Raw genomic sequence first — 144,179 nt, 5'->3', positions numbered from 1 at the left:
AGCTTTGACCTGGTTGGTGGACATGGAGAGTCCACCCAGGCAAGTTGGGAAACCCTGATTCCATATGGGCTCCAGTATCCTGACGGAACAAATGGCGTACGAACCAATCGTTGGTCACCGGCTACCATGAGACTGCATCTCACGATGTTCCACTGCCTTGTGGGTCAGACCTTTAGGTCAAAGGCTCCCTAGGAAAACCACCTGCTTCGGTCTGGGCACCAGTGCAGTATCACGGCCCGCACACAAAAAAATGATGATATTAACTTAAAATTCTATTCACGCTTCGATTAACAGTCAAACAATTCACATTATTATTATTTACTACGTCATTCATTCACTCTCTTTTATTCCCACTTTATGTATCCTTATTTTTCAACTTATACAGTAGCTGTTGAAGAGAAAGTTATTGCAATAATACACAACTGGTTCTGAGAATTCCTTATTGTAACAAAATTTATAGTAATGAATAAAGTCATTATTATAACTCGATGGCTTTTAGTGGACTTTGACTTCGGATGTGTGCTTTGAGAGATTCATGTCATTGGGCAGGAGCAGGGACAAAGTGTTCATCGCTAACTTCGGGTTATTCGAGGTGAATAGAAGGATGTCATCAGTTTGTAAATGTTGATTTCAATGTCCCCAATATTATCCAAAAATGGTATGATAGAGTATTTGGATAAATCCATCGAATGTTTTGGTGTTCTTGAAACTTCTCTTGACAAATTGTAAACCGGGATTTCAGAGAGTAATAAAATTGGGTGTAGTTATATGTTTGGCCTGCGTATTCTAAGCATACAGTACAACTATATGAAAACTGCTTCAGTGTGTTCATTGGTTTTATTTAGATATTCGTCCTGCCTTGAATGAACCTGTTTAAAGGTTCAGAGATCTATTCAGACTTTTGATTTCTGTCCATTGGTTTGTGAACATTTTTATCTCTAAGTAGCTCCACAGCATTCCCGATACATTAATCTTTATCTACAATTAATGTAAATCGTTGTTTGCAAACTGGGATTACGACAATATATTTCGTGCTTCTGACTTTTATCAGAGTGATTTATTCCTGTATGGTTATTTAGGTGTATTCTTCCTTTTGTCGAGTAAGAAGCACTTTTATTTGGGTTATCTCCTGTTGAATATCATTAATTCCGAATGAATTGAGGAATGACAGCAAAGAATTTTGCATTGCAGTTTAATCCTTTTAGGTGTTCTCCTGCGTTCGTCAGAGGTTATTTTGTCGTGTTTTCTTCTGTTGGTGATTTTGCAATCTCCACAAATTTTACCTTGGGCATATCTGTTCTTTGCTCTCTTTATTGGCTCCTTGATATCTCGTTCACCGATGTCAAGATTTTTAAGTGTCCTAATGATATATATATATAATCTCCGTAACTTTAGTTTTTCAGTCATCAATGTTTATTATGCTATTTTTCAACAAGAATGCGCTTCAAAGCAACTGGTAAAAAAAACCACGATATGAAAATGAATTTATATTATTCTGCCCTGATTTTATAACCACGCTTTACTCAAATTCATAAACAGGGCTCATATGACACTATATGTTGGGAGATCTTACTTGACTATTATGAGCGTTCATATGTTGATTTTCGGTGCAAAGATGTTATGTTTAACCGGTAGAACTGACTTCACCTTTTGCAAAGAATTCCATAGTATCATAAAGTGACTCGAGATTTCAAATATCAAAAGGCTGTGTAATGATCAAGACTCATATATCTATCAAACAACTATAAAAATGTATAGTTAAGTAAACGATTTTATGGAGAACATTGTCCTGTATTTTCATCCTCCTATTCTTCGCTAACTACTTGATTATTGCGCAACTTCCTTTTGATATTTGAAATCTTAGATCATTCTATGGTACAATTACGCAGTAGTTTACATTTAAAATTGTCTTGTTTATTCACTTATCTCATACAAAAAATGTCAACTTCAAAGAAAAAATATACTCAAAATATCAGTTGAATACCAACTTGTGAAGGTTGTAGTTTTTTGACAAATGCTTCAATGTCACTAGCCTGAAATAGTTTGTCAACACATCCTATCGGAGTTTTACACACTTGTCGCTTTATAAATTCAATAAAAATAGTTAACGCTTACTTACAGTAGTAAAACGAAAATTGAATAACATAAATAACATGTACACATTTAAAAAAATAAGCAAAGAGAAAGGCTTTCAAAAATACTAATGCCTAATATATATATATTATATTTCGGAGAATCAAAGGGAATTATCAATCAGATGATAGACAATGAAGAGCATAATATTGACATTCACAATTGGAACAGAGTTATGTTGTTACCGAGGTGAAATCCAACTGTTATTACCACTTTAAAAAAATAACCATATATATATATGAAATATGTGTGATTACCTTATTCTTTTATATACATAAACATATTAAATGGTGATATACATACATAACAATACATGTCCATATCCATCAAACATACACTAATGTGTTATAACACAAATAAACATGATACCAAAAATAATTTAAGTTATATAAAAGCGTTAGGAAACCTAAATAATAATGGTTGTAATAAATGTATGAAGACATGTTTAAAATGAATACGACGAAGAATTCAGGTGAACTGGAAAACTAACCTAGCCAACCATATATATTTATAATACCTGTTTGTTAGCGTTAGCGAATCCTCTTTCAGGGACATTTCATTAAGAGAACGTAAATTGAATTACATAATTGACCGTCAATGTTGTTTAAAAACTATACATATAAATATATATATCGTTATTTTTACAGTCTGACTGAACAGCTTTTTAAGTCTTCGAGAGATTATCTCTTTTTATACACATTACACAATTAAAATGGAAAAAAAACAATTGTCCTTCTGAGGCCCAATAAAAAGAAAATAGGAGTTAGAAAATTTACTGATAAGAACTTTGTAGTAATTTTGATCATGTGCTTGTTTATGTGTCTGTAATGTCTGAATGGAAAAGTGAAATATATTAGAAAAAAAATGACTGGAGATTTCTTTTAATTGACATTTATGTGATATCAGGCAGGATTTTATTGGACAAAATAGACAAAAGGGAAGAAAACGAAATGCGTAAATTTGCATGCACACACACACAAACACAAAGGAAATACATGTTTTTTCCCGGATAGTAATAAGCCAATCTAGATAAACAGCATCGAAATCCAATCTGCTCAGGAAGGAAGCAACTGTACAGTATAAGAATAAACCTAGTTAACAACAACAGTAGCAGAAGCATGGAAATCTAAATTGGAAGAGATATGAAGGCTTCAAGTGATATATATTTATACTGTATAACAATTAGTCAATCGGATCTCCAATCCCTATTGTTTTGATTGGCTGTGGGGTTGATTGAGGTCGAATAGTACGACGAGCTGAAGTACGACGTGGCAGAGTCATAGTCGTTTCCTGAAGAGGGAAAAAAAAATTTTAAGAAACAATTGGATTATCGAAAGACAAGTTTAAATACGCAAATGTTAACCGTATTATCCTCACCGTTGTTTTGCAAAAACATGCGTAAGCAATGTAATAACAGCGCTTAATTTCATAGATAATTGACCTGTAGTTATAACAAAAAAATAGATAAGCAGAATAAAAGGGATCTGACAAACATTCACATCATAAAAGTCAGTATAATACACTTAACATGGGGAAAGTATCCGATAGCAGCCACCAACTTACAAACCATGATACAAAAACTAAAATTTAACAGAAGATTGGATCTCTTCTATGAAGACTGATAATAAAAAACTGGGTTAATAACTGTACAGCAACAATGGCTTCTTCATCAACCTAGTATGAAAGACACCTAGGACTGAGGCAACTACTTTAGCACATACAAACTATCTCAGGGTTCAAATGTGAACGGGATTAGATTTAGCCAACATGGTAGAATTTCTATACACATCAGCATTAATTTAGTAAGTTCTCATCAACTACAAATTTAACACAAATAAAATGCATAAAGGTAAATGGGATAATCTATCAAAATAATATATAATATATACAAGTGAAGTTAATATGTTCTAAGTACTTGTGGGATTACAAGCTAACTGAAAATAAAACCTTAGCTATACAAATATATCATATGAATGTTAATTTCAGGTACTTGTTATTGTATTTATTACTTGAACACATAGATACTGGTACAAGGAGGCACTAAATACATATGCGCCACACAAATCTCATTTGATTTCTGTGAGAACTGTGATACTGCACGGGTGCCCAAACCGAAGCAGGTGGTTTCCTTAGAGAACCACACCCGGAGCCTTCGACATGAAGGTCTGATCCACAGGGCAATGGAGCATCGTAAGGAGGTGTAGTCTCATGGTAGCCGGTGAACAACGATTGGTTCATACGCCATTTGTTCCGTCAGGATACAGGAGCCCATGTACACCATTGGTTTGGGATCCGGTTGAAGCGCCGGACATTCGCTTTCGTCCTCTCATTTTCGTACACAACAGTAATGCCACGAGAAGGCAGTGAGTAGGACTTCCCTAGCAGAGGCTATATAAGTATGGCCATGTGAGAGCATTTCTAGAGGGTGAGCGGATTCTCCCTACCCTCGGCCGTACCAGGGCATCTGGTGCAATTTCAGGTACTACATATATGTAAATAGTATCGTGTAATAAAAACAACACAAAAAGTAGATACCTACAAAGAAAACAATTCCTCAGAAATATTTATCGATTTATTATAAAGTCAAACTATTACAACATACTACCAATCGATCGATAAGAACAAGAAATTTTTGAAGTGAACGCACACAGGCTTGTGCACACATAGAAAAAGAAAAGAAAACCTCAAATAAAAGTACAACAGTTCAATTAGCTATATATTCTTAGTTGAAATTAAATGTTAATGAGTAAAAGCTATCTAACCAATTCATCGTCATCAGCATATATATATATACATGATGTCGCCTGAATTAAATTGGGAATACTCATGAAGAATTTTAATGGCGATTCATGCACTGATTCAAGGCACCAGTCCGTATAAATAGTGTTAAGGTACAGTTTAACGTTAGAAACACTTGCCTTTCGACCCTAAGTTAGTAGTTTTAAAATATTATGACTTAACTATTTCAGTAAAGGCTTCCCGAAAACAACATTATTCTTTCACATAATCAAGACCGAGTTACGCTAACTAAAAGGAATCTGATGTGTTTGTTTTGACAAGGCTATTCGAAATTCAACCTCAATAAGTAACGGACAATTGATAAACTCATAAATAGTATACCGAATAACTCAGTCCCAATCTTTGTGTAAGTAAAGTTAGAATATTCTCATTAATGTAAATATTTGAATAGGCTCATATTAAGTGAAACTGGAATAATTTTACGGCTAATATCCCCAGAGAAGAGACGATTGTTTATTAGATAAAACGTCGATAGGTTGACAGTCCAAACACCACTGCAATTAATTTGGTTTAAGCAGACGATTCGTATCACTAGGTCTTGTATTGTGGATCAAAAGAGAGTACATGGAGCTAGACTTGATAAATAGGTTACATTACTATCACCTACTTGAACAAAAATGGACAGAATTCATTATGAACTCAATTCATTATGGAGTTTTTGAACCTATTGCATGATGATAAGGATTAGTTTAATGATAATGTACAACACTTTAGAATCGATCAGCTGAAGTTTTTCATAGATTAGCTGATCAAGAAAAGAAACCAGCTACTTTGAGTTGCTAAAAGTCAGTTATTAAGAACAAAAAGTATACAAAACACAATCGAAAATTAATCACTGAATAGTAGTAAAAAAGGGTCAGATCAGTGAAGAGGTTCCCGAAAATAATAAACATTTGTAACCTAACAAATATTGAGTACAAACTTCACGATTACAATAAAAGCAAAACAGTTATGCGATATCAGTGGCGGTGGCTTACTAGTTAAATTGCTCGTTTATCAATCTACAGGTTACAGATCCGAACATCGCTATGCCAACTTCAGTCTCGACAGGCCGGTAGTATTAACAACCCTCACTAAAAGTACAGCTCAGACTCAAGTAGACATATGTGCAATCGATAAATAATTTGCATCACCATGCATACATATGCAGTATATTCAATTCAAATACATAATTCATTTGTTTTAACAAGAAATTAGAATTTTCATATCACATCATGCATTGGGATTTGAAAACTCGAACCTCATTCACACTAATTTTGTGGTAAAATCATGCAGTCATTCATAGATCGTATAAGATGACAGATCATACCTACATCTGTGGGCAGAGTTATTTCCTAGGTGGCTTTGGTGGAAGAGATACTTCTGTAACAGGTGTATTCGGGCACGATCCGATACGAGCACGAGATATAATGGGGGAGTTGAACGCCGAATTTGATATAAACAGAGATGCATGGCGATCTGATTGATTTCGACCAATTAATTTTATATAGTTCTATTTTCCAAAACAAGGATTTCAGAATATTTATTGAACTAATTAAAATTCATATACTCTAGATAGTGAACAACAATAATAACAAATTGCTTTAACTGTCCAATAAAATGAAAGGATTACCTTACTAGCTCAGTGGAAATTAAGGCACAATATAGTTATTTTGTAGAAACCATGCAAATGAAATAGGGATTTTTGTTTACAGCTCGTAAACTGAGTGGTTTAAACATGTGGTACATGAAATTATCTAGTCAATCGCTGGTTGACTTTATCCTTAAGTCAGAATGAAAGATATCTACAAAAGGTCAATTACAAACGTGACCCCTTCACCTTACGATTGGATACATGAAAATGTTAGAAGAATAGGAGTAACCATATCGGTATCAACTGTGAAGATTATAGAATAATTAAAAAATAAAGTTAATGCTTCAAACTTTAACATCTTTCCGTTGAAAATATTATTTGTGTATTCATGTAGGGTGGAATGGACCAAGTGCAAATGTATCAATGATAACAAACTACTGAGTATGAGGAAAAATAAAATAAACAAAGCAGTACACTCACTTATCCATCTGTTTAGTATAAATTATTGTTTTTAAAAGAAAAAAGGTGAATAAACACATAAAGCATATACATATCACAAATAACACTAGAAATAAGGAATCAAGTTATGCAAATATACATTCTAACTATGCAACCAACAAATTAGAGTGAGGACACTGTTTTGTTATGCTTATGGCTATTTCATTTTGGGCAATCGAGTCGTAGAATTATTAGCCCATACAATTAAATTCTGGCTCGAAGCCAATTACACTAACATGTACCTGGTAAATGAGTTAATTATATAAGTTCTGACGTTTTACTTATTAATTTATTGTGATTGTTTTTACTTTGCTTAATACAAAACCACATTTCATAGCTATCTAAATGATTTTTAAAAAAGTCGAATTTCGACGTTGTATGGGATTATTAGAAACAACAAGTCGTTAAGCTCACATATATGTTTAAAATTGAAACAGGTGGAAGTATCTATTTCTATACAACGACTGGTTCAAATATTATTATCAAACAGAAAGTCGGCATAAGAGTAAACATTAGATTTCAGTTAACAACAAGTAAAGAAAAATTTTAAAAATAGTGCAGATATACTGATTACAAGTACACTAAATATCTAAACCTTCGAGACGAATATAGATATTTGACCTGTTGTATATGAATGTGTGTTATCGATGTAGTAAATAAGCAGAGTATATATTTAAAAAAATAGGATCTTTAAAAAAATGACCATATCGAATGATGCAGAAGACAATGAGAAAACGAACGATTATTCCTTTGAATTAGAACACAAAAATGATTTTTCACATAAAGTCGACCCTAGTTAATGAGAAGAAAACTGTGTCGCATATTATGACATCTCCGTTAAAGGATAAGGGTTGTATGGCATGAGTCAACCTAGTTATATCTGACAATTGTACATAATCGCCCCCAAATTCCCTGGTACGGCCGAGAGTGGGGAAAGTCCGCTCTCCCTCTCGAAATGCTCTCACATGGCCATACTTATATAGCCTCTGCTAGGGAAGTCCTACTCACTGCCTTCTCGTGGCATTACTGTTGTTTACGAAAATGAGAGGACGAAAAGCGAATGTCCGGCGCTTTAGCCGGATCCCAAACCAATGGTGTACATGGGCTCCAGTATCCTGCGGGAACAAATGGCGTATGAACCAATCGTTGTTCACCGGCTACCATGAGACTACACCTCCTTACGATGCTCCACTGCTTTGTGGATCAAACCTTCAGGTCGAAGGCTTGGGGTGTGGCCCCCGAAGAAAACCACCTGCTTCGGTTTGGGCACCCGGGCAGTATCCCAGCCCTCACACAAATGGAATGATTTATGTGGCGCATATCTATTTGATGCCTCATTGTACCAATGTTATTGTGTTTAAATAAATGAATAAATAAATAAATAAAAATTGTACATAATCATAATCGATGCAAAGATTCTAAGGAATTCCTAAAATACGTGTTTTTATCAGAATGCAACATGACTATGCAGATGTTTGATAAAAGAAAGGAGAATATTTCCTAATGTAAACTGGTAGCTATAACTCAATGATGGATTATATGCTTCATTAAATTCCCATTGACTAACATTAACATAACTTTTCCATTTAGAAACCATACACAAATACAACTTAATATATGTGCGAGGGAAACTATGGGAAAGCACAGACTTTTTTGACACCTGAATATAAACAGCTCTCTAAGAGATCTGAAAATCCAAGTATGAACCTAAGTGGAGTATTAAAGTGGATTAGCTGAACCACTGCTACAGCTCAACGGTGTTGTTGATTGTCATGCTCAATTAACTAAGATAAAATGATAAGCTCTTAGAAAAAATAGCTAAGCAATTAAGTAGTGTAATTTGACTGTTTAACTAGTCTCAAACAATCCTTGACTTTTAATATACGTTTAACTACAACCATTATGAAGAAATGGACCTGTCTTCACAGTCATGATGGACACAAAAAGATGTGCTAAAATTTAACAACTACAACATAAAACACTAGTTAAGATGGTATATAATGAAATACAAATTCAGAATAATGTAACGTTTTATACTTAACTTCAAGACACATTTTATATTCCAGTTAAAGGTACCAATCCAAAACTGAAATCAATGTAGCAAAATTCAAATTTGCACATTAATGTACTAACCACCAATAAACCATTATTGGCGTTAGATGTTGAAAGCATATTTTAGTGGTAAATTCGTAAGAAATAATAATATTCCGCTGAATTCCCACGTGTTCTTAAGAAGTATAATATATAAAAAATTGATTTCCTTACAATAGATAGTAAAATAATAGAAAGTAACAATTTCAAATGCTAAGTGACATACTACTGAAAATCTACTAAAAGCGAATATATAAGTAGTTAATTAATTTCTTGAAAAGCTTCAATATTATGTTATTTCAATACTAACAAACTATATTTTCTTTAGTTTCTCTTTCATATTTTATTTAAACAGTATAATTATCATTTCTATCCGGTATATTATTTTTATAATCCATCTTTTTCAAGTATGATATGACTAAATGAAAATTTTGAATTAGTGTGTCATTCATATGGTATTTAAAACAAAATAGATGTCAATATCAATGAAATCTTATTAGTAAATGAATATAGTTAACGAAATTTTTTTATTATAAATTTAGACCCATACAAGATTAGTATGAAAAAAAAAAACACATTGTGAAATAAGTGATGAGATTTATGATATATACAACAAAAACATATTGAATAATAATAATAATAATAATAATAATAATAATAATAATAATAATATGAGAATAATTACCAACATTATTCGATAATAAGAAATGCTATAGCAAACAACAAAATGATAATGAGTAGATTAATGATAACTATCAATTAATAGTTACTTGAGTACATGAATTATAAAATGTTAATGAAGAGAGTTTAAAAAGTAAATACTGTTATCACAAAGATATGATATGATTTAAAGAATCACTATTCAAGAATGTTTGTATCCATCATACAGAACAAAAATCGACTGAAAAAGATAGGTAGGTATTATATGAACAAGGTTAGACGTCAACATGTATGCATCAACAATGTATGTAATCACGTAATATTAGAAATCCTGAAAAAGACTATTTGACTTAAAGCTGAGTACATGGATCTTCAGTTGGTTGGTGTGTTACATTGAGCTACAGACTTTTAGACTCAGTTAGTCAAAGTAACATAGAACTTGTGCATCAATTTACGTTACCACACCACATCAACACAGAGAAGTAAAATTATAAAGACTAATTTATTTCACTCTACATAATATTATACTCAGATGAAATTTTTTTATTATGAACATATTATCGACTTCATATCAATAGTGTTTAACTAGATTTGGCATCAATATAAACAGCCACTTATGCTTATTCTAGTGATTAGGAGATTGTTATCAATAGAAGTTAAGTGGACGAAATCTTTGATTGTTATAAAAGAGGAAAAATTATTGATAGACAGATGATAAACAATATGAAATATGTCTGAGTGATGACTATTATCATATGACAGAATTATTGACGTCAATCCCCGAATTTAAGTCAGTCAATCGCAACATAGGATCAATGGGAAATTTAAAAACAGCTAGGTATTAATTATGATTGTTTTACTTTGTATTTGCATATAACCTCATGAAAAGATAACTATTTTTGCAAGCAAACTTTCTATAGAGTAATTCTTTTTTAGTGATCCAAGCATAAATGTTTGTTGGTCAAAGGTATCACAATTCACATCAATAAAGAGGAAATCGACAGGAGTGTAATACTATCAACTATAGGGTTAAAGTAACAGGAGAGCTATGGATCACACAGAACAAACGTACTGTAAGCAAACATTAAGCATACTCGTGAACAGTTTAAATATCTCTTCAGCAACAATGACATATAACTGTGATGAGTCAAAATAAATTATAAACTCTTTTGTGAACTATATATTTACAAACGCTTAAACACTAAGTAATAATTTGTCTACAATCTGAAATTGGCATTAATGATTTCATCTCCGTTCGTCATTTGTATTATAATAGAAAGGATAATTTGAGATTGACACTGTGCTTAGGTTCAGATATATGCTGCGAAATCGGTTTAACTGTAAGCACCATATACTGGTAATTACTAACACATGATTATGAATGTTCTTGACAGCCACATAATTATGTTATCTAGATGAAAATTTCGACATGTGTACTTATGAGTATTCAAAATAGCGGGCGTTTGTGGTTAAACTATTGGGTGTGAAATATCCGAACGAGTTTCTGGTGATAGTTTTGGTAACCAAAGCAGATACATATTTGAACCAAATCTTATGTTTTTTATTACTGACTGAATGATATCTTCAAAAGTATCACATTCAACCTATGACAGGGTGAAGTAGACAGTGTTTCAACATGTCAGTCAACTACAACATAGGACCAGGCACACATATGCTTTCGGGCACTAGAATCGTTGGCCATGGTGACACTTGAGGAGGAAGTCAAAAGAGGAAGTTTAGAGTTGAAAGTGGAGGTAGGAGAAATAATAGCAATTGAAGAGGGAGATTGATTATGAATACAGTGATCCTGAGTGCTGCTAGAGGTATGAGGGCGGTTATCAACATGTATAGTAACATCGGACAAAAGCCATACGTAAACCATACCTCCAAGTAGTTCAAAAATCCTTCAAGTGAACATATTCATATGGTTACTTGTCCCGATGGATTATTACTAGATTAGTAGTGAACAGTAATCGATTAAAATACAAAAGATTATTGACGTCTTTGTTGCCACGATGTAAAGCGATCTACTTGTTTAATACCATGATTCACCCGCAGGCACGCAACCAAACTCTTTTGAGCTACAAATCGGATGTTCGACTAAAAAGTGCCACAAAGTCTTACTTTTATTTCAAAGAAAAGGAAATAATCAGCTGTTACTAAGAAAACAGACTTTAATTGTGTACCGGCATTCAGCCAATTTAGGGTATATGAAATCTAGAGTGTTAAATGTATACCAGAAAACTGTTGGACAAATCCAACAATGGAATTATAAATACATGATTAAGGGTAAAACAAGTTAGTCACCAAAGGAATAAATTACTCAACTAAATACACGGTTCAAGATAACAAAACATGAAAAAAGATTGACTAAAATACATTGGATAATTTCACCACGTTTCAAATACTTAGAATATCCGGAAATGAAATGTAATGGTTAGGTGTTCTACTGATATATCGTGTGCCAAAATGACAAAACTCATAAAATTATTAGACAGCAACATTCACAGTATATGAATAAAACAAAAAAATTGCACAGCACACCTTTAGAACCTGGTCTCCAATGTCGCCCTAGTGACCCTGTTGATCCCATTTGAAGCCAGTTAAGTGCAAATGGATCATCCTCTTGAGTTGTTCTTTCTAAAAATTTAGACCATGTGATTAAAACATGAAAGTTAGATTAAACAAACTACTACAAAGAAAAAAAGTTAGTAATGTTATGTTGACCCAAAAAGATAATTGGATTAAGTGATGACTGATACCAAGATTATAAGCAGGATATAAAAAGATTGATAAAACACCCATGTTCGTGTGTAACTAAAATATATGTCGAAACGAGAAATCAGATATAGGAGTAGAAAAAGTCAATACCAACCTCGTAAATGACTAACGAAGTCGGGATCATCATAATCGAATACCTCAGTGGTCCTCAGCTTCTGCCGTCTCACTATAGGTCCACGATTAAGTTCAAACATGCTTGAGCTTCGTTTACCAAGACGATCAGCTAGAAAATCTTGTCCCTAGAGAAAAGGAGTGATATAAAAATAATGTTCCACATAAAACATGTGAATTTCGAAATGTCCATAAAAAATAACAGTAACAATAATATTTATACTTTAAATCTATAACAGGACAGCATATGACGTATTCGAAAATGTGGGTAGAGTTATAATCAACATAGCACTAGTTATAGTAAAATAAAACTTACGGACTTAATTTTATCAAAAAACAATCATCATAGAAACCTGAGTACTGTCGTGCCTCATTATTTAAACCTTCAATTCATGCACAGAAATTAACTTCCAGTGTAACAGTTTCATTTCGAATTTCTACAATCTTAACGGTCAGCAATGCACTTAGTGCTTGAAAGAATACATGTGGTATAATAAACAAAACTTAGTTTTCAAAATGAGACATAAAACATTAATTCGTATGTTTCTGAAAATGTAGGTTTGCATCCTTAGAAGTTTTGACATTCTGTATGTCTTTAGTGCCAACACTCATCTAAGTAATGGCTAATGAAAGTAGAATAATGTTCCACGTGGCCTAAATTCATTCACATATACTGATTTATCCCTCTTACTGCGAACCATACAATCAATCCTTTTAGTAGTTGCCGGAGAAGCAAATGTCAGTCTCGTGTGCTGTTACGGGTATGAGGGCTGGTGTCACTTCTTGGCTGCCCACACCGTGGAAGGGTATTTCTTGAGGAACCTGAAAAGGAAATTGGATTAATAACGGCCTGGAAGCGTGACCGCAGAGCCCAGGGGACAACTGGTTGAGGCCGGTCGCGCACGACTTTTTTGTGGGAGGTTTTTAATGTGTTAGCTCCGTTCTTCGAAGGGCCTTACCACCGGAGACGGAAATCCGTGAGGTAAGGTGAGGTATGACGTTTTTAGGGTCGAGCTTTTCTAACCCCTTCCTTCCTTGTGAGAAGACAGCATTGCTGTAGATGCTGTTTGTCCGAGGGAGACACCTTACTGCTGCCACACCCCTCTACAGTCAGCAGTACGACTTCACCCTCAAACCTTGAGTTGCTGCTTTTAATCTTACCGTTCTCCAATCGACCTGCTTGGCATGGTAGTACCTACATGAACATATGTTCCAGCCAATATAGCTCGGTTGGGTCATCACGATAGGTAAGCCCGACCACCGCGTCAAGGTAGCAGCTACGGTCGAGTAGGATTGATTTTACTTATTTTCATAACCACACTGCAAATAGGAAACATTTATATATCGCAACATTCAATTCTATTGAATATTCATTGATTTGTTTTCTTCATAACTATCTCGCACGAGTACAACATAAGCTGTACTATTTACTTATTCATTCAAACACAGAGGTGTCAGTAATTAGTGTAAATAAATTTTTGACGAAGACTCATCTTTGATTGAAATCTGATAATTCGTTTGTAAATGTCAAAGGTTCAAAAATATCTAAAATATGAGTCCGTTTGATTGACAATTGTCATCTCTTTTGTTAAACGTTTTCTAGATTTTTATATCATTCTATTAGCCATATATTTTTTTAGAAATTCACTTGGTAATGTACTTGGTATCGACAATAAAATGTTTTAAATATCAACATTGTTTGAGACTGTATTTCAGAATACAAGTCATCTTACAATATTCAAACCAGAAAAAAAATTTTATGTCTAGAACTAGTACTGAGATATCAAAGCATAAATACGCATACGACTAAGATTTAATACACTGACTTCATCTAAATGTAAGTTGTAAAATGAGTCCTGCCGTAGGAGTAGAGTAATTTGGTTTAAGAAAGAAATATGTACACATATCCATAGATAAATGTAATAAATAAGCTGATTAGGATACGAACCTTTGTCAGTCAACGTAGTTGATAAACAAGTTTTGAATATTTGACCATCAACTACAACAACGTACTCTATACTAGCAAAGTAGTGGGACAGAAAAACTGAAATGAACAAATTAAGACGAGGGCTTGTACCAGGTCAGTTAGTTAGTCATGCGCAACGTAGAACCTGATACATATATACATCGGTCCAGGTTGCAGCATCACATTAGCACAGAGATAAGATTATTGAAACAAGTCTGTGCAGCAGCAACAACATTAGTAGTAGCAGCACTAGTAGAGATTATTTACACAAAGAAGAAAAAAGGTGTAAAAAGATTTCGGGACTCAGGTTTTAGAGGAAAATAAAGTGAATGCACCGCCACCATTGTAAAAGATTTTAAGCCGTGTCATTCAGAACCTCTAGCCATTGGTTACCATAAACGCCCGGACATCAATTAGGTAATCTACACCTATCAGCATGGCTCAGTCCAATACCAAACATCACCTGTCGTGGTACGCGGTAGGTTATATGAAACACATGTCAGCCACAGCTGGTAAAATTTCAGTACCCCAACAAATTATTCCCCATATTTACTTAGTACTGTGTCAAACAACAACACTTCTTACTCGATGGTTCCGAAATAAAAGAACGAAGCTCCGAATATACCAATGATGAATTACTAGTAACCTACAAATATGCTCTATTCTAAATGGTCATGTTTCATGGGACGGAGCGAACTGCTGCGCAGTAAACTCGTCCTCTGGCTGGCAGACAGATATATCGCCTGTCACAAGTGATGCAAGTTAATAAAAGACAATCGAGGCTTCTAAATCAGTTCAGAGATTCCATCCGACATCAGTCTATCGGAACTGACTAAACTCCGAAGATAAGTAGGGCGGTTACCCGTGGAGTCACTGACTACTGATTTTAGTTATTTAGTGGCTCATACTACTAGATCGATATGTATGAGATAATTTATTTAGTGGTTGTAGACTTTGTGTGACATGCCCTATATACATTTCAGCTACACATGCGCACTTTGAGCAAACGACTTATATAGCAATATTGTCATGTTTTACTCCCTCCTTCTACATTACATTATTGTCACATAATCACTCCTTTATTCGTAAACTCATGTCCGGTGTGCTGATATAAGCTATGAAAGCTCAGGGCTATACAAATATAAGTATAAACTGCACTACTCTTAGAACCACAATATACAAACTTTGTCGGTGAGACTATGATTTATGGAGTACCTTTAAGTGGCGCTAATATGAACTTTAAAAAATTTAACTCCTTAATAAAATCGAAAAGCGTCAAAAATTAGTGTGAGGAATCAGAATCCGAATTTACAGTTAGAAGTTCAGATTAGAAATTAGAGCAAGGGTTTTCATCGCCAAATAATATCAACTAGATTGCTAAAATGCTGCTTAGCCATATGGATGGACCAATTTCCAGCAAAATCCAAGACACCATAATAGATGTTATTGGTTTGTCCATAAATTATAGTGTCGTCACTTGGTCAGTTTACTTGATGGTAATAAGCGAGATTCAGACCAGTATGACTAAAGTCCATCAAGATGGCCTATTTCACTTACTAAGAGACAAATATGACTAATTTGTCGGGCGATTTGTATTGACGGTTTCGTTACATTAGATTACAATAGGAGTTTGACAGTATAAATTCGCAGTGGTCTCGCAGACAAACTTGTCATTACCGCTGAACATATATGATTGCCAGCATATAAACTAACACCTAAAACGACCAAAGTATTTTGCACTAAAAATAATATAAATTCAAATACACTATACGATGCTCGGTACATGAAAATCTACAATCCAATTAGGAGTAAAAAATTATGAGAATATATATAAAACAGCCCAGGAACAAACCAACAGTGCACCGGAAAGAACAGCCTTCGCAGCATAATTTAGTCCTTTGGCACCAAACTCCACGACTTTCGAATATCCTTTTTCTTTTGCTCTGTTTATGGCCTCGTCAATTTCCTGAAAAAGTGAGTACATTTTGAAGAACATACGGTTTCTCTCTTCGTAAGCTCTGGGTGGATCACTTTTCGGTATATAAAACTATACCCAGAAGTGGCTGGTGTGACAAGCCATATGACGAATAGAGTCTTCGCTTCGTAATAAAAAGGCAGCCTAGAAATAACCAATACTTAGGAAAAATATACCACTGGAGTAAAATATCCGTCACTAGCTCCAAAGTTATATACATGCTGAACACTACCCAGTACATGCCAAGTGTCACCTATAAAGTTCATAAAAGTTTGGAAAGAAATACGACTTTCATACCACTTCCTGATAATCTTTCCTTTTAATCGCTTTATAAGTTCTATAAGAGGGGTGCATAACTCCGAAAACAGTTCTATATATGAGGGAGTGACATGGAGAGCTTACATAATGAGCCTGGCGACAAACGCTGGCAACATCAGTTAATTCTCTTGAACATAAATTTCAGGGCGATCCGTCTCTTACCCTAAACTAGACGACCTTACGTGTGGCGTAAAAGTCGTTTGTCGCGGCGTAACATAGAGATTTGAATCACGAGTTCAAAGTTTAAACAACGTTCAAATAAATAAGGATGGATAATAAAGTCCCCCGCCTAAACGATATTCAAAAACAATGACGCACGAGTAACGTTATACCGAGTCGAGATACATGCTTAATTGAGAGGAAAGTATAGTCTCTGAACACAGTTTTTTCGTTCTGTATATTGACCCTAGCGAACAGAGTAGTATAAAGAGCATTCAATGTTCCTCTTGATAGTGTGCACTTTAACGGATACCACTATCTCTTCGTGTGAGGTCATGTACTCAACGGAACGCATTTTAGATTCTGTTCTCTTTAGGTCTTCTGTTCTCAATACACAATTCTGAGCCTAGTATAAATATGTCTGTATTGAACATAATATATACTCAGAAAATGATTTTCCAGAACATCTCAAACTGTTCCTCTTTTTGGCATATTGAATGACATTACAGATCGGTAACGTAGATCATCTATCTGGAATAATTAGGTGCCTACTCGAGAACATAAGTGTGGTGCGCTGAAACAGAAACTCTGAATTCACACCTCGCGATCAGCACCTAACGCGGATTAACCATTCTTTGTGTCAAGACCCTAGGGCTACTTTGGAGGACGTTATTACAGAAATAATTTGGTAAAAGTAGCTACAATGAAGAGAGTGCGACCACCACCAGAATGATGTCGACGACTTTTTAAAAAGTCCTCTAAGTTTGGAAACAGATCAGAATAAACAGTTGTAATTTCATTAAGCTTACGAAATATCATAACCAAAATGGGTGACATTGGATGCACTATTACTGGAATCATTTTCGTAAAGATCAAACAGATTCATTACACCTCATTATAACTGAAAATAAATCTTTCTTTGTAAAAATTTGACTTAAAATTCAAATGAAAAGATACCTGCAAGCTCATCAACAAAGATTATTCATCAAACGCCAAAAACATAGTTTGGTTAGCTATGTCAAGGGCTTTGCTTTAGTCCATGTAGACTATATCGTTTATGAGCAACTATAATACACATTCAACCGTCTCTAAAGCCTCACAATCTACTTTACCTCAGGCTCTGGTTTTCGAAGAAGGCCATAAGGTTGTGCGTCATGATTCCCTATGGTGTTCATTACTACTCTCGTCAAGCTAGTCATTCTGTGCCGTGAAGATTAACGTCTACGTCCTACTTTGTAGTTTTTAATGACCATGGAAGCCATGCGCATTGTAAATCGTGTCACTGAACAAAGTGCACTACATGTGATCCCGTTGATATCTTGATTTATACAAAGCTCCTTTTCTGAAAAAAGTAAGACTATAAATTATTCTGCGGCATTACTTCCAATATTTTCTCTTTTTGTTAATAAGAGAATCGTAGATGGAGATACAACCGCCTTAAATATTGCCAACTGTCATTTCGTCCTAGACGTCTTAAATCAAATGAGATACGTTAGTCTAACTAATTTAACTGACAGTATTATATAATTACGTTGTTAGTGATAGTCGTTCCAAAGAACTTTTCACCAATACACAGTATGTAATTTTACTACGGGCTTTTAATCACCATCAAATGAATGCACATTAACATTAGCCTCTATAAAAACATTGTCACAGTTAGTTGTAAGATTTTCAATCTACCACGGAAGATGAGGCATAGCATTGTCATAAATGGTTTCTACTTAAAAACTCATATTTAAAGCCCCTGTATATAATGCTTACATGTAGTAATATTTCAGTGCTTCTTAAGATGTTGAAGATGCCACAGGTATTTGGACTTTGACAACGCTTTAACCAGCAACACTTAATATGAATCGTATCCACTAAGTGAAATCAAAAGACAGAAACGAGGAGGTTCGAAGATATATTTGATAGGCTATCAATACATCGAGGATCATCTGACTAGCGATTGCAGGGAATGTTGAGCACGGCGTTCCTACTCCTGATCTGGTGAGGATGCATGACCGAGCGCCTTCAGCTAAGTGAATCCATTAGAATTAGTATGGTCAGCATCCGATATCGAAGACTTACAGAGCTATTTGTTTTTGGGATTTACCACTGCAATGTGCTTGGCCTGCTTGATACGTAATATAAATTTACGAAATTCCCTATTACATTAGTTTAAGTCCACTAATTATTCACCTAAAATAAACTTTTTAAAAGTTGATTCATACTTCCCTCATACACTTTTCGAGTAGGCACAAAACCCAAGACCAATAGTTTATCAAAATAAGAAAGGCCAAGTAAGTAAATATATGCTTCTTAGGCGAAAGAATCAGAAGAATATGAAAATATACATTATGTTTCATGGGATATATTCGAAAACTTTTGGTGACTTGCGCTGTTTCCGTTATTTTTCTTGTCATAAACAAATTGATGTTATAAAATATAGAATTTAAGTTAAATTACACTACTACAACTAATATTCTATCATGGTTGTACTGCATTGTACCATCACCTTAAATGTTTTGGGGACCTCAAGCTGGATGTTGTTATCAATGATCTTTGCCTCTCAAGTCGAAGTGAAGTCTTAGAAGTTTCCAAATATCTAAATATGAGACACTAATCCGTTTGTGAGTGGTTAACAACACTATTCCTCGGCTGTTTCACCGATTATCTCTCCTAAAATAATGGATATCAACAAGTTTGATCAACGCAGCTCTTTAACACATAGCATCAGTGATCCTAACAATTTGGTGTAAATAATTAAAATAAAAGAATTAATGTCGAAAATTCACCTATGTCAATGTTGAATAAATTATCCTAATACAGTGTCTAAATTATGTATCCAGAAAGTAACGTCAGAGCACTTCCTTTTTCATACTTCTGATAAAAAATCTTTCTACAATAAAGGCTGTTATAGCAACTGCCTGAAAACCGGTCACAAGAAACAGTGAAAAAAATGAAACAGCTTTTCTGTTTTATAAATTTAATGAAACGTGAAGCATATACTGTAAGATCCAAACTAAGGTTTCGATTGATGAACAGCTTATTAGGTGCGATAGATACGCGCCCTTGCCCGTTTGAAAACAAAACAAAGTAATTGGGTAAAAAGACCGTTCTATATTTCATCATAAATTTAAATGGACATTATTACGTTGTAGTGACTCACATTTATCACGAGAACACGACTGGTTTAATAAAAACAATTATTATTATAACCAACTGTACCAGTGTTTGTTTTAATGTGCTTTTGTTTGACTGTGCTAATGACAGCTATTTTGTGCTTCCATTCTTATACTGACACTTCGATTGTAACTTCGCGCGAATTCGGTTACCTTCTGTAACCAAGGTTGTATCCTGGCACGATCTCGGTATCCTTTCGATGCCACGAGATCGCCAGCAAATATAACTCGACTTGGTCCATTAATTGCCTTCTGATAATTGACTTCTCGTAAATTTTATGGTTTTCTTTGGTTACGTTCAACCCTCGCCTTCTGATTTATTTGGCACGTGTTTCTTGGTAGCGGTGTTCATAGTTAATCCCAACTCGACGCCACGCTACAATTGGTGACCCGTATTTTGAAACACGCCTCTGCTTCTGGTCAAATCTTTCAAAGAAGCCAATTCGGTGAGTCTATGATTTATCTATCCACGTCTGTCGTATATTTTCATATTTAATATATAATATACTCGACATGACGGATAACGATAAGAATAGTATTAATATAATAGACTCACATGTATGTGTACCGAATCCTTGTTACTTTTTTATTCACGTGACGATGAATTCCACGCTTTATTCGAGAAATTTTCCCCTATTATTTATTCTCCTCGCTGACCCGGCTGCTTGGTACGGAATGCATACGCATACGCATTAACGTCTACCTCCCAGTATCAAATGGTTAAGTTGAACGGTTTCATTGCCAACTTAAAAGTGCTCTACGAGCACACGAGAACGACGACTGGTACGAAACCTTATCGCTCGTCCTCTTAGGTATTCGAACGAGCTTGAAGGCAGATATACAATGTTCCTCCGCTGAAATGGTATACGGCACGATATTGCGTCTGCCCGGAGAATTCTTCACATCACGGAGCAGACCTAATTTCGCTAAATCAGACTACGTCCATCGACTGTCTGCATTTATGCGAACGCTGCCTCCGGTGTCAACTCGAATACAACATCGACAGGTCGCTCTCCCTCGAGAGTTATCCACCTGTTCACATGTTTTCATACGAGTAGATTCGGTACGCAAACCTTTGCAACAACCTTACGAAGGCCCTTTTCGCGTGATCGCTCGTCACGAAAAGACCTTCAAGGTTGATCGACACGGCCGCGTCGAGATCGTCAGCATTGATCGTCTCAAACCAGCACACGTCGATGACAGTGCCCTATCTGATAACCTGAGATTCAATGCTAGACCAAGCAAACCTACTAGCGGGATCCTCAAACCATCTTCAGGTCCCACGCTAGATACACCTGAGACCTCACTGTCACGTCCCAGTCAACAGCACGCGTCATCTGCACCGTCTACGGACGAGACGACAGTCTCACGTCCAGATCAGCAGACCACGCCGCCCTTGACTTCGGATGAGATTGCAGGCTCACGCGATGCGAACGAGACTGCCGTCTCACGTTCCGGTCGCCGAGTACGTTTACCCGTACGCTTCCTCGACTAGTCGCACAGTCGACAACCGATACGGTGTAGGAATATTCCTATGCTACTTGCATGCTACACTCTTCTCTTTTTTTGATTTTCTTTTTGTTTCCTGAGCCCACGCCCTCGACCATCTCCGTTTGGTTCCGTCGACTTCAGTCAACTTTGGCGAAAGCTGGATTGGCCACCCACGCTCTTGTCAACGCACTCAGTCGATATATTGGTTTCGAATGCTTGGCATACGCTTGGTCTCGAACTCGGTCGTTATGGTCGCTTCTGGTTCATCGGCTCAACGTGGTTTCGTCCTACGTCTGCAGCGTTTCTGGTGCGCACTCCTACGAACGCCCTCTTCAGATTCTGGATACAAACCACTCTGGTGTAGCATGCCAACTCAAGCAATAAATACAACACATCGCTCCTGGTACCGTTCTCCGAAAACGACCTTCGTTGGCAACTCGACGACCAACGATCGCTTTCCTGTTCGCCAATTCTTCCGTCCTACAATCGCTCGTAAGCCGATCAGTCCCACGATTCAAACCGCTATTTATCGAAAGTGTAAACCCTTTCTAGCGGGGGCTCCTGTAGTGACTCACATTTATCACGAGAACACGACTGGTTTAATAAAAACAATTATTATTATAACCAACTGTACCAGTGTTTGTTTTAATGTGCTTTTGTTTGACTGTGCTAATGACAGCTATTTTGTGCTTCCATTCTTATACTGACACTTCGATTGTAACTTCGCGCGAATTCGGTTACCTTCTGTAACCAAGGTTGTATCCTGGCACGATCTCGGTATCCTTTCGATGCCACGAGATCGCCAGCAAATATAACTCGACTTGGTCCATTAATTGCCTTCTGATAATTGACTTCTCGTAAATTTTATGGTTTTCTTTGGTTACGTTCAACCCTCGCCTTCTGATTTATTTGGCACGTGTTTCTTGGTAGCGGTGTTCATAGTTAATCCCAACTCGACGCCACGCTACAATTGGTGACCCGTATTTTGGAACACGCCTCTGCTTCTGGTCAAATCTTCCAAAGAAGCCAATTCGGTGAGTCTATGATTTATCTATCCACGTCTGTCGTATATTTTCATATTTAATATATAATATACTCGACATGACGGATAACGATAAGAATAGTATTAATATAATAGACTCACATGTATGTGTACCGAATCCTTGTTACTTTTTTATTCGCGTGACGATGAATTCCACGCTTTATTCGAGAAATTTTCCCCTATTATTTATTCTCCTCGCTGACCCGGCTGCTTGGTACGGAATGCATACGCATACGCATTAACGTCTACCTCCCAGTATCAAATGGTTAAGTTGAACGGTTTCATTGCCAACTTAAAAGTGCTCTACGAGCACACGAGAACGACGACTGGTACGAAACCTTATCGCTCGTCCTCTTAGGTATTCGAACGAGCTTGAAGGCAGATATACAATGTTCCTCCGCTGAAATGGTATACGGCACGATATTGCGTCTGCCCGGAGAATTCTTCACATCACGGAGCAGACCTAATTTCGCTAAATCAGACTACGTCCATCGACTGTCTGCATTTATGCGAACGCTGCCTCCGGTGTCAACTCGAATACAACATCGACAGGTCGCTCTCCCTCGAGAGTTATCCACCTGTTCACATGTTTTCATACGAGTAGATTCGGTACGCAAACCTTTGCAACAACCTTACGAAGGCCCTTTTCGCGTGATCGCTCGTCACGAAAAGACCTTCAAGGTTGATCGACACGGCCGCGTCGAGATCGTCAGCATTGATCGTCTCAAACCAGCACACGTCGATGACAGTGCCCTATCTGATAACCTGAGATTCAATGCTAGACCAAGCAAACCTACTAGCGGGATCCTCAAACCATCTTCAGGTCCCACGCTAGATACACCTGAGACCTCACTGTCACGTCCCAGTCAACAGCACGCGTCATCTGCACCGTCTACGGACGAGACGACAGTCTCACGTCCAGATCAGCAGACCACGCCGCCCTTGACTTCGGATGAGATTGCAGGCTCACGCGATGCGAACGAGACTGCCGTCTCACGTTCCGGTCGCCGAGTACGTTTACCCGTACGCTTCCTCGACTAGTCGCACAGTCGACAACCGATACGGTGTAGGAATATTCCTATGCTACTTGCATGCTACACTTCTCTTTTTTTGATTTTCTTTTTGTTTCCTGAGCCCACGCCCTCGACCATCTCCGTTTGGTTCCGTCGACTTCAGTCAACTTTGGCGAAAGCTGGATTGGCCACCCACGCTCTTGTCAACGCACTCAGTCGATATATTGGTTTCGAATGCTTGGCATACGCTTGGTCTCGAACTCGGTCGTTATGGTCGCTTCTGGTTCATCGGCTCAACGTGGTTTCGTCCTACGTCTGCAGCGTTTCTGGTGCGCACTCCTACGAACGCCCTCTTCAGATTCTGGATACAAACCACTCTGGTGTAGCATGCCAACTCAAGCAATAAATACAACACATCGCTCCTGGTACCGTTCTCCGAAAACGACCTTCGTTGGCAACTCGACGATCAACGATCGCTTTCCTGTTCGCCAATTCTTCCGTCCTACAATCGCTCGTAAGCCGATCAGTCCCACGATTCAAACCGCTATTTATCGAAAGTGTAAACCCTTTCTAGCGGGGGCTCCTGTAGTGACTCACATTTATCACGAGAACACGACTGGTTTAATAAAAACAATTATTATTATAACCAACTGTACCAGTGTTTGTTTTAATGTGCTTTTGTTTGACTGTGCTAATGACAGCTATTTTGTGCTTCCATTCTTATACTGACACTTCGATTGTAACTTCGCGCGAATTCGGTTACCTTCTGTAACCAAGGTTGTATCCTGGCACGATCTCGGTATCCTTTCGATGCCACGAGATCGCCAGCAAATATAACTCGACTTGGTCCATTAATTGCCTTCTGATAATTGACTTCTCGTAAATTTTATGGTTTTCTTTGGTTACGTTCAACCCTCGCCTTCTGATTTATTTGGCACGTGTTTCTTGGTAGCGGTGTTCATAGTTAATCCCAACTCGACGCCACGCTACAATTGGTGACCCGTATTTTGGAACACGCCTCTGCTTCTGGTCAAATCTTCCAAAGAAGCCAATTCGGTGAGTCTATGATTTATCTATCCACGTCTGTCGTATATTTTCATATTTAATATATAATATACTCGACATGACGGATAACGATAAGAATAGTATTAATATAATAGACTCACATGTATGTGTACCGAATCCTTGTTACTTTTTATTCGCGTGACGATGAATTCCACGCTTTATTCGAGAAATTTTCCCCTATTATTTATTCTCCTCGCTGACCCGGCTGCTTGGTACGGAATGCATACGCATACGCATTAACGTCTACCTCCCAGTATCAAATGGTTAAGTTGAACGGTTTCATTGCCAACTTAAAAGTGCTCTACGAGCACACGAGAACGACGACTGGTACGAAACCTTATCGCTCGTCCTCTTAGGTATTCGAACGAGCTTGAAGGCAGATATACAATGTTCCTCCGCTGAAATAGTATACGGCACGATATTGCGTCTGCCCGGAGAATTCTTCACATCACGGAGCAGACCTAATTTCGCTAAATCAGACTACGTCCATCGACTGTCTGCATTTATGCGAACGCTGCCTCCGGTGTCAACTCGAATACAACATCGACAGGTCGCTCTCCCTCGAGAGTTATCCACCTGTTCACATGTTTTCATACGAGTAGATTCGGTACGCAAACCTTTGCAACAACCTTACGAAGGCCCTTTTCGCGTGATCGCTCGTCACGAAAAGACCTTCAAGGTTGATCGACACGGCCGCGTCGAGATCGTCAGCATTGATCGTCTCAAACCAGCACACGTCGATGACAGTGCCCTATCTGATAACCTGAGATTCAATGCTAGACCAAGCAAACCTACTAGCGGGATCCTCAAACCATCTTCAGGTCCCACGCTAGATACACCTGAGACCTCACTCTCACGTCCCAGTCAACAGCACGCGTCATCTGCACCGTCTACGGACGAGACGACAGTCTCACGTCCAGATCAGCAGACCACGCCGCCCTTGACTTCGGATGAGATTGCAGGCTCACGCGATGCGAACGAGACTGCCGTCTCACGTTCCGGTCGCCGAGTACGTTTACCCGTACGCTTCCTCGACTAGTCGCACAGTCGACAACCGATACGGTGTAGGAATATTCCTATGCTACTTGCATGCTACACTCTTCTCTTTTTTGATTTTCTTTTTGTTTCCTGAGCCCACGCCTCGACCATCTCCGTTTGGTTCCGTCGACTTCAGTCAACTTTGGCGAAAGCTGGATTGGCCACCCACGCTCTTGTCAACGCACTCAGTCGATATATTGGTTTCGAATGCTTGGCATACGCTTGGTCTCGAACTCGGTCGTTATGGTCGCTTCTGGTTCATCGGCTCAACGTGGTTTCGTCCTACGTCTGCAGCGTTTCTGGTGCGCACTCCTACGAACGCCCTCTTCAGATTCTGGATACAAACCACTCTGGTGTAGCATGCCAACTCAAGCAATAAATACAACACATCGCTCCTGGTACCGTTCTCCGAAAACGACCTTCGTTGGCAACTCGACGATCAACGATCGCTTTCCTGTTCGCCAATTCTTCCGTCCTACAATCGCTCGTAAGCCGATCAGTCCCACGATTCAAACCGCTATTTATCGAAAGTGTAAACCCTTTCTAGCGGGGGCTCCTGTAGTGACTCACATTTATCACGAGAACACGACTGGTTTAATAAAAACAATTATTATTATAACCAACTGTACCAGTGTTTGTTTTAATGTGCTTTTGTTTGACTGTGCTAATGACAGCTATTTTGTGCTTCCATTCTTATACTGACACTTCGATTGTAACTTCGCGCGAATTCGGTTACCTTCTGTAACCAAGGTTGTATCCTGGCACGATCTCGGTATCCTTTCGATGCCACGAGATCGCCAGCAAATATAACTCGACTTGGTCCATTAATTGCCTTCTGATAATTGACTTCTCGTAAATTTTATGGTTTTCTTTGGTTACGTTCAACCCTCGCCTTCTGATTTATTTGGCACGTGTTTCTTGGTAGCGGTGTTCATAGTTAATCCCAACTCGACGCCACGCTACAATTGGTGACCCGTATTTTGAAACACGCCTCTGCTTCTGGTCAAATCTTCCAAAGAAGCCAATTCGGTGAGTCTATGATTTATCTATCCACGTCTGTCGTATATTTTCATATTTAATATATAATATACTCGACATGACGGATAACGATAAGAATAGTATTAATATAATAGACTCACATGTATGTGTACCGAATCCTTGTTACTTTTTATTCGCGTGACGATGAATTCCACGCTTTATTCGAGAAATTTTCCCCTATTATTTATTCTCCTCGCTGACCCGGCTGCTTGGTACGGAATGCATACGCATACGCATTAACGTCTACCTCCCAGTATCAAATGGTTAAGTTGAACGGTTTCATTGCCAACTTAAAAGTGCTCTACGAGCACACGAGAACGACGACTGGTACGAAACCTTATCGCTCGTCCTCTTAGGTATTCGAACGAGCTTGAAGGCAGATATACAATGTTCCTCCGCTGAAATAGTATACGGCACGATATTGCGTCTGCCCGGAGAATTCTTCACATCACGGAGCAGACCTAATTTCGCTAAATCAGACTACGTCCATCGACTGTCTGCATTTATGCGAACGCTGCCTCCGGTGTCAACTCGAATACAACATCGACAGGTCGCTCTCCCTCGAGAGTTATCCACCTGTTCACATGTTTTCATACGAGTAGATTCGGTACGCAAACCTTTGCAACAACCTTACGAAGGCCCTTTTCGCGTGATCGCTCGTCACGAAAAGACCTTCAAGGTTGATCGACACGGCCGCGTCGAGATCGTCAGCATTGATCGTCTCAAACCAGCACACGTCGATGACAGTGCCCTATCTGATAACCTGAGATTCAATGCTAGACCAAGCAAACCTACTAGCGGGATCCTCAAACCATCTTCAGGTCCCACGCTAGATACACCTGAGACCTCACTCTCACGTCCCAGTCAACAGCACGCGTCATCTGCACCGTCTACGGACGAGACGACAGTCTCACGTCCAGATCAGCAGACCACGCCGCCCTTGACTTCGGATGAGATTGCAGGCTCACGCGATGCGAACGAGACTGCCGTCTCACGTTCCGGTCGCCGAGTACGTTTACCCGTACGCTTCCTCGACTAGTCGCACAGTCGACAACCGATACGGTGTAGGAATATTCCTATGCTACTTGCATGCTACACTCTTCTCTTTTTTTGATTTTCTTTTTGTTTCCTGAGCCCACGCCCTCGACCATCTCCGTTTGGTTCCGTCGACTTCAGTCAACTTTGGCGAAAGCTGGATTGGCCACCCACGCTCTTGTCAACGCACTCAGTCGATATATTGGTTTCGAATGCTTGGCATACGCTTGGTCTCGAACTCGGTCGTTATGGTCGCTTCTGGTTCATCGGCTCAACGTGGTTTCGTCCTACGTCTGCAGCGTTTCTGGTGCGCACTCCTACGAACGCCCTCTTCAGATTCTGGATACAAACCACTCTGGTGTAGCATGCCAACTCAAGCAATAAATACAACACATCGCTCCTGGTACCGTTCTCCGAAAACGACCTTCGTTGGCAACTCGACGATCAACGATCGCTTTCCTGTTCGCCAATTCTTCCGTCCTACAATCGCTCGTAAGCCGATCAGTCCCACGATTCAAACCGCTATTTATCGAAAGTGTAAACCCTTTCTAGCGGGGGCTCCTGTAGTGACTCACATTTATCACGAGAACACGACTGGTTTAATAAAAACAATTATTATTATAACCAACTGTACCAGTGTTTGTTTTAATGTGCTTTTGTTTGACTGTGCTAATGACAGCTATTTTGTGCTTCCATTCTTATACTGACACTTCGATTGTAACTTCGCGCGAATTCGGTTACCTTCTGTAACCAAGGTTGTATCCTGGCACGATCTCGGTATCCTTTCGATGCCACGAGATCGCCAGCAAATATAACTCGACTTGGTCCATTAATTGCCTTCTGATAATTGACTTCTCGTAAATTTTATGGTTTTCTTTGGTTACGTTCAACCCTCGCCTTCTGATTTATTTGGCACGTGTTTCTTGGTAGCGGTGTTCATAGTTAATCCCAACTCGACGCCACGCTACAATTGGTGACCCGTATTTTGAAACACGCCTCTGCTTCTGGTCAAATCTTCCAAAGAAGCCAATTCGGTGAGTCTATGATTTATCTATCCACGTCTGTCGTATATTTTCATATTTAATATATAATATACTCGACATGACGGATAACGATAAGAATAGTATTAATATAATAGACTCACATGTATGTGTACCGAATCCTTGTTACTTTTTATTCGCGTGACGATGAATTCCACGCTTTATTCGAGAAATTTTCCCCTATTATTTATTCTCCTCGCTGACCCGGCTGCTTGGTACGGAATGCATACGCATACGCATTAACGTCTACCTCCCAGTATCAAATGGTTAAGTTGAACGGTTTCATTGCCAACTTAAAAGTGCTCTACGAGCACACGAGAACGACGACTGGTACGAAACCTTATCGCTCGTCCTCTTAGGTATTCGAACGAGCTTGAAGGCAGATATACAATGTTCCTCCGCTGAAATGGTATACGGCACGATATTGCGTCTGCCCGGAGAATTCTTCACATCACGGAGCAGACCTAATTTCGCTAAATCAGACTACGTCCATCGACTGTCTGCATTTATGCGAACGCTGCCTCCGGTGTCAACTCGAATACAACATCGACAGGTCGCTCTCCCTCGAGAGTTATCCACCTGTTCACATGTTTTCATACGAGTAGATTCGGTACGCAAACCTTTGCAACAACCTTACGAAGGCCCTTTTCGCGTGATCGCTCGTCACGAAAAGACCTTCAAGGTTGATCGACACGGCCGCGTCGAGATCGTCAGCATTGATCGTCTCAAACCAGCACACGTCGATGACAGTGCCCTATCTGATAACCTGAGATTCAATGCTAGACCAAGCAAACCTACTAGCGGGATCCTCAAACCATCTTCAGGTCCCACGCTAGATACACCTGAGACCTCACTCTCACGTCCCAGTCAACAGCACGCGTCATCTGCACCGTCTACGGACGAGACGACAGTCTCACGTCCAGATCAGCAGACCACGCCGCCCTTGACTTCGGATGAGATTGCAGGCTCACGCGATGCGAACGAGACTGCCGTCTCACGTTCCGGTCGCCGAGTACGTTTACCCGTACGCTTCCTCGACTAGTCGCACAGTCGACAACCGATACGGTGTAGGAATATTCCTATGCTACTTGCATGCTACACTCTTCTCTTTTTTGATTTTCTTTTTGTTTCCTGAGCCCACGCCCTCGACCATCTCCGTTTGGTTCCGTCGACTTCAGTCAACTTTGGCGAAAGCTGGATTGGCCACCCACGCTCTTGTCAACGCACTCAGTCGATATATTGGTTTCGAATGCTTGGCATACGCTTGGTCTCGAACTCGGTCGTTATGGTCGCTTCTGGTTCATCGGCTCAACGTGGTTTCGTCCTACGTCTGCAGCGTTTCTGGTGCGCACTCCTACGAACGCCCTCTTCAGATACTGGATACAAACCACTCTGGTGTAGCATGCCAACTCAAGCAATAAATACAACACATCGCTCCTGGTACCGTTCTCCGAAAACGACCTTCGTTGGCAACTCGACGATCAACGATCGCTTTCCTGTTCGCCAATTCTTCCGTCCTACAATCGCTCGTAAGCCGATCAGTCCCACGATTCAAACCTCTATTTATCGAAAGTGTAAACCCTTTCTAGCGGGGGCTCCTGTAGTGACTCACATTTATCACGAGAACACGACTGGTTTAATAAAAACAATTATTATTATAACCAACTGTACCAGTGTTTGTTTTAATGTGCTTTTGTTTGACTGTGCTAATGACAGCTATTTTGTGCTTCCATTCTTATACTGACACTTCGATTGTAACTTCGCGCGAATTCGGTTACCTTCTGTAACCAAGGTTGTATCCTGGCACGATCTCGGTATCCTTTCGATGCCACGAGATCGCCAGCAAATATAACTCGACTTGGTCCATTAATTGCCTTCTGATAATTGACTTCTCGTAAATTTTATGGTTTTCTTTGGTTACGTTCAACCCTCGCCTTCTGATTTATTTGGCACGTGTTTCTTGGTAGCGGTGTTCATAGTTAATCCCAACTCGACGCCACGCTACAATTGGTGACCCGTATTTTGAAACACGCCTCTGCTTCTGGTCAAATCTTCCAAAGAAGCCAATTCGGTGAGTCTATGATTTATCTATCCACGTCTGTCGTATATTTTCATATTTAATATATAATATACTCGACATGACGGATAACGATAAGAATAGTATTAATATAATAGACTCACATGTATGTGTACCGAATCCTTGTTACTTTTTATTCGCGTGACGATGAATTCCACGCTTTATTCGAGAAATTTTCCCCTATTATTTATTCTCCTCGCTGACCCGGCTGCTTGGTACGGAATGCATACGCATACGCATTAACGTCTACCTCCCAGTATCAAATGGTTAAGTTGAACGGTTTCATTGCCAACTTAAAAGTGCTCTACGAGCACACGAGAACGACGACTGGTACGAAACCTTATCGCTCGTCCTCTTAGGTATTCGAACGAGCTTGAAGGCAGATATACAATGTTCCTCCGCTGAAATGGTATACGGCACGATATTGCGTCTGCCCGGAGAATTCTTCACATCACGGAGCAGACCTAATTTCGCTAAATCAGACTACGTCCATCGACTGTCTGCATTTATGCGAACGCTGCCTCCGGTGTCAACTCGAATACAACATCGACAGGTCGCTCTCCCTCGAGAGTTATCCACCTGTTCACATGTTTTCATACGAGTAGATTCGGTACGCAAACCTTTGCAACAACCTTACGAAGGCCCTTTTCGCGTGATCGCTCGTCACGAAAAGACCTTCAAGGTTGATCGACACGGCCGCGTCGAGATCGTCAGCATTGATCGTCTCAAACCAGCACACGTCGATGACAGTGCCCTATCTGATAACCTGAGATTCAATGCTAGACCAAGCAAACCTACTAGCGGGATCCTCAAACCATCTTCAGGTCCCACGCTAGATACACCTGAGACCTCACTCTCACGTCCCAGTCAACAGCACGCGTCATCTGCACCGTCTACGGACGAGACGACAGTCTCACGTCCAGATCAGCAGACCACGCCGCCCTTGACTTCGGATGAGATTGCAGGCTCACGCGATGCGAACGAGACTGCCGTCTCACGTTCCGGTCGCCGAGTACGTTTACCCGTACGCTTCCTCGACTAGTCGCACAGTCGACAACCGATACGGTGTAGGAATATTCCTATGCTACTTGCATGCTACACTCTTCTCTTTTTTGATTTTCTTTTTGTTTCCTGAGCCCACGCCCTCGACCATCTCCGTTTGGTTCCGTCGACTTCAGTCAACTTTGGCGAAAGCTGGATTGGCCACCCACGCTCTTGTCAACGCACTCAGTCGATATATTGGTTTCGAATGCTTGGCATACGCTTGGTCTCGAACTCGGTCGTTATGGTCGCTTCTGGTTCATCGGCTCAACGTGGTTTCGTCCTACGTCTGCAGCGTTTCTGGTGCGCACTCCTACGAACGCCCTCTTCAGATTCTGGATACAAACCACTCTGGTGTAGCATGCCAACTCAAGCAATAAATACAACACATCGCTCCTGGTACCGTTCTCCGAAAACGACCTTCGTTGGCAACTCGACGATCAACGATCGCTTTCCTGTTCGCCAATTCTTCCGTCCTACAATCGCTCGTAAGCCGATCAGTCCCACGATTCAAACCGCTATTTATCGAAAGTGTAAACCCTTTCTAGCGGGGGCTCCTGTAGTGACTCACATTTATCACGAGAACACGACTGGTTTAATAAAAACAATTATTATTATAACCAACTGTACCAGTGTTTGTTTTAATGTGCTTTTGTTTGACTGTGCTAATGACAGCTATTTTGTGCTTCCATTCTTATACTGACACTTCGATTGTAACTTCGCGCGAATTCGGTTACCTTCTGTAACCAAGGTTGTATCCTGGCACGATCTCGGTATCCTTTCGATGCCACGAGATCGCCAGCAAATATAACTCGACTTGGTCCATTAATTGCCTTCTGATAATTGACTTCTCGTAAATTTTATGGTTTTCTTTGGTTACGTTCAACCCTCGCCTTCTGATTTATTTGGCACGTGTTTCTTGGTAGCGGTGTTCATAGTTAATCCCAACTCGACGCCACGCTACAATTGGTGACCCGTATTTTGAAACACGCCTCTGCTTCTGGTCAAATCTTCCAAAGAAGCCAATTCGGTGAGTCTATGATTTATCTATCCACGTCTGTCGTATATTTTCATATTTAATATATAATATACTCGACATGACGGATAACGATAAGAATAGTATTAATATAATAGACTCACATGTATGTGTACCGAATCCTTGTTACTTTTTATTCGCGTGACGATGAATTCCACGCTTTATTCGAGAAATTTTCCCCTATTATTTATTCTCCTCGCTGACCCGGCTGCTTGGTACGGAATGCATACGCATACGCATTAACGTCTACCTCCCAGTATCAAATGGTTAAGTTGAACGGTTTCATTGCCAACTTAAAAGTGCTCTACGAGCACACGAGAACGACGACTGGTACGAAACCTTATCGCTCGTCCTCTTAGGTATTCGAACGAGCTTGAAGGCAGATATACAATGTTCCTCCGCTGAAATGGTATACGGCACGATATTGCGTCTGCCCGGAGAATTCTTCACATCACGGAGCAGACCTAATTTCGCTAAATCAGACTACGTCCATCGACTGTCTGCATTTATGCGAACGCTGCCTCCGGTGTCAACTCGAATACAACATCGACAGGTCGCTCTCCCTCGAGAGTTATCCACCTGTTCACATGTTTTCATACGAGTAGATTCGGTACGCAAACCTTTGCAACAACCTTACGAAGGCCCTTTTCGCGTGATCGCTCGTCACGAAAAGACCTTCAAGGTTGATCGACACGGCCGCGTCGAGATCGTCAGCATTGATCGTCTCAAACCAGCACACGTCGATGACAGTGCCCTATCTGATAACCTGAGATTCAATGCTAGACCAAGCAAATCTACTAGCGGGATCCTCAAACCATCTTCAGGTCCCACGCTAGATACACCTGAGACCTCACTCTCACGTCCCAGTCAACAGCACGCGTCATCTGCACCGTCTACGGACGAGACGACAGTCTCACGTCCAGATCAGCAGACCACGCCGCCCTTGACTTCGGATGAGATTGCAGGCTCACGCGATGCGAACGAGACTGCCGTCTCACGTTCCGGTCGCCGAGTACGTTTACCCGTACGCTTCCTCGACTAGTCGCACAGTCGACAACCGATACGGTGTAGGAATATTCCTATGCTACTTGCATGCTACACTCTTCTCTTTTTTGATTTTCTTTTTGTTTCCTGAGCCCACGCCCTCGACCATCTCCGTTTGGTTCCGTCGACTTCAGTCAACTTTGGCGAAAGCTGGATTGGCCACCCACGCTCTTGTCAACGCACTCAGTCGATATATTGGTTTCGAATGCTTGGCATACGCTTGGTCTCGAACTCGGTCGTTATGGTCGCTTCTGGTTCATCGGCTCAACGTGGTTTCGTCCTACGTCTGCAGCGTTTCTGGTGCGCACTCCTACGAACGCCCTCTTCAGATTCTGGATACAAACCACTCTGGTGTAGCATGCCAACTCAAGCAATAAATACAACACATCGCTCCTGGTACCGTTCTCCGAAAACGACCTTCGTTGGCAACTCGACGATCAACGATCGCTTTCCTGTTCGCCAATTCTTCCGTCCTACAATCGCTCGTAAGCCGATCAGTCCCACGATTCAAACCGCTATTTATCGAAAGTGTAAACCCTTTCTAGCGGGGGCTCCTGTAGTGACTCACATTTATCACGAGAACACGACTGGTTTAATAAAAACAATTATTATTATAACCAACTGTACCAGTGTTTGTTTTAATGTGCTTTTGTTTGACTGTGCTAATGACAGCTATTTTGTGCTTCCATTCTTATACTGACACTTCGATTGTAACTTCGCGCGAATTCGGTTACCTTCTGTAACCAAGGTTGTATCCTGGCACGATCTCGGTATCCTTTCGATGCCACGAGATCGCCAGCAAATATAACTCGACTTGGTCCATTAATTGCCTTCTGATAATTGACTTCTCGTAAATTTTATGGTTTTCTTTGGTTACGTTCAACCCTCGCCTTCTGATTTATTTGGCACGTGTTTCTTGGTAGCGGTGTTCATAGTTAATCCCAACTCGACGCCACGCTACAATTGGTGACCCGTATTTTGAAACACGCCTCTGCTTCTGGTCAAATCTTCCAAAGAAGCCAATTCGGTGAGTCTATGATTTATCTATCCACGTCTGTCGTATATTTTCATATTTAATATATAATATACTCGACATGACGGATAACGATAAGAATAGTATTAATATAATAGACTCACATGTATGTGTACCGAATCCTTGTTACTTTTTTATTCGCGTGACGATGAATTCCACGCTTTATTCGAGAAATTTTCCCCTATTATTTATTCTCCTCGCTGACCCGGCTGCTTGGTACGGAATGCATACGCATACGCATTAACGTCTACCTCCCAGTATCAAATGGTTAAGTTGAACGGTTTCATTGCCAACTTAAAAGTGCTCTACGAGCACACGAGAACGACGACTGGTACGAAACCTTATCGCTCGTCCTCTTAGGTATTCGAACGAGCTTGAAGGCAGATATACAATGTTCCTCCGCTGAAATGGTATACGGCACGATATTGCGTCTGCCCGGAGAATTCTTCACATCACGGAGCAGACCTAATTTCGCTAAATCAGACTACGTCCATCGACTGTCTGCATTTATGCGAACGCTGCCTCCGGTGTCAACTCGAATACAACATCGACAGGTCGCTCTCCCTCGAGAGTTATCCACCTGTTCACATGTTTTCATACGAGTAGATTCGGTACGCAAACCTTGCAACAACCTTACGAAGGCCCTTTTCGCGTGATCGCTCGTCACGAAAAGACCTTCAAGGTTGATCGACACGGCCGCGTCGAGATCGTCAGCATTGATCGTCTCAAACCAGCACACGTCGATGACAGTGCCCTATCTGATAACCTGAGATTCAATGCTAGACCAAGCAAACCTACTAGCGGGATCCTCAAACCATCTTCAGGTCCCACGCTAGATACACCTGAGACCTCACTCTCACGTCCCAGTCAACAGCACGCGTCATCTGCACCGTCTACGGACGAGACGACAGTCTCACGTCCAGATCAGCAGACCACGCCGCCCTTGACTTCGGATGAGATTGCAGGCTCACGCGATGCGAACGAGACTGCCGTCTCACGTTCCGGTCGCCGAGTACGTTTACCCGTACGCTTCCTCGACTAGTCGCACAGTCGACAACCGATACGGTGTAGGAATATTCCTATGCTACTTGCATGCTACACTCTTCTCTTTTTTTGATTTTCTTTTTGTTTCCTGAGCCCACGCCCTCGACCATCTCCGTTTGGTTCCGTCGACTTCAGTCAACTTTGGCGAAAGCTGGATTGGCCACCCACGCTCTTGTCAACGCACTCAGTCGATATATTGGTTTCGAATGCTTGGCATACGCTTGGTCTCGAACTCGGTCGTTATGGTCGCTTCTGGTTCATCGGCTCAACGTGGTTTCGTCCTACGTCTGCAGCGTTTCTGGTGCGCACTCCTACGAACGCCCTCTTCAGATTCTGGATACAAACCACTCTGGTGTAGCATGCCAACTCAAGCAATAAATACAACACATCGCTCCTGGTACCGTTCTCCGAAAACGACCTTCGTTGGCAACTCGACGATCAACGATCGCTTTCCTGTTCGCCAATTCTTCCGTCCTACAATCGCTCGTAAGCCGATCAGTCCCACGATTCAAACCGCTATTTATCGAAAGTGTAAACCCTTTCTAGCGGGGGCTCCTGTAGTGACTCACATTTATCACGAGAACACGACTGGTTTAATAAAAACAATTATTATTATAACCAACTGTACCAGTGTTTGTTTTAATGTGCTTTTGTTTGACTGTGCTAATGACAGCTATTTTGTGCTTCCATTCTTATACTGACACTTCGATTGTAACTTCGCGCGAATTCGGTTACCTTCTGTAACCAAGGTTGTATCCTGGCACGATCTCGGTATCCTTTCGATGCCACGAGATCGCCAGCAAATATAACTCGACTTGGTCCATTAATTGCCTTCTGATAATTGACTTCTCGTAAATTTTATGGTTTTCTTTGGTTACGTTCAACCCTCGCCTTCTGATTTATTTGGCACGTGTTTCTTGGTAGCGGTGTTCATAGTTAATCCCAACTCGACGCCACGCTACAATTGGTGACCCGTATTTTGAAACACGCCTCTGCTTCTGGTCAAATCTTCCAAAGAAGCCAATTCGGTGAGTCTATGATTTATCTATCCACGTCTGTCGTATATTTTCATATTTAATATATAATATACTCGACATGACGGATAACGATAAGAATAGTATTAATATAATAGACTCACATGTATGTGTACCGAATCCTTGTTACTTTTTTATTCGCGTGACGATGAATTCCACGCTTTATTCGAGAAATTTTCCCTATTATTTATTCTCCTCGCTGACCCGGCTGCTTGGTACGGAATGCATACGCATACGCATTAACGTCTACCTCCCAGTATCAAATGGTTAAGTTGAACGGTTTCATTGCCAACTTAAAAGTGCTCTACGAGCACACGAGAACGACGACTGGTACGAAACCTTATCGCTCGTCCTCTTAGGTATTCGAACGAGCTTGAAGGCAGATATACAATGTTCCTCCGCTGAAATGGTATACGGCACGATATTGCGTCTGCCCGGAGAATTCTTCACATCACGGAGCAGACCTAATTTCGCTAAATCAGACTACGTCCATCGACTGTCTGCATTTATGCGAACGCTGCCTCCGGTGTCAACTCGAATACAACATCGACAGGTCGCTCTCCCTCGAGAGTTATCCACCTGTTCACATGTTTTCATACGAGTAGATTCGGTACGCAAACCTTTGCAACAACCTTACGAAGGCCCTTTTCGCGTGATCGCTCGTCACGAAAAGACCTTCAAGGTTGATCGACACGGCCGCGTCGAGATCGTCAGCATTGATCGTCTCAAACCAGCACACGTCGATGACAGTGCCCTATCTGATAACCTGAGATTCAATGCTAGACCAAGCAAACCTACTAGCGGGATCCTCAAACCATCTTCAGGTCCCACGCTAGATACACCTGAGACCTCACTCTCACGTCCCAGTCAACAGCACGCGTCATCTGCACCGTCTACGGACGAGACGACAGTCTCACGTCCAGATCAGCAGACCACGCCGCCCTTGACTTCGGATGAGATTGCAGGCTCACGCGATGCGAACGAGACTGCCGTCTCACGTTCCGGTCGCCGAGTACGTTTACCCGTACGCTTCCTCGACTAGTCGCACAGTCGACAACCGATACGGTGTAGGAATATTCCTATGCTACTTGCATGCTACACTCTTCTCTTTTTTGATTTTCTTTTTGTTTCCTGAGCCCACGCCCTCGACCATCTCCGTTTGGTTCCGTCGACTTCAGTCAACTTTGGCGAAAGCTGGATTGGCCACCCACGCTCTTGTCAACGCACTCAGTCGATATATTGGTTTCGAATGCTTGGCATACGCTTGGTCTCGAACTCGGTCGTTATGGTCGCTTCTGGTTCATCGGCTCAACGTGGTTTCGTCCTACGTCTGCAGCGTTTCTGGTGCGCACTCCTACGAACGCCCTCTTCAGATTCTGGATACAAACCACTCTGGTGTAGCATGCCAACTCAAGCAATAAATACAACACATCGCTCCTGGTACCGTTCTCCGAAAACGACCTTCGTTGGCAACTCGACGATCAACGATCGCTTTCCTGTTCGCCAATTCTTCCGTCCTACAATCGCTCGTAAGCCGATCAGTCCCACGATTCAAACCGCTATTTATCGAAAGTGTAAACCCTTTCTAGCGGGGGCTCCTGTAGTGACTCACATTTATCACGAGAACACGACTGGTTTAATAAAAACAATTATTATTATAACCAACTGTACCAGTGTTTGTTTTAATGTGCTTTTGTTTGACTGTGCTAATGACAGCTATTTTGTGCTTCCATTCTTATACTGACACTTCGATTGTAACTTCGCGCGAATTCGGTTACCTTCTGTAACCAAGGTTGTATCCTGGCACGATCTCGGTATCCTTTCGATGCCACGAGATCGCCAGCAAATATAACTCGACTTGGTCCATTAATTGCCTTCTGATAATTGACTTCTCGTAAATTTTATGGTTTTCTTTGGTTACGTTCAACCCTCGCCTTCTGATTTATTTGGCACGTGTTTCTTGGTAGCGGTGTTCATAGTTAATCCCAACTCGACGCCACGCTACAATTGGTGACCCGTATTTTGAAACACGCCTCTGCTTCTGGTCAAATCTTCCAAAGAAGCCAATTCGGTGAGTCTATGATTTATCTATCCACGTCTGTCGTATATTTTCATATTTAATATATAATATACTCGACATGACGGATAACGATAAGAATAGTATTAATATAATAGACTCACATGTATGTGTACCGAATCCTTGTTACTTTTTTATTCGCGTGACGATGAATTCCACGCTTTATTCGAGAAATTTTCCCCTATTATTTATTCTCCTCGCTGACCCGGCTGCTTGGTACGGAATGCATACGCATACGCATTAACGTCTACCTCCCAGTATCAAATGGTTAAGTTGAACGGTTTCATTGCCAACTTAAAAGTGCTCTACGAGCACACGAGAACGACGACTGGTACGAAACCTTATCGCTCGTCCTCTTAGGTATTCGAACGAGCTTGAAGGCAGATATACAATGTTCCTCCGCTGAAATGGTATACGGCACGATATTGCGTCTGCCCGGAGAATTCTTCACATCACGGAGCAGACCTAATTTCGCTAAATCAGACTACGTCCATCGACTGTCTGCATTTATGCGAACGCTGCCTCCGGTGTCAACTCGAATACAACATCGACAGGTCGCTCTCCTCGAGAGTTATCCACCTGTTCACATGTTTTCATACGAGTAGATTCGGTACGCAAACCTTTGCAACAACCTTACGAAGGCCCTTTTCGCGTGATCGCTCGTCACGAAAAGACCTTCAAGGTTGATCGACACGGCCGCGTCGAGATCGTCAGCATTGATCGTCTCAAACCAGCACACGTCGATGACAGTGCCCTATCTGATAACCTGAGATTCAATGCTAGACCAAGCAAACCTACTAGCGGGATCCTCAAACCATCTTCAGGTCCCACGCTAGATACACCTGAGACCTCACTCTCACGTCCCAGTCAACAGCACGCGTCATCTGCACCGTCTACGGACGAGACGACAGTCTCACGTCCAGATCAGCAGACCACGCCGCCCTTGACTTCGGATGAGATTGCAGGCTCACGCGATGCGAACGAGACTGCCGTCTCACGTTCCGGTCGCCGAGTACGTTTACCCGTACGCTTCCTCGACTAGTCGCACAGTCGACAACCGATACGGTGTAGGAATATTCCTATGCTACTTGCATGCTACACTCTTCTCTTTTTTGATTTTCTTTTTGTTTCCTGAGCCCACGCCCTCGACCATCTCCGTTTGGTTCCGTCGACTTCAGTCAACTTTGGCGAAAGCTGGATTGGCCACCCACGCTCTTGTCAACGCACTCAGTCGATATATTGGTTTCGAATGCTTGGCATACGCTTGGTCTCGAACTCGGTCGTTATGGTCGCTTCTGGTTCATCGGCTCAACGTGGTTTCGTCCTACGTCTGCAGCGTTTCTGGTGCGCACTCCTACGAACGCCCTCTTCAGATTCTGGATACAAACCACTCTGGTGTAGCATGCCAACTCAAGCAATAAATACAACACATCGCTCCTGGTACCGTTCTCCGAAAACGACCTTCGTTGGCAACTCGACGATCAACGATCGCTTTCCTGTTCGCCAATTCTTCCGTCCTACAATCGCTCGTAAGCCGATCAGTCCCACGATTCAAACCGCTATTTATCGAAAGTGTAAACCCTTTCTAGCGGGGGCTCCTGTAGTGACTCACATTTATCACGAGAACACGACTGGTTTAATAAAAACAATTATTATTATAACCAACTGTACCAGTGTTTGTTTTAATGTGCTTTTGTTTGACTGTGCTAATGACAGCTATTTTGTGCTTCCATTCTTATACTGACACTTCGATTGTAACTTCGCGCGAATTCGGTTACCTTCTGTAACCAAGGTTGTATCCTGGCACGATCTCGGTATCCTTTCGATGCCACGAGATCGCCAGCAAATATAACTCGACTTGGTCCATTAATTGCCTTCTGATAATTGACTTCTCGTAAATTTTATGGTTTTCTTTGGTTACGTTCAACCCTCGCCTTCTGATTTATTTGGCACGTGTTTCTTGGTAGCGGTGTTCATAGTTAATCCCAACTCGACGCCACGCTACAATTGGTGACCCGTATTTTGAAACACGCCTCTGCTTCTGGTCAAATCTTCCAAAGAAGCCAATTCGGTGAGTCTATGATTTATCTATCCACGTCTGTCGTATATTTTCATATTTAATATATAATATACTCGACATGACGGATAACGATAAGAATAGTATTAATATAATAGACTCACATGTATGTGTACCGAATCCTTGTTACTTTTTTATTCGCGTGACGATGAATTCCACGCTTTATTCGAGAAATTTTCCCCTATTATTTATTCTCCTCGCTGACCCGGCTGCTTGGTACGGAATGCATACGCATACGCATTAACGTCTACCTCCCAGTATCAAATGGTTAAGTTGAACGGTTTCATTGCCAACTTAAAAGTGCTCTACGAGCACACGAGAACGACGACTGGTACGAAACCTTATCGCTCGTCCTCTTAGGTATTCGAACGAGCTTGAAGGCAGATATACAATGTTCCTCCGCTGAAATGGTATACGGCACGATATTGCGTCTGCCCGGAGAATTCTTCACATCACGGAGCAGACCTAATTTCGCTAAATCAGACTACGTCCATCGACTGTCTGCATTTATGCGAACGCTGCCTCCGGTGTCAACTCGAATACAACATCGACAGGTCGCTCTCCCTCGAGAGTTATCCACCTGTTCACATGTTTTCATACGAGTAGATTCGGTACGCAAACCTTTGCAACAACCTTACGAAGGCCCTTTTCGCGTGATCGCTCGTCACGAAAAGACCTTCAAGGTTGATCGACACGGCCGCGTCGAGATCGTCAGCATTGATCGTCTCAAACCAGCACACGTCGATGACAGTGCCCTATCTGATAACCTGAGATTCAATGCTAGACCAAGCAAACCTACTAGCGGGATCCTCAAACCATCTTCAGGTCCCACGCTAGATACACCTGAGACCTCACTCTCACGTCCCAGTCAACAGCACGCGTCATCTGCACCGTCTACGGACGAGACGACAGTCTCACGTCCAGATCAGCAGACCACGCCGCCCTTGACTTCGGATGAGATTGCAGGCTCACGCGATGCGAACGAGACTGCCGTCTCACGTTCCGGTCGCCGAGTACGTTTACCCGTACGCTTCCTCGACTAGTCGCACAGTCGACAACCGATACGGTGTAGGAATATTCCTATGCTACTTGCATGCTACACTCTTCTCTTTTTTTGATTTTCTTTTTGTTTCCTGAGCCCACGCCCTCGACCATCTCCGTTTGGTTCCGTCGACTTCAGTCAACTTTGGCGAAAGCTGGATTGGCCACCCACGCTCTTGTCAACGCACTCAGTCGATATATTGGTTTCGAATGCTTGGCATACGCTTGGTCTCGAACTCGGTCGTTATGGTCGCTTCTGGTTCATCGGCTCAACGTGGTTTCGTCCTACGTCTGCAGCGTTTCTGGTGCGCACTCCTACGAACGCCCTCTTCAGATTCTGGATACAAACCACTCTGGTGTAGCATGCCAACTCAAGCAATAAATACAACACATCGCTCCTGGTACCGTTCTCCGAAAACGACCTTCGTTGGCAACTCGACGATCAACGATCGCTTTCCTGTTCGCCAATTCTTCCGTCCTACAATCGCTCGTAAGCCGATCAGTCCCACGATTCAAACCGCTATTTATCGAAAGTGTAAACCCTTTCTAGCGGGGGCTCCTGTAGTGACTCACATTTATCACGAGAACACGACTGGTTTAATAAAAACAATTATTATTATAACCAACTGTACCAGTGTTTGTTTTAATGTGCTTTTGTTTGACTGTGCTAATGACAGCTATTTTGTGCTTCCATTCTTATACTGACACTTCGATTGTAACTTCGCGCGAATTCGGTTACCTTCTGTAACCAAGGTTGTATCCTGGCACGATCTCGGTATCCTTTCGATGCCACGAGATCGCCAGCAAATATAACTCGACTTGGTCCATTAATTGCCTTCTGATAATTGACTTCTCGTAAATTTTATGGTTTTCTTTGGTTACGTTCAACCCTCGCCTTCTGATTTATTTGGCACGTGTTTCTTGGTAGCGGTGTTCATAGTTAATCCCAACTCGACGCCACGCTACAATTGGTGACCCGTATTTTGAAACACGCCTCTGCTTCTGGTCAAATCTTCCAAAGAAGCCAATTCGGTGAGTCTATGATTTATCTATCCACGTCTGTCGTATATTTTCATATTTAATATATAATATACTCGACATGACGGATAACGATAAGAATAGTATTAATATAATAGACTCACATGTATGTGTACCGAATCCTTGTTACTTTTTTATTCGCGTGACGATGAATTCCACGCTTTATTCGAGAAATTTTCCCCTATTATTTATTCTCCTCGCTGACCCGGCTGCTTGGTACGGAATGCATACGCATACGCATTAACGTCTACCTCCCAGTATCAAATGGTTAAGTTGAACGGTTTCATTGCCAACTTAAAAGTGCTCTACGAGCACACGAGAACGACGACTGGTACGAAACCTTATCGCTCGTCCTCTTAGGTATTCGAACGAGCTTGAAGGCAGATATACAATGTTCCTCCGCTGAAATGGTATACGGCACGATATTGCGTCTGCCCGGAGAATTCTTCACATCACGGAGCAGACCTAATTTCGCTAAATCAGACTACGTCCATCGACTGTCTGCATTTATGCGAACGCTGCCTCCGGTGTCAACTCGAATACAACATCGACAGGTCGCTCTCCCTCGAGAGTTATCCACCTGTTCACATGTTTTCATACGAGTAGATTCGGTACGCAAACCTTTGCAACAACCTTACGAAGGCCCTTTTCGCGTGATCGCTCGTCACGAAAAGACCTTCAAGGTTGATCGACACGGCCGCGTCGAGATCGTCAGCATTGATCGTCTCAAACCAGCACACGTCGATGACAGTGCCCTATCTGATAACCTGAGATTCAATGCTAGACCAAGCAAACCTACTAGCGGGATCCTCAAACCATCTTCAGGTCCCACGCTAGATACACCTGAGACCTCACTCTCACGTCCCAGTCAACAGCACGCGTCATCTGCACCGTCTACGGACGAGACGACAGTCTCACGTCCAGATCAGCAGACCACGCCGCCCTTGACTTCGGATGAGATTGCAGGCTCACGCGATGCGAACGAGACTGCCGTCTCACGTTCCGGTCGCCGAGTACGTTTACCCGTACGCTTCCTCGACTAGTCGCACAGTCGACAACCGATACGGTGTAGGAATATTCCTATGCTACTTGCATGCTACACTCTTCTCTTTTTTGATTTTCTTTTTGTTTCCTGAGCCCACGCCCTCGACCATCTCCGTTTGGTTCCGTCGACTTCAGTCAACTTTGGCGAAAGCTGGATTGGCCACCCACGCTCTTGTCAACGCACTCAGTCGATATATTGGTTTCGAATGCTTGGCATACGCTTGGTCTCGAACTCGGTCGTTATGGTCGCTTCTGGTTCATCGGCTCAACGTGGTTTCGTCCTACGTCTGCAGCGTTTCTGGTGCGCACTCCTACGAACGCCCTCTTCAGATTCTGGATACAAACCACTCTGGTGTAGCATGCCAACTCAAGCAATAAATACAACACATCGCTCCTGGTACCGTTCTCCGAAAACGACCTTCGTTGGCAACTCGACGATCAACGATCGCTTTCCTGTTCGCCAATTCTTCCGTCCTACAATCGCTCGTAAGCCGATCAGTCCCACGATTCAAACCGCTATTTATCGAAAGTGTAAACCCTTTCTAGCGGGGGCTCCTGTAGTGACTCACATTTATCACGAGAACACGACTGGTTTAATAAAAACAATTATTATTATAACCAACTGTACCAGTGTTTGTTTTAATGTGCTTTTGTTTGACTGTGCTAATGACAGCTATTTTGTGCTTCCATTCTTATACTGACACTTCGATTGTAACTTCGCGCGAATTCGGTTACCTTCTGTAACCAAGGTTGTATCCTGGCACGATCTCGGTATCCTTTCGATGCCACGAGATCGCCAGCAAATATAACTCGACTTGGTCCATTAATTGCCTTCTGATAATTGACTTCTCGTAAATTTTATGGTTTTCTTTGGTTACGTTCAACCCTCGCCTTCTGATTTATTTGGCACGTGTTTCTTGGTAGCGGTGTTCATAGTTAATCCCAACTCGACGCCACGCTACAATTGGTGACCCGTATTTTGAAACACGCCTCTGCTTCTGGTCAAATCTTCCAAAGAAGCCAATTCGGTGAGTCTATGATTTATCTATCCACGTCTGTCGTATATTTTCATATTTAATATATAATATACTCGACATGACGGATAACGATAAGAATAGTATTAATATAATAGACTCACATGTATGTGTACCGAATCCTTGTTACTTTTTTATTCGCGTGACGATGAATTCCACGCTTTATTCGAGAAATTTTCCCCTATTATTTATTCTCCTCGCTGACCCGGCTGCTTGGTACGGAATGCATACGCATACGCATTAACGTCTACCTCCCAGTATCAAATGGTTAAGTTGAACGGTTTCATTGCCAACTTAAAAGTGCTCTACGAGCACACGAGAACGACGACTGGTACGAAACCTTATCGCTCGTCCTCTTAGGTATTCGAACGAGCTTGAAGGCAGATATACAATGTTCCTCCGCTGAAATGGTATACGGCACGATATTGCGTCTGCCCGGAGAATTCTTCACATCACGGAGCAGACCTAATTTCGCTAAATCAGACTACGTCCATCGACTGTCTGCATTTATGCGAACGCTGCCTCCGGTGTCAACTCGAATACAACATCGACAGGTCGCTCTCCCTCGAGAGTTATCCACCTGTTCACATGTTTTCATACGAGTAGATTCGGTACGCAAACCTTTGCAACAACCTTACGAAGGCCCTTTTCGCGTGATCGCTCGTCACGAAAAGACCTTCAAGGTTGATCGACACGGCCGCGTCGAGATCGTCAGCATTGATCGTCTCAAACCAGCACACGTCGATGACAGTGCCCTATCTGATAACCTGAGATTCAATGCTAGACCAAGCAAACCTACTAGCGGGATCCTCAAACCATCTTCAGGTCCCACGCTAGATACACCTGAGACCTCACTCTCACGTCCCAGTCAACAGCACGCGTCATCTGCACCGTCTACGGACGAGACGACAGTCTCACGTCCAGATCAGCAGACCACGCCGCCCTTGACTTCGGATGAGATTGCAGGCTCACGCGATGCGAACGAGACTGCCGTCTCACGTTCCGGTCGCCGAGTACGTTTACCCGTACGCTTCCTCGACTAGTCGCACAGTCGACAACCGATACGGTGTAGGAATATTCCTATGCTACTTGCATGCTACACTCTTCTCTTTTTTGATTTTCTTTTTGTTTCCTGAGCCCACGCCCTCGACCATCTCCGTTTGGTTCCGTCGACTTCAGTCAACTTTGGCGAAAGCTGGATTGGCCACCCACGCTCTTGTCAACGCACTCAGTCGATATATTGGTTTCGAATGCTTGGCATACGCTTGGTCTCGAACTCGGTCGTTATGGTCGCTTCTGGTTCATCGGCTCAACGTGGTTTCGTCCTACGTCTGCAGCGTTTCTGGTGCGCACTCCTACGAACGCCCTCTTCAGATTCTGGATACAAACCACTCTGGTGTAGCATGCCAACTCAAGCAATAAATACAACACATCGCTCCTGGTACCGTTCTCCGAAAACGACCTTCGTTGGCAACTCGACGATCAACGATCGCTTTCCTGTTCGCCAATTCTTCCGTCCTACAATCGCTCGTAAGCCGATCAGTCCCACGATTCAAACCGCTATTTATCGAAAGTGTAAACCCTTTCTAGCGGGGGCTCCTGTAGTGACTCACATTTATCACGAGAACACGACTGGTTTAATAAAAACAATTATTATTATAACCAACTGTACCAGTGTTTGTTTTAATGTGCTTTTGTTTGACTGTGCTAATGACAGCTATTTTGTGCTTCCATTCTTATACTGACACTTCGATTGTAACTTCGCGCGAATTCGGTTACCTTCTGTAACCAAGGTTGTATCCTGGCACGATCTCGGTATCCTTTCGATGCCACGAGATCGCCAGCAAATATAACTCGACTTGGTCCATTAATTGCCTTCTGATAATTGACTTCTCGTAAATTTTATGGTTTTCTTTGGTTACGTTCAACCCTCGCCTTCTGATTTATTTGGCACGTGTTTCTTGGTAGCGGTGTTCATAGTTAATCCCAACTCGACGCCACGCTACAATTGGTGACCCGTATTTTGAAACACGCCTCTGCTTCTGGTCAAATCTTCCAAAGAAGCCAATTCGGTGAGTCTATGATTTATCTATCCACGTCTGTCGTATATTTTCATATTTAATATATAATATACTCGACATGACGGATAACGATAAGAATAGTATTAATATAATAGACTCACATGTATGTGTACCGAATCCTTGTTACTTTTTTATTCGCGTGACGATGAATTCCACGCTTTATTCGAGAAATTTTCCCCTATTATTTATTCTCCTCGCTGACCCGGCTGCTTGGTACGGAATGCATACGCATACGCATTAACGTCTACCTCCCAGTATCAAATGGTTAAGTTGAACGGTTTCATTGCCAACTTAAAAGTGCTCTACGAGCACACGAGAACGACGACTGGTACGAAACCTTATCGCTCGTCCTCTTAGGTATTCGAACGAGCTTGAAGGCAGATATACAATGTTCCTCCGCTGAAATGGTATACGGCACGATATTGCGTCTGCCCGGAGAATTCTTCACATCACGGAGCAGACCTAATTTCGCTAAATCAGACTACGTCCATCGACTGTCTGCATTTATGCGAACGCTGCCTCCGGTGTCAACTCGAATACAACATCGACAGGTCGCTCTCCCTCGAGAGTTATCCACCTGTTCACATGTTTTCATACGAGTAGATTCGGTACGCAAACCTTTGCAACAACCTTACGAAGGCCCTTTTCGCGTGATCGCTCGTCACGAAAAGACCTTCAAGGTTGATCGACACGGCCGCGTCGAGATCGTCAGCATTGATCGTCTCAAACCAGCACACGTCGATGACAGTGCCCTATCTGATAACCTGAGATTCAATGCTAGACCAAGCAAACCTACTAGCGGGATCCTCAAACCATCTTCAGGTCCCACGCTAGATACACCTGAGACCTCACTCTCACGTCCCAGTCAACAGCACGCGTCATCTGCACCGTCTACGGACGAGACGACAGTCTCACGTCCAGATCAGCAGACCACGCCGCCCTTGACTTCGGATGAGATTGCAGGCTCACGCGATGCGAACGAGACTGCCGTCTCACGTTCCGGTCGCCGAGTACGTTTACCCGTACGCTTCCTCGACTAGTCGCACAGTCGACAACCGATACGGTGTAGGAATATTCCTATGCTACTTGCATGCTACACTCTTCTCTTTTTTGATTTTCTTTTTGTTTCCTGAGCCCACGCCCTCGACCATCTCCGTTTGGTTCCGTCGACTTCAGTCAACTTTGGCGAAAGCTGGATTGGCCACCCACGCTCTTGTCAACGCACTCAGTCGATATATTGGTTTCGAATGCTTGGCATACGCTTGGTCTCGAACTCGGTCGTTATGGTCGCTTCTGGTTCATCGGCTCAACGTGGTTTCGTCCTACGTCTGCAGCGTTTCTGGTGCGCACTCCTACGAACGCCCTCTTCAGATTCTGGATACAAACCACTCTGGTGTAGCATGCCAACTCAAGCAATAAATACAACACATCGCTCCTGGTACCGTTCTCCGAAAACGACCTTCGTTGGCAACTCGACGATCAACGATCGCTTTCCTGTTCGCCAATTCTTCCGTCCTACAATCGCTCGTAAGCCGATCAGTCCCACGATTCAAACCGCTATTTATCGAAAGTGTAAACCCTTTCTAGCGGGGGCTCCTGTAGTGACTCACATTTATCACGAGAACACGACTGGTTTAATAAAAACAATTATTATTATAACCAACTGTACCAGTGTTTGTTTTAATGTGCTTTTGTTTGACTGTGCTAATGACAGCTATTTTGTGCTTCCATTCTTATACTGACACTTCGATTGTAACTTCGCGCGAATTCGGTTACCTTCTGTAACCAAGGTTGTATCCTGGCACGATCTCGGTATCCTTTCGATGCCACGAGATCGCCAGCAAATATAACTCGACTTGGTCCATTAATTGCCTTCTGATAATTGACTTCTCGTAAATTTTATGGTTTTCTTTGGTTACGTTCAACCCTCGCCTTCTGATTTATTTGGCACGTGTTTCTTGGTAGCGGTGTTCATAGTTAATCCCAACTCGACGCCACGCTACAATTGGTGACCCGTATTTTGAAACACGCCTCTGCTTCTGGTCAAATCTTCCAAAGAAGCCAATTCGGTGAGTCTATGATTTATCTATCCACGTCTGTCGTATATTTTCATATTTAATATATAATATACTCGACATGACGGATAACGATAAGAATAGTATTAATATAATAGACTCACATGTATGTGTACCGAATCCTTGTTACTTTTTTATTCGCGTGACGATGAATTCCACGCTTTATTCGAGAAATTTTCCCCTATTATTTATTCTCCTCGCTGACCCGGCTGCTTGGTACGGAATGCATACGCATACGCATTAACGTCTACCTCCCAGTATCAAATGGTTAAGTTGAACGGTTTCATTGCCAACTTAAAAGTGCTCTACGAGCACACGAGAACGACGACTGGTACGAAACCTTATCGCTCGTCCTCTTAGGTATTCGAACGAGCTTGAAGGCAGATATACAATGTTCCTCCGCTGAAATGGTATACGGCACGATATTGCGTCTGCCCGGAGAATTCTTCACATCACGGAGCAGACCTAATTTCGCTAAATCAGACTACGTCCATCGACTGTCTGCATTTATGCGAACGCTGCCTCCGGTGTCAACTCGAATACAACATCGACAGGTCGCTCTCCCTCGAGAGTTATCCACCTGTTCACATGTTTTCATACGAGTAGATTCGGTACGCAAACCTTTGCAACAACCTTACGAAGGCCCTTTTCGCGTGATCGCTCGTCACGAAAAGACCTTCAAGGTTGATCGACACGGCCGCGTCGAGATCGTCAGCATTGATCGTCTCAAACCAGCACACGTCGATGACAGTGCCCTATCTGATAACCTGAGATTCAATGCTAGACCAAGCAAACCTACTAGCGGGATCCTCAAACCATCTTCAGGTCCCACGCTAGATACACCTGAGACCTCACTCTCACGTCCCAGTCAACAGCACGCGTCATCTGCACCGTCTACGGACGAGACGACAGTCTCACGTCCAGATCAGCAGACCACGCCGCCCTTGACTTCGGATGAGATTGCAGGCTCACGCGATGCGAACGAGACTGCCGTCTCACGTTCCGGTCGCCGAGTACGTTTACCCGTACGCTTCCTCGACTAGTCGCACAGTCGACAACCGATACGGTGTAGGAATATTCCTATGCTACTTGCATGCTACACTCTTCTCTTTTTTGATTTTCTTTTTGTTTCCTGAGCCCACGCCCTCGACCATCTCCGTTTGGTTCCGTCGACTTCAGTCAACTTTGGCGAAAGCTGGATTGGCCACCCACGCTCTTGTCAACGCACTCAGTCGATATATTGGTTTCGAATGCTTGGCATACGCTTGGTCTCGAACTCGGTCGTTATGGTCGCTTCTGGTTCATCGGCTCAACGTGGTTTCGTCCTACGTCTGCAGCGTTTCTGGTGCGCACTCCTACGAACGCCCTCTTCAGATTCTGGATACAAACCACTCTGGTGTAGCATGCCAACTCAAGCAATAAATACAACACATCGCTCCTGGTACCGTTCTCCGAAAACGACCTTCGTTGGCAACTCGACGATCAACGATCGCTTTCCTGTTCGCCAATTCTTCCGTCCTACAATCGCTCGTAAGCCGATCAGTCCCACGATTCAAACCGCTATTTATCGAAAGTGTAAACCCTTTCTAGCGGGGGCTCCTGTAGTGACTCACATTTATCACGAGAACACGACTGGTTTAATAAAAACAATTATTATTATAACCAACTGTACCAGTGTTTGTTTTAATGTGCTTTTGTTTGACTGTGCTAATGACAGCTATTTTGTGCTTCCATTCTTATACTGACACTTCGATTGTAACTTCGCGCGAATTCGGTTACCTTCTGTAACCAAGGTTGTATCCTGGCACGATCTCGGTATCCTTTCGATGCCACGAGATCGCCAGCAAATATAACTCGACTTGGTCCATTAATTGCCTTCTGATAATTGACTTCTCGTAAATTTTATGGTTTTCTTTGGTTACGTTCAACCCTCGCCTTCTGATTTATTTGGCACGTGTTTCTTGGTAGCGGTGTTCATAGTTAATCCCAACTCGACGCCACGCTACAATTGGTGACCCGTATTTTGAAACACGCCTCTGCTTCTGGTCAAATCTTCCAAAGAAGCCAATTCGGTGAGTCTATGATTTATCTATCCACGTCTGTCGTATATTTTCATATTTAATATATAATATACTCGACATGACGGATAACGATAAGAATAGTATTAATATAATAGACTCACATGTATGTGTACCGAATCCTTGTTACTTTTTATTCGCGTGACGATGAATTCCACGCTTTATTCGAGAAATTTTCCCTATTATTTATTCTCCTCGCTGACCCGGCTGCTTGGTACGGAATGCATACGCATACGCATTAACGTCTACCTCCCAGTATCAAATGGTTAAGTTGAACGGTTTCATTGCCAACTTAAAAGTGCTCTACGAGCACACGAGAACGACGACTGGTACGAAACCTTATCGCTCGTCCTCTTAGGTATTCGAACGAGCTTGAAGGCAGATATACAATGTTCCTCCGCTGAAATGGTATACGGCACGATATTGCGTCTGCCCGGAGAATTCTTCACATCACGGAGCAGACCTAATTTCGCTAAATCAGACTACGTCCATCGACTGTCTGCATTTATGCGAACGCTGCCTCCGGTGTCAACTCGAATACAACATCGACAGGTCGCTCTCCCTCGAGAGTTATCCACCTGTTCACATGTTTTCATACGAGTAGATTCGGTACGCAAACCTTTGCAACAACCTTACGAAGGCCCTTTTCGCGTGATCGCTCGTCACGAAAAGACCTTCAAGGTTGATCGACACGGCCGCGTCGAGATCGTCAGCATTGATCGTCTCAAACCAGCACACGTCGATGACAGTGCCCTATCTGATAACCTGAGATTCAATGCTAGACCAAGCAAACCTACTAGCGGGATCCTCAAACCATCTTCAGGTCCCACGCTAGATACACCTGAGACCTCACTCTCACGTCCCAGTCAACAGCACGCGTCATCTGCACCGTCTACGGACGAGACGACAGTCTCACGTCCAGATCAGCAGACCACGCCGCCCTTGACTTCGGATGAGATTGCAGGCTCACGCGATGCGAACGAGACTGCCGTCTCACGTTCCGGTCGCCGAGTACGTTTACCCGTACGCTTCCTCGACTAGTCGCACAGTCGACAACCGATACGGTGTAGGAATATTCCTATGCTACTTGCATGCTACACTCTTCTCTTTTTTTGATTTTCTTTTTGTTTCCTGAGCCCACGCCCTCGACCATCTCCGTTTGGTTCCGTCGACTTCAGTCAACTTTGGCGAAAGCTGGATTGGCCACCCACGCTCTTGTCAACGCACTCAGTCGATATATTGGTTTCGAATGCTTGGCATACGCTTGGTCTCGAACTCGGTCGTTATGGTCGCTTCTGGTTCATCGGCTCAACGTGGTTTCGTCCTACGTCTGCAGCGTTTCTGGTGCGCACTCCTACGAACGCCCTCTTCAGATTCTGGATACAAACCACTCTGGTGTAGCATGCCAACTCAAGCAATAAATACAACACATCGCTCCTGGTACCGTTCTCCGAAAACGACCTTCGTTGGCAACTCGACGATCAACGATCGCTTTCCTGTTCGCCAATTCTTCCGTCCTACAATCGCTCGTAAGCCGATCAGTCCCACGATTCAAACCGCTATTTATCGAAAGTGTAAACCCTTTCTAGCGGGGGCTCCTGTAGTGACTCACATTTATCACGAGAACACGACTGGTTTAATAAAAACAATTATTATTATAACCAACTGTACCAGTGTTTGTTTTAATGTGCTTTTGTTTGACTGTGCTAATGACAGCTATTTTGTGCTTCCATTCTTATACTGACACTTCGATTGTAACTTCGCGCGAATTCGGTTACCTTCTGTAACCAAGGTTGTATCCTGGCACGATCTCGGTATCCTTTCGATGCCACGAGATCGCCAGCAAATATAACTCGACTTGGTCCATTAATTGCCTTCTGATAATTGACTTCTCGTAAATTTTATGGTTTTCTTTGGTTACGTTCAACCCTCGCCTTCTGATTTATTTGGCACGTGTTTCTTGGTAGCGGTGTTCATAGTTAATCCCAACTCGACGCCACGCTACAATTGGTGACCCGTATTTTGAAACACGCCTCTGCTTCTGGTCAAATCTTCCAAAGAAGCCAATTCGGTGAGTCTATGATTTATCTATCCACGTCTGTCGTATATTTTCATATTTAATATATAATATACTCGACATGACGGATAACGATAAGAATAGTATTAATATAATAGACTCACATGTATGTGTACCGAATCCTTGTTACTTTTTTATTCGCGTGACGATGAATTCCACGCTTTATTCGAGAAATTTTCCCCTATTATTTATTCTCCTCGCTGACCCGGCTGCTTGGTACGGAATGCATACGCATACGCATTAACGTCTACCTCCCAGTATCAAATGGTTAAGTTGAACGGTTTCATTGCCAACTTAAAAGTGCTCTACGAGCACACGAGAACGACGACTGGTACGAAACCTTATCGCTCGTCCTCTTAGGTATTCGAACGAGCTTGAAGGCAGATATACAATGTTCCTCCGCTGAAATGGTATACGGCACGATATTGCGTCTGCCCGGAGAATTCTTCACATCACGGAGCAGACCTAATTTCGCTAAATCAGACTACGTCCATCGACTGTCTGCATTTATGCGAACGCTGCCTCCGGTGTCAACTCGAATACAACATCGACAGGTCGCTCTCCCTCGAGAGTTATCCACCTGTTCACATGTTTTCATACGAGTAGATTCGGTACGCAAACCTTTGCAACAACCTTACGAAGGCCCTTTTCGCGTGATCGCTCGTCACGAAAAGACCTTCAAGGTTGATCGACACGGCCGCGTCGAGATCGTCAGCATTGATCGTCTCAAACCAGCACACGTCGATGACAGTGCCCTATCTGATAACCTGAGATTCAATGCTAGACCAAGCAAACCTACTAGCGGGATCCTCAAACCATCTTCAGGTCCCACGCTAGATACACCTGAGACCTCACTCTCACGTCCCAGTCAACAGCACGCGTCATCTGCACCGTCTACGGACGAGACGACAGTCTCACGTCCAGATCAGCAGACCACGCCGCCCTTGACTTCGGATGAGATTGCAGGCTCACGCGATGCGAACGAGACTGCCGTCTCACGTTCCGGTCGCCGAGTACGTTTACCCGTACGCTTCCTCGACTAGTCGCACAGTCGACAACCGATACGGTGTAGGAATATTCCTATGCTACTTGCATGCTACACTCTTCTCTTTTTTGATTTTCTTTTTGTTTCCTGAGCCCACGCCCTCGACCATCTCCGTTTGGTTCCGTCGACTTCAGTCAACTTTGGCGAAAGCTGGATTGGCCACCCACGCTCTTGTCAACGCACTCAGTCGATATATTGGTTTCGAATGCTTGGCATACGCTTGGTCTCGAACTCGGTCGTTATGGTCGCTTCTGGTTCATCGGCTCAACGTGGTTTCGTCCTACGTCTGCAGCGTTTCTGGTGCGCACTCCTACGAACGCCCTCTTCAGATTCTGGATACAAACCACTCTGGTGTAGCATGCCAACTCAAGCAATAAATACAACACATCGCTCCTGGTACCGTTCTCCGAAAACGACCTTCGTTGGCAACTCGACGATCAACGATCGCTTTCCTGTTCGCCAATTCTTCCGTCCTACAATCGCTCGTAAGCCGATCAGTCCCACGATTCAAACCGCTATTTATCGAAAGTGTAAACCCTTTCTAGCGGGGGCTCCTGTAGTGACTCACATTTATCACGAGAACACGACTGGTTTAATAAAAACAATTATTATTATAACCAACTGTACCAGTGTTTGTTTTAATGTGCTTTTGTTTGACTGTGCTAATGACAGCTATTTTGTGCTTCCATTCTTATACTGACACTTCGATTGTAACTTCGCGCGAATTCGGTTACCTTCTGTAACCAAGGTTGTATCCTGGCACGATCTCGGTATCCTTTCGATGCCACGAGATCGCCAGCAAATATAACTCGACTTGGTCCATTAATTGCCTTCTGATAATTGACTTCTCGTAAATTTTATGGTTTTCTTTGGTTACGTTCAACCCTCGCCTTCTGATTTATTTGGCACGTGTTTCTTGGTAGCGGTGTTCATAGTTAATCCCAACTCGACGCCACGCTACAATTGGTGACCCGTATTTTGAAACACGCCTCTGCTTCTGGTCAAATCTTCCAAAGAAGCCAATTCGGTGAGTCTATGATTTATCTATCCACGTCTGTCGTATATTTTCATATTTAATATATAATATACTCGACATGACGGATAACGATAAGAATAGTATTAATATAATAGACTCACATGTATGTGTACCGAATCCTTGTTACTTTTTTATTCGCGTGACGATGAATTCCACGCTTTATTCGAGAAATTTTCCCCTATTATTTATTCTCCTCGCTGACCCGGCTGCTTGGTACGGAATGCATACGCATACGCATTAACGTCTACCTCCCAGTATCAAATGGTTAAGTTGAACGGTTTCATTGCCAACTTAAAAGTGCTCTACGAGCACACGAGAACGACGACTGGTACGAAACCTTATCGCTCGTCCTCTTAGGTATTCGAACGAGCTTGAAGGCAGATATACAATGTTCCTCCGCTGAAATGGTATACGGCACGATATTGCGTCTGCCCGGAGAATTCTTCACATCACGGAGCAGACCTAATTTCGCTAAATCAGACTACGTCCATCGACTGTCTGCATTTATGCGAACGCTGCCTCCGGTGTCAACTCGAATACAACATCGACAGGTCGCTCTCCCTCGAGAGTTATCCACCTGTTCACATGTTTTCATACGAGTAGATTCGGTACGCAAACCTTTGCAACAACCTTACGAAGGCCCTTTTCGCGTGATCGCTCGTCACGAAAAGACCTTCAAGGTTGATCGACACGGCCGCGTCGAGATCGTCAGCATTGATCGTCTCAAACCAGCACACGTCGATGACAGTGCCCTATCTGATAACCTGAGATTCAATGCTAGACCAAGCAAACCTACTAGCGGGATCCTCAAACCATCTTCAGGTCCCACGCTAGATACACCTGAGACCTCACTCTCACGTCCCAGTCAACAGCACGCGTCATCTGCACCGTCTACGGACGAGACGACAGTCTCACGTCCAGATCAGCAGACCACGCCGCCCTTGACTTCGGATGAGATTGCAGGCTCACGCGATGCGAACGAGACTGCCGTCTCACGTTCCGGTCGCCGAGTACGTTTACCCGTACGCTTCCTCGACTAGTCGCACAGTCGACAACCGATACGGTGTAGGAATATTCCTATGCTACTTGCATGCTACACTCTTCTCTTTTTTTTGATTTTCTTTTTGTTTCCTGAGCCCACGCCCTCGACCATCTCCGTTTGGTTCCGTCGACTTCAGTCAACTTTGGCGAAAGCTGGATTGGCCACCCACGCTCTTGTCAACGCACTCAGTCGATATATTGGTTTCGAATGCTTGGCATACGCTTGGTCTCGAACTCGGTCGTTATGGTCGCTTCTGGTTCATCGGCTCAACGTGGTTTCGTCCTACGTCTGCAGCGTTTCTGGTGCGCACTCCTACGAACGCCCTCTTCAGATTCTGGATACAAACCACTCTGGTGTAGCATGCCAACTCAAGCAATAAATACAACACATCGCTCCTGGTACCGTTCTCCGAAAACGACCTTCGTTGGCAACTCGACGATCAACGATCGCTTTCCTGTTCGCCAATTCTTCCGTCCTACAATCGCTCGTAAGCCGATCAGTCCCACGATTCAAACCGCTATTTATCGAAAGTGTAAACCCTTTCTAGCGGGGGCTCCTGTAGTGACTCACATTTATCACGAGAACACGACTGGCTTAATAAAAACAATTATTATTATAACCAACTGTACCAGTGTTTGTTTTAATGTGCTTTTGTTTGACTGTGCTAATGACAGCTATTTTGTGCTTCCATTCTTATACTGACACTTCGATTGTAACTTCGCGCGAATTCGGTTACCTTCTGTAACCAAGGTTGTATCCTGGCACGATCTCGGTATCCTTTCGATGCCACGAGATCGCCAGCAAATATAACTCGACTTGGTCCATTAATTGCCTTCTGATAATTGACTTCTCGTAAATTTTATGGTTTTCTTTGGTTACGTTCAACCCTCGCCTTCTGATTTATTTGGCACGTGTTTCTTGGTAGCGGTGTTCATAGTTAATCCCAACTCGACGGCACGCTACAACCTAAACAAATATGACCATTTAGCTTTCCAACTATTAATTGTTCAATTGATGAAATCTAAATTACAATAAAGAAGGAAGTTGACAAATGATGCAAGAAAATTACCAATCACATCAAATAAATGTAAGTCTATCCTGTCTGGATAGACCGCGCACAGATTCGTTCAAAAGATAATATTTGGTCGATTTATAACACAGATTGTTTCCAATTGTGGAAGAGTGCCTCAATTCACAACCATAAATGCACAATTCCAGTCAACACAGGTCAAGCAATCAAAAGTAGGAACAAACCAATATAGCTGCCAACAAGACTAAGTATAAAGTAAAACAACATAAGTGCAGTTGGGGAAGAAACATGGAGACTTAGTGAACGCGTAATAAAAATAAAAACTATAATAAAATACAAATATTAACAATTCAAATGTAATCAAAAAGTTAACAATGAACAACTAAGGGGATAAGTAGGGACAAAGTGCAAGTATATACATGGAGGGATTTTCAAACACACATAAAACATTCAAAACGGATCTTACATATACTGCTATCAGCTCATCAGTGTAAGGCAGCATCCATATGAAGTGCCATCTTTTATAATAAACAGTTCTGTTACAATTCAACAATCGTTTATTTGTGCACCAACATTTTATTATCCTGCTTCTGACCGGTGTCGTTATATCACTCAGAAGAAGATGATTAAACTAGTTTAACGTAATAAATAGCACAACATTCCTGAAAATTTTATCTTACATGTTCGTTGGCATGGCTCATGTGATTTATGGCTGTTAAGAATAAATTAGCTTAGTGTTGTTATACCACTTTTAGACGTTTATGAATCCTTCAAAAGGTATTCGAATCTATCCTAGAAACTGTCTATCCGAGTAGCACAAATAACGTAGTTTAACACACAGAAGCAATCACTAAGATCTGTAAAAGGCCAAACCTAAGAGATCAAGAGCATTTATGTTTATAGCGACGAATAATTATGAAAGAGGTTACGCGAAATGATATATTCAATCCCGCCATATCATGAAAGCACTTAAGGAATATTGCAATTATAACTTCAAACATCAATAATATCACATCAAATCAAATTCTGTTATATGGACAGTTACCATTATTCTTTGGTGAAACAACATCATATTAAGTGACAGAAAGAGTTGCAGATATGATGTCAAATAAATTTCGACCACAACTTATCAACTTTAAACAGCAGTATTACATCGGCGTTGGAAACTATTCCCAGTCGGTACTATATGTTTCACAAGATTATGATATTGTATATTATAGTTGTTTTGATTAATCAATTTGTTACATCCACGACTGATACTTTTCGTGTACCAATTAATCAGTTTAGAGGCCAGTAAATATCCTGACTTACAGTATATTTGACCTGAAAGCAACAATCGCCTACCTCATATAAAAAATATGGTCTTTATGAACTAGTAAAGAAAGATGATTTGGGCTTCATAGTTTGTCGATAGGATCTATAGTCATACTGGAAGAGAGTTTCAGTTGTTGACAGATCGATAGGTGGTCCTAGACTGTGGAATATTAAGTATACCCACATCATGAGTGTTCGTTTCGAGAGCTAAGAAGTTAAGGTATTTAATGTATGTTGACCCAAGTTATTTGATGTTACATTATAAAGACTTAGAAATGCCAGGATCCCTAATTGTTGAACCAAACTGTATATTCAGATCAACAGTAATAAACATGTTTACGACGATCCGTAGAGATAAATTAAATGCTAAACAACCAGACATTGATGCATGATTATTTACTACGATGATTGTCAAATGACGGTTGTAAACGACTGGACCGTTTATTGTCAGATTGTTTATTCAATCTTGTGGACATAAAAAACAAAATTAATCCATTTGAAGTACAAAATATTTGTCCAAGAATTGTTGGCATATATGAAAACTTCTTGTTTACAGTTTGTCTCAACCAATATAATTCTTCGCAACTTCAAAAAATTTATATAATTACATTGATAAGGATATCGTGATTACTAATGTGAGCAAGCGGAGGAACTTCTCGATTTAAACTGCTTACCGTTGAGAAGACTGCAGTTTCCTGCAATAGCAATAACTTTCACAATAAACATTGTGGCATCAATAATAAATACTTTCCGCTCTAATTTTCACAGTGCTCGACATGAAACGCATTCGTGGCATAGTTTGGTAATTATTGCTTTGTTGTTCTGTGCTCTCGGTTTTCATTTTACTTTCTCTAGTTGTAGATAATTATCATTAATTCGTTCTGGCACACGAAATGACCTTAATTGCTCCGTTCATAAAACAGGCTGTCCACTTAAAAAAAATTAAAAGTCCCCGGCTGATGCATTAGACTGCTGTAATACATGTCATAAATGTACTACCTAAACAATTACTGAGCTAGTATACTTAAAACTATCTTCTATCACGTGTTTGTCCTGTACCTCTAATGTTATTATTTATATCAAATTGATCATGCCTGTAAACTGGCGTGAATTCTGTAATTATTATTTTTAGAATATATTATTATACATGAGTGTTTAGTATTCTGTTGATATGAGTAAGAATGGCTTCAATTAATCATTTGCCTACATTCCATATGCTTAGTGATTATAACTATTATGAAAAAAACATATAAGCAATCAGAAATTCATGAATGAATCGTATAAGTTTATTATCGGTTGAAACAAATGCGCAGGAAATATACTTTTTAGATCCACAGAAAATTAGAATCTGTAGGAGAATTTTACAACCAAAACATATTTAACATCATATAACTTTGAAACCAATTCAACACAACTTTGACAACATTGAAAAATATATTATAAAACAGAAACTGAGTCAATTTTATAAGTGAACAAATTAACCATCAATTATAAATTGTACAGAATGTAGGAATAATTAGTCAATAACATAAAAAAGTGTAATTTGTAGTTGATAAAAAACCAAATCACAGTTTACTAATTGGAAAGTATGTTTATTCATTTCAATGGGACAACAGAAAGATTATATTCGCTTAATAAAGTGGTAAGCATGGATACACTATCGTATATCAATAAAAATTTGGATAGGAGCAACATAGTTGTGTAATATATTTGCACTTAATTAATAATACAAGATGACGATGAGAAATGATCACGATCTTTGAGTAATTTATAATCTGAGTTAATGACGAGTGTGTAAGCTACTTGTAAAACCGAGCGATTAAATACAATGTATGAAACATCGAAAAAACGAGGATTTACAAGATAAAGTTTTAGAATTAATGCTTTTTAGTGACAAGCAAATGGGAAACCTTTGCCAGTTATTAAACTAAAAGGTTTTTTCAACAATAAAATTGAAAATGATATAGTACGGATGAAAATAGGGGGAAAACCAGTTGATCAATATACAAACACAAATAATTTAACCCTCAAAAATAGTTTGAAATTTCATCTTTTTATAACATTGAAGCTTACATGGATGAATCACTTGAATAAAATAATAAGTGATAAGTATTAGGAATATTACAATGTATTTTGTTCTATTTCATCATTAAATAATAATCGTTGGCTTAATTGAGGTGAAAATTTGAGAGAATTGTTTCGAAGCAAATTAGACTCCATTAATAACGGTGACGAAGGATAAACTGACGGTAAATCAAAAGGACAACAACGCACTGCTATACTCATTGATCCGACAGCAGGTCGAGATAAGGTATGACCATTGATTAACGAAGATAAGTGCGACGAGTATCCTTGTAATAATGGCTTAAATAATAGAGAAAAAACATACACATGTGGTACAATAAATCAGACAATTTTTATGACATCAAAAGACATTGAGTTCAGTTGTTATACCCCAATACACGTAAACTGAGATATTGAAATTGTTAGTTGTGAACATTACTAAACTTATAGAAATTTTTTTGAACGATCAGGACTAATGATGAAGTTAACAAACTAAATAGTTTTTGACTGAGATCATGAACCGATTGATGTTAGACCATCACTGAAAATCTGGAAGCACTGAATGGTCGTTTCTTCCTATTGTGGGACTCCTCAGCAGTGCGCATCCACGACCCCACTCGCAGGATTCAAACCCAGGGCCTTGAGTCTCGTGTGCGAACGCTTAACCTACCGTTATAAATAAAAATATTGTTCCGTTGTACTATTTAAACTTGGATTAATTTTAATTTGGTTATTTATTCTCTGAGGAAGTGACTTACACTAAGTCACGAAACGTCAGAAAATCCAATTTTTACTCATTGGGATATTACAAATATATTATTTTTATTTATAACAATCAACCCAATGCTCAATTTATTCGAAATTATCAAATCAAACCTTGGTAATGACACCTGCTTAACCTACCGGACCACTGAGCCGGCATCCAATAGTGTTAATGTCTAACCTCAACCGATCCACGAAATTGCGCGACCATCTTCCATTGTGATGAGGTAGATACCTATCTCTACCCGACATGGATCGTGGATGCGCACTACTGAGAAGTCCCACACTAGGAAGAAACGGCCATCCAGTGCTTCCAGATTTTCAGTGATGGTCTAACATCAATCGGTTCATGATCTCAATCAAAAAATTAATAATCTCCACAACCCCTATACTGATAAACTGAATAGTATAAATACCTTTAGACGATTCGTTTAATTGTAAATTCCCCTAAGATTTTAAGAAGTCATAGAGTAAAGGAAATTGCATCCAAATTTTATCACTTCAACCAAAACTTTATATTGTCTATGGAAACAGGAATCTACCACGGACATATAAAAAATGCCATTTCAAAACTGAAGATAAGAACATCATGCAAAATTATGAGCCTATATATATCACTTTAGTTATCTCCAAACCATGTAATGAAATTCCCAAATATTAATCCGCTGTAAAACTTACTACCAGTCTATAAGGTAGATACCTTAAGATTAAATCTTGGATGAGTTCGGACTTTGACTTTTTATTCTAGTATTTACTGAAAGTAATTTTGATCACCTGTGTGTTGACTTACCTAAACACTTCAATAGGATTACCACAGGCTTCTTAAGGGTAAATCCAAACCTTTTGTGTACAAAGACCCCTTGTTTGCATAGCTGAGCTTTACTTATTCACTGATTTCAAACATTTACAACAAATCTCTCTATATCGAAAATTCGTCAAGTTACACTTGGTGTAATCGAAGGTAATATTTAAAGTTCTTGGCTTTTAAGCCAATATAAGTGAATCCTGTAATTGATTCAGCATGCAAAAACCTTTTGCAAGCTGAAGGTCTCAATATAGTGCATTGATCACAGTTGCTGATGAGCTTACCTACATAGAAAACTGTACCACGATGAGGTACCTCATTATAAACGACAGGGAGATATCCATTACTTTTAAGGTATATATGTTTATCCTCGAATCTTAAGGAAGCAAATAAAATAGTTAGTTGGTTCAAAAGAAATTATATACACTATTATGTTAAAAAGCAATCGAGTGTACACAAGACGAGTGACCCATCCATCTCCACAACCCCTATACTGATAATTACGAATAAATTGAACAGTTAACAAAAATGTAAGAAACAAATAAAATGACATGAAACAAACAAATTATAAATTAAATTACAGTTCCATTTGATGCTTGTGATCGAGAGACTTTACCAACTAGAAAGATGTTTTGAGTTGATAAACCAAGAGAACGATATAAATTGATATCTTTACCTGATCCATAACCACAATGAACTCGCAAATTGGCCTAACATTTAAATTATGAAAAGAAAAATGGTTAATTAGTAAAAAATGATCATAAATGATAATTAACTTGTATTACATTGACAGTTAACTTTAAATGAAAAATATTCTCTACAAGAAAGAAAATGAAGAATAAATCGGTAATTAGTACTTAACTAAAATTTAATGTGATTTTTTACAAGACTGTGCTACTTTAAAGTAAAAAGCTATAGAGAAAGCTTCTAATGTGAACTAGCATCTGTTGGTTAAGGAACGAAATGTGAGTATTAAGCGGAATAACACAGTTTCATGATCTGCCTTGTTTTAAGTGCTAAATACACTCGGCCAATAGACAAGGTCTGGGCCAAGTATATATGCACTGTTAACCTAACGACAGATGCAAAACGTAACGTGTGTTTGAATATGCTAAGAGACAAAACCTATCAGTCGATCACAACACAAAAGATTCAAACTAAAAACTGATGAAAATATGATTTCAAATCATAAGTAACTAATTACTGGAGAACGTAAAGATAGGTGGAATGCAGCTGCTTCTTTTTTCACTTAAGGATGTGACTGCATTTTAAAAAAATACTGTAATATTTGAAGAGGTAGACCAGACAACAAGTTAGTCGGAAGGTTGTTTTTTGTCACATTGAAGATAAAATACCAACATATCTATTGTCTTAGTAATTTGCAAAACTCCATATACAACTGAGTATCTACTTTTGATCATCTGAAGTATAACTATAGGGCTCAGATGAATTCACAGAAATTACATTGAATTTGAACAATCGAAGACGGTAACTATTAAGCAAACACGCAAACAAAATTCTTCTTACCGTTCACCAGTCGACAGGAGTAATAATCCATAATCAATCTTATAATGGGGTGACATAATCTGATTAATGTTCATTTTATGTCCCAAACTTTATTATTATTATTATTATTATTATTACTGTTATTATTATTATTATTACTGTTATTGTCTTTACACTTGATAACCCCTTTTGAGGAATTTATTCAATATCCACCCCTAAATCTACTATATTTAATCTAATTATTTTACATATTACGCAATTTCCGATTTTTAATCACAATATTCTCTTTCTCTCTTACCCCATATTGACCATATTTATTCTGATCATTTATCGTACAATTTCATTTCGCTTATAAACTGATTCAAGTTAACACTTTATATTAAACAACACCAACATTAACGATCTGAATTGATTTTATATAACAAACAACAATTCTCAATTCATATATTACAATTTCCAAATGATGTACTCTCCTTTAAACCTGGTCAATTTTATGGATTATTAATTTGGATTTATAATTGTAGAATCTGATGAGAAATTATTGACAAGAATATTCTTCGTTCATACAATTGTGTTTTAATATAATGGGAATATTTCAGCGATTAAAAACAGAATCTTCAATTGTCGTTTTAAACTTAAAAGATGCACTACTATTGGCTATCGTACAAATCATATAACATAAGGCAATAAGTAACGAAACTAAAACAAATACATATAAAGAGCAAATTTCCGTAAGAATGATAAAGTCTATTTCTAAATGAGTTACGAAAGTGATGATTTCTATGAGAGAGTGAGACAAAGAACTAATACAATCTTTACGTAATGTATGAAAAAATACAAACAACAAAATGAAACAGAATGACAGAATGCATACGTTTTCAACAACTGTTTTTAACATTTGAGCCTTCTGTTTCAGTGGATCTGAATATAATCCATTTAGGAAGAAAGTCATCCCAAAGGGAAAATTATGATTTGCCATCCAATTTGTAACCCGACGTCTTTGCATATCTGGTCGTGCAGACAAATAGATTAATAAATATCCTAATCCCTGCCAGTGACGAGCAACATCTACAGCACCAGGATGAACTTTCGGATCCTATAAAAAAATAAATATGAATAGGATAAGAAAAAAAACTATATGCGGATCAATCAAATATAAGTTTAATGGTTAGAATTACCAAACAAAAGTTGCACACAGACATTTATGAGCAGCTTAATTTGATAATGATCTTCCGATGACATTTGCACGGTATTGTTATCGGCTGAATTAAATTTTTTATTTCATGTGGCAAAAATGTAAACAAGTTGATAGGAATTTACAGTGAAGTTACCTATTTTTATGCTTCGTACAATACTGTAAGTGTGGACGCGATTTATGAGATCGGGTAATAATTCTCTGAGAATAATCACGACGATAATGGACTATAAAAGAAATAGGGACAAATAAAATTGAAATCCATAGTGGATGCATACGGAACGAATAATTGAGGTAGAACATTACTGATTGGAATGATGTATTCTACAATAAGACTTAACGGCGACTGTACGATTCTTGGATAAGTAGCTACACACAATGACAATAGAACGTCAAAAGAACTACCACGTAATCATTGCTTTTTGCACATAATATGTAGCCTTGGTTCTAAGATTTGGAGTCACCGAAAAACCAAAACCAAATTCAGACCTCTAAGGTGGCTGGAATATATAAAAGTCAGGATATGTTTCATGATATTTGCCACTCGTCAGCAAAATGTATCCGTAATCTTGAAGGAACTGGTGATCCCTATTGGATTCGATACTGTCACTCGGATTCACGGCCAGAGACGTTCCCATTGAGCCAGTTGGGCACCGCTGACCTGCTGTAGAACTGGGATACATTTACAACTGACCGATCACAGATTAATGACTAATATCACGTTTTTGTAGTCACTTTTGCTGACAGAATATTATTACTATTAATGGCTTTATTCAATATTATATTCTGGTACAGTGTAAAACTCTCAGCGCGAGATATTTCAACAAGTCTCTTTACAAAAAGAAAAGAAAAAGGTAGGGAAAAAATCTGAATCTGTACAACTTTTCGATTACAAATATGTTTAAGAATACAGGTTATTGACTCGGTCAACTCTAACAACCTATTTTACCGATTAACCTGTAACCGGCCAATAGTCTATGTGACTAGATAAGAGTTGAATAGCACGAAACATGTTCAGAGTGTCCAGTCGACTTCCTATAACTAATTAACATCACAGCACAACGAATGAGATGTTTGGTCACTTAGACGAATGGCCGCGTTCTCACTTGATCAATAGAATTTGAGCGGCACTAAATACTAGACCAGCACGACATAATTCACTATTCAGTGACCAGTCAACTGCCTTAACATAACGGCATGATTTACACACAATAGAAAATATAGATTCGTGTCATGAAAGTTATACTCAAAATAGGTCTTCTTTAATGGGTCAAGTATATAAAGCAATAATTACGATTTTTAGTTAGTCAACTTCGTTTAACCATACTTCAGAAGCCTTTTCTGAAATCTTTGCACTGAAAGTAGTAGGTAATTTTACCTCCAAAAATGTTAAAGCTTTGGATTGACATAGATATCCTCAAATTACAGAGTGATTTTCATGATTGTCATATTTAAGTAGGCTGTAGTGAGTATCGTATAGAACGTCAAAGAATGGGTCGATAGTTATCAGTACGTACACCAAGAATGAGAACAACAGTAAAGATGAAATGAAAAATAGTGGTGTTCTATGTTTTGGTATCCGATGAGGCGGCCAGTTCAAGTGTTTGGTCCGCCTACTTTCCAACTGTGAAAATGTTGCAATTAAACTAAATGTTTTAGAATTCATTGAAGTGAGCAATTAGAAATCCTGATCGTACGTGCTCACGCCCTATTATAAAAGGGTTATAAATTATCGGGATCTAAAATACTGGAAAACGTTAATCGAAACGCTACAGTTCTTGGCATATTTGGCATAATAACTATCTCTTGGAAAAGCGAGAGACAAATATTTTGGAAATCAAGCATCTTATAGATGATGAATGGAAAAATGGTTGTAGAAGTTGAACTTGTTAAAAACTTTAGCGATTTACGACTGCCGGGAAATACTGACTGTTAAAAGCCATTTTTGAAGTATGTTTTCAATAATTACTATTTGAATTCATGCCAGAGATATTTGTTGTAGTATTGCACAACTAGAAATCGAAATTCTCAACTGTAACAAAAGTTATGGCATTGAATAGCTATTAGTATTAGTATCAAGATACCTCGAGTAAATTGCAATGAAAGGCTAATCAACCTTGTGTCATGCCCTACGCTATATATTAGAAGAGACAGCTCCGACTGCAATAAGTTATATTGGTATGACCATCGTGTGTAACTTGATGGGGAAGAGTGTAGTAACAGAGATATGTTATCGGACTATTGAAAAAAGAATGACAATTCACAAAGAACATCAGGAAATATACATGAGCAGTGAAAAGTAATCATACACTTATCGGCGACACTACACTTAACTATGCCATTTTTCCATAAAAAACTTACTTTTCCCATCAGGGACAGACTTGCTGCAAAACTTCCATCTACACTGAATACCACTACCTCAGTTTGAGGAGGTACTATAGCTAATGTAATAATTACTGGGTGATCAGGATCAGATTCAGCGGTCATTTTAATAGGATATAGTCCATCCGGGAGATGAATTTGTTCTGGCAAAGAGAATCGGATTCGTCCAGAAGAATCAGTCACTTCTGTGCATACATATGACCACGACCCACTAATAGATTGGATTTCAACTCGGATCTGCAAATAATTTATAAAAGTATGTAAGTAGAGGATAGAAGTGTAAATAAACTCGTGAAAATGAATCATCCCTACTTAAAAGTTTTATTTCATATTAACTGATTATTCAGTTATTGGCTATGAGATAACTTACAGTTTTGTAATTGAATACCAAAAATTTAGACTTAGTAAATCGGCAAATTAAAATGGAATAATATTTAAAATTAACTAGGACTGCATTCAGTGTAATTTCAACAACAATACTTTTTGTAATAAAAATCAAAAAGGAGACTTTAAAAACCAACCGAAAATGTATCCAGTAAAAATGTATTAAAATTCCGCTAAGAATCTTGTGATCACAACTTAAGAATGATCTCGATTTTTAAAACACTGAAATAAACTGGGATAAGTTGTATATTTGACAAGATTAACTAGATATCCGTAAGAATTAAAATTATGATTACTGAACAAAATTAGTTAATACCACCTTAATAACGAGTGCCAATGTCAACTGATTCATGGGGATTGAGAGCTCTAAAATTGAAGGAATCATGATTTGTTACATTCAGTCGACCTTTATATAATTACAAAAAGTGTGTTTGGTATAGAAGTGAATATTAAAAATTTACCAGTAGTTTTTCTAACAAGTTAGAAGCGATAAAATCTACCCGCCTATAAGGAAGGGTTGAAATGATACATTGAGATTGATTGATGACTCTACTAACGCTTGTATTGGTAAAACATACTGGATAATAATAGTAAGTTTAAATGGTAGATAAGGATATATATATATATATATATATATATATGCATTTGTTATAATTACTTTTTCAGAAGAAAAACTCATCAAATCCAATCCACCAAAAGCAAATCGACCTGTGATAAGTGGTGTAGATCCAGTTGTAGTAATCACATCATTTGCTCGATGATTTGCTTTAAAGTTCTAAGTGAAAAACAGAAATAAAAAATAACAATTTGGAGAAGAGTCGCGTTTAACGATAGCGCTTATAATAAATAGGTAAATAATTAGGACGGTGAGTTTAGGAAATAAGTAGAGTGCGAGGATTGTGAGCATAAATTATTGGTTCATACACGAATGAACAACAAACAAGATGATATGATGATACAGTATTGGTTTAAAAGGAATCAAATATATAAACCATGGGCTATTTTATATATAGGAAAGAAAACTACACAGGAAAAATATCAACATGTATCATCAGCGACAACACCATGTACAGTAAAATCACTGATACATACACCAAGATTAATAAATAACTTGAAAAAGCAATTTGCAGAAAACATTAGAGATAAGGCAGTAAGAGACTAAAATTACACGCTTCTTCATAATCAATCTAAAAATAAGTGTACATACGACCGAAAATACAATTAGAATTAATCTAATATTAAAACCAAGGATATTCCTAACAGTTGGATTGTATGAGTGGATTTCGACTGTCTCTCACAGAACTTAGTAATTGATGCAAAACGATAGTAATACAAACTATTCAGTTCTTGCTAATGGTCTTGTTTATTTTCGTAGTATTAAAGTGAATCAGTAGTATAACACTAGGACGAATGTTAATTCATTTAAAAACCGGAATACAATCATCGTATGAACGAGCTCAGTAGTGAAGTCTCTCATTACAGGGAAAAGAACGAGAAAAATATTAAATAATCCCGAAAACGAATAACAAGAATAATATGTATTTCCTACAAGTCAACAAACTAAAATCATCCAAAATTAAATGCACAAAACTCTCTCAATTTAGTTCGAACTTTAAAAGATATAAAAAGACCAATATATAATACTTGGTTAACAGTCGATATTGTATTCTGAAAAGAGGATAAATATGAATAAGTCACACGTCTCTATCAAGTAGATGGCTAAATTGAAAAAAGGCGTTTTTTTTATGATTATCTATATTAACGCCTTAGAGGAATTAGGATTAAAGATGTTGCAAGCTTTTTTCTTCTTCGGAAGAAAAGTTCTACTAACATGACAATTCGGAACGACAGATTTAGAGAAAGGTCAATAATTCAGTCAGCTTAAATTACCCAGTGATAGTATTAAAGTCATGTTTACCATGGCTGAAGACAATTTTTTAAGTTTTATATTGTATTACTTAAACACAAAAAATTATGTAATGATAATTACAATGTACTTTTTACATGTAATGGAAGATTTGACAAGATCTTAATGACAGCTATCGTCAAAATGCAATTAATTCATTGCTTTAATATAAACTGTTTTCAATGTTACAGAAGTGTCCGGATGAATTCATTTCACAGATTTTTAGGAATATCCCATGGTTTTAACAATTTTGTGCATAGCAGAAAACAAGATCATATAATCAGTAGACAAGATAAGCAGTGGTATAATCTAATATTCATTTGTACAATAAAGTAATCACCAGTAGACTTCCCTCAATGTCTTACATCTCAATTCAACACGACAAAAGAAAATATGCAAGTGATACAGAATTAAAATAGAAATGACTTAAGTTGTTCTGGTTAAAGTAGAAAGCTCAGGTAAAAATTAATCACGATAATTGCATAAAAACTGTATATTCCCAAAGACACAGTTCAATAATATAAGTAGTGATTACTTTTATTGAATGTAGTAAGATATACGGCGAATAGAATGGTAATGGCACGGAAAGTTGGACTATATTCACTTTAATTCTTGTACATCGTATCAGCCTTATGTTTAGTATCAATCAGATGAGCTAGTATTTAGCTCTTAGTTACCAGCGATTAACAGTTATCCAACCACGATCCATAATGTCCACAAATTAAGCAATAGATTTAGCTAGCTGAAAAGAAATCTTTTTAGCTTAGTTGATTCTGTATTAAATGTTTAAATTGGCAAGTTTACTTTATTGAAAGGCTATATATATATAATATAAACAGTAATTAAAAACTAAGGATCATAAAGAGATCAAATTGATCCAGAAGAGAAGGATTTGGACTAATATACGAGCAGTAGAGTACTTTTAATAAGCCATTTTCCAAATATTTAACTGAAGAGATGATGAAGCATAAACTTGATTGATAGTATAAACCGACTAACATTTAAATTGTTAAATGAATATCTGATTAGATAATTCGTTAATAACATTTCGAAATGAGACAAACTTTTGACAGTATGTGGAATATGAAGATAGCAGATAAAAGATAATCTTTTTCAGCTTGATATTTAAAAAAGTTAAACAAATTATTCTGTAGGTTTTGATAAAATTTCTTTTTAGTTTTTTTACAAACGGTTTTAATTATTCTTGAAGTTGATTCAATTATTTTCATCTCTTCATGTTATAAGCAAACTTTATTTAAGAAGTTACAATAAAATTATGAAGATGAAAAGATAAACTTCACATTTCTTCCACTGAACATTATATCGGAACTCGATATTTAGGAATACCAAAGAGGTGTCTCTGAAAGTTCTATCATAATTAGCTAACATAACACAAGACAGTAAGCACAAATTAAAATAACACAAATTAGCAAAGGTTATCGAATTTTAAGGACTGAATTTTCATTTTAATCTTGATAGTAAAATAGTGTTCGATCTTCAACCTTATTGATGGTTGTTCTTAACTTCTTTTGTCATTTTATTTCCTTATCTCCAAACTAGATAAGCTATGGTCAAGTAGTCAATAAGTTCAAGTTTGGTTCACTTTCTTTGTTTTACTAATCATGATGTTTATTTTTCGAATCAACAATAAATGATACAAGAATTATGAGTTAAGTTGTACAAGGAAATTCATATCCGAAATTTTAAATGCAGTTAATTGAGTTTACACTTTACAACAATTACATTACATGGTAAAAGATGAATTATCCATCATTTTCAGCATAGGATGACATGCGAACAGTAAGTTATATTTATTTCAAGATTATCCTTTAAAAAATCATCGATAAGTTGTGTCGAAGACAAGAAAAGCAAATGATAAATATATGTATAAAACCTATTTAATTGTAGCAACTGAAGACACTATAAATTAAGCAATTTCAAAATATCGAGATTCACTCAGCAGATCATACCAAATGCATGCAAGTTATAAAAATTTTTAAAAATATTTAACTGTCTAGATTTCAGTACGTAAAACAAAATCTTTGCTAACATAATTCATCAATGAATGCATTTTATAAGGGAATCACTACTTATTGGAATTAAAGTCAAACATGTACACTAGTGGATACAAGCCCAATGGTTTAGAGGTTAAACATTTGGACACGAGATCGAACGTCAGGAGTGTGATCGCCCGGTTGGATTGTGGATCCTCACTGTCAATAAGTGCTAAACTACGCATATCTAACCTATGTCGTTTTAAAAATAAATAATATTCAGCAATCTCAACAAACCCCTTGTGCCGAAAATTAAGATAAAATTTGATAATTCAGAATGTAAGTCTAAAGCAAAGATAAAAAATAAATAGTCAAAGTAATCACCTAAATTTTCATTAATTACCCTAGGAATTTATTAATATTCAACTTTATAATTTGTTAGTTTAACTGACACGCAATGACAACAAACGAAACAAAATATCCTTAGATAAAAAGCAAATGATATTGTGCAATATATACATTTGACGAAACTTAAACGACAATAAATAACTGAAACCAACTATTATAACAATGGTGAAATGTGTACAACAGTAATTTTTAATAACATGGCAAAAGATAGAATGGGAACATAGAGAAAGTTAAGTAATAACACACTTCAACGACAGAACTTCCACGTCACCCTCCCCATAAAACTATATGAACCGCTTACCACATGATATGGAATACAAGCAGACTAAGATCAACATAGACAAAAAAGAACAATTGGTGATTAAAATGAAATAAGAAACGATTCTCATGAAAATAATATTATGTAGTTATTAAGTAAAATGAGAGAGCAATTAATTTTAAAAACTCGATTAGATGTAGCTCCTTTGCACATACAAGTTGGTTTATTCAGCTTTGAATCACACTTTAAGTATAAGGGATAGTAATACAACCCGCATTCCCAAACCAAAATAAGTAGAGTAGAACTCGAGTCAATGGAAAAAGGAGATACTTATCATTAGAGTGTGAATGGAGAAAAAGTCTGGTAGTTATGTTTTGTATGGATAGAGATTTTTTCAAAACATAAAAAGCAGAAATATTGAACAAACAGAAATAATAAATAATAATAATCAGTTATAAGTTCATTTGTACTCAGAGAATCAGTTGTGACTACAACTTATGTTATCACTGAAAGTTTTGTCACTATTTTCAGCTTGAAGTACATTTCCATTAGAAAAAATACAATATTCTGAATATTACATATCCATGTATTGTAGGTTAACAAAAAATAGAATGATTTCGCAAATAATTAGTTAAGCAAAACGTAACTAATGATGGATAACTTGCCATACATGAACCAAAGCCCGAAATTGAAATGATATGATGTAGTAATGTGCGCTTAGAAAAATAAAACGTTACTGCTAATAGTCATCTGATAAAACAAAACTACAGGATATTTGATAATAAAAACAATATGAAGTGTAGTAAGTAAAAATGTGAAATTCACGTGTTCTTCCTCTGAAAAGGAAATTATTTCTGAATTATTCATCTTAATACTAAACTTCTACTTGTAAAATACATTCAGACGACTTTTTTTTATTTTAAAGTGTGAAGTAAAGTAGTTAAATATATTGGCTTATTTTATCTGAAATTAGCAAGCGAAAGTTTAAGTCAGTCTGGACTGGAAATACAAAGATTCAGTTGAAATTTAAGGTGAAACGACTTAGTTTATCGAATAGACCGACTATAACAGTCAGTTTTAAAAAAATCCACTGAATACCAAAACTGAAAACTTTTGTTATTATTTTACCTTTAATCGTTCAGACGATGTTCGTTTCAAGAAATTACGAGGTCCAAATGACAAAGTATGACTGAGGTTGGAGAATCTCGATTGACTACTACTACTTTTTTCTGATTGCTGTGAAATTTGTATACTGGAATCATCCATAACCTCATAGGTTTGTGATTTTATCTGATTTGGATTCAATGATAATTTGGCCAGTTCCGTAACAGCTATTTCATCAGACAAATCTGCCGAGTATGATGTTTCTAGAACACTTAGTCCCAGTGTATCTAGGATCTGGAAATACATACACACAACAAATATTAGAAAAGAAATTTTAACTGATAAGATTATTTATCGGAAAATCATAGATAAATTTCAGAGAATAGTCGTATAACCGATCTCGTAATGTAATGTAATAATAAAATGAGTTCATTTACAAGGTAGTTAAACATGAGCTACGGATACAACCCGGCTGAACGAAATGAAGTAGCTGGTTTGGGCTTCGGACCTGGGATTTAGCTCCAGAGAACATAATGGATTTATCACTAAGAAAAATGACCCACATCTTCAAATTATATTCTAGAAATAGCTACAAAATTGATGTCAATTTAAAGGCATGGTGAGGTTGATACAAAAAACAACATGTAAAGCATAGATATTTAAGGATAAAACGTTTTATAATATGTTGTTCATAGGTTATTTTGAGAGAATACTTATCACAAGGATTAGAGTCATGTGAGGCAGAAGTAGGCTGAGTAGGATAACTGGGATATCCTAATGAAGTATGCATACTATATGGAGAAGTGATTCAACTACCCTTAAAGAGTAATTCTAATTATCCACAACTAGAGAAGAAACAACAAAAACAGAGACGTCGGAACAGCAACATTATAATTAACCAATGATAGTCTAAGTGTATAATACCTGTAAGAAGGAATCGAAATTTAATAAGTAAGCTCAGTAATGACAGTGCTGAAAATGAAAATAATTTTTTTAAATGTCTAAATGACATCTAAACAACAAAACATACAAGCACAAAACATAGTAATATTAGGATAGTATTATTAAATTTTTCATTGGTGAGATGAAAGTTCGAAACAAAAATGTAAAAAAAAGAATATTGATAACCAAATGCATCGTCGAGTGACTAAACAACTCACTTCTATGTGAAGTAAGTGTGAATGTTGTTGTCCAGATCAATAATGAAACTTGAAATTAAATTGCCTAGTTCAGAGGACATAACACAACCACAAAACGGTAGTATAATGATCGATCTTAAAATATTTAGCTATTTCGCGTGCTTCAAACATGTGGGTAATCTTATCTAAATTGTACTGTAGTTTAATATTGAAGAATGATAAATACGGATTAAACGTAAATTCAATTCAATTTAACAATCCACTGTTTGACATCAATTGATGTACAAAAAGGTTATCGTTTGAGATCATACTTTAAGTTCTAAGTATCAATTGAACACACTAACCTGTCGTATAATAAAAGATGCTACATCTTTTGATTCCCAGTAGCTTGCATGCAAAATTGAAGGACGTGCACGAGCTAAAATATTTTGCATTGCTTCTGGACAATGAACATTGTAATCAACTCTTTTGGGTCCCCACCATGACTGTTGAACTAGAAAAAAAGAAAGCAAGTGCTTAAAAAGTAGTTACGGGTAAAAGAAAGATACTTGTTTAAGACGAATAAGTAGTAAACTAAGACATTTTAACTCCGCTTACTTCAGCATTGTGTAATTTAATTTTACAAATGAGTGAAAGCATTATCATCATGTTACTAATCTGTCTCATACAAAGTTTCGTTTCATATTGCAGTACAAAGAGCGATACTCATAACTGAAACCCTAAACAAAAGCGATTTCGATAGGCATGGGGCGATAAACTAATGAGCGAATCATATGCCAAACTAATGTGGAAACCAGATATATAGAGGTATTTTAAGTGTAGATAATGAAAAAGCCTATAACTAACAACTTAAACGAGTAATTTAATTGTAGCCCAGTTTGATAATATACAAAGTAAAAATTCTATTTTTAATGTAAAGGCACTAGGAGACAAATCAATGAAAAAACACTGTTTCTGAAATGCTTTTTAGATAGCGGAGATGTGTTTAGCAAAATCTTTGCCGAAATACAAGTCATCATTATGAAATTACTTTGTGTATGATTAATCTATATTAGTCAACTCGAATTTATTGTTTACACTTGAAAAAGTATTGCATGAGTACTTAACAGATGACCCTTCTCTTTCACATCCGATACGTTGCATAAGTATCATACAAGGTCCATTTATGTCTCATTTTGATAGCATTTAGCCTATAGCGATCAAAAACCGTACAAAATTAGAAAATTTAGCATCACTGATTGTATGTTACTGACGTTTTAAAATGAAATTTGAACTCATCAAACTCACAGGAATTTGAACTAGTAACCATAACGTTTTTATTTTCTTTAAAAAAACATTGCAACAATCATGTATTACCCTTAGGCAAGGAAAGAACAATGAATGGTTTTAACCTGAATAAATTTCAACAATCATTAGTTCATCATACAGCTTTTTTTAATTATAAAATGGTAATTAATTATTGATTATTTTATCCTTCAGTAATACATATGTTTTTGGTTATTTTATCAAACACTGACCTACTTTAAATGTTAGAACAATTATTAACTGTACACTAAAAATAGGCATTATTATTGAATGTCATTAACTGTATCTATCTGACTTTACCATCTCAAATTTGATCCTAGTTTTTTTACTACGTCATATTAACAATCTGATTTTTCGTCTTGCTGATGTAATGGTTTCAAATATGGTATCTTAGACCATCGAACATTAATACCATGCTTAATGTTATTTATTAGTGACTAACAGTTTGCAAAATTCGAAATAGAAAGGTAGTCGAATATTTATTTGAAATTCATAAATAATTAGGAAGATTGATCTTTATAATGATAATTTAAGATTAAAACTGATGATGTAAAATACTTACAAATTTATCGAAAACTAATTATACACTTTCTGAACATCTGATTACAATATACATCGATCTAACTTAACAGATTACAATGAGTAAACTAGTTGTCCTGTTTGATTTGAATACATATTCAAGAGCAATGATGATAAGCTCTGGTTCAACGATCACCTAATATAGCATACACCTGTCTAATCGCCGAATGTTTGCTTTACGACTGTGACTATGGGATATTGCATCCTATCAACATCCTGATCTCCATATTCAAAAGATTTAAAATACTCAGATCATACACACTTGTTTTGTCCATTTCATATTCGGTTCACTTTGTTCCCAATTCCCTAACCTATTACTAGATGTCTTACTATGGAGAGCTGGACTATCATGACCTACTGTATGCTGAACTACTTCAGAAAATCTATTTGTCGACTAGTTGAAATTATCTAACACAAAGTTTTAGAAAACTATAGTGCATTTGGTAGTAATTTATTTCGTGTTATGACTGCACATAAGATAAAGGAATTCATGTCAGTATTATGAATAACTAGTGCAGCTATCAACCAATGCTTCACACCATTTGAACAATCGTCTACAACTAAGAATGGACAATTTTTATGCTTTCCTAGGTATGCAAATGAACATCTATAAATTAATCTACTCATATATAGCATTATCAAGGCTTCATTAGCAAAATGTCATTAACCCTCTTGCGAATTGACATAAAGATCAAGGTAGTGTATCAATTGTCAAAGAATTCAGAGCTCATAACTGTGATTTGCCAGTTGCCATAGCTGTGGCTTTAAAAGTGTATATTCTCCTGAAATCAACCGTAAATCCGAGGATATTAAAAATGATTTTTATGGCATTATTTGTGTTAATCATGATCATCAAGAAGACATAGCCAGAATACCCAAACATACGGTAAGATTTCTACAGTACTACCCATAATCAAGATGCAAACTGTCTTATACAACATTACACGTGCTAATGTATTGAGAAAGATCTTGGTAGCTCATTTTGTTGAAGAATGTTATGTCATTTGGCACCGTTGAAATAATGTTGGTTGGGCAGCAAATTTTTGATGATTGATCAAGATTATCGTGCTGCGAGGTGGCGAGTAATACAAAAAGTACTATGAATCTTCATTAGTAAACTAGTGATTGCATATTTTAACATTTTGTGTTGCATCAAGTTGGATTTTGGTATTTTGGACAATAACATTATCACTGTTACAGTGTTTTTTTGATTACGTTCAGTATTGTGACGTCTAGATAGTTATAGCGCTCTCAGCTTCAAAATATCCAGTTTAACTACAGCAAGTAAGAAAGCAAGTTACTAATCTTGCAAAAAAACCCAATGAGATATTTTATCCAAAAAAATAATTTTGCAACAATATTAGTACTACTACAAAGTATATTCAGTACGTTACATATATGAACAAAAAATTTCAGATGTTTTACGTGAGAAAACAAACCTTTTTTCAATGCTTCAAGTGCAACAATAGACTTTTTTTCCCAATTTAACTGTTGATTTGTTAATTGTCGTTTTACATTTACAGTACTATCATTATTTTCATTAATCGTAGAATTATCACTATCGGATAAATTGTATGATTTTTCTGAAACATTTGCAGAAAATAATTCAGCCTGCTGTATAAGAGTTTCAATTAGATTTGTTGACTGTCCATCTCCAAGTGGATAACGAACATATTGGGGAATGAATATTGGGGATATACAGCTGAAACGATTATCCAACAATGGTTCAATGCGAAAACCACATGGATCAGTTAAATGAAAAAGATTATAAGCTTGACCTACGGACAACTTAATTTCTATCCAATGATTGTGAAAAAGAAAATAAGAAAGACATAATTAGCTTTATCATATAGTCATCGTCGAGAAGTGTATTGTTGCAAATACGAATTGATTATTAATTTCAACTGCAAAATTTATTAGCTACGTTTGTTCTATGTATAGTGCATTGCATAGAAAATCGTTTGGTGTTATAACTCCATGCAAAAATAATGGACTTAGTGTTTGGTCTTGCTACTGTGCAATGGCTCACATGATTCAAATAATGATGTATTATACTGACTGAAACAGAAAACCGCAAAGTAATAGAAAAGTGGAATAACTACCAGTCCTTAATTGACGTTATTCTTCAGCAAGTAACTTAGTATCCCCTAAAAGATTATGGTTACAAAGTCAAAAACGAAATCATGTCAGACAAATTTCGACAAAAACCTTTTCTACGAGGATCAAGAGGTAGTGACCGACATTGAAGCCATCTCAAAAATTCGTATCAGAATGGGATAATCAATATAAGATTATAAAAACAGGTATCCAAGTGAAGTCAATTCACTGGATTTCCAAGCTCAATAATTTCAATCTCGTGTTTAAATGCGACAAGCATAACCATGTTTGAATCTATAGTCCAACTTTAAAAGTGGAATCAAATACTGAATAAGAAATAGATCATCAAAAATATTACACAAAACTACAACCAATATTCTTCTAGCTTCATTGGAACCTAGGCAGTTGAAAACATTCAAAACAATAAACAATGGAGCCTAGGCAATTTAAAGTGCTTTGGCAAATTCAGACAACTATTTCGCTGGTTTGCATGGACGCACATCAGAAAGATATACTGGTTGATTTGGATAAGAGAAAGTTGTTATAAAACCTACAAGAGTTGTAATTTACCTCTGTAAACTGATCTTCTCTACATAGACAAAAGAGAGTATCAATGTTAAAGTTAAACTCTATTCGAGGAAGGTAAAACTAGATGAAACCTTACTGAGAAGCTCCAATATAGTTTTTATTCTACCTAGCTTACACAGTTGATTTGAGGGGATTTTATTCAATCACTTACATAGTTCAAAAGAAAATAACTGAGCAGATTTCAACACTGTTGGGTGTCGGCTCAATGGTCTGCAAGTGAGACGTTCGCGCAAGACAGAAGGTACTGGGTTTGAGTCCCAGGTGCAGGATTGTGGACGCACATTGCTAAAGAATTCGATACTAGAACGAAACGGCTTATCAGTTCTTCTACGTTTTTAAAATGGTGATCTAACAATGATCGGTTCACGAGTTCAATGAAATTCAACAAACTTCACAACCTGATACTCACTCCATAGATGTATAATCGATCATGTAAATAATGCCTAGAACATCATGTTATTTAATTTAATAGTTATTCTTTTAAATTTGATCAGCTCAGTTGATGATCAAAGTTGTTTAACCGAACATTGAAATTTGACAAAAAATCATGTAAAAACTTAACAAGAAACTGAACAGCATAAAAAACAATTTTGTAAATCTACACACAAATTTGTATATTAATTAAATTTAGACAATTTAGCAATGTATACATCAGGTGTTTGCTACTTATGTTGATCGATATACGTAGTATGTGGCACTAATCAGATGTAGAATGCCTGTGAGTAGAAGATTCAGTTGAAAAGAACAAGAAGAGAAATAAAGAGCAATTGTAATTACAACAAGATTGAAAGAATCATGAAGCCCGTACAGTACAACTGGAGATGTGCAAATATATAAATATATTTGATGTATAGTTTTTTTATGAAATTACTCTATAATTTTGTATCTAAGATTTTGTTCATTACATATGTGTTTTTATCATTTGTTTTTGATTATTGATTTTTTTTCCGCTTCACATGATAATCAATTTTTAAAGTCACATAGAAATAGGATACTTTATGAACTTTTTTTTAAGAGAAAAGACATATGAATTAACAACAGCAAACGGTCAATTTGTAAATAATAAAAAATTTTTTTAAAGTTATTTATGAATTTCTAAATGAAATAACCTACCTTTTGATAAATGATAAACCATATTATAAGATGAATTAGTAATTAGCTGATTTGTTTTACTAGATGATACAATAGACGATGTTAATTGATTTTGTTGATAACGATAAGCCAAAATTAAACCAATTGGTGAACCCAACATGAAAAAATTTTGTACCTTTTTAATTCATTTCAAATATGTATTGAATGATTGAAGAAAATTAGGATGAAAACGCATAAACAAAATAAATTGTACAATTAACGTGTAAATAGTATTAACAAGGTTGAAAAAGAAAATAATTCCCTAATACATATGTTTACATTTATGCAATTATTAATGAATTGATGCATTCTAAACAATTTATTGAAATGTTATGAAAAAACATCATATAATATCAATACATGATATTACTCCATTTTATATAACGGAGAACCAAGATATAATTGTGTAAACGTTAATGCTTGACGAGGCAAATAAAACAAAACGTACCTATGTAGCATTAAAGCAGATATGAACATACAAAACAAATCTACAGGCACTACTCAAGTGAATAATATTATACTTAATGATCATGATTTATTGAAAATAATTTTAAGGTTAGAAATATGCAGCAATTACGTTGAGATAATGATAATGGTATGGGTAAACTGGGAATTTTATACAGAACTATTGAATATCTTGTAGATATCTTTCCGTATATTTATTTATTATTTATTTATTTGAACACATATATATTGGTACAGGAGTGCGCCAAATATATAAGCGCCACACAAAACAATGAGAATTTAAGAAGAAAAAAAAGTGAGGAACATAAAAAAATGATAATACTAATAATAAACAATAATGAAGAGATTGGTGTAAGGGAGTGTAGTAATAATCATAGTCATAATGGGGGAACGGAAAGGTACAATCAGAAGAAATCTTTCAGTTAAGGAAGAAACAACCACTTTTTATGAAGAAAGTAAAAGAAGGTTACTGCAGGATCGCCACTGGCTTCTATTCTGAGCCATATCTGATAACGTCTCTAGCCACTATGTCGCACCATCTGTCGGACCCCAGCCAGGGAGTCGTGAAGGTCTAACACAAGCCAGTCTTTTGCAGCTTTCTTTCATACCACGACACCATGTCATACACTGATCACCTCTCCGCTTTTTCCAACCAGTCCCAGAGTCGGCAAATAATGCACGACGTGGAATTCTCTGGGACGACATTCGTAGAACATGTCCAAGCCACCGAAGTCGGTGTTTCAAGATGGTGACACCGATTGGATTATCGTCTCTGCGCCCGAATACACGATGCCGAACCTCTGCATTACTGACATGGTGTTGCCACTGGATGTCAGCAATCCTTCGGAGATCGCGATGATCGAACACAGAGAGTCATCTAACATCCTCAACTCGGAGAGGCCAGGTTTCACAAGCATAGAGTAGAACTGCTCTCACCGACGCGTTGTAGATCCGACCTTTTACAGCCAGACTAACATCACGAAGGCGCCAAAGATGGCCCAGATTGGTATAAGCCGCTCTGGCTTTCACTATACGTGCATTGATCTCATCACTCACGCCACCACCAGCACTTATGCAGCTACCCAGATACACGAACTTCTCGACTACTTCTATCTGCTCACCATCCAGGGTGAGTACAGGATTAGGATCCTGCCAGTCTTGTAGAAGTACTTTGCACTTCGAAGGTGCAAAGCACATACCATGCCTACGGACACTGATTGCCAACTGATTAAGCGCGAATTGCATGTCTTGGGCATTATCGCACAGTAAGACAATATCATCCGCATACTCAAGGTCGAGAAGTCTTTCTCCAGGCAACAGATCCACACCACCATTACTTACATCCATCAGAGCTGTTTCCAGAATGTCGTCGATGGAAAAGTTGAAGAGGAATGGTGAGATTGGGCAACCCTGCCTAACCCCACTGTTCGAATGGAACAATGGAGAAAGGTGGTTGTATCCCCTCACTCTGCCTGAGGTGTTTGTATATAGGGCTTTTAGGATGTTAATAAACTTCTCAGGCACACCCTTCTTCAATAGACAATCCCAGAGAACAGTCCTATCCAACGAATCGAAGGCAGCCCTGATGTCAAGAAACACTACGATTGTTGGCCTTTGATAAGTATGGCGGTGTTCTAACATTTGGCGGAGGGTGAGGATATGATCAATACATCCTCGACCAGAACGAAACCCAGCCTGCTCCTCGCGAGTCAATCTTTCTCGGGTTTTGAACAACCTACGAAGTATGACGGAAGCCAATAGCTTGGACGCAATCGGAAGTAGACTTATCCCCCGATAGTTGTTACAGGAACGACGTGAACCCTTTTAAAGATAGGGACAACTATCGACTCATTCCATGACGTTGATACACTCTCTAGCTCCCACACCTTTGTAAACAACGTCGTCAGTTCCTTAGTCAGAATGTCACCACCATCTTTAAAAAGAGCCGGAGGTAAGTCATCTGGGCCAGGTGATTTGTAGCGCTTCAAGAGTTGGAGTTCCTTGCGGACTTCCGCTTCATTTGGTGGATAAGTCGTCACCTGCCATGGGGGGCAGTACAATCTGATCGATGCTCCCGGAGCAGCAGGCCAGTTGAACTGTCCTTCAAAAATTCTGCCCATCGTCCAAGACGTCGATGGATGTTAGTGATTGGCATCCCGTCATCCTCACAGATTGTTTCGCTCACACCAGACTTCTTGCTGCCAGTGGTTCGGATTAGTTGGAAGAGCTTCCGGTAATTACCAGATGCAGCTGCTGCTTCCAGCTTATTAGCACGCTCCGACCACCAGGCTTCTCGGTCCGTACGCAAGCTTTGCCCAATTTCGCTACGTAACAACCTTCGTTTGTGGTCAAACTCACGGTTACTCGGAGTAGACCGACGGGCTTCAATGAGTTGTAAGGAGCCTGAAGAAACCCAGTGCTTATAAGCGGGACGTTTCGCAAACCCACAATTGACTGTACCCGCCATTTTCATGGCGTCATGCAATTGAAACCAATGCTCATCTATACTTTTCGGTGGAATGGTAGCTAGCCTAGAAGCTAGCTCGGTTGGATACTTACTTGCAACAGAAGTTGCTACCAACTTGCTAACATCAATTCGTTGGTGGCGGTCACTTCGTTGGCCACTGAAAAGTAAGGTCACATTTGCGCAGACCAAGGCGTGGTCACAGTCCAGATAGGTACTCCAAAAGGAGCGGCAGTCTCGTACACAACCACGCCAGCGGTAGCTGATTGCGATGTGATCAATCTGAGTCCAGGCTTGAAATGCAGAGGGAGGACGCCAGGTGGCACATCGGCGATGACTGTGCCGAAAGTTAGTGCTAGCCAGAAACAGGTTGTGGTCTGTGCAGTTGCAGTAGACGGTCCCCGTCCCCGTTATCTGTCCTGAGACCAACAAGTCCCCATGGGCCACGTAAACGACTCTCTTCTGTGCCTAGATGCCCGACCTGAGCATTCAAGTCTCCGGCTAGTACTACAATATCTATCGAACGCACTTTCTGGAGAAGAACAGATAATTGGTGGTAAAACTCATCCTTGATTGCATCCGGGCTGCAATCTGTCGGAGCATAGGCGGAGATGACGAAAATACATCGTTTCTCACGCCGATTTCTCCTCACTTTGATGGAACTCTTTAATCTAACAGCACATAACCGACTATTAATGTGGATCCAATCGATTAGTGCTGCCTCAGCTCTAGCGCTTAGTGCAACACCAACGCCAGCAAGACCAGACGAAGATGCCACAGGGTCCCCGGATAAGCGCACGTAAAACAAGCTTTTTGAAGCGACAGATGGAGATCGAATTTGTAGTACTTCGCCAGAGTCATGAATACGGGTCTCGGATAGACAACAAACGTCGATAGTAAGACTTTCCAAAGATATAGCCAGCCCTATCTGTTGTCCGACCTGCATAAATGTGCGAACGTTGAAGGCAGCCAGTTTAAATGGTACACATGGCTTCAGAAAAACTGCTTCAGTCCTCGTATTCGGTGGTGACATACAATTTTCAACCGGACAGTGACTCGGGAACGTTTAGATAGGCTCGATTTCCACCATAGACGAGCTGCTGTATAAGTCGAAAAAAATAAGTATAGATAGAGTAGGAATAAAAGAGGGTGAATAATGATGTAGTAAATAATAATAATAATAATAATAATAATAATAATAATAATAATAATAATAATAATAATAATAATAATAATAATAATAGCAATAATAATATTTGAATCATTTGATTGTTCGTCGAAGCAAGAGAATTAGTTTCCATGATCATAGACAGTTCAGTTCATTAATTGTGTGTGGGCTGTGATACTGCCCGGGTGCCCAAACCGAAGCAGGTGGTTTTCTTAGGGGGCCACACCCCGAGCCTTTGACCTAATGGTCTAACCCATAAGGCAGTGGAGCATCGTGAGGAGATGCAGTCCCATGGTAGCCGGTGAACAACGATTGGTTCATACGCCATTTGTTCCCGCAGGATACTGGAGCCCATGTGCACCATTGATTTGGAATCCGGTTAAAGCGCCGGACATTCGCTTTTCGTCCTCTCATTTTCGTAAACAACAGTAATGCTACGAGAAGAAAATGAGTAGGACTTCCTTGGCAGAGGCTGTATACGCGTTGCCGTGTGAGAGTATTTCGAGAGGGAGGGCGAACCCACCCCGCTCTCGGCCATACCAGGGCATTTGGTGGCGAAGTAATATCGTGTGAAATATCACGTAAAACCATGTAGTAGTGAGCACTCTCGAACCAAACTGAAATAAACCCCAAGATCTTCAAATATTATGGTAAGTAAGGTATATTCAGACTAGATAGTTGTGCGTGTACACAGCTGAAGATATCTAAGGTAGGACAAAACAGCAGTATGTTGATATTCAATAGTTTTTCGAATCATTCTAATTCATAACGAAATCTTCACCCTACATAACATAGAACATGATAGTAACTGGTTTCTTCTTCATGCATTCTGACTTTTAACTACATAAGAAATTATTTCCTCAAATTAAATATAAATTTAAGCATAGTAATTTCAAATGTATTTCAAGTAAAAATCAGATAAAATAAAAATAATAATAAACTGTTTAGCCAAGATTTTTTGAAAACAATGTCAGTTTTTATGATCTACCTAGAAGTTATCATTTCAACATTCGCATATACATGAACATACGATTAGAGTTAAATACTACTGTTAATGATCAACACATGTTAATAGGCTGTCCTCATAAAGACTATAATATGAAAATTCAATGCATTTTGGTGATTTACAATTTTAGTGTATGTCACTACTTTCCATTCTATAAACAATAAATAAATAATCATGAATTTCAATATCCATATTAACATTAAAAATATCAATACAATATCGAACAGAGCCTGGCAGATTTAGGTCAACAAGTAATTAAAACAAACCCTAAAATTAAATAACGTGGTTATCGGTTAACTAACAACATTAAAACAGAAAATTAACCAAGGGAACTGCAAAGACGTTGAATGTAAACAGTTCAACTAAATCACTCAACATACGTTAATATATTTAGATATGCATCATACTGATTATCTGAGAGCTAAAAATACTAACTGGATGTTTATACAAAAGACAGGTAATCTGAGATTTCAACCTAAAACTTAGTAGTTGAAAATCGAGTGCCTCAACCTCTAAGCTAACAGTTTGCAGAAAAACAATCCAGATTATTTTCGCTTGTTTTACGTTATATGACAAACATTATAAAATGTTTAAAAAACAAATGTACGATAAAATCTGTAAGTCATAAGACATGTATTGAGATAAAAAAGATTTCCAAGTGCATCACGAATACAATAAATTACTATTTTACAGTTTAAGTTTAAAAAATAATACTCTGTTTCTTTAGAATATCTTAAATTTGACTGGGAACATATTTTCATTAAACATTTACACCATTAACTTTTGAAAATGATATCCAGAAGCTAAATTCAGGTTGAATGGATAAACTGCGTGACTGTACATTCTAGTACTTCGTGGACAAATGTACAGTATATATCTTTATAAAATCTTGCTTATAAAAGATGCAACTACTATACAAACAATATTGACATTAGGCAGGAAGTTCCATAAAAACAAAAATATAACAATGTGGCTATCATCAATTTTGAATTATATACGATAACAACATTAATTATTATTTATGGCTTTTGATAGCTGGAATTCACGAAACCAGAAGAAATTCATAATTCGCCATTTAAATGAAACAAATAGAAAGAACTGTTAAAAGAATTTTCAAAACTTTAACTACGCATTACCTGGTTTGTAGAGAGTATTCCATTTTTATAATACACACAAACATTAAGGTCAACAAATATTAACTGTGTATATTACAATTATTTTGTGTAAACGCAGAACTTACACAATTCAAAATAAAAGATCGTTGAATAAGTTAATCAAACAATACGATTATAATTATCACTTCTGTTTATAAACAACACAAGTAAAATTGATCATCACACACTCTTTATCTTCCCTTAAACCGTGAGATTAAAATCACTTTACAACTTTCTAAGAATCAATGCTTTCTCCCCGTATCATATTTTTATATACAACCTTTTTTTAAATAAATTACTACCACTGAAGTAACTGCTTCTATGAATTTGGTGTTTATCTTGTTGTGTTAGTGAGGTATGGCAACTTGAACCGATGAATAAATGTGCTTGGTTCTACGTTGTAGATGACTAGAAAAACGTTTCAATTGAAAATTTTAAATAACTTTGAAATGCTTCGTAAATTCGATAAAAGAAATTTTAATAGAATCAAAACAAAAACCACATGATATTCCATTTTTCTAATAAATTGTCTAATGTCAATAACTGTAAAGATCAAATTGCTATTATAAGTTGATTGATTGATGAAGATAAGAATAGTCAAAAGGCAAGTTTACTAACAATGAAAAAGTAATAACAACATACTTGAAAGTCTAAAGAAGACATTCGACTATGTGATTTAGATTCTTCATTTTCAAGGTTGGACAATTCAACGTTTCCTAGACTAGTATTTGATTCAGGCTATAGAAATATATAGAAGAAAACACAATTACAAGTGAACTACATACTGTCAACCGAGAAATACAGTTCAGTTTAAATTAATTATTCATTTACTTGGTTACAATACCAGTTATGAGAAACCTGACCAAATTACTGGGATGTATTTTGGTTTGTAGAATACAGTAGTATGTGAAATATACAAGAAATTTCAGCATTAGTTCGTTTTTGTATTAGTTCTTTAAACCTTCTTATTGATGTTTAGAACTGCAATTGACCAGTCTCTTATTGGCATATGTGCATCCTGTGCGGATTGCCTCGATATTGTCTCAAGTCACAAGCATTATAAGAGATGGATGGTGGCTAACAGTGGAATCAAAGACGTGCGTTTCATTTTGTTTGCCACTCGTCAGCTGGATGTACCTGCAACCCAGAGTTGACCTTCACTCCTGAACTAGAACCCAGTACCTTATGCTTCAAACGACATCGTGTTATCAATTTAGCTACTGAGTCCAGATAGCCGTCCTGGATTCCACTGCTGGCTACTATATATCTCTGGTTATAATTGCAGTATTATGTTATAAAACTAAAAATACATTTACTACACAAGCATGCAACTACATGATATGACTGTTCATTTCAGACTCGCGTAATATGAACGGATAATATACAAATGTCAACCTAAAGGAACTCCTACTGAAACATACTTCTCATATGCAACTTAATTTTATCAACGAAATTCACAAAAGGACGGAAATACAATGAGGTTACTGTTGAAGCCATATCAGTCAGTTACAATGTATAGAAAATTGATCTCAGTTCAAAAATTATTCATAAATATGACAAACTATGATATATGGAAATTAATGCTGGAGAAGGAATCGAAATCGTCCATTTCGCTTCTCAGCATGCTTTTGACCATACACATTGATGGATCTCAAAAATATGGATATTCTAGACGAATCCCTATCGAGAAAATGACGAATCTTTTTCACATTTAACTTTATCCAAAAAGGTTATTTGGAGAACGCAATCAGTTGAAGAGATAAGTATTTCAAGGAAACGTCTACTGAAAACAACCGTAGCTATTTCATTGATAAGAATATAGTGTCTACAGAGTGCACAACTAATAGTACGTAGTTTGGATCATTTTTTATAGGAGTTCTTACATTGAAAGAGAATAAGTAACAGACCTATTTACTGAATGCTACGAAAATGCTTTTCATTACTACCCACCATTAACATGGAAAACATTAAATTTAAACATGTATACAACAGTAAATTTCAGCCTGCTTTTTCAAGAGTCAGACAAGAAGTAGAAGAATATTTTCCCTTGACCATCCAACTGAATAGAACTATTCAATTAAACCTAATGCTCTTGGAGTTTAGATTGTTTTTTAATAGACATTTCTCGAAGTCCTTCAAAAACTTTATTTCTCACTCTTGAAAATATAAATAATTGGTAATTTATGATATAATGAGTGGGCAGTGAATAGAGATAAAATGTCATAGAATTCCGTCTTCACTCAGGCGTGAACTTGTTTTTATTAGATAGCACTCCTTTCTTATATTATTTCGTTTAGCTCCCTTTGACTTTATCGACTTTGAAATTTCGAATGGTTGTTTCACCAGTAACATACATTTTTAATATAGACAAAAAAGAAATAACGTAATCGCTTATTTACAATAAAAAAACGAATTTTGCATCCAATTTTTGAATAGCATACAACTTGAGAACATTTTCAGAGAAAATTACTAAATCCCCTTTTGATAAAGCTTCTATTTTTAAACACTGATAAAACTTCATATTTGTGTAACAATGTACAGATTGAAAGATGTTCTTCAAAAATAAACTTCATAGCTAAATTCTTAACGTGCTTGCATGCAGGAATATGAAACAAATAAATTTAGAACTAAAAAAAGTTAGTGAAGTGTTTGAACATTGAACCTAATAGTTAAGAATCGAGTACAGAGATTACAGAATTGATACTTTTAACAAGTATGCACTACGTATTGGAAAAGTATCATCAAATTACGTGCATATTGATTGATATAGAAAACCGGTCTCTATATAAAATTTTTAAATTAACCAATAATATAAAAATAGAAATATTTAAGTTTATATATAAAAACTATCAAGAATGAATATATGTTTAAATAGGTTCTTAAAAATTGTTCAATTTGAAAATCACTATCACCATCAACAGGGTTTAGTCGGAAAACCATTATTAACCAAGAAACACTACAGAACTGTTTCACTTAAATCAACCATAACTTTCCAATGGGCGAACACGACACCATTAAGTATCAAAACAAGAATAACCAGGTTACAGACCGAGTACTGCATCATAGGATCACTTGAGTACATGCATTCAAAAGCCGACGCTTTTAGAATTTCAGTCGATTTACAGTACGACACGATCATCATCCAATGTTATAAACTTTCTAAAACCGTTTAACATTAGCCAGTGTGTAACAATTAGTCACCTTTCATTGATTATTTGTTACCTCATTTACCTCAAAAGCGATTTGCGCGATAAGCCCAGATCCAATTCTTATAATCTGTGTATTTCCATTTTCATTAATTGTTACACAATCCATTTGATTGATTTTCAAGCCTTGAGTTATTTCCGTATTATGCCATTTAACAAGTATGTCATTTTAGCTACTGAAAGTCATCATTGTCGATTTTCCAATATTATATTATCTTTTAAAATGAACTAATCTGTACAAAAAATCATGAGAAAATTAACGAAATACGATGATCTCACATGATATTCTGTTTCAATTGTCGGTTATTCCCACTTGATTCAAATTCGATAAAGGAACTAATCCCATGAAGATAAAAGGATCATCAAACCATACACATGTACGAAAGATGACCATGTCTATCGTTAAAAACAAAAAGCCGGTGTATTTATGAGAAAATACCCCACTATTTCTGAATTACCTATTTGAACAATACTCACCTAGAAAAACTTACTGGGCATAAAGTGACTTCACTGGGGCTGTTTATTAAAGTTGGGGTTTTGATTTGTTTATCCAACTGTATTAAACTATGAATACCAAATTGTTTACGACGCATTAATCCAATATCTGTCACACTTGTATCATTATTATTCGATACTGACTCATGATTAGTAGAAGGTTTTGTTAAAAGATCATGAGCCAAAATTGAACCAACACTGTCAGCTACTATACAAACTTTGCCAGAAAAGTGAATTCCTTCAGGAGAACGTAAAAACTCAGCATAATGAGTGTTCAAATTAAATGCTAATTGTTCCAACATCTGTAGAAAATATATTTAATAGTTGAAAAATATATATAATGTGCTTACAATTTTATGCATATATAAAAGTTTTATTTAAATACAAATAGGAAAACCAAACGGAAAAACATCCGCATTTCTAGATAGCGGTACGAACTGATCAATAAGAAATTAACTGGTAAAAAATCAATATTATAGTAGAAGAATAAATGAGCGAAATGTACAGGTATTAAATTCAGCATTATATATAAAATGAGCAAATCTACAATTTCTTTGGACTGTAACTTCATGGTCTAGACTATCTGTTCAATACTATCTATTGTTGCTTAGTTTTTAAATATTAGTCAATTTTCTATTCCAAATAGTTAGTTTACAGAACAATAACATCTAGTTTATACATCTTATAAAATTAAAACAAACTAGGAATTGCTAAGTTTGAAATTACGCTCTGGTAAAGTATTTTCATACTAGCGCAAAACGACTGTTCAGTGATTTTCGCTTCTCAATAGATGATAAACAAAAATCGGTCCAAGGTGTAGTGTTTCTTAGCGCAAATTCAGTACTGTTAAAACCTTCCACTTCAAAATGTTTACACTTAATAAGTTAGAACCCATTCACGAAACCGACGACAAATACTATATATATATATATATATATATATATATATATATATATATATATATCAGTGGTTGAGTACAATTGTTAGAACGTTACAAGATATCATGGAGTTCTTAAATAGGACAAAACAAACTTCCAGTCCTCCTTGATTTTCAATTGGTCAAACTTCCGCCAAGCTATCCAAATCTCCTATCAACCACTTGATTAATAACACTGGTAAATTTAGTTGCAGAAATATGTTTATATTGAATATAAAATTTGGCAAATAAACTAGTAGTTTTTTTCATGTAAATCTACATATACATATGGATTTTTACATCAATTTGCCAAAATACATAACAGCTTGCTAGAATGTATTACGAAGTGACAATTACTTCATGGTTACTTTTCTGCTCTTCAGTAGTTTGTATATTTTTTGTACCCTGATAAACTTTTGTTTTGAATTAATACTGACTGAAGAGTTGAGAGAGTAACAAAAATCTAGAAGCGACAGACAACCATTTCAGTTTGATTTACATGTAATCAAAAGATAAATCAGGATAGTCTACATTCATTACTACTGAAAAATTATATAATATATTTCAGTCACAAAAAAAATTAATTGAAACGGAATGGCAAAAAGTATTCTTTCCTGATGGTGAATTTCCTTTAATGTTCAACATTTTCTATATATTATGTGTTTAGTACCTAGACATATTATTGACGTCTTGATAACACTAAGAAATATACGTAATTTTACATTCCGTAATCAGTAAGAGGTATCAACATAAACATAGGTCATAGAGTTTCTCTCCCGCGTTTACCAACTTTTCAAGGCAGAAAGTTAAGTGATAATGATACCGTACAAAAATGAAGACAGTGTCCTCAACACTGAACACACATTATGTAAAAAGAATAAAATAACACAGTAAAACTGTCGAAGGATGAAGGGATTGAACGTATAAAAAAGAATTGTACAGAAAGTAAATAAACTTATTATTTCAGTTGAAATGATAAAAAGACGTACGTAAATGTTCTGTTTTAATATACCATACGTTAGAGTTATATTTCAATGTAAGGCAGTACACCAATTACATTGTCAACAATCCGGTCATATCGATAATCAGTTACATAGTATGCTCAGAATTACAGAATTATATGTGGTTGGATTGTATCTTTACCGTATTGTGATAATAGTTTGGTGGTTTCACCAATACTTACTAACACTATCCAAAGTTCTTGGTCTTATAAATTTACCGAAGCCGTGGCATCAATCCATTCAGATATAGGCTACTGGACCGAGCTGTGTAGGTAAATCAAAACTGCTAGATCCTCTAGACTGTCGTTACTAATGGTTGAAGACTTTAGGTAACACGGCTCATAATCGCTTGGAGTGATACAGGTGTATTCACTAGTTATCTTCCCTCAGATCATTAGTTCAAAACTATCTTAGAATTTTTATTCCGCAAATTAATACTTCTCAAATCACGTGATTTATATCTAATATATTCAATAACCACTGAAACTGTTACTAATTCTATCACTTTGACATTTTTCTTAATTTCATCTCGTTATTGTTATCTGCATATGTGTTTATGTTGCTTATAAAACACACAATCGCATTCACAAATTGGTTGACAAATATGGGGAATATGTAACATGAAAACACGGAAAAATGAACGACACAACGTTGACAAAAAACTTAAACAGTATATCGAGTAGCTAACAGGTAGTAACTTATGGTTATTTGTAATTTTATTTAGTATCTGATTTAAAAAAACCTTTTTGTTAACCGACTGAAGCTCAATTAAGTAGGTTGATAAACAAATACATAATATCGGAATTTTTTAACTTTGCATCAACAAGAATTCCTTGATATGAATCAATACAATTCAAAGTTATACAGGTCAACCTAGAATAAAGCTCATTCTCCATTCACAGGCTTAAATAAGTTCAAGGTCAATACAACTATTTGCCATCATTCTTTTAATTCCATACCTTAACACGGTTGATAAAACCATTCATATTGTAATACAAGAAGTACTCGCAATTAATGAGTCCTGGGTTCGAATCTCGCGGGGTGGGATAGTGGATGCGCACTGCTCAGTCCCACACTAGGAAGAAACGGCCGTTCAGTGCTTCCAGGTTTTTCATGGTGGTCTCGCTTCAAATGATTCATGAACTCAAGTATTAAACTAATGACTAGTTCTTTTCGATAATAACTCTTTACTGTTACATTAAATCAAAAATAATATGAATAAATGATAGCTATTGGTACTGATAGAATTATCCACCGTATCTGTCATTTTCTCTATGATGATGTTATACACATACATACACGGACAAAGAGAAAAAGGTTCTACTTTCTATTCTATCAAACAAAATATAATTTTCTCTCAGCAACACTATAAATCAATAACAGTAGATCAAATTAAAGATGAATAAAAGAAAAACCAATTTTTTTTCAAAAGAAAAAAACTAAAGAGTCTATAATATATGAAACAAAGGGGTAAACATAAACTGTATTTTTTTTTATTATTTTTGAGTCAATTAAATGCTTTTTGGTAAGTTAAGTCATCTGATTAAATCGATAATATAAACGGTGATTTTTCAAAATCAACTAAAACACGCTGAGAAAAAAATTTTTTATAATCCTAAAAAGTTAGTTTTTTTTTAATGTTAAAAATATCGCTTTAAAACATATGATAAATTGAAATAGAACATTTGCATGCGTTTTTTATCATTTCCATTGAACTAATAATCTTACTTCATTTTTGTACAATTTATTGGTATATGTTAAATTCCTTTGTTATTTGACGGTTTTATTTTGTTGCTATAGTTCAATCTTTTTACGTAAGGTGTATTAGGTCTGTAAATGTTTAATTGGTGAGATTATAATTTATGGGCGACCTTTGAGTGATGCTAAAGTGACCTTGAGAATGTCCACCTACTAACTGGGACTAAATGAGGGCTATAAATCAGTGTGAAGAATTAGGATTGTGATTTATAGTTGATGGTTAAAGTTAGGAATTCGATTTATGGTTTATATCGCAAACTGACATTAGCTATTTAGTCAAATGGGTGGATGAATTTCGCGCCAATATTTAAAACCTGATACCCAACTGCGTCACAAGACAACCCCTCACATGGAATCATCAAGGCCAAAGGAAAACAAGAAGACCAAAGAACACATTACGCCGGGAAATGGAGATAGACATGAGAAAAATGAACAAGAATTGGATGGAACTAGAAAAGAAGGCCCAGGACAGAGTGGATTGGAGAATGCTGGTCGGCGGCCTATGTTCCATGAGGAGTATCAGGCGTAAGTAAGTAATACTAAATCTGATTGGCTCGTCCATAAATTATAGTCCAGCCGTTTAATTTTATTTATTCATTTCATAGACATAAATTTTTGTTCAAGACTAATTTAATAATTTAAATACAAGTTATTAGACATAAATAGAACGTCACCTTTATTCTAGATCTTAATTACTAGTGGTTACTATCTACATTGTTAACCAACTGGTAAAAACTTTGATTGTATCAAGACATGCATTCAAGGATGTTATACGTTCAAAAAAGACAGAATGATTAATTCAGTCTTGAAAATAAACATGATAAGGGATTAAGAATGATTACAAATAGTGAAGTAAAGATTTAGGTTAGTACTAAGGCAGATCAATAATTATATAAATAAACAGAGAACTTACAGGGAAAAAATGACTTAAAATAATATAGCAATATTCGATTGAATAGTTGGCTAACATAAGCGATACAGTATAAGACTCATTTGTTAACACAGTTACTAATGCCCGAAAATTTGCCTAACCAAAATCTAATCAAACATCTGAAGTGTTTTATAGACTAATACCAGAGTGAAAAGTAAAGATGGAAAGAATCTCAACAATACCAAGTAATAATAATGTGTTTTACACCAATTAGTTGTCGAAAATAATCAAATAAGCATGTTGGACATACAGTCCATCCTTATAAAGTGTTGCAGAAATTGTTAAGTGGTTAGAGGCAGTTGACAGTATACCCTTGGCCTGGGGTTTCGTGATAGTTAATACTCATTAGCAAAGCGTACCTGTTAGCTTTGAGAACTGGTGCTTCTTGTGGGATTTCAATGTTGTCGACTAACTTCAACCACCTAACATTTGAACATAGTACAGGCGATGTTGTGTCACTTAGACTAGTGGCAGCTGCAGCTTGGTCATTAAAACTTAATCAGCATTAAAAGATTAAATTAAAATGACACTGATCACTACTCCTCAGTAATGAATCAATTGTACATTCAATATCTACAATAAGATCGGAATCTTTTCTATTTTACCATCAATAAAAGCAGACAGTGTACAAGAAGTGTTAATTTAATTTCTGAACAATTTGAATAGAAATTAAGTCGTTTCAATTGTAAACATTTAAATAATCATAAACAAAATTTCACAATGGAAACAATCTGTACAAATATTATTTGTATTTGTGTGTGTGCATAATTTAAACAAGGTTTTCACTTAAGAAACAGATAACAGAAGGTTTATAAAAATATTCAGCAATTTACATTTATTCTATTGTATCACAATTTCATGTACATTTTATACTGCCATTATCATTTGAAATTTAACTTAAGTAAATCAGCGCACGAAATATCTTAGGTAGTGATTAAAACAATGAACATATATATTTACATGTATATAATACATGAAAAATATGCGAAAAATTAAAAAGAAAAAAGAACCAAACAATAAACCAATGGTTTCATCATAATGGTCAGACGTAAGAAACGGAAAAAAAACATCAGAAACTAAAGAAGAAAGAAAAAACAGAATTTTTATCGGATGTAATAAGTAATGTTATGAAAATTTACAACCTTTGAAATGCTAATTTAATTTTTATAACACAATAGTATTTGACCATCAATGTTTATCTGTCTTCTTATGAAATTTAATTTAACAATACAAATGCATAAAACAACTGAATGATACTTGCTAAATAATGCTGTTATCAATATAGACAGATGAAAAGGTGAACAATGTAGATAACGAGTGAACATGTAAGATTTATTACCAATAGTAATTTTACTTACATATTATTTAGTAAAGGCAGGAACAATAACAATGAGCAAGTAGTTAACGTCAAATACTGTGCAACTTACTATTCCACTGTGGATAAGTTAGACTAAATGATTGTAAGTACACAGTACAGACCTATAGAAATTTGATCATTAATAATTTCAACCCATCAATTAAACAAAAAGTCGGTCTGTCAGAAAAGATATAGGACGTGGCACGAATATGATTACAGTTTCAAAGTAGGGCAGATAAATGATTGTATTAATAAACAGAGAACTTACAGGAAAAAAATGACTTAAAATAATATAGCAATATTCGATTGAATAGTTAGCTAACATAAGCGATTGGAATTGCTTGAGGTAATATTGATGTACAGGGGCGAAAGTAATCAGAATAAACTAACGTATAAAAATAAAGGTTATTGATCTAAACTGTGTGGTGAATTTGGCATATCCTGCATGAAGTCAGTCAGATAACAGAAAAAAACAGTTTATATTTGCATTGCACTAGATTCTTCTATCATCTCGTCCTCATCACATCATTTTAATCCTATATTCTAAATACTTGCTTTCTTACGTTTGTATGTTTACAAAGTGAAGCCAATTAAATTGACATAATATCCTGTTGGGCTTCATCTTATATCAGCGGATTATTGTTTTTTCTTCTTCAATTATTCAATCAAGTTAGAAACAATTTTTCAATAATGTGTATCAATTTATTTAGCCGTCTGAATAATTTTGATTACTGTTAGCATTATATTGGATGAATAGTCTGAATTTTACTAATAACAACAAACGCAACTTGAAATTGTAAATATTCCTAATGATTGATACACATCAGTGAAGAAAGCATTTCGTACGAAATGAGCGCTAAATTACAAATCATATAAAATGGAGTTAAGTACCACCTCATCGGTTTTACAATAAAAAAATATTCAAACATAATCGTGGGATAGTTTCAACCAGGCTATTCACGCTAGAATTTTGATCTTATTTCCAAAATTATTTCTCTCTTATAAAGTTAAACATATGACAGAAGATAACAACTATGTACATAATATGAAAGTAGAGCTTTGTGGGGTTGACGTTTAGCATAGAAAAAAAACAAATAATAGGTTTGTTACATAATAGAAACTGGAAAACGATGTAACATGAATTCGTATGAGCCGATTGTTTGAAGCTTCTCAATGATGTTTAAGATTGTAATCGGTCAGTCTCTTTTGACATATGTGCATCCTGTGAGAATTGTCCCGATATTGCTACTAAGAAACTGATTAAATATAGTCCTAAACATCAGTGGGAAGTTTAAAACAACCAATAAAAATGAATTAAAATCCACTCTATTGGACAAATCAGTGACTACCTGAACTCAGTAGCTCAGTGAATAACTCGATAGCGTTCGGAGTGAACGATACTCGGTACCGGTCTTAGAGTGAACATCACCTCTGGAATGTATGTACATCCGGTTGACGAGTTACAAATAGGTTGAGACGTGAGTCTTGAATTCCACTGCTAACCACTATCCATCTCTGCTTAAGATGCAATATCAAGGTGTCAATAAACAGGAATGTTTGTAAATTATACAAATTTCAACAGATGAATATTGTTTTGTTTCTTTTCTTAAAAATAAATATAAGTTAATCACTTTTTATGTCATATAATATACTTAAAAACATACAGTTGAAATTTGTACCTACAACTAATGCTTGAGATGATTATAGTTCACAAACACGAAGTGTTTTCGAAAAAAATTAGTAGCATTCATTGTAAAATGATTGAAAAAGTTTAGGTGACACACTTCAATAAAACTATCTGTTAAATCTGCGCCACCCCCAATGTAAGTTTCGACTATGTAGGGTTTGCGGTCTTATTGACCATACTTAACAATCGGGAAACCACTGCAATTCCCATAAGACAAAGTGAGAAAATAAAAGACTATTGGGAAGAAAATTTATTGACTCCTCAAAAACACTTCCCCAACTAAGTCCCAAGGTCAGGTCCAAATTCACAGTCATTAAACTGAGACACAATTATTTATATACTAATTTTTACGCACTTTATAAAAACATATATAGGAGGAAATATATAGGATTACTGTAAAAACATACACTAATATAGTTTATTTGAAATGATATAGGGAATACAATTGTCATACTGAACAAGTCAGTCAGTCACTTTTTTTATTCCGTCATATCACTATCTGGTTTCGATGTTTAGTTCTAATTGGATTATCTGGAGATCAAACATACTGAAGACTAACGTAATAGGTGCAGACTGTGAATGGAATCGTTTACTGGATGCATGTCATGGTTGATCAAGTAACCACTAACACAGTCTACTGTATTTGAAGGGGCTGTCTTAGCTAAGATCGCAACAGCAATCATAAATTACTAATTAGTCAAAGAAAACTTATAATTCTCATATCTTGGTGATTGGAACATTAAACTAACAACTCCGTTTATATCTTTATTATGGGTTTGAACAATACTAAAATTGACATTTATTACTGAATCTTAATCAAGCATTATCGACATATTTGCGTTGGACGACAAATGTATCGATAACCCTATTATGCCACAAGTTTTTTACAATAAAAAAATTGTGACTTGCAGTGGAATGCAAGACGCACATCTTACGCCATTGCGAATGCACTTGTGTCCCGGTGTTGATGTTCACACTGGGATAAAACCCAATATGCTCCAATGACAATAAATTTATAAGATGAACCTATTTTATTCACTAAAACATACACATTTGACGTGTTTTGGCATAATTAATAAACTTGGTTCAGACCAACTGTGTAATGGTATGTTTTCTTGATTACCCAACAAATTATCGTGTTGGGAAAAGAACAGTGGGAATTTTTCGACTGCAGATGAAGAAAACCAGCAAGTGCCATGAAAAAATATATATATACAACATTAAATCACAAATAAGAGGTTAAAATTATACTTACTCGCGAATATCCAGATGAATTAATCAAAAATAAAGGAATACTCCCCAAAGGCATTAAATCACGTAGCAATTGAGTTTCAATTGGCCTAGTAGGATCCGGTGAAGCTTTCAATCTTACAAAGAAATAAATAAACAACACAAACCAACCAAATTAATTATAGAAATAGATGGTCAATTGCATTGACAATATTTAGTGTCCTGTTTTAATTGAACTACAGAAAATAAAGAAAAAATAACTGAAGAAAAAGACATAAACTTACTTGGAGAATAACCGGAATATATCGCCGATTTCTGTAGGGCATGGTACAAGTTTTACAGCTATTCGATTATGTAATGTTGGATAGTGATTAGCTGTCACTGTTTCGATTGTTTTTCGAAAAGTTAAAATGTCGGAACGTTTTGTAGTTAAATCGTAAGTTGAATCAAGTATACAACCTGAATAGATTTTTTAAAAAGACAACACAGTAAAAAGAACGGACGTAAGGTATGTTGTTCGGAAAGTTTTCTTTTCAATCCGACAGTATCAAAAAATACAGATGATAAATATTATAAGCAAGGACTTGTATGAAATGCAAATGTTTCACTATTAGTGTTTCATGAATAAAATATGCAGGAAGTAAACAGGAGCTACAATACATTTATAGTAGCGAAACAATTAAGTGGTCGACAACTAGATTAAACGTAATATAAATGAGTAAACTATGAGATTTATACACGGCGGAATGATGAATATATAATTTATTTTGATATGGTGAGGGCCTGTAGCTCAACAGGACAATTTTATTGAAGTTGCGTTCTTTCAGTTGGGTGGTCTTACCCTGAGGTTTTCATGAACTAGGCAGTATCATCACAAAATACAGAAAGAAGTTTAGTCACGAAACAAACAAACACAACTGATACTTATAAACTTTAAAGAGAGGAAGCTTTGGCAAAAGTCTTAAAGTTTGATCAGTTGTATTACAATAGTTGATAACGGCGAAATATTAGTTAAATGAACTTTGGTTTTCTGTGGTTTTATAGGTAAATTCAGTTCCTGACGTAAATTACATATCGGACAACCTCTGTAATTCTCTTACAGTAAATAAACTTGATCACGTTATTTTTTAAAAAAAGAAACACTTACCACCATGAATCACTAATATAAGGACTAGTTTACCACAATTTTGTTGAATACTAGAGGCAGGTTTTTGGTTAAAGCCTATTCATCACGAGAAAAGTAAAAGGGGAAGTAAATATATAAACTAATCATTCTGTTTCATCGAAAAGTTTAATTTTATTCAAACTACATACTTCTCACAACCGATTTCTTAATCAAACTATTCGCTAATGCTTCTTGTACAATTTAACTTTACAAAAAAATGTGATATGAATGATAAAGTTGTAATTTGTTACAATGAATTACAGAGTGAAACACCACCATCTCATCTCAACATAGTGCACGCGATGTCGAGTCACCTAGACTAGTGGCAACATTGCAACTTGGTCGACAAAATCCGATCTGCACTGAGGAGGACATGACATACTTGACGGTGATCATATTCCAGTGATCAATCAATTATAAAGAATATTAGCTTGCTTAAATAGGAAACTCTAACAATTTTTTTGCTACTTGACTCAAAAACATTAAACAAAACATGAAACTTGGTTTCCTGGCTGATTGCACCTTTGTTGACTTTACTTAAGTTTGATTTTTAAAAAGTAGCTCTTCCAATATAACCATCAACTAAAGAGGTAAACTGAACAGGTAAGTACTAAACAAAATGATTCACTATCTGCCACATGAATGTACGGAAATTACCGAGACTAATTCCCAACAAGTCTATGCGTCCTATGTATTATGAAGCCATGATTTTAAAAATGTAGCTTACAAGATTTTATTCCTGGAATATCAAAACTCTGAAAATTTGACGCAAGAGGGGTAGCATAATCAGTATTCCCGGTAAGATCGCTACAACATGTAACAAATGACCTAGTATCATCATCAGATTCTGTAAAAGAAAAGATAATATAGCAACTTTATTATTGGTAGTTTAAAACATATTTAACACAAAACATTTCAGTGATAATTATAATCATTGTACAATCACGAAGAAATTTCAAGTTATTTTTTGTCTTCGTAAATTGATATCACTTAAAGAACTTCGTCAAAGTAAACAGTATTACAGGACTGCTTCAATATACCTAAAAAAGATTTAGGAAATTCAAAACCTTAGCTCTATATTATAGTGGACACGAAACAGAATACAAGAGTTAACACTTGCAACGACAGAATATACGCGATCTACCCAAATAATCTCCTTGTGTCCCAGCTGGAAATACTTTTGTTTTCTTTCTAGTTAATTTTACAGATTATAAATTACTAGTTTAAATCTAAAAAAATATCATCAATGAAATGACTTTGTTTTCTTGAGGACAGTTGTTTGTAACGGAAGTCCCAAAAACTCGGAGCATTTTAACAAACCTTAAAACCATTGATATCTCTAATAAATTTCCAAAGCGTACTGAGTCCATTTGAAAAATGAAATGCGTACCCCCCCCATCTAGAAAAAATATTTCGAACAATTTATCAAGACACCTAGATACTGTCCAAAATAAAGTTGGATTAAATAAAATGTGGAAGGAATAATACGTGATAATTAAAAATATAGCACACACATACAGAGAGAGAGAGAGAGACGACAAACTGAAAAGAATAACCAATTGTCACACTGTCTGAGGCATTAAAGTGGATTAAAGGTTAGCAAAACAAATTTAAGTTAAGAAAAAATTGTTCCCACCCATAAAATGGAAGTTCGAATTTTTTGATGACCGAGGCTTTCACAAACTTTAGGGTGAACCCCTAAAGATTTTCATGTGTAAATTTACAAAGCTGTTTTACGGTCAGTCCTATTGTAGTGAAGAAGCAATTAGGTACGGAAAGCCAAATTATTGCTTAATACAAAATTAGAGTGCTTTTACAAAATATGAAAACCATACATTAAATACATTATTCACATATCTTCCATCAGTTGTCCTTTACATACTTTATGATTCTTTCAATTCTGTCTACTACGATTACTTTCAACTCTCTTCAATTGAATCATCTCAATCTTCTGTTGGAATGCATTCCACTTTCGATTGGTGCTACATACTGCATATATCCGTCAACGTAAGTAGAATACACCACGCTATGACCTGTTTAATTGATATTTTTTCTATTGATGAGTATAATCTTCTGCTCTACTTATTTATCATAATAAATAACACCAATGAATTCCTAAGTCACTTAAGCACACATTTCAATAGACATGACTGCATTGTTCGGAAACTGCCCTCAATGTTTGTATTCAAACAAATGTGAATCGGTGAAAGTAATGAGAAGTGACTGAATAATATATGCAATTTCGAGACCTATGTGGAATAAGGAGGTTAGTTTTTTAATGATAAGCGGTTTTGCAGCAATAATAATTGACCTTAAAACAGTCTTTAAATCTTTGAATAAAAATTTTCGGTCTTCGAAACAAGTTTCCTACACCTTGACTATATTTTCTTAATCATTAATCCATTCTAAGGCTTGAATGGTGTGATAGTTTCTGATCCCTTTTATGTTATATCATTTCTCTATTATCTTTTCAATCATCTTTTAGTGTTTTATTTAATATTTTATTTAGAATACTTAAATGCTAAAATACGAACTCATTTCAAATAGTTTACCCAGCACTTGCATTGAATACAGTGAACAGCAAAGTATAGACTTGTATCAATATTAAATGTTTTGAACAATCAAGTTGTCATATCCTAGAGTAAACGGTATGGATATATACGATAAAGTAACACATACCTGCACACGGTGCTGTAAAAGGTTCAAAATCATCAAGTTCAAAATTATTCGCCTCTAATTTCTTAAAATCAGCCCATAAATTTTGTTCTGAAAAAGAAACAAGATAATAGTAATTATTACTATTATTACTGCTTTAATAGAAAATTGAGAAACTTGTCAATTTTGATATTACTGTTTCACTCAAATAAAATATCTTTTTGAAGTTGATAACAAAAACAAATATTAATATTGTTAACTATGAAGAAAAATGAAAAGATTAAATGACGTGTTTAGAAACAACAAAATCTATTAACATTAGCCTCAATTTTTCAACGACATATATTTTATTCTTAATGATACATATATAAATCTTTTCATTTGTAATTTTATGAATGATAATAGTACCGAGAATAAATATATGTATAAATTATGAGATAATGATGAATATGTACCAAATATAAAATGACTGAAATTAATTTTCCATTAGATAATAAATTCTAATTACTAAATAAATTAAAAGATATCACGAAGAAGAAAATAACGATTAACATTATATTATCTAAAACGTTGAATTATGATCACTGATATATATATATATATATATATATATATAATAAGTAAAACAATACTAATAGTTAAATTATTTATCGTTGAAATCAATTATCAGGATAACATAAATAGGACGAACTCAGATTTATGAGATTGTTTCTTTTTATTGGATTTATGGTTAAAATTATCATATAACAATAAAAGTGAGAAGACTCAAAAACAATATGTTATCAGCAAATGATTTATTTTTGCATGAGTAGATGGTGAATTTAATAATAATAATAATAATGGCTAGATTGCAATTATATTTGAACTAGTATTTGGAAACCAGTTATTCTATTGCTTTCAATCACCATCTAATATGAATGGATTTGTTTAATAATTAGTGTTATGTTAAATAATCGAATTAACTTTTCACAAGTTTAAGTTAGATTATACAGTTTCATATAAATACTGTGTAGAAAAGGTTACTATTGAAATAAAAATCGATTGTACTTTTATGAAATTATCACTTTTAAAAAATCTACCTTAAATGAAATGAAATAGTATGATTCTATTTCTTATACAGATTTTTCCAAAACATTATAAAACCATGATTATCACCGAGAATTAGACTGAAAATAAACTATTTTCAGAATTGCTTGTTCCAATACGATAACAACGATTTGATTACCAAAAATCAGCATTAACTGAATAGTTATGCCTTTCGATTCTGAATATCTTTCATCTATAAAATCTTGCTTGATTAAATCATCGCAAGGCTCGAGTTGGTATGATTTTTTAGATTGAAACTACCTTATAGTCTTCAGTAAAATCAATAGTATCCAATTCATATGAAATAAGACCTATTAAACACAGTGAATGTTCGAGTAAAAATGTGCAGTATACAGAATGATGAATACACTGTCAATGAACACATACAATTTTATCTAAAAAGCATACAACTAAATTTCAAACCAGAAAGAAAAGGCTGTTATAAATTCCAGCAAAAAGAAACAATGTAGCACAGTTTTCCATAAAATATACACGTGTCTAATGTTATTTTAAGAAAGAAAAAAGGAAGCAAAACAGTTAATCCTTTTTCCCGTTAGTCAAAATAATTATACAATACATTTGGAAACATACAGTATTATTTATACAGATTTATATCTATTAGCATAATGTTTAACTAGCTTTTAAATAGCAGTTAGAATAAAGACGCATACGTGTATGCATAAGACGTGAATTATAACAACGGGATAAATAATCATACCACAACAAAAAATAAAAAGTACAAATACAAATTCAGTATTAAAGAAATAAACTAAAATGTTACTAGCCAAATTAATTAAGAACAATTCAATTTTTTAGAAAAGTACGTAAACCGTTGATATGACAGCGTTAATACGAAAACACTTCAGTGAATAATTCGACTGTTATGTGTATTCCAAAGATCTACTCTTCGATGTAAAGAGTGGTTCACTTAGTAAGAAAGTAAAACTGACAAAATACGAAGAATTAGATAAATTAAATATATTTCTTGAGAAATACATCTGAATTTGACATTTCAGTAGAAAAAACAAAGGATTGTTTTTATAAACTGTAAATTGGGAATGAAATCATATTCAGTCATAGATATGTATCATTTAGGCTTAAAAATAAATCAGTGGTAATCTAATATGAATAAGTTCGTTAAAAGAACAATGAAAATAGGAAACAAGTTAGTAAATTGAGATTTAAAGTGAGATGCCAACATCTTGGTAGTGGAGAGAAGAAAACAAAAAAATAAATATGGAGAATCAGATAAAATACCCATATTGGTAATTGATGACATAACTATAAAACCAACAATAGAAAGAGTTCTCACTTCAATTTACAAAAGCTGTGTCGTAATACGATTATAGAAAATAAATAATGACACTAAATGGTACATGAAATATTAAAAGATAAAGTCACTGACCACGTTTAAGTGCTCAAAAAAATTGATTTGAAAAATGTGTAGGTTTATTATTTGTAATGTACATTACAAAGAACAATTAGATAGCATATAACCACTCGATATAACATTAGATTTTACGTTCTTCTGTATGAGAATAGCCTCCTACTCAGTGAGTTAAAAACACATTGAACTTAATAATTAGAAATGACAATAAACTGTGCACACAGATTATCGGCAAGAACTATTTCAATAACAATATACAAATATTGCGCACTGTTTATAGAAAGATTAAGTAGAGTATCAAAATCAAGTTACTGTAATATCAAAATAACACGAAACTTGAACGAAAGCGGATTATGTTCATACATATCAAACAGAGTGATACAACTTTATGGTACTTAACTACTGTAGAAACTTTTTAAAAAAGGTAATTCATCAGTTCAGCATAAAATTTGCTTTAGAGTACTTATATGAACAAGATAACAAGGTACGGTGTACACAAATAGTACAAAATCAACGAATACATACAGAATTTTATTTGGAAACTGAGTGAATCATACAGAACTTACTAGTTATTTTTGTGATAACCAGATTACAATGTCAGTCGGAATATTGTTAAGATGAGAACTTAAAACCACCAAACGATTCTTAGGAAAAAACTATCCGTAGACATAGAAAATAATGTATGGATATCGAGTAAAATATTTCTGTAACAGTAGTTAATCAATCAGTCAAATGCAACGTAGAATCTGGCACATGTGTACATCGGTTCAAGTTGCCATAACCTAATAGCACAACGAGATGAAATTGTCAAGGCAAATTACACAGCAGTAGAGGTAGTAAAACAATATCCAATAAACGACTATATCATACACTAATATTGAAAGTTGATTACACACACGAATATATATATATATATATATATATATATATATATATATATATATATATAACAAACTTAAATTATAAACAACATAAACCGTCATAACTATCTAGGAAAGCATAGAAATTAGCAAAATAACAGTTAAATTATAGATACCATGGATAAATACACACAAAAATACCGTAACTTCTATTTCAAATACTTTACACAAAACAAAATAGAACATTTTATGTTAACTCTTAAAATATTTCACATTGAAGCTATTCAAACGTAAACAATAACACGTATAAATCAAAAATATTTTTTTTGAGTTGAGCCGCATTATATTAGTTATATTTATATGATGTAATAACAAATAAATAGTGAAAAATAGAAAGGTAAGTACAAAGTATATTATAATAGTAGTATTTGAAGAATTTCATGCTAAAATTGTAGTAAGGAAAACAATTAGAAAAAAAAGAAAAAAGAAATGAATAACTGAAGATAATCAATTATCTAACTAAGTACTACACTATACTTAACTTGAGAAAGTAATAAAGACGAATTAGGTAAAAAGTAAAGTGAAAACAAGGAAAAATTAGTAGTAAAATAAATTTATCAAAATATTTCAACTTAGTGTATAATTTTTTAGAATGTATGACTCGGTTCTATTTGCTACCATTCTTACTACTTTTTTAAATGAACTAAATTTCATATTCCTATTAGTTAACAAGATATATCCACTAATGAAATACAGATTTGTATGCATGAATAAATGAGGACACGTAAAAGATCAGAATAAGGATTAAATTACACTGAAGTTTGTTTTAATATACCTATTTATTCATTAATATTATTGATCTGCAGGGGTTTTCTGATACAGATTATTTCTACATATTTAACTAACTTTACCACCAACAATACTTGAAATATGATTCCTCAGAAATGATTGTAGATAAAAACAGCGACAATAGTATAAAGAGAGTGGTAACACCTACAGATACATATATATACCTACATAAAAAAGAGGAAAACACATTATACATAATATCTATTCAGATTACGTAATTTTAACTGGACGAGTAGCATTTAGACAAATCCGCACCTGCAATATCAGTTGAATTAACTGGAAGATGGAATTTTTCTGATGTCGCTGCGCTTGATTCGAATTCACATTTCTAATGAAATTTAAACAAAAAAAAGCAGGAGTACAAAACCATGAAAGCGTAAAATCAATACTTTTGTAGAGAAAAAACGATTTCAGATATACAAAACAATTTAAAAGGCTAAAATAAAGTGAAGAATGTAGAATAAATATAGTTGAAAGTATGTGATTATTTTCATCTCAGTCACAGTCAATCATAAACAATTTACAAGCTGGCTTATATATGAATCGATTCAATTTAAATTACATATCACTATAAAAGGAACATTTTTATATTTCGTAAACGGTAAGAACTAACATGAACACTTTACTTAAACAACTTCAAGAAAAATAGATCACAATTGAGCCATGTTGGTAGGTTTAGACTACCTGGTTGGGGACCGCGCGATGATAGCAACTGATGGTTAGAGACCTTGAATGAAATGGCTCAAAATCGTTTGCAATGGCGCAGATGCATCCACTCTTTGTGTTCTCCCAAATTCTAATCTTCTGAATTCTTCATGTCCCTTTTTTCTCTTTCCAAATTTATTTCACTATATTATACTCCTTAAATAACATCTTCAAACCCTAATCTTTCGGATTACTGCTTATACTCTTACTACCTCTATCACTACGGGATTTGAATCGACAACTGTATCTCTGTGCTAATGTGGTATGGCAACTCGAACTGATATATGTACGTACGAAGTTCTACGTTGTTACTGACTGACTGACTGAGATCACAACTGTATACTTAGTGATTAGAAATTATATAGGTTGACAAAAATATTAATTTATGAGTTGCGTAATTGATGGAAGTATAAATCGGGATACGTTTCAACACATAACATCATCAATTGAAAACTAACATGAAACTATAAATTTCCGAGAAAGGTATCTCATAAAGTATATACTCTCTTGTACAGTATATATATTCACAATATTTGAGAACACAGCTCTAACATAACAACTGGAGTAGTAACCCTGATCAGTGGTTGGAAATCTCAAACGACATGATTCAAAACTGATGTGTAGATCCGTTCGCTTCTTTCCATCTACCCATAAGTATTGAATTATAATTTTACTTCATGGTCTTTAATTCTGCAAACCAATTCATTCACCTTGAACCACATTCTTCCTGTTTAGTTCTTTTTATTTTCATAGATGCAACTATTATTATTAGCTCAATCTTATTTACTCTGTCTCACTTGTGTTGACACGATTTGGCAACTTGAGTCGAATATTTGTTCCAGGTTGCATGTTTGAGAATGATATAGTAGCCATATCTTATCAGTTTGAGTAAACTGCTTAAAAATGCCACAAAACTAATTTTATAGTCTGTGTATGCATGTAGCTCCCAAAATTTGTGTAAAAATCCACCAGGCTATCGTTTTTGCAAAGAACAAGAGATTAATTTTATTTTGGAATGCGCCAAATGATGCAATCAATAAAATTTCGTGTTTAACATTCAACAGATCTGGATAAGATTCCTAATTAACACTTTTTAGATACGATTTGACATATCCATGACTTTTAGTGTAATTATTCAGTAAACTAAACTTTTGTCAGGAAACTTCCATAATCTTATACAAAAACTATTAGTGAATTAAACCTAGAGTATTTACTGTGTAGCAGACATACTTTGGATACCTTGAAACGTATGAGTAAACTCGTGAAAAATGTATACTTGTGTTGTTTGTGTGCAAATTTAGTGGCGATATACTTCCATCTTTGTTTGAACACTAAGAGGTTGTTTATGTCTAGTATGTTTCTATGATTCACTCCAAATATATTGTTTTACAACTCTGTGTATTTCGACTTTTCGTTTCACACTGCTAACAATACGGTCATCAAGTCGTACAAAGTAACATGGGACGATTTATCCTTGAAGTTCGATTTTATTGGGAGGCAACCTCAATAAAACAGTGAACCTGATGGAAAGAATATCAGAAACGCTGCCCAGGAAACTTTTGGGTTATAATTTATAGTTGCACCAAAATTAACATTTTCGGAACTATTTTCAGATCTAATCCGCTATTTTACACTTTGAAATTACAATAACATTTATCAACACAAGTCGCAAGATATTTTTTGCCCGCCTTTTCTAAATCGGAGTTAGTGGGTGCCATCTCTTTATTTGTACCTGCTTTATAGACAGAGACCTAATACTATGGTGTGTATGCTTAAAAAGTATTTTACTGGCCCATAGAAACACTAATCAGAGAGTGACGATTATGTATGCTAGTTCGTTGTCGCCGGATAAATTAATGGAGCAAGTGTGAGAATTACGAAACCAGCCCCAGGTAATTTATATGAAATTTTAAAACAAGAACTCGTAAGTCACCTCACATTTATATTAGTAAGTTATAGAAAATTTATCAGCTAAGGTTCAGCTAGACAACAATACTCTATCACAAGCTGAAAACCGTGTAATTAGTGGTCTGGAAAATTCTCAAGTAGATAGTTATTTATTTTACCTACTGTCTTAGACGTTTGTTGAAGAATATTCACCAGACCCTAGCTGTTGATGACAAGAACGTGGATATAGACAAGTCATCAATCGTTGATTTGCGTCAGTAGTTCTGTCCGGTGATAACAGTCATCTGTGGTTGCCGACCTGGATGTTGAAAAGATGTTTCTTCATTTAGTTGCAAGGTGAAAAACAACATCAGATTGGATTGCCAGACTTCGCTGCAACAGGAAGCTGGTGATCGATTGGAACTAAGTGAGTTAAGGTGAGGTCTCTCAAGAGACCGACACCTAGTTAAATGTTGAGTGTGTTCTCTCAAACGTAAGTAAATGGTCTGTACACAGAGTGTATTCATTTTCTGTCCAAGAGTGGTAATCTAGTCTGATTATGGTGTTTACAATGATACTAACAGTGATTTCGTGCGCGATGTACTTATATATTCGTTGAACGTTGTGTAGAAAACGCCTGACCCATAGCTGATAAAATAAATCAGTCAATTCGCAGACAAGAAGTGTATATTTTCTATGAATTCATTTAAATGTTCAACGGTATGTAAATTAAGGCTTTTATAAGCCTCAGAAATGAAAATGTAGAGATTTCGAGAAAAAAAGAATGTATCGTATAAGTCAGCTGACTATTAATCCAAAACTAGTTAATGTAAACTTAAACTAACTTCATCAGACTGATTACATTTCACTTCAATAGCATTCATAGTTTCATTGATGTTTGATGTTGTTGATTGAACTTGCTTAGATAACTCGCCGTCATTATTTGGCGGTTGGTTGGAATCAGCCATTTTGGACGCTAATGCCTGAGCTGTTTCCTCTTCTAAACGACGAATTTCCTCTATTGTAAGACCATACCATTCATTTTGCCACGCCCATACTTGTCGATGTGCTCTTAGCATAGTTTTTCGAAGTGCTAAAATAAAGGGATAAAATTTCAAGTAATTGTGTGTTTTAGAAGAAGACAAAGCATTCTGTAGTATTCATTATAATCCTATTGTAAGAAAGTCAAATATATAAATATTGTACACTGATCATCGAATACTAATCAATAATACGTTTGTCTAGCCATTAATTCTCAGCGAATTCCAGTAAAAGTGAATAACAATCAAAGTGACTTCACGTGCAATATTCTGATGTTAGACGGTTGGAAATCACGAGCAGTAAACCTTCGATCAAGGTTTTGTGATAGTTGGCACAAATTAGCAAAGCGTATCTGCAATATACTGGGAACTAACACTTGGCATGAGATTTGAGCTCGCGTTATCAAGTGTTATAGACAAAGATTTTAATAATGCTGAGTCATTAGCGTCCTGACCAAGATATTTGCAACCAATCCACCAATGAACAGTTACTGTCGTATCTATGTAGTCTTTAGCACTGACCGACTTCTAACGATCATATTAAAAAACCAGATGATAAATAAGCAGTACATACTAATTGGGACGATGGTGCATGCTCTTTCCAGGCAAAATATCTTAAAATATTTTAGTACGATGACAATGAGTAAATTATTTAGGCTAAACTGAAACACCAGTTCAATACGACTGTAATGAATGTGAAGTCTACACCTCTCAATTCGGTGGCAAATGGAGAAATATTCAATAAGATTCGGAAAATTACAACAGTTTAAAAAATTATTATTACAGTTCGCTTTATTGAATGTTTAGGAATAATTATCCTTTTGATAGCAACTAATAACTGATAAAGTTTCAAAAGACAGAGTTCATACTTTGAAAACCACCTTTCAAAGAGGATTTTATAATTGTTTTTGAAGGCAAACAAATTTGCCATAAAAACTGTCTTACTGTTGAGAACAGATTTCTGAAGTTACAATCAGACAAACTAAACAGTAAATCTCAAGTTTGAAATGATTGTTTGGTATTTTACTCTATGAAATTTGTAGAAATTGGTTTGGCCACATCCCAATCGACCTTTATAACATGGTAGAACTTCGAAAAAGGATATTTTAGATGAATTAATAGGGTGAAACGTTATACAAGTGTAGTAACATGCTTAGAAGTGACAACATTAGAAAGTTACATACACTCGAAAGAGCGAGTTCATTTTGACTGCCACACAATACAAGTTATGGAAGTGATTAACTTCCTATTTAGTAAGTTTCAAAGAAATAATGAGATAGTTAATTTCCTTTTATTACAATATAGTTGTGAAATGTATTTGTTCGATCTCAGTTCTTAAAACGTTAGCATTATATCTTTAACAGGAACTAATTAGAGAATAGTTTTTATTTCTGAAAATTAGCAAAATTGTTTTAAGACAGCAGATCAATGAACAGAACTCATCGCTTCATATTGATAGTTTTAGTGACAGAGACATACTAACAACCCCGATGATGTCAGCACAAGTTTTGCAAAGTTGATATACATATAAAACGAACCATACTTTAAGCACATATAGTACCACTTTAAAACAAACCCAAACAAATTATTAGAAATTCTAAAACAGTGAAAAAATACTCGAAACACTTCTCCAGACCGAGTAGTATACGATAATCTAACAATAAAAGGACTTCGTTTCCAACCAACAGATTGAAGGTTTCAACCACACTTCAGTTGAAGAGGTCTAATAGTATCATTATTTCTAAAACAAAAATACTGTGGCTCAAATTCGAGTATACAAACTTTTATTTGGAAAATGAATAAGAGAAGAAATAATACCGACTTGCATTGGATCTGTTTTTTATCCACGAATCATATTGGCCAAAGTTATTCTGGATTATTTTACAAATAATAATGATTACTGAGATTCACATATATTTGTTAAATAGTGTATAAATAATTATCAAACTGAGTAGACAACATGAAGCATAAATCATTTAACCTTTAAACGTAAAGGTGTTACATACCAGTGTCGTGGATAAACTGTTCCACTCGTGTTTGTGTACCCCAATAACGAAACTCTACTCGACAAAGTTTATATGCACACATAATACGTTTATGCAGTGGCTTCAGATTTTCAACAATAGCTGGTGAATTATCATGAGTTCGAGTTGGTGGTTTTTCATAAGTTTCATGAGTCGCTTGTTGAGCATGAATAAATTCCTCACGCCAATTAGGTGGCAATGGACCACGACCAGTTGCTTCTGATACATAAATACTAGGATCTTCTTCTGGTCTATAATCACTTCCAGTAATTGGATCTTTTACGATGTCAATAAAATCTGCATAAAAAATTCGGAAACAAATGGACGAATGTATTTAACGATAAGAAAAGGAAATGAAAAAGTATACGTTAACAATAATGAGGCGTTTACAGAAACGATTTTAAAGAATGACCCAAAATCTATGGTGAAAAGAATTACATTAGTTTGTACTTTTTATAAGCAACGGTAACACTTGAAAATCAATCCATCGATAGCCAGAGAATTTACTATTACTTAGAACAAAGAAGTAATAGGTGCAAATAAAGATTGAATGGATTTTTTTGTTTTTACAGCGATGAAAAATTCATCTATACCCATATATGTACACAATTTTAGCTTATCTAGATCTTTGAATTACCTGTTTTCCAACCATCACGACGATTTATTTTGCTTTCAATGTCTTTCAACTGATTAATTATGCTTATTTACTACAATTTATCTTATGAGCTTTTAAGAAAACACTTTTACCGAGATACCAAACGATAAAACTCAAACAGAGACATCATAGTAGTCGATGCAATTCTCTTCTTATCTAACCTTTGGGAAAATGAGGTACGAATATGTCATTATTCATGAACTCAAATGGAAATATAAAGGGAATACCCTACCATAAACTACCTAGTAAGTAATGAAGAACAGTCCCAATAGCAGAACTAGTAAAAACTCCTTACAGTTGCAAATGATGTTGTGGATGAAAGCACAAATAATCTTTAGTCAGTCAGTCAGTTCTGAGTGCTGTTAGAGGTATGAGAGCAGTTCTCACTTCTCGGTCGCCCACACCTTGGAAGGGTTCTTCTGGAGGTGTCTGAAAAGGAAATTGGATTAGAAGTGGTCTTAGTGACCTGAGAGCGTGACCGCAGTGCCCAAGGGACAACTGCTTGAGGTCAGTCACACACGACCTTTTCGTGGGTAATTTTTGTGTTAGCTCCGTACTTGTTGAGACCTTAACGCCGGAGACGGATATCAGTGGGATAAGACGAGGTGTGCGTTTTTAGGGTCGACCTTTTCTAACCCAACCCCTCCTTGTGGGAAGGCAGCATCGCTGTCATGCTGGTTGTCTGAAGGAAACACCTTACTGCTGTCACATCTCTGTACAGTCAGCAGTACGACTTCGCCTTCGGACCTTGGGTTTGTTGCTTTTAGTCTTACCGCTCTTCAACCGACCTGTCTGACATGGTAGGACCTTGAGGAACGGTTGTTCCAGCCAGTATAGCTCGGTCGCTTCATCACGATAGGCAAGCTCGACCACCACGTCAAGGTAGCAACAACGGTCGGGAAATCTTTAGCCATACAATCATAATCAAAACCGTAACAATAACAACAACACAAGACAATTAATCAGGTCTGTGGTCTCACTAGAGACCACATTTTAACTTTTCGAATCGTATTTTCTATGCTTAACCTTTATGCTACCACTAATACTACTATTATATCTACTACTACGGGATTTGCGTTGACAATTTCATCTTGGTGTATTAAGGAAGTGTGACAACTTGAACCGATGTACACGTGCCAGATTCTATGTTATGTCTGACTATCTGATATACCAAAAATTGACGGCCTAAATTATAAGTAGTGTTAAATGAAATTAATAATTATGTTAGGACAAAACTAAACATGGTGTTATCCTTAGATTATGGATTATTTAATTTATAATGTTATTTTTAAATATCATATTTATTTCGCTTTGATTCGGTCAGTTGACTCGTCTTTCTCTCATGTCATTGGATAAATGTAATCATCTATGTTGACATTCAGTCACACGAACCACTGTTTTAATCCTCTTTATCAGATACACGATAATTTGAACAAATTTAAACTAGAAATGAATTTAACATAATTGATACAATTAAACCAAAAAACCTGGACATCAGTTATTCGATAAAAAAAGCTTTACCTTCCATTTCATGAGTAAAATATGTAGACCGATAAAGATAGTATCCGATATGTGACAACTCACCAATGATACGTGCCTTTCTTTCATCTGGTGAAAGGTTGAAAACATCATCTTGTTCCCCAGCATCGTCGAAAAAATATGTTTCCACATCAAGTACCAACTTTTCAACAAAGGGAACTTTATAAATTGTTCTGGTGTATGGATACGCGTTCCATGCCTCTTCTTCAACACGTAGAGCCGATGATGGTAGTATATTACGAAGCCAAGCTACAGTTTAAATTATAAAACAACAGTTAAACTACATTATATTCATATGGGACCTTTAATCAATGTTTGTTCCACAAATTTTCTAACCGGAACAGGTAACTCTAATAGTAAGTATTTCTCGAGTACTATCCAGGATATCTGTGCCGACTGACATGACTCATACCAGCAGTCAATGACCTAATAAACTGAATTCACAATGGGCTCTTAGTCCCCAACTTTTTTCTAATCTATTTACATATCAGCCAGGAACACATATCAAGGTAGGTGGTGATTAATTATGAGTAAAACACATTCAAACCAACTCGATGGAGGCTTATACCATTATATATATATATATATCGATGCATATTATGTTTTTAAAACTGCTCATGAATATATAAATGTATATCGGTTTCTACATACTAAGTGACAATCAGATTTCTGATATAGCTTGTATACAACGTAAATAATAAGTAAAATACATTAGGTTAGTGTTTAATAAGTGACCTGTGAAAAACGCCAACAATTTCGGTCCAAAGGGTTCAGAAACATAAGACTTACTTGGTAAATGGCTACCAACATGATAAATTTTAAATGTGTATTGACCTTTTCCTCCAGGACCATTTTCATAAGGTTCGTTTTTCAATATTTCTACACCACTTCCACGACCTGTACTTTCTTCACGAGACTTTTTCTAGGTTAAATGTAAAGATTTACAAATAACTCATTTGTTAAACCAAAGATATTTCACTTTTATTGTCGTGGAAGAAATATTCATCTTACCGCTCATTAAAGCAATGGAAATAAATACCTTTAGAAACATGTGCTCCATTGATGTATCAAAAAAAGTTATGAACAAATAGTCAATGTGAGAGAAACTAAACAGCAAATCTGGCACTGAATTCATAATCTGCGTTTGTTGAAATTTAAATGATGGAAAGTTCTTTTGCTTAAGTGGTTAGCATTTATGGCATCAATATTATTTTGTGGCAGGATTACATATATTGACCTCTCTTCCATGAAATAAATTGGCCTCAGGAAAAAGTATCCTTGAAAACTACAAGTGTGATCTGCTTTAAAGAGGGTTTCCAGTTCTTAGTTCCCGAAACTGTTGACCCAATCAATTATACATACTCTCAGAATTTAGTTTCATATTGTGAATAAGTAGTGTATGTCAGCCTCCGCAAAAACCCATCTGCTTTCTTCTTATTTGTATAATATTCTTTTGATAATTGATATATTGAATTCACTTTTATCGATACCTTTCTTCATAACTGAAAAAAGTATCTTGAGTGGTTTTAGCAACAAAATACTAAATTTTCTATCTCAACTGCAAATTAGGCCCTCCTATATTAAAAGCTTACGCCAAACTGAAAACCAAATCCCAATAGTTGAAACGTTGAGAAGCGGTGGTTAAAGGGCCAGAGGACTTGGCCTTAAAGCAATCGATAGAAAGTTCGATCCACACCCGATCTGGCATCAATAGACCTTACTCAATGAGTTACATGATTCAATGAACTAAACATACACTTTGGCACCTTCCTTTTGGCAAGTATATGAGTGAAACCATTCATCTTTAGGTGAACAATTAAAGGCTTTAAAAGATATTTTCATGTTGTGAAACCTGAACAACTCAACCATCTTTAATAACGGTGCCACAGTACATAACATAAAAGTATGTGCATTACTCCATACAAGCGATTATAAGCCATTTTATAAATAATGATAGAGAAAATGCTATCTGTACAGGCGGTTTCCAAAACTTTTAAGAAACAGAATGTAAATAAAATCCATTACAAATGGTGTATTGGAATAAGTTCGTGATCAGTATTCAATAGACATAGGTTGTGAAAAAAATAGCATTAAATTTCATTAAATACAAACAAAAGATAGAAAATTACAAAAACAGGCAAGTTAGTATGGTTTAATCAACCTGTACTATTTTTTACAAAATTCTAAGCGACTTGATGATGTCCATAATTACACCGTATCACTTAATTTGTGATGTGATGTAACAGTACTAATTGGAAGAATATGCGTATATCTGTAATATTCCTAAAGTGATAGGATGTGAAGCCCAACAGCCACAAGAAAAAAAACATTGGAAACAGAGATAACCGAAAACGTTTACCTGAATCATATACAACTGAGCTATCCGATATTCGGCAACTGTTAAGGGCATGCATATGCGATACTCTTTGAGAAGCATAGTTGGAAGCTAAATAACGAAAATATTCAGATTCCTAAAAAAAGGCACATTATTAGTGCATTTAGTGCAGCGAACATAAATGAATATTCGATATCTTATTAATATATTGTAATATTTATCAGTCACCTAGTTTTCGGGTAAAATCTTGTAGAATATTCATTATGACAATCTAAATTGTGATAGACAGAGAACATGGACTAATTATTATGAAAATAATACAGTACAACTCTTGAGTGTGAACTGAGTATATGTCACACTATTTTATATTAGAATAATATTTATATGACGATACTACATTAGACTGAAGGACTCAGAACTATGGTTTTATAATTTACACTTAAATATCTGTATGTCCAAGAACTAAACACGTTTAAAATCCTGGAAGTGGAATTCTCCCAAGTAGATGTTACAAAATAATTAGTGGGAGTTCGATAACTGATCAATTTAAAACTTCAAGCAAACCAGAGAATCAACAAGGAACATAGTATTCAGGATGGCATAAAGAATATAATCAGATAGCTTTAAGTGACAAAAATTCACCAAAAGGATGGAGATTTTTAGTTATCCTAAGCAGCGACGGGAGACATTCAATATACGCATCATAATGCATTAGAATAAATCATTAACTTATCTAATCACAGTAAAATTGAACCAACAACTATAGACTGGTTAGATTATGGTTGCAGATGATAACTCGACACATTTTTCTTGCATATACTCAATCAACTAATCCTATGGTCTTAATTAAAAACGATAGTTCACTTAAATCAAACTTTGAACGAGTCCAGATCTCAAACAAGCAGAAGCAGAACGTCATCAAGTGCGTACGCTGCTGGAACACTGAAAACATTTCTGATTTCTAAGCCTTCATAGTGAGCACAGAAACACAAATTGTAAAGAGAGAGCATGTAGGTGTCAATCTAACATCATCCCAACTGCTATTACTCAGATAAACCAGAACCGCTTCAAAATGTGTGCCCATTTATAACCTAGCATATGACTGATTGAGATATATCGCTATTGTAATAGCAGCTGATAAATAGTGACCTAAGCAATCTGTAAAGTCATCACATTTGGATGATATTAAAACAGTGAATTAAAAGTGAGATCAAGACAAGCTTTGCATAGGGACAGAAAGCCGTAGAGTAAGTTAGAAAGTATGAATTTACCTACCACTTAAATCTCCAAACAATGTGTAGTGACTTTACAGCAAAACAACTCTGCTTACACTGGCATTAGATGTGTTTGAAAAATGTTCCTGATGTTGAATAGCCTAAAAGATTATATTTCTGCATCCTTTTTGACTAACGGTATACGTTAAGAAAAAACAAATACATAAAACATCGCCCAATAACTTTGGCAACTAAATGTTGTTTGCATTATTGGTATATCAATATCCCAAGCAACTGTTACGCAATATGACCTTAACTGATTACTGTAGTCATAAAGTATATTGAGATATGGTGTGGCTGAAAATACATGCATGTTTTCTGAGGTGAACTTTTTACAGGTATTTACACATTTCAAACAAGCCTTGTGTATTTGTACCGAATTCTTTAGGGACTGAGTTATACAATGGTGCAAGTTATTCACTCTTCCTCTAGACCTTGAACTTTGAAGTTGTCTGATAGATTTCAAGAATTAATTTTCCCCTGAATTATTTTCTCTATGCCTAGTTCATATACCCAAATTCCCTGGTACAGTCGAGGGTGGGAAGAGTCCGCTCACCCTCGTGAAATGCTTTCATATGGTCACAAGTATATAGCCACTGCCAAGGAAGTCCTACTCACTGCCTTCTCGAGAAGCGGGTGTTGTTTACAAAACTGAAGGGACGATAAGCGAATGTCCAACGCTTAAACAAATTTGGTGGGTATGGAGAACCCTCCTGGCGCAGTTGGAAAAGCCTGATTCCAAACCTATGATGCACATTGGTTCCAGAACCCTGAGGGAACATATAACGTACGGACCTACTTTTGGCCAATGGGTACCATAGGACCGCATCTCCCTACAGTGATCAACCGTCCTGTAAGTTAGACCCCTAAGTCAACGGCTCGGAAAGTGGCCCCTAAGAAAACTACCTGTTTCAGTTTGAGTAACCTGACACATTTATTTTGGCACCCTTTTATATAGGTTCAAGAAAGTGACCAAGCCCCTTAGTATCAATGTGTTTAACTAAATAAATAATAAAAAACTACTGCTGCTAATACTGTTACCACTTTGACTACTTAGACATTTCTTGATGTGTTTTCTCCGCTGTATTGATATGGTATGACAACTTGAACCAATGAACATTTCCGAGGTTCTTAATTGCTTTTGAATGATCAAAGAAGTTCCACAGACAAATAGTTAGGAATCTTTATACGCTATTGATCATTCCCAAAATCTAACGCTGAGGAAATTTTATCACCAGAAGAACCTTGACTAATACTTACTTCAAAAATCTATTGAAACGAAGTGTTATGTGTAGAGTTATGAGCTTAACTTGATGACTTGAAGGTCTGGAATATTACATACGATAAAGTAAAGATTTGATGCATTAGATGTCAGATGTTAGACGGAAATTATGTTCGTAATATGCATATAGAGACAATAGAGTAGATCTACTAGATGCGATAACTAGAAATTTTCGAAACTCTGCAATTGAGTATTTCGATCTTAATTAGTCTGCAATGAGTGACACTAAGTATGGAATGTGCTTTGTACATTATGAATGCAAAAGACTTTTACAAGACAGATAAAATCCTATATCTACACTCACTACTTGTGATGAGCCTTCAGAAGTAACCGAAAAGTTTTTGCATCTCGGTAATTGTGTGAACATTTGTGGTGGCGTGACAGATAGAATCAATTTACGCATGGTGAAAGTCGGAGCAGTTTATGAAAATCTGGGCCAACTTTGTGGACGTCACTGGTATTAGTCCGGTTGAAAAAAGTTGGGTTTACAATGCGCCTGTGAAAGTTCTGCTTCATGTTTATAAAACCTGGCCCTTTTCAAGTTGAAGAGATTCGGTGAATACCTATATTTGATCATCGTCGTCCCCGAAAGACTGACGACATTCAGTGACAACACTATGTTGGTAATGTTGAGATTCGGTAGTGTTTGGGCACACATGATAAATCACTTGATGTCACTATAATGGAACAACGGCTTCTGTGGCTTGAACATGTGCTACAAATGTCGGCCCGTCATAACTCCATGTCTGAGATACTAAAATTATTGTAACTCGGCGGTTTGAAATGTTATCAGACATGGCTCAAAATAGGAGCAAATTAAGATCGGTGTGTACTGTTTTTGTACACCCTTGATAAAAATTAATGGAACTCTTTCAGCATGGATAAAACACCGTTGTTCTGTTAACTTAAATGTAACCTCAATTATACACTACTCTTGTTCGCCTATATACTCCCCCTCGTTTTTGGACAATGTTATTCAGACATATTATGTAAAACAACTCAATTTTGATGCCGAATCGCACCAGATTTTGTGTTTATTAAGAATAAGCAAATCGAAGGGACAGGATGAAAATATCAAATACTGACTAGTTGTGAGCATATAAACACTGACATTACCAAACAGGCTACGGCTGTGTCCAAAGCACATAGTTGTTACAATAAACTAACCCCTACTGTTTAAATGTCATTAAGTTTCGACAAGATTTTGATGAACCACCCAACAGATTTCGACTCAACCGTAAACCATCGAAACTGTCGTGTGATCATGATGCTGATCTTCAAGTTTTGCAAGGTTCCAAACAGATAAACTTTGTATTTGTTCGGGTTATCCGTATCACATTTCGGATACTTAATAATAAGGTATCAAGAAACTGATAATGTAAATGTTTACTCCAAAGTCCCCCTATCTTGTCACTCTAAACCTCCCACCTTTGCGAATGCACATCTCCGAGGTTTTACAAAACCAGAGAAGGTTCTGCACTAAAAGTGAACTATAATTGTACCATAAGTGAAAAATATAGCTGCCAATAACAAACTTCTGTTTTGAAATAACGAATGACATACAAGAACTATGCATAAGAATTTAACAATAATTACAAGTCACCGTATATAACTTGTAATTTTGTTATTTCACATTAAAGCCATATTAAAAAGACAACAAACAAATAATGATAAGCTGGAAACCCACTCCAACAAATCCAGGAACGAAAACTGTAAGAAAACGTTTTGAATGGGCGTCACTTCGTGATTTTGTAAAACAAGAACGACTTTTTTCACTTTCCGGGTTCTTGACTCTAAAAAATATGTTTGCCCGTAAACTAATAAGCTCCAGATGATTCTTGCTAGTAGTGAGACGATTGGTACCAAAAGACACATCCCACAGTCTAGATTATATATATATTTACTGTCCGAAAAAAACAAACGTGTATTGTTCTAAAATATGAGTTATTGTGCTCCCTCTAACAGCAGAGTCTCTAGAGTGGCTGGCTCATCATTAACAGATGAGTCCTAAAAATGAGTCTTATTGGGTCATTCCGGAGCGGTAAGTAAATCCTCAGGATAAATAGTTCTGTAAGTCTTCAACATTGACGTCAATCTCGTTAATTTTACCGAAAACATCCTAGATAAAGGCTCTCGGTCACACGTAAGCACCAGATCACGAGTGGGTTCACCATACTACCCAGCCCTTGGAACTACTAGCCAGTTTCGATCAAACACATCTCAACATATCGCCAACCTTCCAAATACGTCTTCGACTTCGCCGCTGACCTCTGATTTGTCCTTCTTGGTATCCTTTGATAATAAAAGTATTACGAGTAAAGCTGTTTTCAAACTCTGAATATCTGTGGCATCTTTGGTGGTGAGTCTAACGTGATAAACTGTGTATCTATTCCTTATTGTAAAATTAAATATTTTTTTACTTCGACATACCGTGGTATAATTTTTGTTTTCTTGTATCGCTTTTCGCCCATTTATATATTTTGTCCTCATCATGACAGAACGGACAACCTAACTGTTAAAGATTTAGACTCTTTTGCCTCTCTCCTTCCAACCTAAGCCATTCTAGTCCGATAAAATCGAAGGCTCGTTCTGCTAATAGCAAAGTGACTTTTAGTGACACAGCGTGGTAGATTCATGTCGGTAATTTCTCAGGGTACTGATGGTACTATTGCGCGATTTTGACGGATATGTCACACTTATTGCGTCCATTAGTGATTATTTTGAACCTCACGACACCTTAAGAATGGTTATACAAACACCCAGTGACTAACTGAGGTTCACCAACTTTTCCACGATATCGAACGGCAACATGGTTGAGCAGCAGAAGTGTTGCCATGCATACGAAAGGTTAGCAGTCGACGGGATTTCGACGATAGCATCCTTGGAAAACTTTTTATTTAAGCTCCCCCAAAATATTCAAGCAGTCCTTGTCTCGGTTCAAAATAACTCCGTCGATGGACTGCATGAATCTGCCGAACAGATACTGGAGATTATCAGAACCCACTGCGATGAATTTTGTTCTGCCAGCGAAAAAACTCAAACAACACAAAATGGTAATACAAATCTGTCATACTCTCTCTCGTTATCTTAATATACATAATTATCTCCAACGTTCAAAAACTCCATTAAGAACCATTTTATCAAAAGGATTTGTCTCTTGACACTGAGAGACAGATTGCTCCAATCGGTAGTTGTATCGTGACACTCATTGCAATTCTTTTAGAAATTGTGGAAAACCTTTCATCATCTGAACGCATTCCACCAAGTTTCATGTCACAACTCATTGATTCCTATTACTGTATTCTCTAATCTGAGGGATCTAACCACATTTCACTCTAGCAACAGCAGCTAGTATGGGTTTTATTTATTAATATGTCATACCTATGTCTGCTCCACTACAAAATGTTAAGCATTGTCTAGGTTATATGTACAAGTGCCTTGTTGCTCCTTTGTTTATCTTTTGTTCAACATCACGACCTCAGTGCACAGCTATGGAGCTTACAAAACCTGGAACAAATTTAACACACACGCTTTCCAGGATCACAGCTCATGCCGAGTGCCCATTGAAGGCACATTGTAACAACCACAAACTTTTTCAACAGTTGCATTGCATAAATACTCAGCACAGCCAGAATTCTAACACTATCATGCCGAGTTTGAATTTGGTGTTCAACGTGGACGTGATGTCATTTTGGGAAATATTTTTGAAAGGCTGTACTCAGTGTAATACTAAAACACAAAACTAGTAATTAACGCTCTAAGACATCTACATCAATGTACTGTCTTTTATTTCTGTTTATTTCAATTATTTGACATTCCTGATTGGTAAGCATTTCATATGCAAACCAATGTTGTAAATTATAGATAATGTCTGTAGGAATGACGTGTATCTGGCCTGGCAGAAATATGCTTTGATATCATTATATTACATTATGTGTCACATAGTAAAGTTTCTTACCTGTTACCATCTGTTTAACACGTAATTTCAGGGTTGTCCAAGATAACTCATGTTGATGGTCAATGACTTCTTTTCGAAGTTGGGTCAGTTTAGAAAAGTCGATTGCGTGGAAATTATTTAAGAATGGCATACGAGACGAGGCGTCTTCAACTACATTATTTGCCCCAGATATGTGTTGCACATCTGAATTAAACAGGGAAATGTCATCCAGCTGTTGTGACTAATGAGGGAAGCACTTGCCTTGAGACCAGATTAAAGAAAGGATGAGAGGTTTGTGGTCGGCAGTGTGAATGCTCTGCCTTCCACAGAGTGTTGGAATCGCCGCAGAACATAACACAAAGCTATGTGTTTCCTACCGAAGTTGCCACACCTCAATTCAGTATCTTCCAGCTGTCTCGGGAAGAATATCAAAGGTTGTCATGTGTTGTTAACCGATTGTTGTGAGACTCCTCCGATCACCAAGTCAGATGCATCTGCTGCGATACCAGTAAGTGCTTTGGCATCCTGATGTGTGAGCATTGTTGCTTTTGTGATAAGTTCCATAATTGTGGAGAATGGCTTTTTTGCGATGTACAAATTGATAGGTTTCGCGTTCCCACGAATTTAGTCTGTTAAGGGTCTTAATTCGGTGTGAACCATCTATGTAAACCTACCAGGTCGTTGACAGTATGTAGCTCCTTGGCTGTAGGTGGTTATGGCTAATCTAGAATGCACACCACTTTGCTTTCAGGAGGTCGGAGCATCATCAATTTTTGTGATAATCTATGCCGTTGGTGCCAATTTGACATTTCTGAATGTTTACAATAATATCGCGTTTTTGCAGTTGTTCTAAAACGATGTCGAGATGGTGACTAAATTTTCTCTATGAATTGGCGATTAGGTAGCTGTCTACACATGAAACCTCTAAAAAGACTTCATCGATCAGTCTGCAACATTTCTTAAACCGAATGGCATAAGTGAAAATTCGTTTAGTTCAAAGAGGATGATGAATGTGCTTTTATGAATATCGTCATCAGCCATGAGAATTCTGTCGTACTTTTAAATCAAGTCGATTTTCAATAAACAGTTGTATCTTTCAAGGTAGTTGTGAAATTTCGAATGTGAGGTAAAGGCTAACGGTCGGGAATGGTTTACTCATCCAGTCCTCGATAGTCACCAGTTGGACGTCAACCATTCTTGTCCTTTTTAGTGACAATGTGAAAGGGCGATGTCCATGGGATGTTTGATAGTCGAACAATTCTTAAATCTCTCATGAAGCCGAATTCGTTTTTGACCAACCTCAGCCTTTCGGAAATTAGTCAAAACCCTTTCGAGAATACATGTGATCGCACAGTCGAGATGTGATGTGCGACGTTGTTGGTTGCACATGGCAATCTTAGTCGCGTTTGGTATAGCTTGGGGCACTTATCGAGTATCCGTTTACAATATGCTTCGACTCTGTGGTTAAAAATGTCTGGGGATAATCTAAAACTGGAAAAGGTCAACCAAACAAATAAATTAGTATTTTCGTCTATTTACCACCATCTGCGCGCGTCAGCAAGTGGATTAAGGTGTTGTAGCAGGTCCATACCAATGATTGGCATAGAAACGTCCACAACAACCAAAATCCAGCGAATGAGTTTTAGTAAACTCACGTTAAGATACAGGTGCCGCTTACCAAATGTGATGATCGGTTTCTCGGTTGCCGCCTGTAAGTTGGAGACTGCTTCATGCTGTTGGTCGTTAGAATTTGCTAGAAGAACGCTGACTTTGAGCCAGGGACGACACGGTAGCGACGTTTTGTCACCACACCAGTGATAAATAATAGACGACTAAGTTCACCGGCTGCGATTGTCGTCAACACGCGCCGGCCGATAATTTTTTCGTGTCTGTCGGTTTGAACCTCGGGAAGTTGAAGGGTTTTCCGAAGTTTCTAGATACCAGCATCAATCAAATTTATCTGTCTCTCATAATGCAGAGACATCGTTTTCGTGACGAGATTTTCAAGGAGTTTTGGATTGTCTGTGGTCATGACGAATGTTAAGGTAACATTTCAGATTATGATATAGGTTTGTGACATCGTTTCGTGTCGTTTGAGGCTTTTCTTTGACTGAACAGACCTCGACATTAGAGGTTCTGGTGAATTCAGTTGGCAGATGCGGCCAGCTCATCTTATGCGTTGTTTTGAAATAAGACAAGCATCGTCTGCACCTGTTGAGGAAGCTTAGACAGGAAAAGTCGTCTGAACGAGCCCTCAACAAAGGTCCGGTGACCAAGGAGGAGGACATGAAAACTATCACAGGGTGAAAAAATGAAAGCTAAAAATGATATATAATCTTCCAATAAGAGACAAACTCACAGTTTACGAATCGGTATACCAGATCACATCGGGCTCACCACTAAAGACGTCTTAACCAGTAACTCCTTTATAATCGAAGTATGCCACCTCAATCAAATCATGAGTCAGGAGTGAAGGCGTTAGAAGATATATTTAGAACGCTATAGGTATGTTTAAGATGGCTAGTAGTTGAAAGGGATGCGTAGCACGACGTACCTACTAGTGATCTGATGCGGATGAATAACTAAGCGTCTTCAGCTAGGTGAGTCCATTAAAAGTAATGCAGTCAGCACCAAATGTTGGAAACCTACAGAACTATTGATTTGGGGGATTTATTTACCACTACAGTAAAATGGACTGTAGTCACAATTTTTATTCATTAAGAGTGATTAAATCTTGGAATTCGCTCCCGGATGAGCTGGTTCAAAAAAGTTCCCAAGAGTTCTCTATGAGGAAACTTGACATATTTTTAAGGACTATGGATAGTATCTCGCTATAGTTTACTAACGTTCTTTTCCTTTTATCGATAAATATACCCAAGTCCATAACTGAAAACACCAGTGAACCAGTGAATTAGATACGGAAGCCCGTTAAGCGAAAGCTTCCTCTATTCCATCCACATCTATTTGGACCGTCTAGACCTTGAGGTTTGCGCGGTATTGGTAACAGCTGTTGTCACGTATTGGTTTCAAGGTAAGTTCGTATTCATACTTCTAGACCTTTTGTATTCAATTAGAATCGACTCAATAACTAACACTGTACTTCTTAATAGAAACATGTGTTTTTTCCGGTTTATTTATTTTGTCGAGTTAAGAAGCAGCAGAATTTTCCTAACACAGTTAACTGTGTTAGAAATAATAAATGTTAGTGTCTGGTTTACTAAATCCTCATTTATTGAAGCATATCAATACTTACTTGATCCGTGTTGCACTGAAAATATAGAAAGTCATTCGAGCTGCTTGTTTTCCACCATGACCCATGTACTATTTTTATTGTTTTGGGACTGGGAGTTAATCAGCTTACGACCTATGTTATTCCTTTTCTAGTAAGCTTCTGAGAGTGTCTAGTTTTCTCTTGAATGAGTCAATCGAAGGTGCGAACACAACTTCTCTGGGTAACAGGTCCCAAGAATTGATGATTCAGTGTGAACACCTATATGCCACGGGTATTTTGTTCATCCTTGGCCTTTCTACTCTCCTGCTATGTCCTATGAGATGTTCCGATCTAATGAGAAGTAAAAGAGAGGGTTTATCTGGTTCAAAGTCATTTCCTAGTATTCTATACATCGAAATCAGATCACCTCTTTATCTGCAATAGTAAAGTGTGAAGAGGTTTAGCTTTTCAAGCCACTCTTTGTATGGTAAACCCCGGAGTTCTGGAATTGCACGAGTAGCTGCCCTCTGTACTTTTTTCAGGATACCCGAGTCACCTCTTGAACAGGAGCTTGTAGCCTAAATGCAGTTTTCAATCCTAGTTCTCACTGAGGTTATGTATACTGCAGTGAACATGGTATTATCTAATTTGGTGAATATCCGTCTTAAAGCCCATAGGGTTCTAAACCCCTTAGCTGCAACCTCCTGTTAGTGGGCCGTGGTCTTAATATTATAACTCACTGTCACACCAAGATCCTTGTGAGACCGGGCCACGAGTACAGACACTTCTCGTATGCTTTACCTATTTACCTTTGTATCCCCAAAGTGCATGTAGGCACACTTTGCCACGTTGACAGGCATCACCTACTCTTTAGACCAGCTAGTCTCAATATTTAAGTCCATCTGAAGTGCTCATGCATCTGCGTCTCCTGATATTTCTCGCCGGATTTTTACGTCATTAGAGTATAGTAACATTAGTGAGTTAACTATACTTAGATCATTTACGTACAATACAAAAAAATAAAGGACCTAGGACAGAACCTCGTGGTAATCCCCAAAGTACTGGTCTCCAGGTGGAGCACTTTGATTTTACTTTTACTTTCTGTCCACGACCTACCAGGAAGTCCTTAAGCCATTTTAGGAGAGGCCCGGCAATGCCTAGATTTTACGGCTTAAATAACAGCCTATTTGTTGGCACTTTGTAGATTGCTTTGCTGAAGTCTATGTAGGCCACTTCCACTGATTTTCCATTGTCTAGAGCATTTATCCATTTCTCCCTTGCTATAAGGAGGTTTTTGTGCAAGATAAGCCTTTTCTGAAACCATGTTGTTCAATGCTTAACAAGTTATTGGTTTCCACGAATGTCATTATGGTCGTTTTGACTATTCTTTCTAGTATTTTAACTGCGACACTGATGAGGCCGACAGATCTGTATTTCGATAGTTGTCTTGGTCCTGTTTTATGTATTGGAGTGACGATTACGTCCTTCCAGTTCATACGTAACACACCTTGGTCAAGTAATCTATTCAATATCACAGTCAGTGGGGCTGTAATATATTTTGCGATTTGTCTTAGGATTTCGGAGTGTAGTTCGTCCGGTCCTGTTGAATTTTCCATGTCTAAGCTGCTAAGAGCCTTAAGTACATCGAAGTCCACGGTGAGCAGGTGGTTTGTTGACTCTGTATTTTGGTCTGGTTCTTTGTCTAGAAGAGGTTCCTGAGTGAAAACTGCCCCAAAATAGTCAACCATAGCCTCTGCTTTTTCCTAATCTTCCTCTATCATTTCAGACCCTCTCCGTCCCTTAATTAGGTTGAGAATCTAATGTTGCATCCTTGTTCTGTAATTTATGTACGAGAATAGTCTTTTACGCTGCCTGATTGCAGATTGTGCCAATTGCATTTCGTATTTTCTCTGAGCTTCTCGGATTTTAATTATACACTTATTTCGTATCGACCTGTCGAGTTCTATAGTACTTTCTGTGTCAAGGCTGATGACAACGTTCTAACATTTCTTCTTTTGTCTTATTAAACGTCGAATATCCCGGCCTATCCTAACAACAAAAAGACCTTAAAAACTCTAGATACAAACAATACTAAAAGATATACTCAGCAAGGAAAAATATACCAGTGCCTTATTTTTTGTGTCTGTACTCAAAAAGTACAGATGATAAACTCTAGAAAAAAAGCGATACTCTTGGAAATTACTTTAACTGAAATAAATTCAATTAAAGCAAAAACAGTGGTCTTGGTGCGTAAAGGATCAATACTACAAAATTTACTCAAACGGAAAGTATCACTGTCCCTTTTAAGTAGCGCGCTAGATAATCTCTGCACACTTTACAACTCAAAAAGGTAAATAGGATTGGTCATATTAAATTCATAGTAAGTAACTAAGTATTTGTAAATCTCATCATATCACTACTTAAATGTTTTTGTTATACCTTCCCCAGACGAAATAAAATTCCTCAGAAAACTGGTAAGTAGCAGCGCTTATCAAAAAACAAGCTCGATCTATAAACTTTAGCACATCATGAATTACGATGGTTATACTAATATTTACCACCCCAGTTCTCAGCAACCGGGATACTACAACCCGTCCGAAATGTAAGTCAAAAACGTTCATTCCTATTATTTTTGGTCAGGAAATTATTGGTATATACTCAATGTTTGCTAAACGATCTGACAGACGGATGAACGAACCATATACAACAGTATCGCACCTATCAAAATTACTGCAATTCGTGCTCTTAAGCCTGTTACTCTTCGTGCTGTATTGACCGCCGACCAGGGATCTCCAAATAAGTCTGTGCTCCGCTCTTTTCCAGATGTCACCGTGTGGCACTCCCGGTCTTAATGCCTGCCTCCGATTCTCGGTATCGTATGTCCCTTGGTTTGCCTCCTTGTTTTTCACATTGGGGATTCCACGTTAAGTTTTACCTTGTGGTTCAGTTTGGTAGTTTCTGTCGTTAACTCTGTCCACCTTATTTGTCTTTTCCTAATTTCCCTCTCAGATGGTGCTTAGTTTATTCTCTACCGCATTGAGTTATTGTTGGTTGTCTCTGGTTAGTGGATCAGGGTATAACGTCTACAGGTTTTTGAATACCTGCACTCTTTTGGTAACGACCAATCCAATTCTCAGTTCCGTACAATAGGACTGTCTTAACATTAGTGTTAATAACTCTGACCTTATTTTTGGTTGACTGTTCTTCTTAATGTCGGATATTTCTTAGTTGTGAGAATGCTGTCTTCCTTTGCTGATCTATGCATTGATATCCACATCAGATTCTCCTTGTTTATCTATGATGTACCCCAGGTACGTAAAATCTTTTACCTCTTCCAGGGCTTCGCTATCAAGTGCGCTTTGGTTGATGTCGACTTTGTGATACTTCAGGATTTTACTTTTTCTTATTTGAATAGGAGGGCCAAATCATATAGCTTCATCTAAGTTACCCACAGTATTCCGTGATTTTTCTGAGCTGTAGAAGCTTTCTTAATCCAACCGGCAGTTAGCAAAAAGGGAGAAGTTGGGCGTAGGCACCATTGTCTTCCACCGTGTGGCGCGTATGTATCTGGTGCCCCCTTGTACCAATATTTATGTGTTCAGACCAATAATAATAAATATAAATAGTCATCACTTCTAATTCACCTGTGAGCTGGCCTCGATGCACGACTTTGCAACCCGGTTCCTCTTAGGAGTTAATTATGGTAGTGTTGATCTTTTCAGGTACTCCAAAGTATGGAAGATTATACGGTATTTTTTCTACCCACTCTTTCAAGTGCTTTTTTACAATCAAGGAATTCGATGTATGTCTATGAGTTCTGTTTAAATGATTGTTCCACAATAATCCTCAGTGTCGCGATTTGTTCAGTATATGATCGATCTTTATGAAATTCATTTTGTTGGCCTCAAGGTTATGGATCTACTAAACCTTTCATTGACTTCAGCAACATTGTTGAAAAGTGTGCCTGGCACTGACAATAGTACGATCCCTTTGTAATTCTCACATGATCTTTATTCGGTATCTTAATTTGGTACTCCTCTTTCCAGTTTATTAGTACCTGTTTTTCCTCACAGATCTTTCGGAATGGAACTTGGAACATTTAAATCCCCTCAAGGTCTGATTATAGTGCTTCAGTTGGTATGTTGTCTTGTTCTACTGTTTGCCATTTCTGATTTATCTGATTGGATTGTTAGTTTCTACTATTGTTGGTGAGATATCATCTCTAGAGATAATTGTGTGTGCTACTTCGATGTAAGTTGGGTTCAGCTATGCTTGTCTGTTCAAAAACTTTTCAGATCGATTTACTCACCCGTTTCGCTTTTCTTGATCTTCAGTGATTGGTTTTCCTTCTTTGTTCCTGACTGATCGCTTATGTCACTGCCCTTCACAGCTGCCTCAAAAGTCATGTAGTCATTAACAAAGTAGGCAAACCAAAGGATGAATAAATTCTGGTGAGATAGTTCAAAGGTTAAAACTCAAATGTTTTAGATTTCTTTGCACATCTGCTTCGCTAGATAGCTCTGCTTTCATTGGATTTGGAGCATAATACAGTTTACTTGAAGTCGCTGTAGTATTAAGTTGACTAGAAAGTGTGATAGTTCTCCACGTGGTGTTTCAATTATTCTTGACAGTTGTTGGTGAACGTACTGTCACCTGCAATTTTTGTTTTATTGATATCACGATTTATCTGCTAGTTAGTAGTGTGTTCTGGTTATCAGGTTTTGTAAAATGCTTGCTTCAGTTATTGTAACGTATTGATGAGCTTTCAGTTCAACAGAATAAATGTGCAGTTATCTTAAAGCTTAAAGGAGCTAACGAAATTCTAAAAGTAAATACAAGAGTTGTAGAATCGGTTATATGATCAGTTGTAGTAAAGATCAGGTACAAAAAATATGGTATAGAGAGATTTCAGGGGTCAGGTTTTTAAGGAAGATAGAGAACAATGGACTCAAAGTCCCTAAATATTGGTTACAATAATCATTCGCTTATTAACCTTGACTGTTTTTATATGAGCGTGTGTATTGTTTACTCTATTCATCACATGTCGGTGTCTTATTTTTGATCTGACTCCAATTTGAATAAACTTAATTGATATGCTATGAACACAAACCTTCCATTTAACTTCGTATATGTGTGACGGCTATAATGGGAAGTCAAATACCGGTTGCGTTGGATAAATGTATTTCAGGCACTCGTTTATCCAGACACATTCAGAATGAAAAGCAGGGGAGTGAAGAAAAGCGAAAAGATGAGGTGAGGTAGAGAAGACGAATGATCCAACTTGTTTTGATAAAGCGTGACTCAATTTTTATACTGAAATAGAAACAGGCTACTGACATATGATGGATAGGGTAAGCAACATACATACGCTCATATAAAAACAGTCAAGGTTAATAAGCGAATAATTGATACGGTCGAAGTGTGACTTAAGAAGAATGAACAAGTTCTGTCCGGAAGCTAGAACAGTCCATGTGAGCTTGATATAGTAATAGGCACTACGAACCCACCTAGAGCAGTTGGGGAACCCTGATTCTAAACCTATGGTGCACATGGGTTCCAGAATCACTAGAAAACAAATAGCGTATAGACCTATTCGTGATCACCGGTTACAATGCGACCTCAATTCTTAACATTGCCCCATTGGCTTGCGGATTAAACATTTGGGTCAAAGGCTTAGGAAGTAACCCCCTAAGAAAACATCCACTTCGGTTTGAGTGCCCAGACAGGATCTCAGCCCTCACACAAGTTCAGTGATTTTTGTGTTGTTTATACACTTTGGTGCTCCTCTGTACCAGTGTTTGTGTTTAAAAAATAATAAACTCGGGATCGCTTACTCGGTGGTCTCATAATACATGAACGATACTTAGAAGATATGTATGATCAAATACTAGTAACCTAAAAATATTCTGTATTCTGAGTACCCATGTTCCACACAGGTAGGGTAAAGCAAACTTCTGCGCAGTAAACTCGTTCATTGGTTGGGGGACGGATATCTCCTCTACGCCACAAGTAACGCAAGTTGCCAGAGGTCATTCGGGCCTACTGAATTTGTGCCGCTGACGAAGCCACTTCTGAAGCAGCACTTTGCATCTCATAGATCCTTGTATTTTAGCTTTAGTTGGTCAGAAGACTGCATTTTGTCATGGTTTTCTTCTTAGTTGACTACATCACCTGCGTATTCTAAGTCAACAAGTGAATATCCCGATAGGAGATTAATCCATGGAAAGTCAGACAATAATGGATGTATATGACAAAATCAAATAAAGATTGAGTAAGTCGACAGCCCTGAAAAGCACTACTCGAGGTTGAAAATTCTAATGACACTTCTCCATAAGCTCTGATTTGAGCAGTAGTATCCTAGTAGAAAGTCTGTATAAGGTCGGCGTAATTCTTTGGTACGGCTTTCAATAACGGACACTGCCAAAAAGTCTGTCGATCTAAGGGATCAAACTCTGCCCTAAGATCAAGAAATGCAACTATAGTTGGGAGGTGGTAGGTATGTAATCATTCCGGAATTTGGTGATATACCAGCTGAAATTATGGAGATGAGACGATTGAACTTGAGCATTTCTGTTATTACAAACTAACTGTTAGCATATAAAGAGTTCTGCTAAATATGATGCCTTCTGCAATCTACTGTAAAGATATGATTGGATAAAATGTACCCATTAGTTTCATTCACTGTATCGCTTTTTATAATTGCATATTTAGTTGGGAATGGGTACATGTCACTTATATTGTTAACTGGTTTCCATTTCCTTAAACCATACAATCTACTTTATCTGGTGAATTCGTTTGTCTTCTCTGTTATATCTATAGTACTTAACTGTGCAGTAACGCTGTTCGTTTTTCATGGTTCCCTAGGCAATTCAGTCAATTTTCATATGAAAATGCAAATTCAATACCATCCCAACCTATCAATCTTCCCTTCTCACAAGTACAATATTCCTCTGCTGCGATGTATGAAGGAAAAGAAGAGGATTACGAAAATGAACCACCTCTGTTGGAAGGTAAGAATGAAATGCATTTTAAATATTTTTCAAAGAACTAGCTCTTTCACTGTACCATAACTTTTAACAGCACTATTATTTGCATATATGATGCAAACGTGGGTTTTGCGCATACGTTATGGATATGTACATTCCCATACACTGTAATAATGTATTTAAAGCAATTAGTCCCTTTTATAAATTTCGATAGAACAATGAGAAGACGGAGTTGATCTGAAAAATGTGATGTATTTGCGCTATACATTTCGAACAATCTGGTCACACATATACTTGTCAAGGCATTTTTATATGAAAATTAATAAAGGTCAAACAAACAAATAAAAGTACAACTAAAATAACTAAGGGGGGGGAGAAAGAATAAGAAATTGTCGCGTTATCCTAGGCCATAGAATGACTTAAGGATTACCAAGGTAAATTCAAGGTTACGACAAATTGTTTTTGTACACATAAGGGGGGTTTAAATTTACGAATAGCTAAGGCTTCAATAAACTTAAGAATTCGACCTTGACAATTTCTATACAACATTCTAAATGCTGTATTAATGTTAATTTTGTGCCCCGTCTCAATTATGTGTTTTGCTATTGATGAACTTGGTTTTCTACCTCCTATATTTGTAAGGCATAACTGTTGAAATTCACTCTTGTTTAGTTTCAGAAGTTTTAAAGTTGTCAAAGTGAATGGTTGTCGCTTGTAACGCGAACACATCAAGGAGTACTGTTAAAACCCAGTAACAATAACTATTAATGAAACTAGGTATCATTACCAGGGTTTGATTTGATAATTTCGAATAAATTGAGCATTGGGTTGATTGTTATAAATAAAAACAATATATTTGTAATATCCCAATGAGTAGAAAATTAGATTTTCTGACGTTTCGTGACTTAGTGTAAGTCACTTCTTCAGAGAATAAACAACCAAATTAAAATTAATCCAAGTTTAAATAGTACAACTTGGATTAATTTTAATTTGGTTGTTTATTCTCTGAAGAAGTGACTTACACTAAGTCACGAAACGTCAGAAAATCTAATTTTCTACTCATTGGGATATTAAAAATATATTATTTTTATTTATATTAATGAAACTGTTCATTACCGAATTTACCACAAACATTAACAAGAATGCATAGTTATTCAGCAAAATAACGTGTCTGTAAACTAGTTTTTCACTTAATCGTTGGAAAATAAAGAAGTATTGTTAAGTGCAGTCAATTTAAAAAGTTATACCTAATTTTCAAAGTATTACACTTTATGTAACGCAGACAATATCGTGTAACTTTGTATCTGTTACCTTCAATGGATTCTCATAAAAGAAAGTTGAGAATGTTTTAACAAAAGATAAATAGTAAAATTAAAATTGATCCGTGCTCATAATTTACTCAGCAATGTTTACTGTAGACCACATGGAACGTTAATTTATCACAACTTTACTTAAGTAGTAGGCTGGAATTAACTAACGATTTGTGTATTTAGGGACAAACAGTTGGCAGAAAATAAACCGAATAGAGTTTAAACAGATAAGATTAACTAATGCTTTTTGAAAAGACATCTACGTTACATCATCAGGTCTTGTTGCACTCATCATATCATCAGACCTCTTAGCCGAATTCAAATGGTTCATAGTTTTGAGTAATTAAATGTATTTAATAATTAGTCAAATCTTTTCATAACCACACCAACATGTCTAACTTTTTAATCATCTAGTCATTTTGTGCTGTTATGTAAGACTCAATTCAGCTAGTAATTTAACTTGATAATACAATCTTATACTTCACTACTGCTGACAACCTAATTCACAGATAAATTTTGAAACAGATCAATTTGTTTTAGAAACATTTCTTATGATTACTAGGTTCTTTTACATACTGATTCATCATAGTTTATACATTTTATTATGAACTAGTTCCATTTTATGTTTACTGATATATGTTTGTTCAAATGTTTACTTAATAAATAAAGTATACAACCATGTATTCGGATTTCTCGACATAACACTACAACATTAGACTGTGTATGTAAGATTTTGTCTCTACCAAAATAAGCATTCAGTCTGATGTCTTCTTGTTTTGCTTAATTTACAAGTTACTTTACAGAACAAATTTCCTCATTATTATAGATGTCATGTTTGGAGTTGCTAATTAGTTAAATCACTGAATCACAGCTTTGTCTTGTTATTAAGTGAGAATCCAAGAATTGCTTGTGAAATGATTTTTCACATATTTGATTTTCTTCATTAATTCCAATGAAGTATTTGTATGTATTTAAATATTATAAACATTAGCGTTTTGAAATGGATTTTTATTATGTCAATCAAACACAACTAACACATACAATTATGTCTGATTATATCATAGATCAATCGTTCCTATAATGAAATACTAAATTGTATTACCGTATGATAACTACTTAAAATTACATATTTTCTTGTGTTGCAGAACTTGGTATCAACTTTAGTCACATTGTACAAAAGGTAAGTAGTTTTTTTCAATATTTATATAAGAAATAGTTAATTATTTATCGTCAATTGTGGGTTTGTTGATTTCAGTTTAGTGCAGTTTTATTTATTAACACTTAATACATAGTAGTTGCTGACGTAATTTTATTATGATTAAAAACTACATTCACCATTGGTAACATGAATCTATCCAGTCGTTCACTATTTTGTCATCATGCAAATGAACCATTTTCAGTTAGTGAAAGTATCAATAAAAAAGAGTACAAGAGAAAAATATTATTTTTGTCATTTGATTTCTTTGTGAAATATGAGACGAAATGTCCAAAATGAACTGTATGAAAAGTTACTTTTTCTTCACTTCCACTATCGCGCAAACCAAATGACAATATATCAAAAATATCTATGTAGTTGGCAAAAAAACTGATATTTAGATGCGTTGAAGATTATATATTATGTAGTACAATGTCACACACCACATTTTTGTTTTTCAGACATCATCTGTCCTCCTTCCTTTTAAAGAAAGTTCTCAAGAAGTGCTTGACGATACAGATTTAGCCGGACCTTTGGTTTTCTGCCTGCTATTTGGTTGTACCTTAATGTTTGTGAGTTTTAATATACAAATGTAAACCGTTGGTGTTTTATGATTACCTTATTGCAGTTGTTTTGGTAATCGTATACTTATTTCTTTTTTTATCATTTTACTACGTAGGCTGGAAAAATTCACTTCAATTATATCTATGGATTAGGTGTATTTGGTTGCTTGGGTATTTACCTCCTGTTATCAGTTATGACACCTAGGGGAGTTACACCAACTTGTGTCATTTCAACATTAGGATATTGCCTACTTCCTATGTGTCTTTTATCTTCATTTGGGATTGTATTTTCTCTTAAGTAAGTTTACTTTTTTAACATAGATACATTGTACATTAATAAGTGATCATAACTCGAAAACGTAGTCTTATAATAACATGCAGTAGATTATGCCTTATTAGCATCTACATTTAACAAAACTTTCTTGCTAATTTACAGTAATTTCATAGGCGTTGCGCCATGAGGAACCTTAATTGTTCATTTTTGCAGATTTTGCTTCCAGTTTTCTCTCTCACTGAACCTAAAACGTACAGTATCAAGAAAAAAAGAACACCTAGTAATCGGCATGCGCTGCCTAGTTTTTCTTTGTCGAATTCACCTTTGAACGAATTTATCGTTTGCATGGAATAATTCTGCCGGATTCTACTTGTTTTCTACCATGTTTTCCGCAGTCAAAGACAGTGAGCAGAAGGGCTAATGTGGATATATAATGTACTGCCTAACCACTTCTACCCGCGTTTATCAATCACATTTCTCTGCCTACCACTCATAGTAGCAGGCTTGCCAATACCTTTACACTTTATGTTGTTGGTGGTAGCATACAATTTTCATTTTTATTTATTTTATTTGAACATATAGATATTGGTACAAGGAGGCACCAAATACATATTCGCCACACAAATCTCATTTGATTTCTGTGAGAGCTGTGATACTGCCCGGGTGCCCAAACCGAAGCAGGTGATTGTCTTAGGGGGCCCAACCCCAAGCCTTCGACCTGAAGGTCTGATCCACAGGGCAATAGAGCATCGTAAGGAGATGTAGTCCCATGGTAGCCGGTGACAGACGATTGGTTCATACACCATTTGTTCCCGCAAGATATTGGAGCCCATGCGCACCATTGGTTCGGGATCCGGTTGAAGCGCCGGACATTCGCTTTTCATCCTCTCGTTTTCGTAAACAACAGTAATGCCACGAGAAGGCAGTGAGTAGGACTTCCTTGGCAGAGGCTGTATACGCACGACCGTGTGAGAGCATTTCGAGAGGGACGGCGGGTTCACCCCACTCTCGGCCGTATCATGGTAATTGGGTAGAGTGAGGGCAAACAACCACCTTTCTCCATTGTTCCATTCGAACAGTGGGGTTAGGCGGGGTTGCCCAATCTCACCATTCCCCTTCAACTTTGCCATCGACGACATCCTAGAAACAGCTCTGATGGATGTAAGTAATGGTGGTGTGGATCTGTTGCCTGGAGAAAGACTTCTCGACCTTGAGTATGCGGATGATATTGTCTTACTGTGCGATAATGCCCAAGACATGCAATTCGCGCTTAATCAGTTGGCAATCAGTGTCCGTAGGTACGGTATTTGCTTTGCACCTTCAAAGTGCAAAGTATTTCTACAAGACTGGTAGGATTCTAACCCTGTACTCACCCTGGATGGTGAGCAGATAGAAGTAGTCGAGAAGTTCGTGTATCTGGGTAGCTGCATAAGTGCTGGTGGTGGCGTGAGTGATGAGATCAATGCACGTATAGTGAAAGCCAGAGCGGCTTATACCAATCTGGGCCATCTTTGGCGCCTTCGTGATGTTAGTCTGGCTGTAAAAGGTCGGATCTACAACGCGTCGGTGAGAGCAGTTCTGCTCTACGCTTGTGAAACCTGGCCTCTCCGAGTTGAGGATGTTAGATGACTCTCTGTGTTTGATCATCATTGTCTCCGAAAAATTGCTGACATCCAGTGGCAACACCATGTCAGTAATGCAGAGGTTCGGCATCGTGTATTCGGGCGCAGAGACGATAATCCAATCGGTGTCACCATCTTGAAACACCGACTTCGGTGGCTTGGACATGTTCTACGAATGTCGTCCCAGAGAATTCCACGTCGTGCATTATTTGCCGACTCTGGGACTGGTTGGAAAAAGCGGAGAGGTGATCAGTGTATGACATGGTGTCGTGGTATGAAAGAAAGCTGCAAAAGACTGGCTTGTGTTGGTCCTTCACGACTCCCTGGCTGGGGTCCGACAGATGGTGCGACACAGTGGCTAGAGACGTTATCAGATATGGCTCAGAATAGAAGCCAGTGGCGATCCTGCAGTAACCTTCTTTTACTTTCTTCATAAAAAGTGGTTGTTTCTTCCTTAACTGAAAGATTTCTTCTGATTGTACCTTTCCGTTCCCCCATTATTACTATTATTATTATTGCACTACCTTACACCAATCAGTTCGTTATTGTTCCTCTTTTCTTTCACGCCGCTTACCTTTTTTTCCTTGTCTTTAAATTCTCATTGTTTTGTGTGGTGCATCTATATTTGGTGCCCTCTTGTACCAATATTTATGTGTTCAAATAAATAAATAAATATGTTGTTGGGGACATCATCATCATATGGAGGATTTACATACATTCCCTGTCCACAACAAAAACACATCATATTCGTCTTCTCTTATATATTTATGTAATACCTAAAATGTCTGATTTACAATTGGTTGATCAATGAATGTCATGTATGTCTAGTCCTTTTTAGTGCTGATTGAATCATACAGTGTGGTCACTAGTCTAAGTGGCTCGACATTGCGCGCAGCATATTGGGAAGTAAGGTGGTGATTGGGAGTAGTCGACAGGAAACCATATATCTAGGTTTCATACCATTTGGCACCTCAGCATAATGTAAACAATATCAAGTCACTTCGACAAGTGATCACACTGCAACTGGATCGACAGAGTTCAGTTAATACTAAGGACTTTGCGATTGGTTACTACTCAGTGATCAATCAGTTGTAAATACATCTGAGTCCTACAGATCAGTTGCGCCCCGGATAGCTTAGTGATAACACCAACTGTAAAGCTGGGTGACACGGAATCAAGTCTGCCAGGGAGCATCTGTTCCAAAAAGATTACACCTTGTTGGTAAGTGTCAAATAGCACGAAACAGGTTTTGGGTTTCCTGTCGACTACCTCCAGTCACCCCCTTACAGTTCAAATTATATACGTCAGTGGTAAGGTTATTCACCGTAGTTTCTTCTGGATTATTATGCACCTACTCGTTACATGGGCTCTTATTCACCTTCATGTGAATTGACATTGGAGTTAATAGGTATTTGTAAATTTGTCACAATCCCGTCAATCAATTGTTTTTGGTTACCACATCCATTCTTGTTGTTTCTGAGTTCAAAAATATTAGATATACAATTTAGATTTTAATAACGGTAACCTCCCTTTTTCGAATTTACCTGTACATAATTTTTTTCTATATTTTGTCATACATAAAATGATGTACAACTCTCATTTAACTTTTATCCCAGAAGTGTACTAGGTGTCGTGTTGACAGCGACTGTCGTTTCGTGGTGCACAATTGCTTCCAGTAAATTGTTTGTTCGTAGTTTGGATATGCAACACCAACGCATTCTTGTGGCGTATCCATGCGCCTTAGTGTATTGTGTATTTGCACTCCTAGTTGTGTTTTGATTCGCTTTCTGTTATTTAAATTATTGGATACATAGCTGTCAGATTTACTGATGGATAAACTTATGATGACCTGTAATATTTATCATGCGAAAAAGATACATTTTTTTCTATTAAAACATTCATTAAAAATGGAATTATGTTTGTTTATGAAACACTGTTAGAAATATACTGGGTTTCACTTGGAATTATGTGCCAGTATTAATAAACTGATATTGTTTTTATTTCAGGTTGGAGAAATTTAGAATGATATGCTCTTTACCGCAGTCACCAGAAAAAGTAATCGCTCTTAATCGACTTGAAATGACAGAGAGTGGGAGAGCTTATTTTCTTTCCCGAAATATTCGCACACGACTGTGAATTTATAGCTTCTCTTTAGGATGCCCTACTCCCCCATGCTAACGTAGCAGGTGCATTTTCGCAATAGTCTTATATTATGCGGATTATTGTAACTATTCTCGATGTACAGTCAAGTGTTATCATTACTGTCTATCGATTTGATATAATCTTTTACTCAATAAATATAAGCTCCACATGGATGACAGTTCAGCTTACATTTCTAAAAGCCTGCTTGAATAGCAACTTTTGATTTCGATCATAAGGTTTTATACTTGGCGCAACTATCCTATGCCAAATAATTAGTTGGTATTTTTAAAAACTTTATCTAACACCGGGACTTGTTGGAGACTGAAAACCACCTGACAGTTGATTTCTAAACCCTGAGCTGCCCACCAATGCACACCCTTAAGCCTATTCATGATAGAGCGCAGAATCTTGGTGACCACGAAATACCACGCCACCTTCAATTTGGTGTTATAGTATGAATTACATGAAGGTTAATACTCATCCATGCACAGCATTTCCCCAAAACAATGCACGTGTACAACTGGGAATTCAACTTCCTGCGCTGAACTTGATGATAACGATTATAAAGCAGAGCATCGCGGATAACCTAGTGTGTGGCGTAAATAACAAGAGGTACTGAAGAAACGAGGGTGACTGGTGATAGGCGAGAGGGAGACCGTATGGTCGAAATTATTTTGAAAAGTGACCCATTCTGTGTAAATCACGGAAACACCTGAAATAAAACAAAGCAGTGATGAGTGACTACAATGTCCAAGGAAAATTAGCGATCGTTTCGTTGTAGAGCTATAGTACGATGCACAGAAGATAAAATAAAATGTATTCATGGAAGAAAATATCCACTTATTTCTCCCACATAGAAGACGTGGGAATACTGTTTGCCCAGAGAAAATACATCACTACATGCTAGTTCGGTTTATGTAAAGCTTTGCTCTTGCACCTTACCAAAAGCACATTATTTACCTTACAACGGCATTTGCTCCTGGTCGTTACACTACCCAACTAATCTTAATACTTAGTTTGACAGCGTCATTCGTAGCTGTAGTTCAAGTGCGCGACAAAACTAAGCCGTTCTCACGATAAGTCTTTATTGTATTTAATATCCCAAAAACCAATACGGTGTTAAATTACTCTTTTAATAGGTATACGTAATTTTAGTTGTGTAGTGGATGCTACTCTCAAGGATGTTTGCGAATAAGGTGTATCGGAACGTAGCGTCGAATTCACAACCGTCAGGCAGTGAAGAGTTTCGGTGCATCGAAAGTATGACGTTTTGAAGGTTAGTCGAGAGGACAGTTCAGATTGCAGAACACACTGGAAGGTGCAAATGGACGATTGAATGCTATCTATACACACCATGTAATTGCTTCGTAACTTTCGCAATAAATATACATTTCTCCTGTTTATTGTCCTGTTCTATAGTTGATCCATAAGATGGTACTAACTCTATTAGGTTAAGCTATTGATTAATAACATTGAAGTAACCACTTTAGGTAACAAAATTTCAACAATTGACGATAAATGAATGTTTATTGTAAATCAACATATTTGGTATTGATGAAATAACAGTTCATGGTGGTGGTTTTGTAGGTGACTAATAAAAAAGGTGCACGGGAGAAAAGATGTACCTCAAGATGAGAATATATTGCTGGTTGTTTTAATGAGATTAGAAATGTTACATAGGTTTCATGATTCGTCCCAAAGGGAAATGAGTTTTTAAAAAGTGTTTTTCAAGCAAAAATAACAAAAGAACATTGAGCTATCTAATATAAATAAGTATATACAAAGCTTATAAAACAAATAAGATAAAACGGACAAATATATATGGAATGCAACTCAAACCTGAGGATTATAAAAGTGGAATTCTGAGAATATATTATATGAATAAACAAAGCATTAAATAGACCGGATAGTTGTGAATACTTGACAAGTTGGCATTAAACGAAAAGCTTTTGATTATATTAATGCTTCGAAATAAAAGCGTGAAACGAGGTGGTTTACAAATGCAATTTCTCAATTAATAATTGTTACTCAGAATAGTTGGTTGATGTGAGTAAGTAGAGTGTCTTATGGGTCTATGAGAGTAAAATTGCTGAGACATCTGTGTCTCATTGAAGATGTTAGGACCAGAAATGAGACCTATGCCTGTTGGTGTGGAATTCATGAAAGGCGATATAGTATTCAAATTATCGTGAGGGAAGTGTAAAGTATTTGCTTTGATACACGAACCAGCAGACTGCACAGACAGAGGTTGTTGTAGCAAAGGTTGGAGAGAATATTCTTCTAAGCAAGTGGGATCTGTTTGAGGTGACGAGTTGACTAATTTTCGATAACGATCAATTTCATAGAAATACTGCAGTCTCAC

General features: G+C 37.2%; 6 protein-coding genes across 9 annotated transcripts; 4 read left to right on the top strand and 2 right to left on the bottom strand.

Moving 5' to 3' along the window:
- Window positions 1-2,206: 2,206 nt before the first annotated feature.
- Window positions 2,207-17,147, bottom strand: REEP2_1 (Receptor expression-enhancing protein 2). Of its 2 annotated transcripts, none has more exons than XM_051213589.1 (7): window positions 16,990-17,117; window positions 16,885-16,957; window positions 16,764-16,840; window positions 16,611-16,731; window positions 16,465-16,578; window positions 12,630-12,774; window positions 2,207-3,423 (listed from the first exon to the last, which is right to left on the bottom strand). In XM_051213589.1, exons 1-7 carry the CDS (start codon window positions 17,019-17,021, stop codon window positions 3,320-3,322), a joined length of 666 nt encoding a protein of 221 aa, XP_051069577.1. In that variant the 5' UTR covers window positions 17,022-17,117; the 3' UTR covers window positions 2,207-3,319. The 2 variants fall into 2 exon arrangements, with proteins under 2 accessions (XP_051069577.1, XP_051069576.1); XM_051213588.1 differs by lacking the exon at window positions 2,207-3,423 and adding an exon at window positions 9,807-12,394 and having other exon boundaries at window positions 16,990-17,147.
- A 13,599-nt stretch (window positions 17,148-30,746) lies between these two features.
- Window positions 30,747-37,088, top strand: MS3_00005510 (uncharacterized protein). Its single transcript, XM_051213587.1, has one exon. It carries the CDS (start codon window positions 31,474-31,476, stop codon window positions 32,107-32,109), a length of 636 nt encoding a protein of 211 aa, XP_051069575.1. The 5' UTR covers window positions 30,747-31,473; the 3' UTR covers window positions 32,110-37,088.
- A 10,265-nt stretch (window positions 37,089-47,353) lies between these two features.
- Window positions 47,354-53,710, top strand: MS3_00005509 (uncharacterized protein). The gene has a single exon (XM_051213586.1). It carries the CDS (start codon window positions 48,096-48,098, stop codon window positions 48,729-48,731), a length of 636 nt encoding a protein of 211 aa, XP_051069574.1. The 5' UTR covers window positions 47,354-48,095; the 3' UTR covers window positions 48,732-53,710.
- A 1,088-nt stretch (window positions 53,711-54,798) lies between these two features.
- Window positions 54,799-57,868, top strand: MS3_00005507 (uncharacterized protein). Its single transcript, XM_051213584.1, has one exon. It carries the CDS (start codon window positions 56,407-56,409, stop codon window positions 57,040-57,042), a length of 636 nt encoding a protein of 211 aa, XP_051069573.1. The 5' UTR covers window positions 54,799-56,406; the 3' UTR covers window positions 57,043-57,868.
- A 2,784-nt stretch (window positions 57,869-60,652) lies between these two features.
- Window positions 60,653-122,425, bottom strand: PITPNM2_1 (Membrane-associated phosphatidylinositol transfer protein 2). Of its 3 annotated transcripts, XM_051213582.1 has the most exons (24): window positions 122,265-122,425; window positions 118,046-118,157; window positions 116,476-116,608; window positions 115,732-115,935; window positions 113,475-113,789; window positions 111,274-111,521; window positions 108,092-108,164; window positions 103,679-103,765; window positions 101,727-101,846; window positions 100,982-101,056; window positions 100,119-100,293; window positions 99,860-99,971; window positions 90,951-91,256; window positions 87,896-87,991; window positions 80,979-81,132; window positions 78,620-78,976; window positions 75,641-75,789; window positions 74,182-74,451; window positions 73,096-73,119; window positions 69,145-69,261; window positions 68,082-68,339; window positions 65,400-65,621; window positions 63,601-63,729; window positions 60,653-61,752 (listed from the first exon to the last, which is right to left on the bottom strand). In XM_051213582.1, the coding sequence occupies exons 2-24, from the start codon at window positions 118,121-118,123 to the stop codon at window positions 61,510-61,512; spliced, it is 3,945 nt and encodes a 1,314-aa protein (XP_051069572.1). In that variant the 5' UTR covers window positions 118,124-118,157; window positions 122,265-122,425; the 3' UTR covers window positions 60,653-61,509. The 3 variants fall into 3 exon arrangements, with proteins under 3 accessions (XP_051069572.1, XP_035585641.1, XP_051069571.1); XM_035730346.2 differs by lacking the exon at window positions 73,096-73,119; XM_051213583.1 differs by lacking the exons at window positions 60,653-61,752; window positions 63,601-63,729; window positions 65,400-65,621; ... (3 more) ...; window positions 74,182-74,451; window positions 75,641-75,789 and adding an exon at window positions 76,148-76,653 and having other exon boundaries at window positions 90,937-91,256; window positions 100,119-103,765; window positions 116,476-118,157.
- A 4,947-nt stretch (window positions 122,426-127,372) lies between these two features.
- On the top strand, window positions 127,373-143,543 carry YIPF5. Its single transcript, XM_051213581.1, has 9 exons — window positions 127,373-127,545; window positions 130,174-130,199; window positions 130,248-130,327; window positions 134,590-134,735; window positions 137,167-137,201; window positions 137,678-137,788; window positions 137,896-138,077; window positions 141,292-141,861; window positions 142,957-143,543. The coding sequence occupies exons 3-8, from the start codon at window positions 130,254-130,256 to the stop codon at window positions 141,452-141,454; spliced, it is 711 nt and encodes a 236-aa protein (XP_051069570.1). The 5' UTR covers window positions 127,373-127,545; window positions 130,174-130,199; window positions 130,248-130,253; the 3' UTR covers window positions 141,455-141,861; window positions 142,957-143,543.
- Window positions 143,544-144,179: the final 636 nt, after the last annotated feature.

Source organism: Schistosoma haematobium, chromosome 3 (genome assembly GCF_000699445.3).
Source record: "Schistosoma haematobium chromosome 3, whole genome shotgun sequence".
Taxonomy (NCBI): domain Eukaryota; kingdom Metazoa; phylum Platyhelminthes; class Trematoda; order Strigeidida; family Schistosomatidae; genus Schistosoma; species Schistosoma haematobium.
Note: the sequence above shows the minus strand (reverse complement) of the source record. Positions and strands in the feature narration are given on the sequence as shown.

What these genes read in the sequence shown, in the direction of transcription:
- REEP2_1 (XM_051213588.1), bottom strand. Translation starts at nt 17,021, where the DNA reads ATGTTGCCAGCGTTTGTCGCCAGGCTCATTAT. An exon ending in GGAAAGATTATCAGGAAGTG is followed by an intron (nt 16,841 to 16,884) that starts GTATGAAAGTCG and finishes TGAACTTTATAG; the next exon opens with GTGACACTTGGCATGTACTG. An exon ending in AGCTTACGAAGAGAGAAACC is followed by an intron (nt 16,579 to 16,610) that starts GTATGTTCTTCA and finishes TCACTTTTTCAG; the next exon opens with GAAATTGACGAGGCCATAAA.
- MS3_00005510 (XM_051213587.1), top strand. Translation starts at nt 31,474, where the DNA reads ATGGTATACGGCACGATATTGCGTCTGCCCGGAGAATTCTTCACATCA.
- MS3_00005509 (XM_051213586.1), top strand. Translation starts at nt 48,096, where the DNA reads ATGGTATACGGCACGATATTGCGTCTGCCCGGAGAATTCTTCACATCA.
- MS3_00005507 (XM_051213584.1), top strand. Translation starts at nt 56,407, where the DNA reads ATGGTATACGGCACGATATTGCGTCTGCCCGGAGAATTCTTCACATCA.
- PITPNM2_1 (XM_051213582.1), bottom strand. Translation starts at nt 118,123, where the DNA reads ATGCTTCTCAAAGAGTATCGCATATGCATGCCCTTAACAGTTGCCGAA. An exon ending in AAGAAAGGCACGTATCATTG is followed by an intron (nt 113,790 to 115,731) that starts GTGAGTTGTCAC and finishes TTTTTTATGCAG; the next exon opens with ATTTTATTGACATCGTAAAA. An exon ending in TGTCTTCTTTAGACTTTCAA is followed by an intron (nt 81,133 to 87,895) that starts GTATGTTGTTAT and finishes TGAATTAAAAAG; the next exon opens with GTACAAAATTTTTTCATGTT.
- YIPF5 (XM_051213581.1), top strand. Translation starts at nt 130,254, where the DNA reads ATGAATTACGATGGTTATACTAATATTTACCACCCCAGTTCTCAGCAA. An exon ending in TTAGTCACATTGTACAAAAG is followed by an intron (nt 137,202 to 137,677) that starts GTAAGTAGTTTT and finishes TTTGTTTTTCAG; the next exon opens with ACATCATCTGTCCTCCTTCC. An exon ending in GGGATTGTATTTTCTCTTAA is followed by an intron (nt 138,078 to 141,291) that starts GTAAGTTTACTT and finishes CTTTTATCCCAG; the next exon opens with AAGTGTACTAGGTGTCGTGT.